The 102,286-nt window shown below is 51.0% G+C and overlaps 4 protein-coding genes, 1 long non-coding RNA gene and 1 pseudogene across 12 annotated transcripts; 2 read left to right on the top strand and 4 right to left on the bottom strand.

Annotated features, from left to right (window-relative positions):
• Nucleotides 1–4,112: 4,112 nt before the first annotated feature.
• On the bottom strand, nucleotides 4,113–5,027 carry Myl12b-ps2 (myosin light chain 12B, pseudogene 2; annotated as a pseudogene).
• Nucleotides 5,028–11,354: 6,327 nt separating this feature from the next.
• Rfx2 (regulatory factor X2) lies at nucleotides 11,355–78,752 on the top strand. Of its 4 annotated transcripts, NM_001413766.1 has the most exons (18): nucleotides 12,368–12,468; nucleotides 44,254–44,345; nucleotides 46,787–46,876; nucleotides 47,846–47,916; nucleotides 48,684–48,945; nucleotides 58,064–58,138; nucleotides 68,108–68,289; nucleotides 69,171–69,290; nucleotides 69,935–70,050; nucleotides 70,522–70,640; nucleotides 70,892–71,004; nucleotides 71,588–71,742; nucleotides 72,983–73,080; nucleotides 74,408–74,557; nucleotides 75,217–75,425; nucleotides 76,594–76,747; nucleotides 77,158–77,200; nucleotides 77,566–78,750. In NM_001413766.1, exons 2-18 carry the CDS (start codon nucleotides 44,262–44,264, stop codon nucleotides 77,676–77,678), a joined length of 2,154 nt encoding a protein of 717 aa, NP_001400695.1. In that variant the 5' UTR covers nucleotides 12,368–12,468; nucleotides 44,254–44,261; the 3' UTR covers nucleotides 77,679–78,750. The 4 variants fall into 4 exon arrangements, with proteins under 4 accessions (XP_038939066.1, XP_038939067.1, NP_001400695.1 ...); XM_039083138.2 differs by lacking the exon at nucleotides 44,254–44,345 and having other exon boundaries at nucleotides 11,355–12,468; nucleotides 77,566–78,752; NM_001106877.2 differs by lacking the exon at nucleotides 58,064–58,138.
• Nucleotides 34,333–37,812, bottom strand: LOC120094598 (uncharacterized). The gene is made up of 3 exons (XR_005488997.2): nucleotides 37,645–37,812; nucleotides 34,915–34,990; nucleotides 34,333–34,826 (listed from the first exon to the last, which is right to left on the bottom strand). It is a non-coding gene; the product is annotated as an uncharacterized LOC120094598 (long non-coding RNA).
• A 3,632-nt stretch (nucleotides 78,753–82,384) lies between the features above and the next one.
• Nucleotides 82,385–84,219, bottom strand: Prr22 (proline rich 22). 3 transcript variants are annotated; one of them, NM_001399121.1, is made up of 3 exons: nucleotides 84,053–84,219; nucleotides 83,903–83,968; nucleotides 82,385–83,477 (listed from the first exon to the last, which is right to left on the bottom strand). In NM_001399121.1, the coding sequence occupies exons 1-3, from the start codon at nucleotides 84,162–84,164 to the stop codon at nucleotides 82,402–82,404; spliced, it is 1,254 nt and encodes a 417-aa protein (NP_001386050.1). In that variant the 5' UTR covers nucleotides 84,165–84,219; the 3' UTR covers nucleotides 82,385–82,401. The 3 variants fall into 3 exon arrangements, with proteins under 3 accessions (NP_001386050.1, XP_038940127.1, NP_001119847.2); XM_039084199.2 differs by having other exon boundaries at nucleotides 84,057–84,139; NM_001126375.1 differs by having other exon boundaries at nucleotides 82,385–83,968; nucleotides 84,053–84,205.
• A 510-nt stretch (nucleotides 84,220–84,729) lies between these two features.
• Dus3l (dihydrouridine synthase 3-like) lies at nucleotides 84,730–89,895 on the bottom strand. Of its 2 annotated transcripts, none has more exons than XM_006244314.5 (13): nucleotides 89,202–89,895; nucleotides 88,276–88,543; nucleotides 87,241–87,747; nucleotides 86,889–86,930; nucleotides 86,641–86,793; nucleotides 86,401–86,517; nucleotides 86,185–86,250; nucleotides 85,970–86,080; nucleotides 85,672–85,768; nucleotides 85,460–85,535; nucleotides 85,136–85,324; nucleotides 84,914–85,042; nucleotides 84,730–84,835 (listed from the first exon to the last, which is right to left on the bottom strand). In XM_006244314.5, the coding sequence occupies exons 2-13, from the start codon at nucleotides 88,324–88,326 to the stop codon at nucleotides 84,763–84,765; spliced, it is 1,611 nt and encodes a 536-aa protein (XP_006244376.1). In that variant the 5' UTR covers nucleotides 88,327–88,543; nucleotides 89,202–89,895; the 3' UTR covers nucleotides 84,730–84,762.
• A 5,661-nt stretch (nucleotides 89,896–95,556) lies between these two features.
• Nucleotides 95,557–101,415, top strand: Nrtn (neurturin). Of its 2 annotated transcripts, XM_006244347.5 has the most exons (3): nucleotides 95,557–95,930; nucleotides 100,276–100,457; nucleotides 100,915–101,415. In XM_006244347.5, the coding sequence occupies exons 2-3, from the start codon at nucleotides 100,289–100,291 to the stop codon at nucleotides 101,331–101,333; spliced, it is 588 nt and encodes a 195-aa protein (XP_006244409.1). In that variant the 5' UTR covers nucleotides 95,557–95,930; nucleotides 100,276–100,288; the 3' UTR covers nucleotides 101,334–101,415. The 2 variants fall into 2 exon arrangements, with proteins under 2 accessions (XP_006244409.1, NP_445851.1); NM_053399.1 differs by lacking the exon at nucleotides 95,557–95,930 and having other exon boundaries at nucleotides 100,286–100,457; nucleotides 100,915–101,413.
• Nucleotides 101,416–102,286: the final 871 nt, after the last annotated feature.

The raw sequence follows: 102,286 nt of genomic DNA, 5'->3' as shown, positions 1-102,286 counted from the left end.
ATTTGTGTGTCTGGTGTACCTGTTTGTATACATGTATGTGTGAGTGTGCACGTGTGTGTCTGATATACCTGTGTGAGTACATGTAGATCTGCATCCCCAGGCCACACAGAGAAGACTTCAGGGCCTTCACATTTATTGTCTTGGTCATGGCTGTGAGAATGTCCCGGGCAGGCAGACCTGGGAAGCATGGTATGGAGTCTGCCATTGTACCAAATGTTCCTTGTGGCCATAATCGGTTGGGGCCTGTGCCACAGTTGTTCAGGGTGGGGGGGATCCCATTCTTTACCCATCAGATCACAGAGGAACCAGGTACCTGGAGCATAATCTTGGATGTTGAGTTGACAGTTTTCCCTGTGGCCACGTTGATGATGTGGGGTTGGGTAGTGCAAAAGCAGCTCAGCGGGTTCATTGTAACTCGAGCTTGAGAGGGTTGGAAGGGTGTTTGGTAGTCCTTTATTTTCTTTGTCTCTGCTGGTCCAGGTCATCCTCAAGTGCAAACCAGTCAATTCGGGTGTGTGTATGGTGGGGGTGGTCAGAATGATGATGTAGGGGTCTTTCCAATGAGGTTCTGGTGTCCCCTGGCAGTTTCTCTCAACTAGGACCCAGTCTCCAGGCCAGAATTGATGAAGCCCCAGAGGTGGACGTTTTTCACAGAGGGTACAGAGTTAAAGCCAGATATGTTTGTGGACCCATTGGACACCCTTAAGGTTGTCCAATAGTTGGCAGCCCTCTGACTCAGCAAAGACCTCTTTCTGTCTGAAGGTTAGGAATGGTGGGAGGGGCAGAAGCAAACATGATCTCAAAGAGGGTGAGTCCCATCCAGTACAGGGAGTTCCAGGAGGAGAACCACCAAGTCACACCAGTCTCTAAGGTCAACTTAGTTAAGGTTTCTTTTAGAGTCCTGTTCATCCAATCTACCTGTCCTGAGCTCTGGGGTCTATGTGCACAGTGAAGTTCCCAACAATCCCCAGAATATTTGCAAATCCCTGGCTTACCTGGGACACAAAAGCACGTCCATTATCTGGTCTTGTAGGAAGTTGTGGGAAGCCATACCCTGGAATAATTTTTTCTAACAGTTTCTTCTTCATTGTTTGAGCAGTCTCATGTTTTGGTGGGAGAGGTCTCAGTCCATGCTGAAAAGGTATCTATAAACACAAGTAAACATCTGTGTCTAAATCTCCATGAGGCCTTGTCTCCCAGCAGGCTTTGGATCCTGAACCTGTTACCGGGGTTCTCATAGCCACCGAGTTAAGCTGGCAGCTTCTCAGTTTTGGACAATCTTAGCTATCTTCCAGTTGGCATCCTTAATCTTGATCTTAGCATGCTGTATCAGATCCTACATTCTCCGGACGCCCGTGTGGGAAGAGCAGTGGCTCTTGTGAAGTACGTGTAGTCCCACTCCTGGCACAGTGAGTTTGCAGTCCGCTGCTCTCCACCATGCTGGGCCATTGGGACATGGGCAAAATCCTAGCCCAGGTCTTGTCATAATCTTCTGAATACTTAGGGTGGTCAGGGAGTGTAGGATCCCCCGGACTCAGGGTGGTCAGGGGCAAGAGAGGTTCGATTACTAGGGCAGTAAGTCAAGCTGCTTCATCTGCCCGACTGCTGAAACTGGGTCCTTCGTTCTCTGGTGTCCTGAGCAGTGGATGATGGATGGCCAGCTTTTTAGGCCCCCATAGAGCCCTGAGTTAGGGAGAGGATTTCCTCTTTATTTTTGATAGTCTTTCCTTCTGCCATCAGAAGGCCTCTCTAAAACAGACACACACACACACACACACACACACACACACGCACACACACACACCACCATGGACATGAGCAGCAAAGGCAGACCAACTATTAGGTCTTTTGCCTTTTCCCAGTTCCAATGCCTTGGTTAGAGTATCAGTTCAGCTTTCTGGGCTGATGTTCTTGCTGGGAGTGGCTCTACCCATATCATCTCAATGTTTGAGACTATCACCACCTCAGCATACCTGTCTGTCCCGAATAAAGCTGCTGCCAACGGTGAACCATCTGACCTCTGTATCCATCAAGTGGGATCCTGAAGATCTGGTCTGGTCCCGTGTTCACAGGCCAAAATATCTGAGCAGTCATATAGGTCATGAGCCCATCCAGGTCTGAGTCAGGCAGCAGGGTGGCAGGGCTCAGGGCAGTTGAGGGTATTTAAGAGGAGAGACTGGTAATGAATCATTGTGGCATTGGTGAGCCATCATTTGGGGGTCTGTTTAAGTACCCCTTTGATTGCATGAGGTGTGGCAATGGTCAGACTTTGGCTCAATGACTGTTTGTCAGCATTCTTGACCAGGAGGGTCATACACACACAGGGAGGCTAGCCTCTGGCTACTGGGTCTGATTTCTTTGAGAGGTAGGACATTGGTCAATACCAGAGCCCAAGAATCTGCGTTAATAACCCTCTTGCTATCCCATATCTCCTGTCCACAAAGAAATGAAAGAGCTTAGTCACATGTGGCAACCCCAAGGCTGGTGTAGACATTACAACCTTCTTTAAGGTGTCGAAGGCTTCCTGATGTCCAGACAAAGCTCTCAGGAGGCTCAAGTGGCCTCATATAGTGGCTTGGCTGTTTCTGCAAACCCTGGTACCCATATTGCGCAGAATCCAGTGAACCCCAAGAATCCCCTTACCTGGTGGGAAGTCTTGAATGTCGGAAGGCTCAGGACACTTTCCTTTGTGGCCTCAGAGAGCCATCTCTGACCTTCCTTTAATATGTACCCTAGATAGGTCACATGTGGCTGGCAGAGTTAGGCTTTTTTTTTTTTTTTAGTAGAGATTCAGTAGCTCAAATTCCTGAGGGCCTCCAAGACATCCTAAGTTCTCTCCAGGCATTCTTGTTTGGTCTCTGCTGTCACCACGTGGCCATACACATACTGTAGAGAATCAGTTTAGGATGCTGGGTTCTGTACCCACTCAGGTCTTCATGGAGGGCCTCATCAAAAGTGGTATGCAAGTTTTTAAATCCTTGGGGCAGATGAGTCAAAGTCAGCTGTCTGCTAATCTGAAACCCTGGATCATGCCATTCAAAGGCTGAAGAAGGCATCTTTTAAATCCAGTACTGTATGCCAGGAGGAACTGCACTCAGGAGGGTGTAGGGATTAGGAACTATTGGTTGGTTATCTATAACCTGTTAATTTACCTTTCTTTTTTTTTTCTTTTCATTTTTTCAGAGCTGGGGACCGAACCCAGGGCCTTGCGCTTGCTAGGCAAGCTCTCTACCACTGAGCTAAATCCCCAACCCCTAATTTACCTTTCTTTTTTTTTTTTTTTTTTTTTTTTTGGTTCTATTTTTCGGAGCTGGGGACCGAACCCACTAATTTACCTTTCTTAAGTCTCATACTCATTAGTCTATAATCATTAGTTCCGGCTTCTTGACTGTCAGGAAGGGTGTGTTCCAGGTCAATATCATGTCTCAGAATCCCTTCACTTAATAGCCTCCTGATATGGGGTATCCCATACCTTCCCTGGCAATCAGAAGCACGAGGTACTGTCAGACCCATACAGCCTCAGCCCCTGACTTGAGCTCAATCCAAATTGGGGTCCAATGCCTAGCCGTCTTGACTCCTCCTATCTCTCTCTAGCCAAGTAATAATTTTGTCCTCTGCGGTGGGAGGGGCTTGAACAACTGGTATTCTTCAGCTAGAGTGGTGCTCACGACATGAATAGGCTTCCCTTCTGAATCTAATCTAATTGGCTCCTTCTGGGCAGAAATGTAGTTGTGTCCTCATTTATGTCAACAAATCTCTCCCCAAGAGGGAGTCGGGGCATTTAGGCACAACAAGGAACATGTGGCTTACCTTGCCTACTCCCAAGTTCTTCGGGTAGTCCACGAGTGCTATTTAATTCCTGTTGCCCCTGGGACCCAGGATCTTTTTGAAGAAACTTTACCTTCAGGCTTTAGCAAGACAGAATGTTGAGCCCCACAATCTACAAGGATGCTGGTGGGTTTCCCTTCTACTTGTAGGGTTACCCTGGGCTCAGGGAGGGGGTCTGAGCCCCTTGACCCATTTCTCATCTTTATTTATATCTTTGAAGGCGATGGTTTGAATAGGCTTCTTTTTCTTGGGGCACTCCTTGGCCCAGTGGCCCTCTTCCTTTCTTTTTTTTTTTTCACATTGGTTTATTTTTTTTATTTGCATCTCATTTTCAGTACAATTTACAACATTGTCCCCGTTCCAGTCTGATTATATGCATGCTAAGTGGCAGAAAGGGTCTGGAATAAATACATTAAAAAAGAGGGAAGGCTGTGAAACTAAGTGGCCCGCAGTAGGTCCTTAGGGGGTTTGGGGGTGGGGCTGTCTGAGAAACCAAATGGTACACAGTAGGTCCTATAGGAGGGGGTGTCTGAGAAACTAAGTGGCACACAGTAGGTCCTACGGGGGTGCGTGTCTGAGACATGAAGTGAATAAGGAAACTCAACAGGAATGTCAGCTGCAGCTCTTCAGTCATCTTTGTCTTTTGCTCCGTGCTTGAGGATGCGCGTGAACTCGATGTAGTTGAAATTCCCCTTTTTGTCCATGGGGGCCTCCCTGTACAGCTCATCCACTTCCTCATCTGTGAAGCGGTCGCCCATGGTAGTCAGCAGCTCCCTCAGGTAATCCTCCTGGATGGTGCCTGTGGCTTCCTCATCGAAGCAAGCGAAGGCGTTTCTGATGACGTCCTCTGGGTCAGTGCCATTCAGCTTCTCTCCAAACATGGTGAGGAACATGGTGAAATTGATGGGGCCCGGAGCCTCGTTCATCATGGCGTCCAGGTAGGCGTCGGTGGGGTTCTTCCCCAGAGACGCCAGCATGTCGTGCAGGTCCTCCTTGTCAATGAAGCCGTCCCGGTTCTGGTCGATCATGTTGAAGGCCTCTTTGAACTCCTGGATCTGGGACTAGTCAAACATGGCGAACACGTTGGACGTTGCGCACTGAGGGAGCTTTTTGGTGGTCTTGGTCTTTGCTTTTTTGCTCGACATGGTGGCCGTTCAAATCTGACCTGAAGCTGCACACACGAGAGGACCCAACCAGCGACTGCCGGCCCTCTTCCTTTCAACAACACATTTGTTCTTTTTTAAGCGGGTGCGTTCTTGATCCTTAGGGCCCCCCTTACCTTCTTCTCCAGAAGCCATCTGTTTTAGTCATCTCCTATGGTGGTCTGGTTTGGCGTGGTTGCCAGTAGGATCCTTGCCAGGTCACAAGTCTCTCACCTCTGCTCTTTTACCCACTTTTCCTCCATTTGTTTCTCCCCCTCCTCTACCTCTCCTCTGTACCATCTCTTTTATGAAACACTTTCTCTGCCACTATCACTAAGTCCCTCAGACTCTCTTCTCTTAACCTCTCAACCCTCTGAAGCTTTGTCTTGATATATACTGCTGCCTGGTTAACAAAAGCTATTATAGCTACTGCTGCTTTCTCTTCTGGAGACCCAGGGTCCATGGGAGTGTACTGTCCCTCTCTAAAGAAGCTGCAGGCTCTCATTGTCCCCCTGACTAGTAAATGCTTTGATCAGATGAGGGTCAGCACTCAGCTACCTTGAGACCTGTCAACAGAGCCTGCCAGTAGACGAAGAATGTCCCCTTATCTTTAACAGTGTTGAAGTCCCAATCTGGGCAGGTTAAGGGAAAACAGCATCAGTAGCTGCTTGCTTATTGGTGGGTTCCCCAGTGGGGCCAGGAACCAATTTCTTGGCCTTTCTGTGAATCCTGTCCCTCTCTTCCGTGGTGAAGAGAACCTACAAGAGCTGCTGGCAGTCATCCCAAGTGGTGGGTGAAGAGAATTGTCTCTAACAGTCTAATTAAATCTTGGGGGTTGTCTGAAAAGGGAGAGTTCTGAGTTCTCCAGTTGTAAAGGTCATTAGTGGTGAAGGGCCAATAGTGGGTTGATTTCCTTGATCACTGACCTGCCCCACTGCACACAAGGATAGGGTGACTAATTCAGGCTCAGCACCCAGCCTCTGGTGGCTTCTTGTCCCCCTCTACTGTCTGTGGCAGAGCTGCCTGTGGAGCCTGCTGTTCTGCCTGAGGAGGAGAATAAGGTGGGGATGGAAAGGTGACATCTTCCTCCGTTCCTCCTTGGAGGAGACTGTAGAGGGATGGTTCAGAAGGAAGTGGGTGGCCTGGGAACTCTTCCTTTGTAACCTTGGGCTTTTTGCTAGCCAAGGCAAAAACTGTATCCGTGTTGTGTGAGAAGAAAAGGTTTAACCCAGGAGGGCAGGTCTTCTAGGAGGTCTCGACAGGCCACCACAGAAGGTATTTAATCCAGATGGCCAAGTTTGAGTTTAAAAATAAGCTTTTTGATTTCTTGGACCAATTCAGGTCAAAGGATCCCCTCCAGGGATCAGCTGGTGTTGAAGGTGGACCATTCTGACCTGCAAAATGTTGTTAATTTATCTTTCCTAATGGTGGCAAAAAGACTTGTCCTCCTAGTCATTCTTAAAATGGCTTAAGAAGCAGTTCTAGTGGAGTTGAAGGCACCTATCCCACGTTAATGTCTGTTAAAGTCAAAGTTGCCCCATACCAAGAAACATAGGAATAGACCATTAGTCCCAACAGAAACAACAAACACAAACAGAAGGTTGATCTTCAATTCTCTATCATGAGGAAACAAAATTCTCAGATGGCTGCTGCCTGCAGATCCCAAAGCCTCACCCAACCCCAACTGAGACACCAACGTCTCTCATTCCGAGTCTAGTCACTTTGACCACGAAATACAGATTTTTTTAGGCCTCTTTCCAGAACAGAATTACTGTGGTGCTTCACAGAGCACATGGAACAGAATTACTGCAGCACCTCACAGACAGATAAAAAGATTTACCATATGGGCAGACACAGACAGACAGGAACTCCTTATCAGCTGGTATCAAGACTCCTTCTAGAGGTCAGGACACATTCAAGAACCCCAAAAGACAACCAAGGAGCCTCTTCCAATGCAACCGCATTAAGGTCTTTATTTAAGCTCAAGATTGGGCTCCCCACCAACCCTAATGCAGCAAGATAGGAGGGTGAAGCCCTCAGCCCTCAACAGAACAAGGTTTTATAGGAGGTATAGAGCAAGCAAGGGGGTTTCCAGCCTGACAGGAATCTAATGGAATGACTATGGTAAGCTGGCAACTGGGTGCCCTGAAGCAAAACCATGAACAATCCAGAAAGTACATCTGTAATTATCAGACTAATCCTGATTGGCTGTTGCTAGGGAATAACTCTGGGATATCAGCCAGAGATAAACTTGGGTCAAGCTGTCAGACTCTTTTTCTTTTAAAATTAGAGGCTAGTTCCTAGATGGAGTAGGTTTGACCCCTCAGTCCTATTGATAGAGCCTCCCCAGACACCCCTGAGGAGAAACCAGGGCAAAGAGTTCACACAGGGGAAGCAGGAACAGACAGCTGGCCTGGGCTATCCTCAGACTTGGGGATTTTGCCTCAGCCTCACCAGTGCATTACCTGCATGGTTTTAGAGCATCCTTGGTCTAAAATCCATCTTCTCTAGAGTACATGTGTGTAGAAGGCCCCAGGATCCACTTGACTCTGCCACAGTTGCTCATACTGGTGGCCAGCTGTTCCAGTGTTACCTGCACTGACTCATGAGCACGGGTGGGACAGCTGTGTTCTTGCTCCTACCTGGGCCTTGTTCCCGCTTAGTCATTGCTGGCCTCCTGAATTCTACTGCTGCTGTTTGTTTGTTTGTTTGGGAGGGGGTTATTTTGTGGGGGTTGTTTTGTTGTTGTTGTTTTTGAGTTGGGCGTGGTTTCACTGTATAGACCTGTGTGTTCTGGAACTCACTATGTAGATCAGGCTGGCCTTGAGCTCACAAAGATCCACCTGTCTCTGCCTCTGCCTCTGCCTCTGCCTCCCGGTTATAAAATCCTGTGCTCCAGGACTGGCCCACAATCCCACTTGTAAATATTGGCTATCAGTGGAGAGAGGACTGAGTCCAGGACACAGCTATCCATAGCAGCCTACCACTTGGCTTCATATTTGGGCTCATGCAACCAAGACTCATTGAATTTCAAGATGAAGCAGCCTGGCTGACACCAGAAGACATTGTGAGTTCATTTGTGGATGAATTGGTGATTTATTAATGTATTGGGGTACAAGAGGTCAGAGGACAACATGTGCAAGTCAGTTCTCTCTTCCACCAGGTTCCAGGGATGGAACTCAATTAATTCTTGGCAGAAAGTGCCTTTACCTGCTCAGCCATCTTGTTGGCCCCATGTCTTAGGGTTTTACTGCTGTGAGCAGACACCATGACCAAGGCAACTCTTATAAAGACAACATTTAATTGGGGCTGTCTTACAGGTTCAGAGGTTCAGTCTGTTATCATCAAAGTGTGAGCATAGCAGCATCCAGGCAGGCACGGTGCCGAAGGAGCTGAGAGTTCTACATCTTCATCTGAAGGCTGCTAGCAGAATAATGACTGCCAGGCAGCCAGGATGAGGGTCTTAGAGCCCACACCCATACGCACAACCTGCTCCAATAAGGCCACCCCTTCTAAAAGTGCCACTCCTTGGGCTGAGCATATTCAAACCATCACACCCCCTAAAAGAATTTCTTAAAATCTTGGGGGGCTGGAGAGATGGCTCAGTGGCTAAGACCGCTGGCCCCTCTTCCAGGAGACCAGCTCAGTGGTAGAGCGCTTACCTAGGAAGCGCAAGGCCCTGGGTTCGGTCCCCAGCTCCAAAAAAAAGAACCAGAAAAAAATCTTGGGGGGCTGGAGAGATGGCTCAGTGGCTAAGAACGCTGGCCCCTCTTCCAGGAGACCGAGGTTCAACTCCCAGCACCAACATGGCAGCTCACACCTGTCTGTAGCTCCAATTCCATGGCACTGTCATAGACACACATGCAGGCAAAACACCGACGCACATAACATAAACATAAGTCTTTAAAAACAATTTAAATTTTTGAAAAGTTTGTTTTTATTTCCTGGACATGTGTGTTTTTCATGCATGTCTGTGCACCCAATGCATGCCTGGTGCCCATAGAAAGCAGAACAGGACATCAGATCCCCTGGAACTACAGCGATAAAGAGTTGTGAGCTGCCATGTGGTTGCTGGGAAACAAACCTGTGCCCTCTGAAAGAGGAGTCGGTGTTCCTAACTGCCAAGCCACCTCTCCAGCCAGCAATTCAGAATAAGACATACTATAAAGCTGCGTATGGTAGCCCATCCCTTTCATCCCAGTGCTCGGGAGGCAAAGGCAGGCAAATCTCTGGGCTTGAGCCCAGCCTGGTCTATAGAGAGTTCCAGGGCAGCCAGAGCTACACAGAGAAAGCCTGTCTTAACTTCCCACCAAAGGCTTTACGCATGATGTTTAAGAGATACTTCCCTGCTCCCTCTCCCAACGTTTGGGTGTTAACTTCTCTGGAGTGGGGCTGCTCTGAGTCTTCCCAATGGTCATAGAATGTGGGTGGGCTCTGCTAGGCCTGACCTCAGCTTGGAGCGGGGTTCTGAGGAAGGGGTATCTGGCAGCGGAGAAAACAGACTACCTGAAGTCAAACTGTGGGTCCATGTTGGCTCCTGTGCTGTCCCACACAGCTTTCCATCCAGCCTGGCTTCTCTCTTTTCCTCTCTGATCTGCATTCTCTGGAGATCTCTGGATTACTCATCTCTTGCAGATCTGCCTGCCTCAGAGCATAGCGGATAAAATAGCTGGACGGGACCCCCCCATCCTGAAATTAACCTTTTTACCACACCTGTGCCTAATCTTGCTCTGTTCCAGGCTGACCCGAATTCAGGAATCTGTCCTCCTTTACAAATATTCACAAAAAAAGTTTTAGCTGGGTGGGATCTCCTTTGATCACCACTCCCTAAATCTCTGTCTCCTTGCTTAGTCTTTTTCTGACAAGCTTGCTCACAGCACGGCTACCTTGTTCCTCCCTTTAGATTCTTGAACTCCATACATTTCATATTGCATCCTTATATTTATATATATATCACAATCTCACAATTTGAACTCATGTTTTTAGGGTTATTTTCCACAGCTTTAAGGGCTGTCCCGAAGGTCCCAGTGTTAGCTGCACCTTTACATCCTGGACTGTCTCTATCATGGAGTCATTAACACTAACTGGGAGGACATTCCTCTAAGGAGGAGCACAAAATGTGTACAATGTTATACAAACAAGCTCTAAACCCACAGCCATAGACACTCATGAAGGCCCACACCCCCTGTCCCTGTCCCAGGGACAGGAACCATGTCATTCTGTCCCCACCAAGGCCAGGCACATCATGGTGTGAAGCTCCTGACTTTGAAGAGGTTTCCGAGAAACCCAAGTGAATTCACAGGAGGATCCTGGAGAGTTGACATAAAAAAAATAAATAAAAAATAAAAAAACCTGGAAACTGGGTTCGGTCCCCAGCTCCAAAAAAGAAAAAAGAAAAAAGAAAAAAAAACTTGGAAACAAAAAACACCGCTGGCTCCTGCCATTCTAACATAGAAAATGTATCTATGGAAGAGGGGCTGCCGGAGAGAGCTCAGAGGGGAAGTTGAATGATCTGAGGTGATCCTTGGGACACACAAGGGAAAGGCAGAAAGTGACACAAGTTATCATCTGGTCACAAGTGTATCATAACATGCACTTATCACATCCTAAAAAAATAAATGTTAGAATTACTAAAAATCTATATAAGAAATGTACCAACTGTATCATCAGCTAGCAAGAGGCTTAGGACTCTGAGATGTGGCTGAGATGAAAGGTCCTTTACCTTCCTCTCCAAGTGCTCCAGGCAGGCCTAGGAAGACTTCTGTACCACTTCCCAGAGTCTCCTTGCCAGAGACCAGGCTTCCAATCCATGAGCCCTGGGGACACACTTCTCAGTCTCTAAAGTAGAGCGAGTGCTCAAGGGCCACAGTTTGGTCCAGACACAGATTGGTGCTCACTCATACACAGCAATTTGCTTCCAAGATACAGTTGAGTTTGTGGGACTGGGTCTCTCAGCAGAGTGGGCTAGCTTTGTAGTGTAGGCAGCCAACAATAGGGGTGTTGTGGCACTAGACTTCCAGTTGCTCAGATATATTTATTTTAGAAACTCTAGTCCTAGGGACAGTGTCTGCTGTCTTTCTGAGGGTCCAACTGCAGGATTTCTTGAGTTAGACAGTGCAAAAGTGCTTGGTGGCACCAGCCTTTCACCCCAGTAGTGGAGGATATAAGACAAAAAGATCACTAGCCTGGACTCCATAGTGGGATCTAGTCTAGCTTGGGCTACTTAGCAAGACCCTGCCTCAAAGAAAAAGCAAAGTTTTGATTGCTTTGGGCACATAAGCCCAAGTTACCCATATTCACTTGTGTAATTGGACATTCAGTTAATGAATGGAGCTAAGGTCTGAGAGGCCCCTCTCACTTGTGTCCCTGAGTTTGAATCCTTTTTTTATTTCTTTTTTTCGAAGCTGGGGACTGAACCCAGGGCCTTGTGCTTGCTAGGCAAGTGTTCTACCACTGAGCTAAATCCCCAACCGCTGAAACCTTGTTTTTACATAACTTTTCACTCTATTTGTTGTCAGTGTCACCTCACCAAAATATAAGCTTTATAAAGACACCACATTTAGACCTGTTTAATGGAGGGGTTGGGAAGGGGAGTTGTCAGCTTAGACAGGATTGGTGCGCACACATCCATCATCCCAGCACTAGGGAGGTGGAGCCTGGAGAACCAGGTGCTGGAGGCCAGCTTCGGCTGGATAGTGAGTGTATACAACACAGTCTCCTAAAAAAACAGGGAGAAGCGCTGTAGAGGAGGCTCCTGCTCTTGCAAAGATCCATCATTGCTCAATTAGGCGGCTCACAGCCAATGGCTACTCTGGCTCCAGCGCGATCCGACGCTCTCTTCTGGCCTCCATGGGCTTTGCATGCACACGCACAGACAACACTCTTTTAAAAAGGAAAAAGTTTTCAGTTTGTGGACTATGAAGGAGCAGGCGCAAGGTGATGGTCCGCTGCTCCTTTTAGACGGTGAGCGCCTCCGTTCTAGTGGAATCACCGTAACTCCGCAAAACACCCGCTGCCCTGACAGGAGCCACCAAGCCGGCCTCGCACACCTCCTTAGAGTCAACCCTTTAGAGCTGCGCGCCTCTCGCCAGGCCCCACCCTCCACAGCGATTGGCTAGCATTCTACTCAGGGGCCTGCCCCTTCACCCCTGATGGGCACTATGAAAGCCAATGGGGAGATCGCCCGCCTTGCCCGAGGCCGTTGGAGGCGGGCATGGGCGGGCCGTTGGGGGGGCGGGGCGTGCAGCCTGGTAACCGTTGCCGGGCGCAACGCCCCGCCCCGCGAGGGCTGCGCGAGGCTGAGGCGGGCGGGCGCCTGCTGCGGGCGGGCGCTGCGGGCGGGCGGGAGGGCGGCGGGAGCCGGAGGAGGAGCGGCCGGCGCCGCCACCGCCGCCGCCATAGAGACTGTAGCCGTGGAGACTGTTACTTACCAACGCGGAGCGACACGCAGCGGCCAACGCCGCGGGAGCCGCTACCCGAACTCCCTGCCGAACTCCAGGTGAGCGGTGCGGCCCGGGCAGGGGGCAACGGCGGGGGCGGGATCCCGCTGTGGGGGGGTTGCGGAGGCGGGCGCGGTGGGACCCGGCGCCCCAACTTTGCAGAAGCCAACCTCAAGCAGTTCTGATAGGCGCCTCTGATTTGGGGAAGCCTTGGGCTGGGTGGGAACCCCTCTCACATTCTGAAAAGTTTGTAAAGTAAAGCGATCTCTTCTCGCCTTTGACGCACTAAATCTTACTTTGAGGGGCGGGGACTCCAGAAGACCCCCTTGTCTCTTATTTTTACCCAGTAACGCTTGGAGCACGGAGGCGCCGCCAAACTGGTCCTTGCTTTCATTACCCCCTAACCTGAATTCGGGATTGCCCCAAACCCGCTCCTTGCTGTCATCCCTCCAAAACCTGAGTTGGGGACTCTCACAGAGCCAGCCATTCTCCCCCAAGTCTGAAAACCCAGGGGCACCGTCTCCCCTTTATACTTCTGAAATCGGGGTTCTGGTTGTCATCCATGAATTTGACTCCGAGGGTACTCTTCTGCTTGGTTCATAAGTTTTGACCCTCTTAACTAGGCACACTGGATTTGGGAGCCCCGGGACCTGTTTCTTGGGCTTTGACCAAAATAGTCACTGCGTTTGTTCTGGAAGGACCCTTCGTGTTTTCTTGCTCCCCAAATTGCCCAGGCACCCCATATCCTCGGACCACTCTCCCCTGGAACCCTACACTGCGTTTGGAGTCTTTTCCCACGCCGCGCTGTGAAGCTCATGCGCACCCACAGCTTCCCCTTCGCCGAGATCCACAATCCAGAAAACTTTTCCGAAGGAAAATATTGTGTAAACCGTTTGTAGGAAGATCCAGTTCTGGAGAGTGCGTGCGCAGCTCTCCCGTGCACAGGCAGCACATCCCAAAACACCGGAGTGTCTACTGGAGTCCCTTTCCATAGGCCGCATCCTCAGTCGGGATCCGCTAGGGCAATGGTTATTTCCTCGGCCCCCAGGGAGCTCAGCTTCCGGACAGGCCCCTAGGGTGGGGGGCAGGGGATGGGGCCCGCAGGGGTTGGGGCGGGAACGCACCAAGAAAGGAGCTGGGCTCCTTTCTCCTGAGACTTCATCCCTGCTTTGGCATCTGGAAGACACTCTGGTCCTCAGTCATTGCCTTGCCTTGCCTTGCTTTGCTCTGCGCCCCCTCCCCCAGGAAATTTCTACAACGATTGAGTGTTAAGTAATTTAACTTTATTAGCATGTATTACTTGTACACAATGATGTGTGTGACCTTTCCCCGTACGTTTAATGTGTTCTGATAATACCTCACCACTCACCTCTCTTGCTCCCTCCACTCCTGATGACCCGACTCCGCCCACCCTGGCCAGCTTCTACTTTTGCCCCTTTTTTCCTTGAAGGGAACAGAGTTCAGTTGGGGCCACATCACAGAGGACAATGGTTCCCTCCTCAGAGGTGGCATCAGATGCCTGTCGGTCCTCTGGAATCAGATGATTCCTTATTGTCAAGTGATTGGCCTTCCTATTTAAGTTTCTACATGTGTGTATTTATTGTGTATTTAACCACCCTGAGGTTAGAGGACAGATTACAGGAGACTCTTCCTCCAGCGTGAGTCCTGGGAGCTCAGTAGGCTTGGTGGCAAGAGCTCTTACCTGCTGAGCTGTCTCCCTGACAGTGAAATGAACTTTTCATTTAAAGTGAAGCAAAGACAATTCCAGGGCAGTGATAATAAAATAATAATGACACAAAACTTCTCTTTTTTTTTTGGTTCTTTTTTTTTCGGAGCTGGGGACCGAACCCAGGGCCTTGCGCTTCCTAGGCAAGCGCTCTACCACTGAGCTAAATCCCCAATCCAAAACTTCTCTTAAAATGTTTTCTTGTTTGTATTTTTAACATCTTTGGCCTCAGCCTGTGAGGGTGCTTGTTTGATGGGACTAAGTTCTGATTGAGTCCCTGCCCTTCTTCACTGTAACTTGGGTTCAGAGATGGAATGGACTGGAAAAACCACCCCAATGTGGTCGCTTACCACTCCCAGTGTAGAAAGAGAACTCAGGCCTCAGAGAAGGAATCTAAGGCTGTTACCATCAGGCCTTCTACTGCCTGTCTTGTGGGTCACTGTGGCTACCTGAGAAGAACTTGTCACCACACTGGGCCTCTAAAATACAGCCTATAATTCTCTTGCTGCATGAAGTATTCCCGCCTCTTTAGACTGTATTAGTAGTGGTATTTTAAAAAATCTTTGTGTGTGTGTGTACACATCTGTATGCGTACACATCTCTGTGTGTGTGCACATCTCTGTGTATGTGCACATCTGTGTGTATATATTGTGTGCACATCTGTGTGTGTACACATCTCTGTGTGTGTACACATCTGAGTATGTGTGCACATCTCTGTGTGTGTGCACATCTCTGTGTGTGCACACATCTGTGTGTACACATCTTTGTGTATGTGTGTACACATCTGTGTGCACACACCTCTCTCTGTGTGTGTACACATCTCTGTGTATGTGTGTGCACATCTGTGTGTGCATGTGTGTACACATCTGTGTGTGCGCATCTCTGTGTGTGCACATCTCTGTGTGTGCACATCTCTGTGTGTATGTGTGTGTGCACACATTTGTGTGTGCACACATCTGTGTGTATGTGTGTGTGCACATCTCTGTGTGTGCACATCTCTGTGTGTGTACACATCTGTGTGTGTACACATCTGTGTGTGCACACATCTGTGTGTGTGCACACATCTGTGTGTATGTGTGTGTGTGTGCACACATCTGTGTGGGCTATGTTGTACACATTGGAGGTTAGAGGATGATGTGCAGGAGTTGGCTCTTGGCTTCAGGTGTGTCTTGAAGATAAAACACAGATTATCAGACTTGGCAGCAAGTTCCTTTCTCCTACTGAGTCCCTGAGCCTTCCCGTGGATGATATAAATAGTCATCATATATTAGTATATATAAGTATGTTCATATGAAGGTAATAAGTTCATATATAAACTAAAGGTTGCTTGGCTTGTTAAGTCCTTGGCTAGAAGGAATCACATCTTTTCTTTCTTTGCTATTTATTTATTGAGGTGCTTGGCTTTGCATACACTAGGCAAGCATTCTGCCACTGCCTGGGCGTTCCAGCCTTGTTTCTTATTCTATTGTACTTTTTGAGATAGGGCATCACTATGTAGCCTTGGTTGTCCTGGATCTTGCTCTGTACACCAAGCTGTCCTCAAACTCAGAGATCTACCTGCCTCTGCCTCCCGAGTGCCACCTGTTTCTTTTAAACTGAAGCTAACTGTTTAAATAATGCCACCCCTTCCCTGTGTACTTGTAAACTATGGACTCTTCTTGAAAATGAGGCGAGCTGTCTGGAGGATGTAGTCCTCAGCAAACTGCAGGAGGGAACATGCAGCTTCCTTCCTGTCTTTGGGCTTTGGGGCTGAGATGACCCTAGCCAGAGCTCCTGCCTAGAAACTGACTATTGCAGAGAAGTGGAGAGCAGTGATGGGTCACCTCATGTCAGTTGTAGTTGTATCCCCAGCAAATAAGCCAGGACTAAATATAGGGTGCAAGTTGGGGCATTGTGCTCTGGTGCTTGGAGCTTCCTAGACAGTGGTATTGCTGGAAGGACAGTGGGTTTGTGTGCTGCTTAAGCCATTGGAATCCTTTACTGGAATTTCAGTATGTGTGGGACGGCTCAGCCCACCTTTGTCCAGCTTTAGGGAGTGGATGGATGGACACACAGACAGGCTTTATAGATGGATGGGTGGCTGGATGGGTGAATGAGTGAATGGATGGATCGGTGAGTGGAAGGATGGGCAGGTGTTGTATTAAGTTTTTAATCTCATACAGGAGTTTCTACCCTGCCTTTGAACATTCAGTTCCTAAATAAGACACAGAACTTTTATATTTATAATAAGCTTTAAAGCACCAGAGCTGGGCAGATATCCGCCTCTCTGCTTCCCCATCAATAACCTCGAGTTACAACTTGCCATGTTCCATCGGGCTGCTCTTGACTCCAATTGGCTAGCCCTCATGGCCTTGTTCTCATGACTCACCCAGCCCGTGGTGTCTTCTCCTCCCGCTCTTCTCTCCTTCATGGTCTCTGCCTCAGACCCTAAGCCTGGGAACCAAAACCTTTCTTCTTTCCAGCTACAGGCTATAGACAACTTTATTCAATCCATAGTTTTAAATTAAGGGGCAAAGTTAGGTAACATTGCTTGGTGTGCAAAATGATCTCCCCAACTCTGAGGCAACCAGGGCCAGTATATAGCATTACGATACATCGCAACAGACCAAATCTCAACAGGGAGGTGGGTGGGTGGGTGGGTGGGTGGGTGGACGAACAGACAGGTGGATGGGTTGGTTGGTGGGTGCATGAATTGAAGATGGATGGGTAAGATGGATGGATGGGTGTGTGTTGGAAGGTGGAGATGAGCTGGACCACCTGCGTGACTCATGGTCTTCTGTCATCAAATGACATGTGGTTTGTTGCTTAAGACTAGGTCTCCGTTATTTCTGAACTTGAACCACGATCCTTCTTATCCCCAACTGCCACTATGCTGCTAGGTGGTCAGGTAGGCGCTGCCTCTCCGAAAGGAGAAGTCATTTAAGGAGATGTTCCTGTTTTGACAAGGATGCTCTAAGGTGGGAACATGCAGCAGGTGCAGGCGATGGCCCTGCCCAGCTCCCAGGCCTTTGTACCCAAGGAGCCTTTCAGGTGCTGATGGCTGCTTCTGTATAGACTCTTCTTGATACTTGAAACCTGAGATGATCAGGTCTGGCTCTGCAGGGTCCCCAGGTCCATTCCTCTCATTTCTTACTCTTCATCACTCTGACTCTCAAGCTGACCTTGTAACTCTGTCTCTGGGGTTCTCTCTGTCCAGTACCTATGTACTGAGTGTGCATGCATATTGTATGTTATGTTGCAGTGCTGGGAACTGAGTCAGGACCTCACACATGCCAGGCAGGTGCTCACTACTAAGCAATGACCCCAGCTTAAAGGCCACCAGATTTTAAACCTATCCACTGACAGTGAGAATCCCCATGCTCTGGGCATTATGGTGACCAGGAGTTTACTGGGCGGCCAGCCCACTGAGCAGGGCTGTTTTTGATGTCTAAGATCGACTTGCAGGTGCCAACCCTGTGATATCTGGAAGGGAGCCACTGGGAGGTGGGCTGGCCTGGCCTTCATGACAGGACTTGAACTCGGCATCTGGGAGCAGACACCCAGGCCTGTGCACCTCAGCTGTTTCTTACAACCACATTCCTGTCATGTGAGGTGTGGGCATGGCAGGTTCTGCCACTCTTTCCAGCACCCCGGCAACTCTGGCTGCTTCTTTGACCTAGTGAATTCTGTGATTTCCTGCCAAAATAGCTGATTGACCCTATCAACCCAGAGATTTCTGCTCTTGGGGTGTGCTTCACAAGGACACACTGATGAACTCAGGAAACACCACAGACCCATTAAAAGTAGGTGTGTCCCCAGCTTCCACCCAACTCGACATCTCCAGGTGTAGAGTACCTTGTGCCCTCTTCTGACCTCCAAGGCACTCACCATCCACATGATACGTAGATATAAGCAGCAAGAATAAAATCCATGCACATAAAGTAACAAAATGTAAAAATCAGTGGACTGGTGATGGGCTGGGCTCAGTGGCTTCACAGGGGTAGGAAGTGCAAAGGCTCTGGGGTAGAGTGCTGTGTGGGACCCACTGGCACATCAGGGCAGAGGAGAGGTACTGGTTGCTTCCTGGGGATTGGAGGGAGGAGAAATGGAGGTGAAGCCCTGTGAAGAGTTGGGAGGTATGAGTTTGAGGTGGAGGTGTCCAGGAGGGACTGCACATGCCATCGACTCATCAGATGCTAGTCACTGTCCTCCACTGACTGAGTGCCCTCCTGGGACAGGCAGAACCAGCCAGGAGGTGCAGACAACATTCCCCTAAGGACACAGAAGGCACTGTGCCCAAGGGCCATGAGTAGTGGGAAGGTCCTCAGGGCTTCAGCAAACCTTAGACTAGCTACAGAGGCTGGTCCAGAAGTTTCTGATGGCCAACTGCAAGGACCTACAGGAGATGAGGATAGACTCTGGAAGGTCTTGGACTAAGCAGGGATTGTTAACCATGACTATTGGGGTCAAATCTTGTGGGTTATTTTTACATTGGTAAGGGGGTGCCATTGTACACTGGTTGGCCTCAGACTTGTCATATAGCCAAGGATGACCTTAAACTCCTCCTGATCATTCTGTTGTCACTGAGTGCTGGGATGGTAGGCATATGCCTCATTTAGACAGCACCAGGGATAGAACCTAGGACTCCTTGCATGGTAAGCAATCACTCTATCCACTGAATCATGGGCCCCCAAATTTTCCATGTTTTGAGTCAGTGACAGAGATGAGTATCTGTGACAAAGAAGAATGTCACCATTAGGCTTGAACTATATCTGCCCAGCCCTCCTGGTCTCTTGTCTTGTTGGGCTGGAGGCCTCTGAGATCAGAGATTCTGGTGGCTGCACTGGAGGCTGCAACTGCATTGGGAGAGTTGATAAGGACCAATGTGTCCTCAAGGGCTTTCCAGGGCTCACCACAGTGTCTCAGATCCTGGCCATTCAGTGACATCAGGGATATGGAAGGGATGCTTTGGGATCTAGCAAAGGTCATTCAGCCAGCTGTGTGCTTGAGACACTGAGGGACAACAGTGAAGTAGGGAGTCAGGTGGGACATCTACAGGATCTGTGGTGTCAAAGCCAGAGGTCCTTCAGGGGTGTGTGTTGCTGGGAATGAGGTTCCAGAAAGGGTGGGTCCTGAGAGGAAAACAAGGGTGAAAGAAGCAGAGGAGGAAGCTGAGGAGGAAATCTACCCAGCTCATAGCTGGCCTCTGTCATGGCAGCACATCAGCCAATGAAAAGCATCGGTGTGGCCATCTTCAGAGACACCTTTCTTCCCAGATGACAGCTCTGCAGTCATTCGACACCAATGTCCAGCCCCTTGTGCCCATCTTCCTGTCTCTGTGGATCTGATGGTACTGGGACCTCCTGTGGGTAGGGTGCCTTGGCACATGGCCTTCTGTGTCTGACTCATTTTCAATGAGCCCCTCTTGGCTGATGTGATAGCTGATCTTGGTTGTCAACTTGACTGCATTTAGAATTAACAAAGACCCAAGCAACTGAACACACCTGTGAGGGTTTCTTCTTGGTTGCATCATTTGAGATCTGAAGACCCACCCTAAATCTGGGGCACACTTGTGCTCACAGCCCACATAAAAGGACATTGGTGTTTTCTGTCAGCTCACCACAGCTCACTGGCAAGTTTTCTATCCTCAGCCATTTCTCTGATGGTGTTAGAACTCACATCTTAAGGATCCCAACATGGACTTGGGATCCAGCAGCTCTCTAGGACCTCCATGACTACAATACAAGATGGGACTGCTGTGGTGTCCAGTCTCACACAGCAGCCTGTGAGCCACTCTAATAAACCTCTTATAAGTGTGTGTTCCTTCCATCAGCTTCTGTTCCTCAGAGAACCCTGATACAGCTGGATCAGGGATCAAAGTTTTCTTCATCTTATATATAATACTTCAGTGTGTGGATTGTACCTATTTATCCATCCATCCACCTTCTACCCATCCATTCATCGACCTATCTCCCTTTCACCCATTCAGCCTCCTACTCATTCATCACTCATCCACCTACCCACCCCTCCATCAGCCTTCCATCTGTCCATCCACCAATCCATCCCACCACCCACTCACAAACCAATCCACCCACCCAATCCATGTGCTCTGCTGCTGTGTCCACACTGGACATTGGATCACATTGAACAGAGGCCTCTGAGGTGTAGGAGCTGAAAGAGGCCGAGAGGGCATGGGCGGAAATGACTTCTAGCACTGTACACAAAGAAGATAGGAATGGTCAAAGCAGACAAACCTCAGGAGGGGAGGGGCTGTGTCCTAGAAAGACAGGGCAGCAGGGCTTGTGACCACTGTCTGACTTGCTGCTCTTAACCCTTCTGTTTTGTTCCATGAAAACTGTTTACCTCTGAAAAACATTCTGCATTGCCCAGATACTTTCTGTCCAAGAGGTGGGCTGTGTCTTGGAAGTTTGTAGAAATATGTGCCTGTTTCATGATGTCTCTACTGATCCTTTCTGCCTCTCTGGGATGCAGCTCACTGATGCCTCTAACAGATCAGAAAGTTCACAGGAAGGTAAAGGACTAGACTGCTTCTGATAGACCGTTTTTCTTTACTTTCAAGAAAACTCCTTTAGGCCTTTGTTTCTGTCTAGCTTTCTGGAGCCAGCATATATTCAGGTATTTGTGACCCAAGTAGCCGCCATCCCAGGTCCTTAAGTTAACTGGGTGACTGCTTATGTCTCCCCATGTGGAAAGCTAAGGGCAGAAGGTGCTAGAGGGATGGTCTCATGTTAGCAACCTGTGGCCACCAGCATCAACCCTGGTGAGTCCCCTACTTAAGCAACAGAAGTCTGTATATGTTGTGGGAACCACAGTGCAGTTACTCACAGGCTGCCTCGAGCTTCAGAGAGACTCAAACCATGCTCCTAGCCTAACTCATGCTCCTACCCATTTAATAACTGAACAGCATTGGCCAAACATGGCACCCCAGCAATTTCTGGCCAGGGAAAGAATCTCCTTCTGCTCAGCTGGCAGCTTCCAGTCTGGAACCAAGCCTGCTACTGTAAAGTCCATGATTCACCAAAGAATGACTCACCGGGGTCAAATAGTATGTAAGTGCAGAGTGTTTATTCTGCAGCAGTCCAGCATGCTGGAGTCTCCCCATTACTAAGATAGAGACCCTAGAGTGAGCTCTCAGGTTCAATTTGAAGCACTTTAGGGGAATCCCAGGGTAGGTGGGCTTTGACTATCTCCAAGGTCATGCCATTATTGGTTTTTAGGCCTAGTCTTTTTTGTTTAAGATTTATGATTTATTTATTATGTATAAGTACAATATAGCTGTGTTCAGACATACCAAAAGGCATTACAGAGGGTTGTGAGCCACCATGTGGTTGCTGGGATTTGAACTTTGAACCTCTGGAAGAACACTCAGTGCTCTTAACCACTGAGCCATCTCTCCAGTGCAGGCCTAGTTTCTTTAACTGCCCATTGGAAGCCTGTTATGGAATTAGCCTAACCTCCTCACTACCGTTACTTTCCTCCCTGGGCACCTGGGCAGCTTGAGTCTTTGCCCCGCTTGCTTCTGGTCTCTCCTGTCATTCATGCATGCTCGCTCAGCATGTTGGAGGACAGTACCTCAAATGCACATGCGTCCCAGAGGCTAGTGGACAAGGGATCCGGGATGGAGTCTGTGCTTTGAGACTTGGTGCAGGCGCCTGTTGATGCTGAGTCTGTGGCTACACCCAAGTCATGCACATGCCCAGGCAACTAGTCGTCATCAAGCCCTGCAGTGTGTCACAACTGGGAGTTGTTCCAGAAAGTTCCTCAGGTGGGAAGTCCTAGAACGGACATGCAGCCGGCCTCCTTTTGAAGGCTGAGTGTGCAGTGGAGGACTGAAGAGCAGACTGCTGTTTGGCTGGTGGCAGTGTTCATATTCGGCTTTGGTCTTGTCTAGAAGTTTCCAGAGATTTCAGTGTGTTTAAAACAGAGTGTGGGATGGGGTTGGGGATTTAGCTCAGTGGTAGAGCGCTTGCCTAGGAAGCACAAGGCCCTGGGTTTGGTCCCCAGCCCCGAAAAAAAGAACCAAAAAAAGAAAAGAAAAAAAAAAAAAAAAACAAAACCAGAGTGTGGGACAAATGCAGACCTTCAGCAGGTAGAGCAGCCCTGCTGTCTGTCTTTCCTCACGTCCAGCCATTTATCTATCTCTAGACGAGGGAATATCTCCTTTTGACTGGGAGGAAAAGGAAGTTGAGAGGAAAATCCCCAGTGTTGCAATCATATTTATTATGTGTTCTCCTTTGTTTATTTGTTGAGATTATAATAGTTTATTTTTACAGTTATTTTCTTTCCTCTTTTTTATTGGATATTTTAAAATTTACATTTCCTGGCTTCCTGTTCATAAACTGCCCTCCACCTTCTATGAGGGTGTTGCCCCACCCAACTACCCACCCCTTCCTGCCTCCCCGCCCTGACATTCCCTACACTGTGGGGTCCAGCCTTGGCAGGACCAAGGGCTTCTCCTCCCATTGGTGCCCAACAAGGCCATCCTCTGCTACATATGTGGCTGGAGCCATGGATCTGTCCATGTGTACTCTTTGGATGGTGGATTAGTCCCTGGAAGCTCTGGTTGGTTGACATTGTTGTTCTTATGGGGTTGCAGACCCCTTTAGCTCCTTCAGTTCTTTCTCTAACTCTTTCAATGGGGACCCCGTTCTCAGTTCAGTGGTTGGCTGTGAGCACCTGCCTCTGTGTTTGTCACGCTCTGGAAGAGCCTCTCAGGAGACATCCATATCTGGCTCCTGTCAGTAAGCACTTCTTGGCGTCAGCAATATTGTCTGAGTTTGGTAGCTGTATGTATATGGGATGGATCCCCAGGTGGGGCAGACTCTGAATGGCCTTTCCTTCAGTCTCTGCTCCAAACTTAGTCTCCATGTTTCCTCTTGTGAATGTTTTTGTTTCCCCTTCAAAGAAGGACTGAAACATCTGCACTTTGGTCGTCCTTGTTGAGCTTCATGTGATCTGTGGATTGTATCTTAGGTAATCTGAGCTTTTGGGCTAATATCCACTTATCAGTGAGTGCATACCATGTGTGTTTTTCTGTGATTGGATTACCTTACTCCGGATGATATTTTCTAGTTCAATCCATTTGTCTATGAATTTCATGAAGTCATTGTTTTTGATAGCTGTGTGTAGATGTACCACATTTTCTGTATCCATTCCTCCATTGAGAGACATCTGGGTTCGTTCCAGCTTCTGGCCATTATAAATAAGATTGCTATGAACATAGTGGAGTGTGTGTCTTTGTTGTATGTTGGAGCATCTTTTGGATATATGCCCAGGAGTGGTATAGCTGGGTCCTCAGGTAATACTATGTCCAATTTTCTGAGGAACCTCCAGACTAATTTCCAGAGTGGTTGAACCAGTTTGCAACCCACCAACAATGGAAGAGTGTTCCTCTTTCTCCACATCCTTGCCAGCATCTGCTGTCACCTGAGTTTTTTTATTTGTTGTTTAGCTCTGTACCCCATTTTTAATAGGGTTGTTTGGCTCTCTGGAGTCTAACTTCTTGAGTTCTTTGTATATTTGGATATTAGCCCTCTATCAGAGGTAGGATTGGTAAAGATCTTTTCCCAATCTGTTGGCTGCCGTTTTATCCTAATGACAGTGTCCTCTGCCTTACAGAAGCTTTGTGATTTTATGAGGTCCCATTTGTCAATTCTTGATCGTAGAATCATAAGCCATTGGTGTTCTGTTCAGGAAAATTTCCCCAGTGCCCATGTGCTCAAGGCTCTTCCCAACTTTTTCTTCTAATAGTTTGAGTGTGTCTGGTTTTATGTGGAGGTCCTTGATCCACTTGGACTTAAGTTTTGTACATGGCGATAAGAATGGATCGATTTGCATTCTTCTACATGCTGACCGCCAGTTGAACAAGCACCATTTGTTGAAAATGCTATTTTTTTTCCATTGGATGGTTTTAGCTCCTTTGTCAAAGATCAAGTGGCTATAGGTGTGTGGGTTCATTTCTGGGTCTTCAATTCTGTTCCACTGATCTACCTGCCTGTCTCTGTGCCAATACCATGCAGTTTTTATCACTAATGCTCTGTAATACTGCTTGAGGTCAGGGATGGAGATTCCCCCCAGAAGTCCTTTTACTGTTGAGAATAGATTTGCTAGCCTGGGTTTTTTTGTTATGCCAAATGAATTTGTAAATTGCTCTTTTTAACTCGATGAAGAATCGAGTTGAAATTTTGATGGGGATTGCATTGAATTTGTAGATTGCTATTGGCAAGATGGCCATTTTTACAGTATTAATCCTATCAATGCATGAGTGTGGGAGATCTTTCCATCTTCTGAGATCTTCAATTTCTTTCTTCAGAGACTTGAAGTTCTTGTCATCCAGATCTTTCACTTGCTTGGTTAGAGTCACACCAAGGTATTTTATATTATTTGTGGCTATTGTGAAGGGGATCGTTTCCCTCCTTTCTTTTTCAGCCTGTTTATCCTTTGAGTAAAGGAAGGCTATTGATTTGTTTGAGTTAATTTTCTATCCAGCCACTTTGCTGAAGTTGTTTACCAGGTTTAGTAGTTCTCTGGTGGAACTTTTGGGGTCACTTAAGTATACTATCATATCATCTGCACATAGTGATATTTTGACTTCCTCCTTTCCAATTTGCATCCCTTTGACCTCCTTTCACTGTCTGATTGCTCTGGCTAGGACTTCAAGTACTATATTGAATAGGAGAGAGTGGGCAGCCTTGTCTAGTCTCTTATTTTAGTAGGATTGCTTCAAGTTTCTCTTCATTTAATTTGATGTTGGCTACTGGTTTGCCATATATTGCTTTTACTATGTTTAGGTATGGGCCTTGAATTCCTGATTTTTCCAAGCCTTTTACCATGAAGGTGTTGAATTTTGTCAAATGCTTTCTCAGCATCTAATGAGATGATCTTGTGGGGGTTTTTTCCTTTGAGTTTATATAGTGGATTACATTGATGGATTTGCGAATATTGAACCATCCCTGCATCCCTGGGATGAATCCTACTTGATCATGATGGATGATCATTTTGATGTATTCTTGGATTCGGTTTACAAGAATTTTATTTATTAATTTTTATTATTTTATATTAATTTTGCATTGATATTCATAAGGGAAATTTGTCTGAAGTTTTCTTTCTTTGTTGGATCTTTGTGTGGTTGTGCCTTCATAGAAGGAATTACGTAGTGTTCCTTTTGTTTCTAATTTGTGGAATAATTTGCAGAGTATTGGTATTAAGTCTTCTATGACGCTCTGGTAGAATTCTGCACTAAACCCATTTGGTCTTGGGCTTTTTTTGGTTGGGAGACTTTTAATGACTGCTTATATTTTTTTAGGGATTATGGGACTGTTTAGATGATTTATCTGTTCCTGATTTAACTTTGGTACCTGGTATCTGTCTAGAAAATTGTCCATTTTCTCCACATTTTCCAGTTCTGTTGAGTATAGGCTTTTGTAGTAGGATCTAATGATTTTTTGAATTTCCTCAATTTCTGTTGTTATGTCTCCCTTTTCATTTCTGATTTTGTTAATTTGAACATTCTTTCTGTGCCCTCTGGTTGGTCTGGCTAAGGATTTAGCTATCTTGTTGATTTTCTCAAAGAACCAGCTCCTGGTGTGTTGATTCTTTGTATTCTTTTTCTTTCTACTTGGTTGATTTCAGCCCTGAGTTTAATTATTTCCTGCCTTCTACTCCTTTTGGGTGTATTTGCTCCTTTTTGTTGTAGAGCTTTTAGGTGTGCTGTCAAGCTGCTGACATATGCTCTCTCCAGTTTCTTTTTGGAGGCTCTCAGAGCTATGAGTTTTCCTCTTAGCACAGTTTTCATTTTGTCCCATAAGTTTGGATATGTTGGACCTTCATTTTCATTAAATTATAAAAAGTCTTTATTTCCTTGTTTATTTCTTTTTGACCAAGTTATCATTGAATAGAGCATTGTTCAACTTCCATGTGTATGTGGGTGTTCTTTCCTTATCATTGTTATTGAAGACCAGCCTTAGTCTGTGGTGATCTGATAGGATGTGTGGGATTATTTCTATCTTCCTGTATCTGTTGAGGCCTGTTTTGTGACTGATTATGTGGTCAGTTTTGGAGAAGGTACCATGAGATGCTGAGAAGAAGGCATATTCTTTTGTTTTAGGATGAAATATTCTATAAATATCTGTTAAATCTATTTGGTTCATAACTTCTGTTAGTTTCTCTGAGTTTCTGTTTCCATGATCTGTCCATTGATGAGAGTGGGGTGTTGAAGTCTCCTACTATTATGGTGTGAAGTACAATGTGTGCTTTGAGCTTTAGTAAGGTTTCTTTTATGAATGTTGGTGTCCTTGCATTTGGAGCATAGGATTGAGAGTCAATCTTGGTGGACTTTTCCTTTGATGAATATGAAGTGTCCTTCCTCATCTTTTTTGATAACTTTTGGTTGAAAGTCTAGTTTAATCAATGTTAGAATGGCTACTCCAGCTTATTTCTTGGGACCATTTGCTTGGAAAATTGTTTTCCAGCCTTTTACTCTGAGGTAGTGTCTGTCTTTGTTATTGAGGTGTGTTTCCTGTATGCAGTGAAATGCTGGGTCCTCTTTACATAGCCAGTCTGTTAGTCTATGTCTTTTTATTGGGGAATTGAGTCCATTGATGTTGAGAGATATTAGGGACCAATGATTGTTGTTTCCTGTTATTTTTGTTGTTTAAGGTGGAATTATGTTTGTGTGTCTCTCTTCTTTTGCTTTTGTTGTCAGGAGATTACTTTCTTGCTTTTTCTAGGGTGTTGTTTCCCTCCTTGTGTTGGAGTGTTCCATCTATATTAGCCTTTGTAGGACTGGACTTGTAGAAAGATATTGTGTAAATTTGGCTCTATCATGGAATATCTTGGTTTCTCCATCTACATTAATTGAGAGTTTTGCTGGATATAGTAGCCTGGGCTGGTATTTGTGTTCTCTTAGGTTCTGTATGACATTTGCCCAGCATCTTCCAGCTTTCATAGTCTCTGTTGAGAAGTCTGGTGTAATTCTAATAGTCTACCTTTATACGTCACTTGACATTTTTCCCTTACTACTTTTAATATTCTTTGTTTTGTGCATTTGGTATTTTGACAATTATGTGACAGAGGAATTTCTTTTCTGGTCCAATCTGATTGGAGTTCTTTAGGCTTCTTGTATGTTTATGAGTATCTCTTTTTTTTTTTCTTTTTTTCGGAGCTGGGGACCGAACCCAGGGCCTTCCGCTTGCTAGGCAAGTGCTCTACCACTGAGCTAAATCCCCAACCCCGAGTATCTCTTTCTTTAGCTTAGCGAGTTTTCTTCTATAATTTTGTTGAAGATATTTTACTAGCCCTTTAATTTGGGAATCTTCCCTCTCTTCTATATCTATTATCCTTAGGTTTGATCTTCTCATTGTGTCCTGGATTTCCTGAATGTTTTGGGTTAGGAGCTTTTTGCATTTTGCATTTTCTTTGATGGTTGTGTCAATGTTTTCTATGATATCTTCTGCCCCTGAGATTCTTTCTATCTTTTGTATTCTGTTAGTAATGCTTGCATCTATGACTCTTAATCTCTTTCCTAGGTTTTCTGTCTCCAGAGTTGTCTGTTTCTATTATTTCTTTATTGTTTCTATTTCCAGTTTTAAATCCTGGATGGTTTTGTTCAATTTCTTCACCTGTTTGGTTGACTTTTGTGTTTCCTCTTTAAGGGCTTCTACCCATTTGCTTGTGTTGTCCTGTATTCCTTTAGGGAGTTATTTATGTCTTTCTTAAAGTCCTCTAATATCATCATGAGTTGTGATTTTAAATCAAAATATTTTTTTTCTGGTGTGTTGAGGTACCCAGATCTTGCATTAGTGGGGGAACTGGGTTCTGATGATGCCAAGTGGCCTTGGTTTCTGTTGCTTAGGTTTTTGTCCTTGCCTCTTGCCATCTGCTTATCTCTGGTGTTAGCTGGTCTTGCTGTCTCTGACAGTGGCTTGACTCTCCTGTAAGCCTGTGTCAGCACTACTGGGAGACCAGCTCTCTCCCAGCAGGATCTGGGTAGAAAGAGCTAGGGCACAGGCAGAAAGCCCCAGACTGCTCCTGCTCTTGTGTCCTGAGAACTCCGGACAGGTTCTTCCTGGGCAAGGAATGTGAGCAGAATTGGTGGTATTACCTGTGCTCTCAGGTGTGTCGGCACTTCTGAGAAACCAGCTTTCTCCCAGTGGGATCTGGGTGCAGAGAGCTGTAGCACAGGGTCAACTCCCTTAAATTTATTTTTGGTGTCTGTGTGGGAGTAGGGTCTCTCCCACCACCTTAGTCATGTAGGACGAAGGGCTGGAACTCTGGTCTTAGGCTTAGCAGCAAGCACTTTTACCCCTGAGCACTCTCTTGTCACAAAATATTTTCATTTTTGTTGCCTTCTAACCACTTGGGGAAAAAAAGTGAAAGCCCTCAGTACCTGGTGGACATGCAAAACCAAGTAGCAGTTGGCCAGGTTTATACAGTGGCCATCACTCCATGGCGACTGTCTCACTACTGGGGTCAGAAGCTTGGGTCAGCATTCATAGACTCCGTTAACTCCTGAGCCACATCATGTGGACAGATGTTATGTGTTCCAGGCTGGCTTCAAAGTCCCTATGTATCTGAGGCTGACCTTGAAATCCTCACCCTCCTGCCTGTCTCCTGAGTGCTGGGATGACTGGCATGAGCCACCACAGTTAAGTAGTGCTGGGCACAGATCCCTGGGCGAGCACCCTACCCACTAAGGACCAACCCCAGCCTAAAGGATTTTATTTAAATTCACTCTTTATGCACAGTTGAGGGGCTTTTGATACATTCCAGAAGTTGTGTAAGCATTATCTCTATTTAATTCCTGAACATTCCATTACTCTCAACAAAACCTCATCTTCTGAACAGTGCCTTTTGTCCATCACCCCACTTTCCCAGCACCCATGAGTTCACTTTCTGTCTCTGAGTTTCCCTACTCTGGACATCTGTCCCCAAGCCCCACACCCTGTGTGGCTTTTGGTGTGTGGATCTCTCTCTGAGCTGCTTTTCTAAAGGTTGGAGTTATAACAGGAGCCCATGGCTGAACCAATACTGCTTTAATTATTTTGCATGAACAGCAGCCCTCTCCCCCATCCTACCATCTGCTTTTTTCTGGCCCTGCTTCTGATTATTCTTTTTCCTTGCTGCCTATGTTTCTGCTGTGCAGATGTGTCCTAGGTCCCCCAGCAGCTCTGGGTTAGGAGGCAAATTGGAGCACTGCCCGTGTCCAGAAGAGGGAGCTGGTTCTGAGGCTTCTTGCCTGCAATTGTGTCCCACTGCCCTTGTACTCCAGGTGAGGGTGATTCCTGTTGTCCTTGCCTGAGGCTGTGCCTTTGCCACAGGGCCACAGTGCCATTTCCATGCCCACCACATGAGAGTACACACTGCCCTCACATTCTTTCCCTGTTCATTGCCTCCCTGCCCAACAAATTTGCAATCTTGTAAATGTTCCAGAATGCCAGGTATCAGGTCCTTTGATGAAAACCTGTGCCCTCCCCAGCAACACATACACAGCTCAATGCCACCTTGTATCCTATATCCCGAAGGCACCAGAGAAGGTCCTTGAGCCCCTTGAGGCACCTCCCTGAGCCACGCCTGGATGTGTCAGCTCTACCCCACCCACTCACGTTCCCTTGTGCCTGATGAAGCCGCATTCCTCGCCAGGAGCTGCACCCATGCACCCTGCCAGGCTGGTTCCATAGCCACAAGTCTGTGCTTGTTGCCCTGACTACGCAGGGCCCTCCAAGTCCCCACAAGGGGTGGGTGTGTCTCTCCCACACACACCACTGAAGCAGGTACTCTGCTCCTGTCACTGCAGTCTACACACAACCTACAGACCATCCTGTCCACAGTGTCCTGTCACGTACCATGGCCCTCCAATGGCATCTGTGCTCTGCTGCCCAAGTGGAGGGCTCTGTCTGCAATCTCTCACTCGTTCTGTAGTTTGCCTTCTCTCTTTAGACAAACAGTTAAAAACAAAAACCCAAATAACACCTCATCCTGAATAGGATTATTTGCCCTAGTGTCAACTTTCCTTTCATTTTAAAATACAATTGATAAGTTTTTGAAAATGCAATATGATTCTGAGACACTGATTTCAAATGGCTTTCCTTCTACCTTCCCCATTAATGTTCCAGAAGCCTTTAGAACCTTCCAGAAACTTGTAAGAACTTCTACAAACTACTATTTTCACACCCTGCTGCTCCCATGTTCTCTTGGCTGCATTTGCCTGGGTTCCTAAACCCAGCCTCATCTTGTTTCGGACTCTGCATTGTGCAATGCCACCCTTCTGCTCTCTGCTCCCCATTCACCGCCCTCGGGCTGGTCTATTTATGGGCCTTGCAGAAGCAGGAGTTGGCAGCATAAGTCCAGTCTTTCTAAAACAGACCTCCCCCTCCCCCTCCCCCTCCCTCCTCCCCCCTCCTTGCTCCCTCCTTCCTACTCCCTCCTCCTTTCTGCAGGACCATCCCTGCAAAGCCTCTTGGACCTGTTTGGTCCCCAAGTTCATTGCTGCAAAGGTCACAAGGATTTTGACTCTGAGTTTTTGCACCCGATTGTCTCTTGATCACAAGCCATGTCCCTTCTCTAAGGAAAACAGCCACCCTGCACCAGCTGCGCCTTTTGTTATGACTGGGTATTCTTCAACACTTTATCTTTTATTTACCATAAATGGAAATAAAAATCCATATAACATAAAGTTAACCTTTGCATTTTTTTATTATATTGGTTGACTTCTGTGTGTGCACGTGCACATGTGCAGAGATCAGGGGACAATTTATGGGAATCCATTCTCTCTTCCACCACGTGGGTCCAGACTCAGACCATCAGGCTCAGCAGCAAGCCCTTTGTCCTCTGAGCCATCTCACTGTCCTCGCTTTGTTCTGTGCCCTTCCTGATTCTCTCTGCTCTCAGATACTAAGGTGACAGGCATGTGTTGCCACCCTGAGCTTCTGTCTACCTCCTATGGACCTCTTGACATAAAAGTTACTGTGCAGCCAAATTATTTAATTTTTGAGAGACATTTGAAATACAACCAGGCAATTAACAGTGAATTAATAAGCCTGTTAATGTTTTGTGTCGTGGTGATTTTACAGTGAGTGTAATTACCTTCATTAAAACCCATAAAGTCCTTTGCTTCCATTTCAGTTCATGATTAATTACGTTACTCTTCATTCAGCAAGCACCACCTTAGTCAGCTGCCCTGCCGGATGCTATGATCCCTGGAGTGCTGCTGTGTTGAAAAGCTGCTGAGCTGGGCCTGGTAGCACAGACCTCCCACCCCAGACAATGGGAGTTTGAGGCAAGAGGATGACTGAAGGTTACAGACCAGTTTAGGTAGTTTGGTTAGATGTTGTTTCAAGATAAAAAGAATCCTGGGGGCTTGGTCATGTGTGGAGCCCCTGCCTAGAGTCCCCCAGTGAGGGGTCGGAGGTGTGGTCAGGGGGTGGAACCCCTGTCTACAACCCCCAGTGCAGGTCTGGGAGCGTGGCCCATGGATGGAGCCTTCACCTAGCATACTGTCCACAATTTCTTTAGTTTTCTTCTTTTTTATTTTATTTAAGACAGGTGCTCACTAAGTAGTCCTGGCTTTCTTGGAGTTCTCACTGTTGACCAGGCTGTCTTCAGACTCATAACAATTTTCCTGCCTTTGCCTCCTGAGTGCTGGGATTAAAAAACACAATACCCGAGACCCATATACATTTTTAAAAGCAGATTTACCACAACCAGAAGAGACTCAGTGGGTAAGGGCATTTGCCACCAAGATTGACTACATAGTTCAGTTTCAGGACCTGTGTGGTGGAAGGAGAGTATCAGTTCCCACCAGTTGTCCTCCTACATCTACATGTGGGCTGTGACAAGAAAGTACACACAAGACGTAACACAAACACCAGATGTACTGAGTCATACTTCACATACCACAGAGTCCCCCATGTGAAATATACTGCATATTACGCTTCTGTGTATTCACAAAGTTATGTGACCATCAGCACTAATTTCAGAACATTTCATGATCTCCAAGGAAACTCCATCCCTGTGAATTCACATTTCTCCCCCCTCTCTTCCTCCATCTATTGTCTCCTCCCCATCTCCTCCCCCACCTCCATCTCCTCCCCCATCTCCTCCCCCACCTCCATCTCCTCCTCCATCTCCTCCTCCATCTCCTCCTCCTCCTCCACCTCCTCCCCCACCTCCTCCCCCATCTCCTCCTCCATCTCCTCCTCCTCCATCTCCTCCTCCATCTCCTCCTCCTCCTCCCCCTCCTCCTCCATCTCCTCCTCCTCCTCCCCCTCCTCCCCCATCTCCTCCTCCATCTCCTCCTCCATCTCCTCCCCCACCTCCTCCTCCTCCATCTCCTCCCCCACCTCCTCCTCCATCTCCTCCCCCACCTCCTCCTCCTCCATCTCCTCCCCCACCTCCTCCTCCTCCATCTCCTCCATCTCCTCCTCCATCTCCTCCCCCACCTCCTCCTCCATCTCCTCCCCCACCTCCTCTTCCTCCTCCACCTCCTCCCCCATCTCTTCCATCTCCTCCTCCTCCATCTCCTCCCCCACCTCCTCTTCCTCCTCCATCTCCTCCTCCATCTCCTCCCCCACCTCCTCCTCCATCTCCTCCCCACCTCCTCCTCCATCTCCTCCCCCACCTCCTCCTCCTCCATCTCCTCCCCCACCTCCTCCTCCACCTCCTCCTCCATCTCCTCCTCCATCTCCTCCCCCATCTCCTCCTCCATCTCCTCCTCCTTCATCTCCTCCCCCACCTCCATCTCCTCCCCCACCTCCTCTTCCTCCTCCATCTCCTCCCCCACCTCCTCCTCCCCCATCTCCTCCCCCATCTCCTCCATCTCCTCCTCCTCCATCTCCTCCCCCACCTCCATCTCCTCCCCCACCTCCTCTTCCTCCTCCATCTCCTCCCCCACCTCCTCCTCCTCCCCATCTCCTCCCCCATCTCCTCCCCCATCTCCTCCCCCATCTCCTCCTCCATCTCCTCCTCCATCTCCTCCTCCATCTCCTCCCCCATCTCCTCCTCCTCCATCTCCTCCTCCATCTCCTCCTCCATCTCCTCCTCCATCTCCTCCTCCATCTCCTCCACCTCCTCCTCCTCCTCCATCTCCTCCTCCATCTCCTCCTCCTCCATCTCCTCCTCCATCTCCTCCTCCATCTCCTCCTCCTCCATCTCCTCCTCCATCTCCTCCTCCTCCATCTCCTCCTCCCCCTCCTCCTCCATCTCCTCCTCCATCTCCTCCTCCTCCATCTCCTCCTCCATCTCCTCCTCCTCCATCTCCTCCTCCCCCTCCTCCTCCATCTCCTCCTCCATCTCCTCCTCCTCCATCTCCCCCTCCATCTCCCCCTCTCTGCATCTGTTTTTTGCACAGCATGTTTGTCATCTAATCTCCTGTGACCCTGGTGTCACCTACCTTCTCAGCTGGGTAATCATGGATCATACAAAAGCATCTGGCAATGACATGATGGTGTGTGCTGATGTTTCTTCCTCCAGCTCTGGGTGAATGAGGCACTGGCATGGAGAGTGAGTGTGAGAAGACACCATCAACACCAGGTCTAGCCTACACCTTCCCACGGTGGAGTCCCAGCTGTTTGTCTGCAGTGTGTGTCCACTGTCTTCCCATGCCCACTTCACTACTGACCTTAACATAAACAGTGAACAAACCAGCAGCTGAGCTGAGCACCAGCTCCTTGGGCAGGGCTCCTGGGGGTCCCACAAAGTTGTCCTGCCCATGGCAACCCACGTGTTTAGACAAAGCCCATACAGGCCTTTACGTGGCAGGAGGATGGGGAGACAACGCCAGGTCAGGAGCCGCCAGCCCCAAGTGAGCATTTGGCCAGTCTCAGGTCATGCCATGGTGTCACTGTGGTGCTGAGAGTCAGCCCGAGACCTCACCTGCCAAGGCAGAGGCCCAGCCCTGAGCATGCACAGCACTGCTGCTGTTGACAGTTTTGGAACTCACTGTGTAGACCAGGCTGGCCTCAAACTCACATAGATCCCCTCCCTTTGCCTCCTGAATGCTGGGATTAAAGACATGTGCCCCCATGCCTGGCTATGTAAAGTCTTACACATGAGCTTTTACATGGCTAATGCAAGAAGACATGATGGGCATGGTGCACACCAGTCACCCCAGCATTTGGAAGGTAAAGAGAAGACAGGAGAGTCAGCTGTTCAAGGTCATCCTTGGCCTATGTGACACCATCTCAACATAAAAGCAAACAAATCAAACATTTCCCAATTATATTTAAAAGAATCCCCATGTTTCTCTTTCTGCCTTTCCAGCAGGCTCAGAACATCTTACTCCATGTCCCCAAAACGATCCCGAGTTCCTCTTTTGGGAATTGACTTAATACAGACCCAAGAATGGAGTCGGCAAAACCAAAGCAGGACAGGCCTGAGCCTGTCCTGGACAACCCCTAGCTGGTGCTGGTGCTGGTGCCGGTGCCGGTGCCGGTGCCGCCATAAACAGGCAACACTGTGTGCTCTGGTCCTGCCTGAGCAGGCTCTTTCAGCCTTTCTGCTAGCTCCTCTGTGATGGTCCCTGCAGAGTGTGTGGTAGACCCTGTCTGTGACTGAGCACTTGGTGTCTTTTTCTCTTGCTTTGGCCAGTTGTGCACTTCTGGGTTGACCAATGGTCCACTTCACAAAGACACTCCTCTGATGGGATTTGGGTGCCGCACTCATCTCGTGGAAGGGCTTTCTTTCCTTTAGATCAAACTTAGGCCATGCAGAAAGAGCAGAGACACTACATTACAAGACACCTTGATACCATGTCCATTTAGCAAGATGATAGAAGTGGGCTCACCTGTGGGGCCTGTGGGTGCCCAGCCATGGGTCCTTACTCAGGTTTACCAGGTGTGAGTCCACTCCTGAGAAGCTGGCTATAAAGCAAATCAGAGAACCGTGGGTCACCCCTGTAACACCTGTGCTACTACTGCATCTGTGAGTAGTCTAGACCTTATGGCACTGGCCATTATCAGTGCTTCCTTCGTCCCCACCGTCATTCTCTGTCTCCTCCTGTGTAGTACCAGCCACAGGGACCTGCTTAATATGCAAGTCAGACCCAGGACTTGTGTTCCTGTCCTCTGGTCACTTTCATCTCTCCCTCAGCAAAAGGTACAATCCTTGAGTTGATCTATGACAACCTTCCAGTCCAATAGGCTCCACTCAATAGCCATAATTCTTCCTCAGGACCTTCACACTGATGGACTCTCCACCAGGAACCCCCTTCCCCTCTGCCCCATGCCGCACACAGATGAGATGTGCCGTGCACAAAGGGTCATGCATATGTTCTGATCACATGTACATGTGTGCCATGGTGCTTGTGTGTCAGAGTTATAGAAGTTGGTTCTCTTCTCCCACCATGTGGGTCCTTTAGATCAAACTTAGGCCCTCGTGCTTGACAGCAAATGCCTGCACCTCTACACCGTCTTGCTGCCCTGAGCCCGATACAGCTAAGACCCCTGCATAGTTCCCTTTGGACAAGATGTTTGGGGGCCTTACCACCACACCTCCAAAGCCTCCTACCCAATGTAAAGCACCACATGTGTCCCTGAGCAGCAGTGACACCACAGTCTCTACAGCACCCACCAGCCAGTGACTGTCCCAATGTCACTGAGCAGCAACACCCCAGCTATGTGCAGAGACAGCCATTCCCATATGCTTAGTCCTCTCTCTGGTGGTAACATGTCAGCCGGGGCAGTGGTGGCCCTATCCTTTAATCCTAACACTCAGGAAAGCAGAGGCAGGGGGATCTCTGTGAAGCTGAGGCCAGCCTGATCTACTAAGTAAGTTCCAGGACAGCCAGGGCTACACAGAGAAACCCTGTCTCAGAAAACAAACAAACAAACAAACAAACAAAAAACCTAACAACAACAACAACAACAAAACAACCCCTGTCTGCACTGGAAGCCACAAGGCCAGTTAATTGACCCATATTTATTGATGCTTGTGCTTGAATGATCATCATTGTTGGCCCAGGAGCCTGGGGTTCTGCCTTGTCTGGTTGAACCTGTTTCAGGAGCTACAGAGATGACTCATGGGTAAAGTTGCTTGCTGCCAAGCCTAAAAGACCCAAGTTGGATGCCCAGGACCCATTTGGTGGAAAGAGAAAGCAGACTTTGACAAGTTCTCTGAGCTCCCTGTGTGCAGCAGGTGGATGCTCTCACACAGACCAGTAAGCAAACGTCATTAACACGGAAAGGAGGGGATGGTTTCAGAGCCTTGGCCCTGCCTGAAGGACAAGCTCACTGGCCTCCACAAGGGATGCCTGGCAAGACTGTCTCTCACATGCGCCTTAAAGGCTGCACCCTGGGGCCCTGCAGGGTCTCTGAAAGTCACCCAATTCCTTCTAGCCATTGTCTCTACCCTCTGTGGAGTTCCCTTGCCCTGGGGCAAGACCACCCTGAGCCATTAGTGAGAGCAGCTCCTCCCATGCTTGCTGGCTTCTGTGGAGTCCAGTATGTTAGGTAGCTACTCTGATCTTACACTTTTCTCAAATAGTTTAACCCCTGCTTCTTTGCCTAGAGAAGACTTTTGTGTGTTTTACTGTCTGAGGATAAGCCCCAACCTTCTCCCTAGTCCAGGCCTGGGAAGGGTGGCAGCGGCCTCGGGATCACTGGGAGCTAAATTGGTTTGAGCTTCTAGCCTCAGAACAGATCTGGTGAACTGCCGGTCCATCCCTGTTACTATAGAGAAGAAATTATTTGTCTTACTGTTGAGGCCTCTGAAAATAATAGATTACATATTTGGAAGGGCTTTCTTTCTTTCTATTATTTATTTATTTATTTTTATTTTAGATCTGCTTAACGTGAGATAGAGAAGTTGCCCCGGGGATGACATTGTTTGGTTTGGGAAGTATTCTACGGGTTGCTGGGCAACGGGCGCTTGGAAACGGGAGTGGACTGCGTCGCCCCTGGCAACCGTTGTTACTCAGCAAACAATGAGGGCTGGGCACGCGGCGCCAGAGGCCTGCGCCGGGTTCCCATCCAGCATCTGCATGTGTTTTCTGATTAGATGATTTGGGGGTTCGCGGGAGAGGGGCTGGCAGGTAGCAGGCACTCGAGTTGTCGTGCTCTGCCCCGCCGAGTCTGATTTTAGATTTTAGTGGAATTTTAAAGAAACTCTTGATTCCTGGTGTTTCTAGGGCCTCCATCTGGGCCACCCTGATGGCAGACAAAGTGGATCAGAGCCCCCCTCCCCAAACACTCGCCCCTCAGGACTGATTGGTGTTGGAATCTAAACCCAGAACGCCCTGGTCCCCTGTGCTGATATCCCTTCTAACACTGGGATCCCAGAGTAATCCCATAGGGCACACTGAAGATCCTGGGGGTGGGGGGCGGGGCGGGCGGGGGAGGGCGGGGGGCGGTGTTCAGTCTCACTGACAGGTGCCTCACAGGCCACTTTCCCGCTCTGGCTGGATCAGGATCAGAACCATTCTGATTCCTTCCTCCTCCTCCTCCCCCCCTCCTTCCCTCCTCCTCCTTCCCCCCCCTCCCACCTCCTCCTCCATGTCCTAGGGACAGAGACTATTTACCAGGGCCCTGTTGCTGAGATAAACACTGGCCTGAGTTCTGTTCTGGCTGGTGAGCTCTGTTCAGACGCCCTGCTCCCATGACAAGCTATAAATCCAGACTTGGGAGCAGGGCTGGTTTGAGGGGACTTAGGCTACCACCTTCACTTGGGTCTCAGGTGTTTCCATGGTGTCCCCTGGAGCCTTTGTACATCACCCCCCACTTTTCAAAAAGACAACTGGTTTGGGGACTGAGAGGGGACTGTCCTAGGTGTTTATGCAAGTGACTCAGCTTGTATCTGGGACATTTTAGAGTTTCAACAAGTCTGAACTTTCAGGGTTGCTCTTGTTGCTGAATGTGACAGTGTCCAATAAAAGTGGAAGCAAGCAAGTATGAAAAGAGTCAACAGCTCCTCTCTGCCATGCCCAAACCATGGTTAAGGTCTAGTGCTATCTGGCTGGTGGTACATGCCTGTCACTCCAGGGCTTCGGAGACAGAGTGGAGGGAGGTAGAGCTCCTGAGCTGGAGCCCAGCCTCACCAGCATCATGAGTCTGGGTCAGCGTGGGCTGTGTGAGCCTCTGTCCTACAAGAGCAGGCACACAACAACTTTTTAATGGATTATTTTACGTGTTCTATTTATGTGAGTATGTGTGTATCTACACAGGAATGCCATAGCCCGCCGGGTGGGTCACATGGCAGCTCTCGAGGGCTGGTCCCCTCCTTCCACCATGTGGGTCGCAGGAATTGAATCAGGACATCAAGTTTGGCCATGAGCTCTGAGCCATCTCACTGGGCCTAACTGATTTTTTTTTTTTTCCGGAGCTGGGGACCGAACCCAGGGCCTTGCGCTTCCTAGGCAAGCGCTCTACCACTGAGCTAAATCCCCAACCCCTGATTTTTGTTTTTAAATTTCCCATGGGAATGCTTGCTTTGCCACTTGTAAACACTAGCTCTGACCCCTCCCTTCACCAGTCTCAGACCCCAGAAGGTGCTGTGGAGCAAGAAGGAAGGCCTGTGAAGTGTCCTGTGGCTGCCCATAGGCAGGAGGGATAGGAGACAGTGCAGCCTGCTCCATCTTCTTGGCTGTCCTGGCTGCCATCCATACTGATTCTCCTGGTCAGGGCGCAGTGAGCAAGAGGAAGGGAGGACAGGACCAGGGCAGAAGCACAAGTCCAGGTGGCAGGAGAGGTGACATGCCCCGTGGCAGCAGGGAATTAGCCCAGCTTCAGGGCTCAGGGCTGCAAACTGTGGAGGGACAAATAGTAGGGCATAAGGGAACATAGGCTGGCAGGCAGGGTGACCTTGCTTGGCTGTAGAGGACACTTCTGTCCCCAGGGGGCATCTGCGTGGGTCATGTCAGTTTGGAGGGGTACTTGGGGCAGTGGGCCACTCCACTCTTCACAAGTCCTCCTGGTCCGAGCCAGCATTGCTCTGAGAAAACCTCTCGCAGATGGGCGGATTGGGGTGTCCTGGCCAACTGGGGTCCCTGTGATGATTGTAATCATTCTAACAATCCATCCAGTTACTCACAGTCACTGAGACATGGGCGACTTCCAGAGCTTTATTTTGGTTTCTTTTTGCTACCTGAGAGACTGTTTCTCTGTGTAACAGTCCTGGCTGTCCTGGACCTTACTCTATAGAGCAGGCTGGCCTCAAATTCAGAGATACACCACCTCTGCCTCCAAGGATTAAAGGTGTGTGCCACTGCTGCCCGGTGTCAGCGCCTTACCTCATTTCCTGAGTACTAGGGTGGCATGTCTGTCCCTCCGCACTTAGCTTTAGAAACTCCCAAAGTGAATTATGGCTGTGTTGCTATTTTATTTCAGGATAGGGTGGAAGCAGGAGCTGCAGCTGGCCTCAGACATCCTGCCCCTGCCCCTCACTTCTTCATCTGACACCCCAGTTGCAGACAGTGGTACTAGCAGGTGATCCCTCTAGTCCTGCCCTCCCTACAAAGCATGCTTTGCTCAGCCTGGCCCCATCCATGCTCAGCCTGGCTACTGGCTCCAGCTACCCCCCTACCCCAGGATGGGCCAGGGTCCCCAGGGACACCAAGAGACTCAGCATTTTCTGGCTGTCACTCCTCTGAAGCCTGAGGTCGAACTCACACACACACAGAGAGAGGAGAAGAGAGGAGAGAGGGAGAGCTGGGGTACCCAGCCACCCTTGTGATAGTTCCTTCAGCTGAACTTTTGGGGTACCTGAGTCCAGCCCTGTTCTTGTCATTTGGAAACTGGGTCTCCAGTAGTCCTGAGCTCACTGAGTGCTGAGTTTGGCCTTGAACTCCTGACCTCCAGCTTCCACTTCTCCAGGGCTGCAGTGTGTGATACCCAACACCACACCTTGTTTATGGGGCACAGGGGACAGAGCTACCTGTTGAGCCCCATTGGTTTGTCTTTGGTACAGGTGGGTTTCTAGTTGGAATTGGCAACTAGTTCTCCATTGTGAACCTTCACATCCCATCCCTTTTTCTGGCCTATGGGGAGCTCAGTGGGTCAAGACACCTGCCACCAAGACTGACAACCAGGCCCATGAATGGCTGCCAGCTGTCCTCAACACACACATAACAAATACATCAGTATCCTCTGGGAAGGAACTGTGCCTGCAGAGGACCAGCGACAGATAAAAACTTCAGGGACTGCGAGGAGTTGGAATGCTGCAGGTCCTGGGCCTAATTCACTTTATCTTGGGCTAGCCTTAGCCTCCTAAGTAGCCATTTCTTGCTTCTCTGTATCAGACCTAACATCCAGACTAGAGATGTACATCCCTTTGGGATGTATCAGTTTAAGAGAATCCCAGTTAGCCACCAGCCCGAAGGCCAAGCCGTAGGCCCCCAGCTGTACTTCTGTCCTGTGCTGTGGAAGCAGTGCATCCTCAGTTACTGCTCCCTTTGTCCCATTACTGCAGAACTCCACGGAATGGCTTCTGTGCTCCTGGACTCTCAGATTTGCTCTGGAATAAACTCATCCAACTTGAGTGGAGAGCTATGTTTTTGTGTCAACATGGGGAATGTAAACTTACCCCTGTCATGTCCGGGTGTGCTGAAGTTACAAGGTGGTGACTGGGGCCTGGGGTAGAACTGGAGGCTGACAGTACTCTGACCACAGGGAGTGGGTGTCGGAGGTGTCACATGGACATGTAAGGACACACATGGCTCAATCACTTCCAGGACAGCACCATTTTGTCCCTGTAGATTCTTGTCTGTTGGGCTAGACCCTGTGTCCCAGAAAATTTGATAGCTCTGGTTTTCTCAAGGTGTTGTGTCTGCACCGTTAAGTGTGTAACCACTGGAGGGGACCTCTCTGTCTTTAGTGCCACAACCTACAGAGCACTGCTCTCCCAACCTGCCCCTTCTCCTGAGCCCTGGTGCTTGAGTCCCTATGTTCCCCTGGGGTCTTACTCAGCCCTGCTCTCTCCCCCTGATCCTGGCATTCTCCCTCCCACTTCCAACAGTGTAGCAGCCACTGTAGGCAGGCCTGGCCTCCTCATACCTGGGATGGCTTGTTCCTTCCTCTTCTAACCTGCCAGCTCTCTGTGGTGACTCAGAAGATACCAGATGTTCACTCCACTTGCCCTGCAGGGCTCAGAGAACCCAACCCACTAACTAGGCACAAGTTTCCACTGGGTACAGAGGTCGGAGGTCAGAGGTCACAGGCATGAGGGGTCCCCTGACAGCTGGGGAGATGGAGAGCCAGTAATAGATACCAGACAACTCAGTCCAAGGTGCCAGGTATGCTAGTGTACACCTGCCAACCCAGCACTGGGCAGGCTGAGGCAGGAGGATTGCCTTTTAAAGCCAGCCTGGGCTACACAGTGAGAAATCATTCTAACAAAACAAATCACCAGTGCTGGGAGGCCTGAGCCAGCTGGAGAGGGGCCAGACAATGGAGGGCAGACCTTAGAACCCGGAGAAGAGAGAAACTCTGTTTCACAGTGAGGAAGGGACCAGATGCAGCCACCATGGCCAGGCCCCACAAATGCCAGCATCACCTTCAGGTCCATGCTGAGTAGGGCAGTCCCCAGCATAGGTCACCAATGCCCAGTCTCACACACAGGCCACTTTCTCCTGAGACCTCACGTCACAGGGACCCAAGAGGAACTGTCAGGTCTGTGGAGGAGCTGGAGTGTGGGCCCATCTAGCTGGACCTGTTCCCCTTTTGGAGCAGGAACACCAGTTGCATTGGTAGGTAGGACCCAGGTGCCACCCAGACTAACCAAGACCAGCTGAGGCTTGATCCCCACAGCAGAGCTTGACTAGCCAGGCACCGTCCCATGACTCCAGGTGGCAAATGGCAAAGTCACAGCACCCCTGGATGGCTGGACAGAAGGGTGGGGATAAAAGAGAGAGAAATTGCTTAAGGTCACAGTGAGTCAGGACAGCCAGGAACCCAGCCCAGAAATGGCTCGGAGCCTCCCCGCCCTTCTTTGCCTGCCCACTTGTTGCTAGGCAACCCAAGAGGGTTTTTTTTCCCTGTAAACAAAGGACACTTCCCCAGCAGATCCACCTGGCACCAGTCCAGACCCCAACTAGCGCACTGCAGCCTGTGCCTGCCTCTTGGAGTTGCCTAGAGACAGCAGGAGACTGGCCACTGCAATCTGCCATCCAGCTACTCCGCTTGGGCACTCTGTCAAGTTCAAGGTCAAACGCACAGAATGGATTAAAGACTGGTCTTGGGGGAGACTTCAGGCCTTTTCTTGGACCATTGACTGGCAGAATATGGTAGAGCTGGGTCACCAGGGAACCATGATCCAGGCTCAGAAGGCAGGATGACAGGGTGCTCTCAGGCTCCTCTTCCCATAGGAGAGGAAATCAGTTGAGGACAGGTAGAGAAAGCCAGGTCCCCACAGGAGAGAAATCGGGAGAGGAAAGGAACCAAGCAGAGAGCCAGTGAGCAAGACTCTCATGCCCACAGCTCAGCTTGCACCATTGCTCTCACTGTTCCTCCAGCCAGCACATGAGCATGCACACACACATGCACATACCCATGCAGCAAATGCATGCACACACATGTGAACACACTAACGGTAGCTTATCAACCTCAGTGTGGCATCTATGTCCTTCCCTTATTGAATGACAACCTTTAACTTTTTCACTTGAGTCAGACGCATCCCAGCTTTTCTCTGGCTTGTCCATCCTGAGGTTAAGGTGGGATGAGGAGAGGAGGGCACACTTGAACTTCGTGTTCCCTTTCCCTCACGGCTGCTGGTAGCTGGGCCCTCGTGGGTACCTCATGCGCATGCAGCAATACCAAGAACAAACTCACCAGCCATCACGGCTCTCTCATCCAGCTGGTTAGTAGTTTGTTTCTGAGACAGACTCAACGCCCCCCTCCCCGTGTGTGTATGAGTGAAGTGTCCATTTGTTCATTTCAGACATTCTTGTGAGTCTTTGGTGACAAGTTTTGTCTCACACAGAGTCTCCCTCACTCAGTAGTCCAGGCTGGCCTGAAACTCACCTTATAGCCCAGTCTGGTCTGTGAACTCAGGAACACTCCCTTTCCCTTTCCCTTTCCCTTCCCCCTACCACCCTGTCTCTGCCTCTCAGAGTCCCACGGTTGCTGGAACTCCCAAGCTTATTACTGCATTCTGGGCTCAGAACTGAGAGGCCTATCGAGCCCTCCCCCCACCAGATTAAAACATTGGGTTTGATTCATTCAGCAGCTCTTACTCATTCCAGTGTGTGCACACACAAGAGATTTTTCTTACAAAATGTTTTTGTTTTACTTTTGTAACCCAGGCTGACCTCAGACTCCTTATCTTGAACTCATCATGCTCCTGCCTTCACTTGGGTCCTGAGCCCCTTCAAATGCGCTGTGTGGTTCTGGCTCCATCTAGTGGTCACCATGGGGCAGTACAGGCGGGCACAGAACCCAGGGACTCACCCCCTCCTCCTGTGGGTACTCTTGTACCTGTTATAAGATCTTTTCACATTGAACAGAAAAGTCATTAAGGACTGAGGCAGCTCATCAGTTCAAGCGCCAGCCGCTGTACGTGTGGTTCACAGGGCCTGTTCAGCTGCCCTCAACAGTCTGCAACGCCAGTTTGGGGTCTGACGGCCCTTTCAGGCCTCCGTGGTCACTACATGCACATGGTGCACAGTCACACATGTAGGCAAACACCACACACATAAGATAAATGCAGCTTTTTAAAGATTAAAAAAGACTTTAGGCAGGCGATGTGGAGATGCTGTCACCCCACATATGGACTCAAAACCAACCTGAGCCCCTGAAGCCCTGCTGAGGGACCGAGGGTCGGATCAAAATTTGACCACCAACTGCCACCTTCCTGCCACCATGCAGGAGGCTCTCTGGGTCTGAGCTCAGGAGTCACCTCCAGTGACTTTTGAGACAGGAGCTCACTGAACCTGGGACCAGGGATCCTCCTGCCCTCCCCCCCACCCCGTTTCTCCCCCTCTCCATTTCTGGGACTATAGGCACAAACACCAAGGCTGCTTTTTGCATGGGTTCTGTGGATTTGAACTCAGGTTCTCTCTGTGGTGCAGTGGTTGCTCTGTCCCTGGAGCTGTCTCCCCACGTGGCCTCAGATAGCATGGCTGTTCAGCTTTATCCCTAGGGAGCATGGGCTGCAGGCGTGTGATCCGGCCACCTCACCACTGCTCTCTCCACTCTAGATCCCAGCATGCAGAACTCCGAGGGAGGAGCAGACTCGCCTGCCACAGTGGCTCTGCGTCCTGCAGCCCAGCCTGTACCAGCCTCCCCACAGGTGACCGCGCCCACCCTGCCATCCCAGTGCTCTTCGAAACGTGCCACAAAAGAGCCATGACAGAGATGAGGAGAGACCACACTCCACCCACTCAACTGGCTCTTTGAGAGCTTCTGTGCCTAAGGGGAAAAAACTGAAACATTCAAAGTAGATAGAAATCTTAGGATGCTCCTCCAAGCTCCGTTCACTCTCCTCCTTCTCCACCTCCTCCCCATCTCCTCCACCTCCTCCCCATCTCCTCCTCCTCCCTCTCCCTCTCCCTCTCCCTCTTCTTCTCCCCCTCTTCTTCCTCCTCCTCCTCCCCCCCTTCCTCCTCCATGTTAGAAATGGAGCCCAGGGTCTTGAGTGTACTTTCCACCTAGCCCAGATCCATCTTGAAAGAGACTGTCCACCACTGTTCTCTGCAGCCATGAGCGCACCAGCCCTCAGAGTACAGTGCGGGATAGGACACATGGGCATGCCAGGCAAACTGGAAAGTCATGGATACAGGGACAGGACACATACTAATTCATCAGGGGCCAAAGGAACAATTGAGGTGAACTTAAGAATAGAAAGCCACACACCTTCAGGCTCTATCCTTTGCTCCTTCTGAAATGCTGGTGTTGAACCCAGGACCTTTGCCCATGCTAGAAAAGGGCTCATCACAAGACAGCTCACCTTATCCACACCTCCACCCCTCCCCACTTCACCCCTCCAACACTCCTACCTCCCCCCTCCCCCCGCCGTCCTCCCCGCCTCCCCTCCTCCCTGCCTTCCCAGCTCCTTACATGTTTGTGATGACCGACTCTCCACTGCCCGGCTCTAGCTGCCCCATCACACTTCTCAGTGTTAACTGCGGGAGCAAACTCTGAGCCTCTGCTTTTGTTCTTTTCAAACAAGGTCTCACTATGTAACCCAAGGCTGACCTGGAACTGTAAGCAATCCTCCTGCCTCAGCCTCACCCCTTTTTCTACTCTGAACTCTGGGATTACAGCTTTTCACCATCACACCTAACTCAACCCCCAGTGTTTCAGGGAATTTATTTGGGTTTTTTTGTTTGTTTGTTTTTGTTTCTTGTTTTTGCTGTTTGGTTATTGTTGTTGTAATCTTGAGACCAGGGCTGATGGTGCCTGAGGCCAGTTTCTGCAGTACTGGAAATGTTTGGCAAGGTACAGTCCTCACTTTGTAATGCACACTTTCTTCAAATTCTCAACTAACTCTCCTGCCTCAGACTCCTGAGTGCTGGAATTGGAGGGGTGTGCCGCGATAATGGGAGGGATTGCTGTCTGTGGATACAGACTGCCAGGCGGAAGGCTTGAAGGCCTCTGTCCCTCTCCACCTCATTGCCCTGAAACAGGGTCTTTGACTGTAGCTGGGCTGGCAGCCAGCAAGCCTCAGGGGTCGTGTTGTCTCTGCCTCCTGTACACTGGGGTCACGGGAGCGTGCAACCACACCTGGCAGTCCGTGTGGGTGCTGGGATTCAAACTCACGTCTTCTTGCTGGGCAGCAATGCTCTTACCCAGAGCCATGTGCACGCAGCCCGTCCTGATTACCCTTTAACCGAAATGGGATTGGCACAATATAAAATGAATCACATGGAGTGGTTCTTCTTGTAATCACGGAATTTAGCCGTCCTTCCTCTCTAGTTCCAGAATATTCTATCAAAGGCCCATCCCTGTCAGCAACTGCACATCCCTTCCTTACCTTGAATCGACTTCCCGTCTCTGGGTTCTCCTGTCCTAGAGCACACACTGTGAAATCTGAGTCCCATGTCCGTTGGTCCTCACGGTCCCTCAGTGCTGTGGTGGGTGTCAGCCCTGCACTTGTTGGTTGAATGATATTCTATCGTAAGAACAGGTGCCATGGTGTATCTGCACTCATCTGTTCAGGTCCTTGCGGTGGCTGAAGGCCCCATGTCCACAGACCCAGGCCCTGTCTTGGTCAGGACTGTGCTGAGCATACAGACCTATTCTGGAACACTAGAGAGAGATGTATCCTCATGGGTGGATCCTTAGCACTGAGAAAGTGGGTGACCCCAGTCCCCAGTGTCCCCTCTCCTCAGACCCATCTGGTCTTCTTCCTACATCCAAACAGCCAAGGTGTGGTTCAGGCCAGTGAGGGTCAGGGTCGCACGAGGGACCCCTGTTCGGCAGGACCCACTTCCAACCTTAGCTCCTTGGCCTGAATTTTATATTCCCAATGGGCATTTCCAGTGTGCCCATGTGTGCTGTTCATATGTCTGTCTCTCTGTGTCTGTCCATCCATGTGTCTCTGTATGAGTATGCATACGCAGCTTCTGCCCCTGCCCTACCCCTGCCCCTACCCTTGTCCTATGTCTGCATCTCCATGGGTCCATGTGGCATGCTGCCACAGCAGAAGTGGGACAGCCGGATCACAGTTCCGAGTGGGTCTTCCCTGGTGCTGATCTCCAGTGGGTCTGACAGTCCTGTTGTCTGTTGCAGAGGGTGCTGGTACAAGCCGCAGGCTCCACTCCCAAGGGTACCCCGATGCAGACACTCACCCTCCCCAGAGTCCAGCCAGTGCCACCACAGGTAAGGACATCCCGTGAGCACCTGGCACTTGTGAACTCTCAGCAGTTGTGTGCAGCCTCCAGCCTGTGAGTCATTTTCCTGTTGTCACTAGTGTCATCTACAGTCATCAGAAAGTTCCAGAAGCTCTGGTAAAAGAAAAAATTCACTTACCACAGACAAATTTCACAAGCCAAGGACAGTGGTTTCTCTTTTGTTCTCAGTGGTACAGTGCCAGCTGCAGCTGGCCAAAAGGCTGCTCTGTAAGGATGGAGGGGAGGGGAGGCCTCTCAGGTGATCTTTTCTAGAAAAGGTCAAGAATATGACTACAACAGCCAAACAGCCACAGTGATGTATGGGAGGGGCAGGGTGCCAATAAAACTTTATTTATAAAAAGACAAAGGGCTAAGTAAGGTCACCCTTTCCTCCTGAGGGCGCTGCCTGGCACCTAGTGGGTGGTGGTGACTGTGTTGGAGAGTGGAAAAGGTTTGCAAGGTTTCCAGAAAGCACCAGGTGCATTAAGGGGTTCCCAGGACCTGGCCATTGGCTCTGTAGGAGGAGGGCAAACAAATAGCAGCAAATAGATGCAGAAACTCCTCACTCTGACTGTGGTCTGGGACTGTCCAGCTGTTTGGGACCTCAGGCCTCCCACTGAGCTTCTGTCTCCCGCTGGGCTTCCCTCTTGTCCTCTCCGGGGGACTCCTCACAGAGCACAGAACACTCAAGCTGTGGGAGAGCCACTATAGTCTGGGTCCCAGCTCAAGACCACTGAGCTGCCTCCCCACAGGCTGGCCAGGGAGAGGCTGAAGTTTGTGCCACAACACGCTGGTCATTCATTATACAGCATAGGCCCAGGGCTGTGTCCCCCTCGGGGTGAGGGGAGGGAGGAGAGAGGGATGTTCTCATGGGTGCTGCTGCCCCCACACACCCTCTCCAGGCATACCTTTGTTTCCAACCTGGTCCCCTGTGTGACTCACTCACTTCTCATTGCAGGTGCAGCACGTGTACCCCGCACAGGTGCAGTACGTGGAGGGTGGGGATGCTGTCTACGCCAACGGAGCCATGTACGTGTGCTCCATGAGGGCCCTGGTTCCCCACAGACTCACAACTCCCTTGATGCCTGTGGGACTGGTGTGGAAGCAGTTGACCTCCCCACAGTCATTTTCCCCCATACCCAACCCCCGCGACCCCAGTTCAGGGCCACGGCTTTTGTGCTCTTGGCTTCTAGAAAACTCGAAAAAAATATCAAACCAGGGGTTGGGGATTTAGCTCAGTGGTAGAGCGCTTGCCTAGCAACCGCAAGGCCCTGGGTTCGGTCCCCAGCTCCGGAAAAAAGAAAAGGAAAAAAAAATATCAAACCAAGCCACAGGCCCTTGAGAGTGATGTCCTGAGAACTCTCCATCTGAGCCTTTGATGAGTTTCTTGGACTGTTAACAAAATTTACTTTCCAATTTTTAAGATATTCTGGAGCTTTCTAGAATTTTCTTCTATCTTTTGTGTGTTCATTTGTGTGTAATGCAAGTGTGTGAGAATACATGTGTGAGTGTACATACATGAGTGTACGTGTGTGTGCATGTACATGTGTTAGTGTATACATGTGTGTGCATGTGTGTACTTGTGTTGAGTAAGTGAGTGTATGCTTACACATGTGAGTGCAACACTCACTGGGTCCAGCAGAGTGCATCGGGTCCCCAGGAGCTGGAATGACAGGCAGTTGTGAGCCACCATTGGTTGCTCTGTTAAAGCTGAGCCAGCCCCGCAGCCCATCATCTCCTCTAGATCTCTCAGTAGTGTGGTTAGCTATAGAATGGCACTGCTTTCTCTCCCACAGCCGAGCCGCCTATACCTACAACCCAGACCCTCAGCTCTACGCCCCCAGCAGCGCAGCTTCTTACTTTGAGACTCCAGGTGGCGCTCAGGTGACGGTGGCAGCCTCGTCCCCACCAGCGGTTCCCTCCCACGGCATGGTGGGCATCACCATGGATGTCTCAGGGACCCCCATTGTGTCTGGCGCAGGAACCTACCTCATCCACGGGGGCATGGACAGCACAAGACACTCCCTGGCCCACACTGCCCGCTCGTCACCTGCCACGGTATGTACAAAGGCCCTGTGGCCAGCCCTGCTAACTTCAGCAGCACCCAGCACCCAGCACCCAGCACCCAGCACCCAGGCAGGTGAGTCGGAAGGCCCAGGTCTGCATTCCGCCAGCTGCTGAGGTGCTGAGGGGAAGGAAGAGCTGTGCCAGAAGGAGTAGCAAAGGCCTTTCAGATTGGGCCCTGTAAGAAAGATGTTGGGGAGCAGAGTGTCCTCGGCTGGTGGTCCTGCTGCTGTCCTGGTCATTATCATCCGCACCGTTAGCCCCCGGGGCCCTTCCCAGATGGAGACCATACCCTTCGAGGACACAGGCTCCTCTCTAGCTTACCTGCCTTAAATATAGCTGTGGTTTGGACTTCGGAGTTTTTGTGGAGAAAGGGAATTCTGTGGAGGCAGAGTCTTGCTGTGTAGCCCAGGTTGGCCCAGAACTTCCTGTAGTGTAGGTTGACCTCGATCCCACAATCCTCAGTCTCCCAAGTAGCCAGCTGTGTCTCATTTTTTAATGTTTATTTATTTTATCACTTTGTAAATTAACATGGAGTCACATCATTCTTTGGTGCAGAACCCTGAAGGACTAGATGTGTGTTTAAGTTCCTGGGTTCCTGTGACACATTCCTCACCCAGACATAACAAAACAAAACAAAACAAAACAAAACACCCTTTGCTACAATGCTGGCAGCTATAGGTATGCCATGGAATCTCTGTTTTCACAGTAGCTGAGAGCAGTGGACAGCTAGGCGCTCAAGCTTGCTCTGTGTTACTTTAGCTGTCTGCTTTCTGCTGAGCCAAACTGGCCTTTTCCAGCTGGGTGAGGAGAAATCCTCACATCCTGGAAACAAGGCCCCGTCAGATGCAGTTTGTAAGCATTGTTAGTGTCTGAGCTTCCTTTCCTATTATTTGTTTTATTTTTATTGGTTATTTTTTATTTACATTTCAAATGTTATCCCCCTCCACAAACCCTCTATCCCCTCCCCTCTCCCCCTGCATCTATGAGAGTGCTCCCCCACCCACCTACCCACCTACCCACTCACACCTCAGTGCCCTGACATTCCCCTACACTAGGGCATCGAGCCTCCACAGGACCAAGGGGCTCCCCTCCCACTGATGCCAGATAAGGCCATCCTCTGTTAAATATCCAGCTGGAGCCATGGGTGTCCCAGCCCCCTGTGTACTCTTTGGTTGGTGGTTTAGTCCCTGGGAGCTCCGGGGGAGGGGTCTGGTTGGGTGGTTTTGTTGTTCTTATGGGGTTGCAAACTCCTTCAGTCTTTTCTCTAACTCCTCCACTGGGGTCCCTATGCTCAGTCCAGTGTTTGGCTGCAAGTATCTGTATCTGTATTCGTCATGCTCTGGCTGAGCCTCTCAGGAGACAACCATACCAGGCTCCTGTCAGTAAGCACTTCTCGTCATCAGCAATACCATCTGGGTTTGGTGTCTGCACATGGGATGGATCTTGAGCTGGATGGCCTTTCCTTCGATTTCTGCTCCACACTTTGTCTCTGCATTTCCTTTTGACAGGAGGAATTCTGGATTAATAGTTTTGAGGTAGATGGGTGGGCTCATCCCTCACCCAGAGGCCATGCCTGTCCACTGGATACGGTCTCTACAGGCTCTACCTCCTCTTTGCGGGGTATTTCAGCTAATGTCCTTCCTGTTGGGTCCTAGGAACCTCTTGGGTCCCTGGCATCTGGGACTTTCTAGTGCTACCCCAAGCTCCCCCTCCCCTACCTACTTTCAAATTCCTGACCCTCTGTACTTCTCCCCCATCTTCTCCTATGTCTGAAGTGCCCCCTCTTTGCTCTTTCCCTCCTCTCTCCCTCCCAGATCCCTCTCTCCCTCTACTTCCTGGAGATTATTTTCTCCCTACCTTTCAGTAGGGCTGTAGCATCCACACTTTGGTGTGATCTTCTTTCTTTTTGGGTTTCATATGGCCTGTGAGTTGTATCTTGGGTATTCCGAGCATTTTTCCGCTAATATCCACTTATCAGTGAGTGCATACCATATGTGTTCTTTTTTGATTGGGTGACCTCACTCAGGATGATATTTTCTAGTTCCATTCATTTGCCTATGAACTTCATGATGTCATTGTTTTTGATAGCTGAGTAGTACTCCATTTTCTGTATCCATTCCTCTATTGAGGGACATCTGGGTTCTTTCCAGCTCCTGGCTGTTATAAATAAGGCTGCTATGAACATAGTGGAGCGTGTGTCTTTGTTGTATGTTGGAGCATCTTTTGGGTATATGCCCAAGAGAGGTATAGCTGGATCCTCAGGTAGTTCAATGTCCAATTTTCTGAGGAACCTCCAGACTGATTCCAGAATGGTTGTACCAGTCTGCAATCTCACCAACAATGGAGGAGTGTTCCTCTTTCTCCACATCCTCGCCAGCATTTGCTGTCACCTTAGTTTTTGATCTTAGCCATTCTGACTGGTATGAGGTGGAATCTCAGGGTTGTTTTGATTTGCATTTCCCTGATGACTAAAGATGTTGAACATTTCTTTAGGTCTTTTCGGCCGTTCAATAATCCTCAGTTGAGAGCTCTCTGTTTATCTCTGTACCCATTTTTAATAGGGTTATTCGGTTTTCTGGAGTCTAACTTCTTGAGTTCTTTGTATATTTTGGATGTTAGCCCTCTAGGATTGGTAAAGATCTTTTCCAAATCTGTTGGTTGCCATTTTGTCCTATTGACAGTGTCCTTTGCCTTACAGAAGCTTTGTAATTTTATGAGGTCCCATTTATCGATTCTTGATCTTAGAGCATAAGCCATTGGTGTTCTGTTCAGGAAATTTCCCGTGTGCTCATGTGTTCGAGGCTCTTTCCCACTTTCTCTTCTATCAGTTTGAGTGTATCTGGTTTTATGTGGAGGTCCTTGATCCACTTGGACTTGAGCTTTGTGTAGGGTGATAAGAGTGGATTGATCTGCATTCTTCTACATGCCAACTGCCAGTTAAACCAGCACCATTTGTTAAAAATGCTGTCTTTTTTCCACTGAATGGTTTTGGCTCCTTTGATCAGATGACCATAGGTGTGTCCTTGATTCCACTGATCTACCTGCCTGTCTCTGTACCAATACCATACAGTATTTATCACTATTGCTTTGTAATACAGCTTGAGGTCAGGGATGGTGATTCCCTCAGAAGTTCTCTTATTGTTGAGAATGATTTTTTTGTTATTCCAGATAATTTTGAGAATTGCTCTTTCTATCTCTGTGAAGAATTGGGTTGGGATTTTGATGGGGATTGCATTGAATCTGTAGATTGCTTTTGATAAGATGGCCATTTTTACTGTATTAATCCTGCTGATCCATGAGCATGGGAGATCTTTCCATCTTCTGAGGTCTTCTTTGATTTCTTTCTTCAGAGACTTGAAGTTCTTGTCATCCAGATCTTTCACTTGCTTGGTTAGTCACACCAAGATATTATTTGTGGCTATTGTGAGGGAGGTCATTTCCCTAGTTTCCTTCTCAGCCTGTTTATCCTTTGAGTAGAGGAGGAAGGCTACTGATTTGTTTGAGTCAGTTTTATATCCAGCCACTTTGCTGAAGTTGTTTATCAGCTGTAGGAGTTCTGTTGTGGATTTTTTGGGGGTCACTTAAATATACTACCATATCATCTGCAAATAGTGATATTTTGACTTCCTCCTTTCCAATTTGTATCCTTCTAATCTCCTCTTGTTGCCTAATTGCTCTGGCTAGGACTTAATATATTGAATAGATGGGAGAGAGTGGGCAGCCTTGTCTAATCCCTGATTTTAGTGGGATTGCTTCAAATTTCTCTCCTTTTAGTTTAATGTTAGCTACTGGTTTGCTGTATATTGCTTTTACTACGTTTGGGTATAGGCCTTGAATTCCTGATCTCTCCAAGTCTTTTAACATGAAAGGAGTGTTGTATTTTGTTAAATGCTTTCTCAGTATCTAATGAGATAATCATGTGGTTTTTTTTCCCTTTGAGTTTGTTTATATAGTGGATTACGTTGATGGATTTCTATATATTGAACCATCCCTGCATCCCTGGGATGAAGCTGACTTGATCATGGTGAATGGTCATTTTGATGTGTTCTTGGATTCAGTTTGCAAGAGTATTTTTTGCATCAATATTTATGAGGGGAATGTATCTGAAGTTCTCTGTCTTTGTTGGGTCTCTGTGTGGTTTAGGTTTCAGTGTAACTGCAGCTTCATAGAATGTATTGGGTAGTGCTCCTTCATAGAAGGGATTGGATAGTGTCCCTTCATAGAAGGGATTGGGTAGTGTCCCTTCATAGAAGGGATTGGATAGTGTCCCTTCATAGAAGGGATTGGATAGTGTCCCTTCATAGAAGGGATTGGGTAGTGTCCCTTCATAGAAGGGATTGGATAGTGTCCCTTCATAGAAGGGATTGGATAGTGTCCCTTCATAGAAGGGATTGGATAGTGTCCCTTCATAGAAGGGATTGGATAGTGTCCCTTCATAGAAGGGATTTGATAGTGTCCCTTCATAGAAGGGATTGGATAGTGTCCCTTCATAGAAGGGATTGGATAGTGTCCCTTCATAGAAGGGATTGGATAGGGTCCCTTCATAGAAGGGATTGGGTAGTGCTCCTTCATAGAAGGGATTGGGTAGTGCTCCTTCTATTTCCGTTTTATAAGATAGTTTGAGAATTATTGGTGTCAGGTCTTCTTTGAAAGTCTGATAAAATTCTGTGCTAAAGCCATCTGGTCCTAGGGAATTTTTGGTTGGGAGACCTTTAACGACCGATTCTCTTTCTTTCGGGGCTATGGGACTGTTTAGATGGTTTATCTGGTCCTGGGTTAGCTTTGGTACCTGGTATCTGACTAGGAAATCATCCGTTTTATTTAGGTTTTCCACTCTTGTTGAGTGTAGTCTTTTGGAGTAGGGTCTGATTTTTTTAATTTCTTCAGTTTCTGCTGTTATATTTCCTTTTTTATTTGTGATTTTGTTAATTTAGATACTGTCTCTGCACCCTTTGGTTAGTCTTGCTAGGGGCTTTTGTATCTTGTTGATTTTCTCAACGAACCAGCTCCTGGTTTTGTTGGGGTTTGTTTGTTTGGTACAGTTCTTTTTGTTTGTACTTGATTCAGCCCAAAGTTTGATTATTTCCTGCCATCTACTCATCTTGAGTGTATTTGCTTTTTGTTCTAGAGCTTTCGGATGTACCGTTAAGCTGTTAGTGTATGCTCTCTCCAGTTTCTTTCTGCAGGCACTCAGAGATGAGTTGTCCTCTTAGCACTGCTTTCATTGTAGCCCATAAGTTTAGGTATGTTGTGCCTTCATTGTCGTTAAATTCTGAGAAGTCTTTAAGTTCCTTCTTTATTTCTTCCCTGACCAAGTTGCCATTGAGTAGAGCATGAGTTGCTGTTGGTTGTCAGCTCCTATTGTGTCTGTTGTTGTTGTTGTTGTTGTTGTTGTTGTTGTTGTTGTTGAAGACCAGCCTTAGTCCATGGTGATCTGATAGGATGCATGGGATTATTTCTATCTTCTTGTATTAGCTGAGACTTGTTTTGTGTCTTATTATATGGTCACTTTTGGAGAAGGTACTGGGAGATGCTGATAAGATGGTATGTTCTTTGGTTTTAGGGTGGAATGTTTTGTAGATATCTGTTGAATCCATTTGGTTCATAACATAGTTTCACTGTGTCTGTTTAGTTTCTGTTTCCATAACCTGTCCATTAGTGAGAGTGGGGTGTTGAAGTCTCTCAGTATTATTGTGTGTGGTTCAATGTGTGCTTTGAACTTTAGTAAAGTTTCTTTTAAAAATATGGGTGCCCTTGCATTTGGGGCATAGATGTTCAGAATTGAGAGTTCCTCATGGTGGATTTTTCCTTTGATGAGTATGTAGTGCTCTTCCCCATGTGTTTTGATAACTTTTGGTTAAAAGCCTATTTTATTGGATACCAGAATTGCTACTCTAAGAGCTTTCTTTTTTGATTATTTACATTTAGGGTCTTTGTTACAGAATGGTTTTCCCCATTTGGATGCCTGATAATCTTCTGTAGAAAACGGTGTCTTCAGCTTTACTGTGTGGATGCTCTCACTGTGTGCCCTCCTTCCCCCACCACAGGTTTTGCTGTGGTCATTGGTCATTTGTTTGATGACCTTTCTGGGCCACTGTGAAATTGATATTCTTTGTTGTGGTGATTTTTTTAAAAGAGTGAATATATAGATTTAACTTTTCTACCATAAACTCCAGGAAACATCAGTAGCTATAACTCCTTTTAATTGTTTGCGAAGATTACATCTCACTGTTTACTCCAGGCTGGCCCCCAACTCGACATCGTCCTGCCCCATCCTCCCCGGCACAGGGTTGGTGAGTCGCACCCCCACATCTAACTTGATAAATGTAACAAAATTGGGCCAGGCATGGTGGTGCACACCTCTAACCCCACGACCTGAAAGCAGAGGCAGGCAGATCTCTGTGAGTTCACAGAGTTCTCTATACATCCAGGGCTGCATAGTCTCAAATTGAAGAGATAGAAAGGAAAAGAAAGGGAGAAGGAGAAGTAGGGAGAGAGAGACAGATGGGCCCTGGCGAGGTGCCTCAGTGCTCAATGCCTGGTGAGTTCAGTCCCCCAGGCCCTGTGCAGATCAGGCATGGAGGTGCACATTTCTCATCCCAGCCAGGGACAGGAGGCTCCCTGGGGCCCGCTGGCCAGCCTAGCCGAGTGAACAGGCTGCAGTCACAGGGAGATGCTGTCTTAGGACACAGGATGACGAAGCTCTAGCATGGACTCTGGCCTCCAGTGCAGGAGCAGATAACCCCTGCCGTCCCCTGCTCTCCGTTGCTGGGCCCTTGCTATTTTATTTTTCTTTTTTTTTTTTTCAGAGCTGGGAACTGAACCCAGGGCCTTGCGGTTGCTAGGCAAGCGCTCTACCACTGAGCTAAATCCCCAACCCCACTATTTTATTTTTTAAAATAGTGTGACAGAGTCATTGAGCACAGGGTTCAAACCTGCTGTTCTTACCTGTCCACCTCCTTTGTGTGGACCACTGCCTCCACGGAGCTTGTCTAGGTCTTTCGTGAAAGGTTCCAGAAGTGGGAAGAAACTGCTGCTTTCACCTGGCACCCCTGCTGCCTGTCAGGATATCGCAGGTTCAGGCCGTCCGTGCCTCCCTCTGCCACTGTATGCTTCTGGTTCTTTTTAAAGATTTATTTATTTATTATATGTGAGTACACTAACTGTCCTCAGACACACCAGAAGAGGGCATCAGATCTCATTACAGATGGTTGTGAGCCACCATGCAGTTGCTGGGAATTGAACTCAGGACCTCTGGAAGAGCAGTCAATGCTCTTAACCACTGAGCCATCTCTCCAGCCCGCTTCTGTCTTCTTGTCTGCCTGTGCCCAGCATTGATGGGAGCAGAAGGTGGACCTGGCCTCTGCCTGGCCGTGCTCCATGGTGGTCTCTGTGCTGTGTAAAGACAGCCCTGGTGTCCTGGCTCATCCAGGCACCACTGAGGGAGATCACAGATGGACCACGACTCTGAGGGCCTCAGAAGCCATGACTCTTCTGTTTTCTTACCACACTGTGTGCACTCATGTGCCATTGCACACTTGTAGACATCAAGACGATTTATGAAAGTGGATTCTCTCCTTACACCACATGGATTCTAGGGATTGAACTCAGGTCAACAGCCTTGTTGGCAAGCACTGTTACCACTGAGCCATTTCGCCAGCCCTGGGCCCTGTTTTGACCATGGCTCTAGGGTACCTGGTGAGTGAAACAGTCCCAATTGCTCTTGCCCAAAACCCAGTGGGAGCCCCTCTTCCTGAGGTTTTAGGTTCTTTCAATGGCTAATGTTAGCACCCACTGCCACCTATAAGGCCAGGTCACACTCAATGCAGCAACAAGTCTTACCCCCTCTACTCCACCCAGGTCCTTAGCTGGGTCACAGCACCCCTGACAGCCCGCTCTGTCCCCACTCACTGTCCTCGGCTCTGTCCCTCCCCTCCCCTGCACTGTCTCCTAACTCCAACTCCTCATCAGGCAGTGTGCAGTGGCTGAGAGGCCCTGAGCATCTGGCTGGGAGGTCCTGGTGCCACACTAGGGAAGGTGGCCGAGGGATCTGTGTCAACTCCTGTCCGCAGCAGCAACTGCACGGTGGGATGTGTGCAGGCATTGGGGGCTGACAGCTGATGGGCCTGGCTCACATCTGAGTTCACACAGCCGTTGTATTTAAGTTTGGTTCTCCAGGGCTGTGGAGAGGGCTCAATGGGTGAAGTGTGACCCTCTCAACCCTCACATAAGAAGCTAGGCATGGTGGTGCCTTCCTCTGACGCCAGAGCCGAGGAGCTGGAGACAGGAGGATCTAGGAGCTTATGAGACAGTCAGCCAACTCGAGTTCATAGAGAGACTGTGTTGTCAAAAAAATAAAGTGGTGGGGCTGGAGAGATGGCTCAGCGGTTAAGAGCCCCAACTGCTCTTCCAGAGGTCCTGAGTTCAATTCCCAGCAACCACATGGTGGCTCACAACCATCTGTAAAGAGATCTGATGCCCTCTTCTGGTGTGTCTGAAGACAGCTACAGTGTACTTATATATAATAAATGAATAAATCTTAAAAAAAATAATAATAAAGTGGCAAGGTGACCCAGTGCCTTGAGGATTCAGGTCCAAGAACCCCCGTGGTGGCACACAGCAGTCTGTAAGTCCGGTTACAGGTGATCCGGCGCCCTCTCTGGCCTCCACAGGTACCCGGCATGCACACACAGGATGCACAGACAGACACACTGGCAAATCACCTACACGTGAAATACAAACACAAGTGAATTAGGAGAGAGCCTGACGAAGACTCTTGCTGTGGGCCTGTGGGCCTCAGCTTTCATGTACATGAGCTTGACTCGAGGTGCGCTGGGACATGACATGAGGCCGCTAGTGACTTCTCCTTTTGCTGCTGTCTTAGTCTCAGGGCTTAGGTGCATGGCACAAAGCCTTGAACCTTCCATGGCTTCACTCACCATTAACCACTGCTACCCGCCTTGCTAGCTGCCATTGTTATTTGGATGCTAATGAGAGATTGTGTGGGCTGCCTGCCTCTAACATCTGATTTCCTTCTCTCCCCCACCCCACCCCACCCCACCCCCACCGCCTTTTTGGTTTTGTCCTGTCTCTGTACATGTCTTTGTAGCTTGAAATGGCGATTGAGACTCTCCAAAAAAGTGAAGGCCTCGCCCCCCACAAAGGCGGCCTGCTCAACAGCCATGTAAGTGCTGGGAACCCCACTCCCCGGGCGCCCTCTCGGCCTGGAGTGCTCACAGATCTTAGAAAAGCCCAGAGACGTGGCAAAATACAACCTCAAAAGGATTAAAGAAAGATGGAAAACTCTAGCCTTAGATGGTGAGGAAGAGGCCGATCACTAGGTCCCCTGATGATGACACCTGGACCCAGCTTGTCCCTTGTGTAGACCTGGGGTGAGATCTTAAGAATGGACTCTACGATAAGCAAGAAAGGTAACAGAAGGGACTGGCCCGGTCACTCCTGTCATCCCAGACTCAGGATGCCAGGGCAGGAAGGTGGCAGGTCTGAGGCCAGCCTGTGCTACAAGACCCTGTCTCAAAACAGAAAAACTGGGGAAGACTCAGGGGGTCAGGCACCGAGGCCCAGGATCCATTCCTAAGATCACACAGGCAGGTGTTGGTGCTTCATTCCTGCAGACAGCACTTAAGAGACCGAGGCTGGAGGATCAGGAGATCAAGGTCAGCTGTCACAGCACGAGTTTAAGGCTAACCTGGGCTACATGAGAACCTGATTAAAGGGGGAAGAGGAGGAAAGAGGGCCTAGAAGGTATCTAATCGGTCAAGTGCTTGCCATGAACTTGAGTTCAAACTCCAGAACCCACATAAGCCAGGCATGGTGACGTGTGCCTTTAACCCCAGCACTCAGGAGAACACCCTGGTCTACAAAGGGAGTTAGAGATGACCCTGGACCTTGTCTCAAAAATAATAATAAAGTGTGGAAGCATGTGGCAGTGAATGGCTTAAACCGCTTTGGCTCCCAGCAGGTTGCATATGTACTGCACCTGCCCAGGAACTATGGATTCAAGAATGAAAGACATGCACATGCACGCACACGCACATGCACACACCAGCTAATTTTGATATACTTTGACTAGCTCAATTGCTGGGCACTTTCTCCCCCCCCCCCCCCCCCCCGGAGCTGGGGACCGAACCCAGGGCCTCGGGCTTGCTAGGAAAGCGTTCTTCCATTGAGCTAAATCCCCAACCCCTTGCTGGGCACTTCTAAACCTCCCCATGGCTAGCACACATTTCTCTCCATTATTCCTGGCTTAACACCTTCTAAATCTGTATTTTATCTTTGCTGCCCTGTTGCCTTCTGGGAAGCACCCCCTTCCCTCATAGGCCTGTGTTCCATTTCCACCAATACTGCTGGATGGTTTCTCTCCTGCGGCTCTTAAATCTGATCCCTCTGCCTCCCCACCACCACCCACCTCTCCCTCTCCCTCCCTTTCTCTCTCCTGCCCCTTGTCCGCACAATCTGAAGTCCCACCTCTGTCTTTCTGCCCAGTCACTGGCTGTACGGCAGTTGTTCAATATCAGTCGAAGCCAGCTGGGGCAGGGACCTCAGGTCTGGAAGCCAGAATAAGACAAATCATTAGACCCATTCCCAGCATCTTACCTTTTCTGTCCAAATTCTCAAAAAGGCTCTTCCCTTAGATACAAATTGAACATAACCATAGCAATTATGTAAATTACAAAGTATGATGTACAATGAACATCCAGCCCATCATATCTGCCAGTTAGAAAACGTACTCTACTTAAACAAGTACTCCACTCAAAGAGCTTACAAGTCTATCCTTGAGTCATGTTCTGTTTCTAGCTTGCATTACCATCTGAAAACCATCCTTTCAAATGTATATCACCTCTCTCAATGCTAAACAAGCTTTGATTATGAGACTATACCTAGTCTTCAGCCCCATCAGAAATCAGAGAACAAATTATTACCCGAATATGCAGGAAGCACAGAAACGCAGCTTCTGAAGTATGGACAAATTGCAGAGACAGACAGCTGGACCGTCCATTAACTCCTTAACTTCCCTGTAGTGTGGGAGCATGTGTCTTCAGTCTGCTGGCCCAGAGCTATCTGACAGACCTTGAAATGAAACAAGAACTGTGAAGGACTCGTTTGCTCTGTCTTGGCAGAACTAAACTGTCACCCACCCCCCTTGTATGTCCTTCCCTGGACAGTTTGTTTTGCCTGTAGATGAATAGGGCATTTCTTGTCCAGTGGCTATCCTGCCATAACCAGGGCAACTCCGTATGGAGGTTTTGGTACTCAAATTCTTCCTTGAAGGGGAACGGGGAAGCTGTCAAGGAGCAGACACGTCTCGTTGTCAAATGATCTTTAATAATGAAATAACATTAGATATCACATTCTGTGGATTTCTGATGTTTATAAAGTAAATCTGAACTGTTAAACTTTAACTAATCTTAGGCATTTCTATTTGAGTAATATTAAAAACACTTTATAGGCTGGAGAGATGGCTCAGTGGTTAAAGCATTGACAGCTCTTCCAGAGGATCTGAGTTCAATTCCCAGCAACCACATGGTGGCTCACAACCATCTGTAATGGGATTCGATGCCCTCTTCTGGTGTGCCTGAAGACAGCTACAGTGTTCTCATATATAATAAACAACAACAACAACAAAAACCCACTTTATTATAATTAAATCAGAATTTAATGTAAACCTGAGTTTTTATTACCTGGCCCTTAATTGTGTTACTTAATCACTCTAAACAGTTGACAGTGGCAGCTATAGAAGGGCTGGGAGTAAGTCCGCATTCTTAAATGAGTTGCACAGGCATAACTCCTGTCTTAGAGTAACAATATCAATTTCTCGTTTTGTATCAATATAAGAAATTTATACCAGCAGAAACCTTAACTCTATGTCAATATATAAATTCTGTACCAATGTAAGAAATTATAACTTCAATTTTGCATCAGTGATAAAGATTTCTACCAATGTAAGATTGTGGCTATATAATGCTTTGTTTAAGAATAAATTTAGTAATCCATCCCGTCTATTTCCTTCCTGTTCAAAATGATGGCCACTTCCAAATTACCCCTTCAAATGACAGCCTATCTCTAATTTATAAATAACCGTGACCAGACACCCAACCAACGGGTCAGGATGAGGACTCCCCACAACTTCTTCCTGCTGAACGGGGCAACAGAAATTCTTAAAGGGGTGTGGAGGGGTAGGAAAATTAGAATTTTTGATTAGAGTAAAGAAAACTCGCTTTAGCATCTGTTATCCGGCCTCTGTGTGCTTGGATAGCTCGGGATGTGACTGAAGTTCTGACCGGATCTGAAAGGTTGGATGAAGCTGTTTCTCTGGAAACAGCTTCAGGAGGCAGGAGCTGGAATAGCAGGTCACATGAGTGTCCCGGGATGAATCCTGCCGAAGCTGTGCTTTCTGTCACATGTGACTCTCACAACCAAAGTGTTAGCTCCACTGCGGTATCTGTATGGACTGTGCAAGGTGCACACATCAGTTAGGCATGACACTTTGCTCCTTGTTTGAGCAAGTGAAAGACAACTCCTTTTATGAGTTTCTTTGATCAATAACCAGTTGTGACAAATCTTCATTCATGCCATCTGCAGGAGGGCACGATGAATCCTAAGGATTCCATAACAACAAGATTTATTTCTAGTTTTATCTGAAGTTTTGAGTAGAGACATTTTACGTCTAAGCCAGTTCCTGGGCTGCTCCTTTATCTAGGAATCAGCAGATCATGTTACGTATCCTGCTTGAGTTTTCCTGAAGTTTTCTTTTCTGTATCCAAGATCTCTAGGGGGATCTGTTATATCTGATCCTTATCACTCTGGAATGGTCCAAAGTCTTTTCTCCTTTCCTGTCAACACAAATACAGGGCCTCTCTCCCAAAATAGCATGTCCTTGGTCCAGTAACCAGAAATCATTAAAGGTAGAGCTTGACCTCTCTCCCAGAGGAATTTTAACATCATAAATACCACCAAACTTATAATCATCTTCACTTTAATAATTAAAACAACTCAAAGGAATTAAAGCAATCTAAACTCCTGTTTTGTTCTTACAAGATTAATATTTTTAAAGATTTAACCCTAACCCTAACCTAAAGATTTAATGAGTACACTGTAGCTGTCTTCAGACAAACAGAAGAGGGCATCAGATCCCATTACAGATGGTTGTGAGCCACCGTGTGGTTACTGGGAATTGAACTCAGGACCTTTGGAAGAGCAGTCAGTGCCCTTAACCGCTCCAGCCCTCTAAATAATTTTTAATAGTGAGTTCTTGCCTGCCACTTTGTGTGCAATCTGTAGTGGTGAGTTAGTTAAACCTCTTTGGCTCCCAGCAGGTCACACTGCACCTGCCCAAGAGCTTTCTGGATTGGAGAATGAAACACACACACACACACACACACACACACACACACACACACACACACCAGCTAATTTTGATATGCCTTGACCAGCTCAAAGGTTGGGCACTTCTAAACTTCTCCACCGCTAACAAGCACCCCACCACCACCACCTCCAGTATTCCTGAGTTAACATTTTTTTAAAATCTACATTTCATCTCTGCTACCTCAGACCCAATCGGGTCTTTACGGAATTCTTACAAGGCTGGTTGCTTTCTTTCCTGCAGGTCTTACTTTCCTCCGCTTTGTCCTGTTGATCCTCCACTTCTTCCTCTTTCTCTCAGTCTCTTGCCTGCACAATCTAAAAGTCCCACCCCATCTCCCTGCCTAGCCAATGTCTGTACAGCAATTCTTTATTATCAGTCAAAGCCAGCTGTGGGGCAGGGACTCTCAGGTCTGGAAGCACAGCTTTTTGGGATCGGAAATAAGACATAGCATTAAAGCCAATCCACAACAGAGAAACAACTCGGTGGCTCACAAAAGACCCAGGTCAGGTTCCCAGCAGCCATGTGGCAGTTCGCAGCCATCTCAGCCCATTTCCAAGGCTTCTGCATGCACATGATGCACAGACTTACATGGAGACAAACACTCAGAAGCCCCTCAGCTGTGTAATTTGAAACTGAGGCAGTCAGTGAGCAGCAGCCACTCTTCCCTCTGTGACACCCACCTCTCTGGCTAGGACCAGAGGAGAGGCTGGCTCAGTGTTTGCCTGGGGAGCTGAGAAGAAATGCTCTGTCCCCTCTCACACCAAGATGTCTCCTGCCCAACGTGGGGCCCCTCCATGCCTTCTGATTTACTTGGAAGCAGGGCCTTGCTATATAGCCCAGGCTGGCCCAAACTCCATATCCTCCTGTCTTAGCCTCCCAAGTTCTGGGATTACATGCCTGACTGTGTAGGGCATTTGATTTACTTATTCTTGTTTATTTAGGCAGACTTTCATGTAGCCCAGGTTGGCCTGGGTTGCCTATGTATGAGGCTGGCTTTCAACTTGCAATCCTCCTACCAAAGACTCCTGAGACCTGAGATGACAGGAGTGTGCCTCCACACCTCTCAAAAGCTAAACCATCCACAGAAGCTGGACTGGGCTTGACCATTCACATGGCCTCCAAATGCTACCTTTCCTTGAGACGCCTAACAGCTGCTTCTTGTTCAGCTTGATTTCGTGGCTTCCCCAAAACCTCCTGCTGACCCAGGTTCATGGTGGACTGTTGTGGGAGACTGACTCTCTGGAGAGAGGGCAGACGCTGATCTAGAGAAAGGTCTAGAAGCCATGAGAGCTTACAAGTTTGAGTGTAGTCCCAGGCAGCATGCGGGTGAGTGCCTTGTCCCAGAAATCGAGGACAAGGACATTTCCTTCCACTGGGACCCTACCCTCCAGGATGAACAGCAAGCTCTCCACTGTTGGACAGTCATATTCAAGGGGAGGGACCTAGGTCACTCGTGAGCAGAAACCTGGGAATAACTATCTCCATTCAGTAAGCCAGAGGCTCAGTCTAAAGGCCATGCCTGTGCCCACCAACAGCTTGTGTGGCCCCAGGAAGCCAATCCTGGGGACAGAGCCCCTAAGTTGTGGTGTCTCTAGGACATTTAGAATGTTTGTGGAGGCTACTCAGGGTGCTTGCTGCAGGGCGTGGGTGCTCAATTTTCAACCTGAGTCCACATGATGGACCCCAGGCTTCTCCTCCCCTGTCAGTGTTCTCCAGATGGACCACTTGTCTCTCCTTTGGGGCACTGGTGACGTAGGAGCAAGGGAGTAAAGATCAGATCTTATTAGAAAACCTGCCACATCTGTGTCAGAGAATGCAGTGTCTTGGCTGAAGGCAGAGCCAGAGAGTGAGAGGAGAGTTACCGGTGACCTGCCTTTGTCCCTGCAGTGACTTGCTGTTGTCCCTGGAGCTGCCTGTGGCACTGTGCCTCTTGGTAGGGCTTTCTGGAGGGTGGGAATGTCACAGCCTCAACAAAACTGTTGTGCCTTCCAATTATAGGTACAGAGGATCCTGGGGCACCATGTCCAGCAGTGCCATGTTCCCAGTGGCCTCTGGGGGTTACCTGGCCCGATCCCTAGCAGTGGAGCCAGGAATCTCCCCACGCTGCATTCTGCCAGCCCTGTTTCGGTAGTTGGTTTGGAGAACAGAGGCAGCTGGAGCAGGATTCATGGCAAGAAAGACCCTTAGGAAAAATCCCAGCTTTATCAGTAGCTGTCACTACTGGGCCGCCCACCCATCCAACCAGCCATCGAGGCCTGGCCTGAAGCAGCACAGGTTGCAAAGGCCTCCAGGAAGGCAACAGTTCCTCCTGAGACTAGGACTCTATGCTCACCCAGCACAGGCCCACCCTGTCACCCTGTCTGTCTGTCTGTCTACAAAGTATACCTTAGCCCTTCCGTACTACCAGGCCAGAATGAATGTGTCTGATGGATTTGGAAGATAGGATGTTTTGTTTGAACTGGGTTTAGAAACAGTCCAGCCCTGCTGTGGGACTTGCTCACAGTGGCTAGCTCTCCACTGCTGTAGCACACACCTGAGGAGCATCCACACAGAAAGAAAACTGGCTTAGCTTGACTCAGTTTTAGAGGCTTCATCCTATAGCCAGCTGTGACCAGGCCACACAGGACATGTAGCAGGAGTCTGGCAGATGAGGCCAAAACAGGAAGAGGTGACTGCCACCCAAAGTCCTCTTTCCAGCCCCGCCCCTTAAAGGCCACCATCTTGAGGTGTAGCACCATGCCGGTCCTTCACCATGTGGCCCACTGGTGTCTGTTGCAGACCCTACCATAGCAAGATTATAGTCAGGTCTCAGTTTCTGTGATAAAAACCATGACCAAAATGAAGTAGGAGAGGAGAGGGCTTGTCTTGTTGTTGTCACTGTCTAGGAAGTCAGGGCAGGAGCATGGAGGCAGGAGTTGTTGCAGAGGTCATGGAGTGTGCTGCTTACTGACTTGCTCCCCATGGCTTACTCAGCCTGCTGAGCCATGAACCCAGGACACCAGCCCAGGGATGGCCCTACCCACAATGGGCTGGGCTCTTCCCCATCAATCACTAATTAAGAAAATGTACCACAGGCAAATCTTGGTGGAGCAACCCCTCAGTTGAAGGCCCTTTTCCCAGATAACGTCCAGGTTGGTGTCAAGTTAAAAAAAAAGCCATCCAAGCGCAGCCCCTTTGTCAGATACTGACCCCCCCAACACTGCAACCTCAAGGGCCCAGTCAGCCACCTTCACTCTTTTAAAAAAATTATTCTTTGCTTACTGGGAGGGAAGCTCACCTCACTGTGCATGTAGACCTCAGAGGATGAGTTGGGGATTCGCTTCCTCCTTCCCTCACGAGCTCCTTGCTGACTGAGCCATCTTGCTAGCCCCACCCTTATTCTTGTCCCTCCCTGCATAAGCTCTCCTGTCACCCTGTCTAAACCCCAGCCCTCCTCCCTTGCTCCTCCTCCTCTTCCTCCTCCTCCTCCTCCTCCTCCTCCTCCTCCTCCTCCTCCTCCTCCTTCCCCTCCTACCTCCAGCCTTCAGAAAGGATCTGAAATCAGGTGACAAAGAAAGGCAAGGCTGCAGCCTCCATACCCAGAGCCCCCTTCAGTGACCCCCTCCTCTCAGTGACTCCTTGGTCTCAGCTTTGGTCATGAAGTGCCTGTCAAGATCCTGGGGCACCAACACAAACACCCAACTCTGTGTCTGCCTCACAGAGCTGTGGTGTCAGGGACACAGCACAGACCTAAGTGGATAGAGAGCTGAGAAGAGAAGCCCAAGGGTCCAAGTGGCCCTGATATGTGAGAGCCACATCCATGTTGGCTCCTTATTCAGTAATGGGCTGTGTTGTGTCATACAGCACAGGGTCAGGTGAAGCCCCCAGAGCAGTGCAAGGGGCACATGGCTAAATCCTGGACTAACGTTGGCCCTCAGCCTTGGTCCTCAGTGTTCTGTCAGGTGGGAGGCACAAGGGTGGCCCTGAAGTGGCTGAGTTCTGCACTAAGATGGAGAGAGGAGAAGGACACTGCCCAGCATGTCAGAGGTGGACAGCAAAGGGGAAATGTCAGGCGGAATCCATACCTCAGGATGGAATCAAACCCCTGGGCAGGAAAGCTCAGTCCCCTTGGAGAACATGGTCTCTAGCCCATGCTGGCCGCCACGTCTTCATCCTCCAGCCTTGGCCTCCCAAGCTCCCAAGGGCTGGGGAAGCAAGTATGTGCCTGTTTCCTTGTTTACACTGCCACCTGCTTACCCTACTGGTAGGAAATGCTGTGCTCTGTGGGGCAGAGGAAACAGCTGGTGCACAGCACCTCATGGAAGCAGAGGATGACACCAGAGGTACATGCTGAGCTAGTGCCAGCCATGGCAAGTGTTGGGTACAGCTGCAGCTAGGATGAGCAGGGGGCTGAGACCCAAACCCAGTGCTCAGAGATTCACATGATCTTGATCAATCACAGTAGCATTGGATGCCAACTCCTATCAACCCTTGAAGCCTGTTCGGTCTGTCTAGAGGCAGTCCACCTCTAGCCAACTCTGGCCTCCCATCTCCAGAGAGACAGCTCTTGGTCCTGTGGTGCCAGAAAAACATTCCCAGGCCTCCTGTGCTCTCTGAACACAGTGTGGCATGCAGCTTCCTGCCCACTCACCTGGCCACCCTGCAGATGTGGCATCTATGTGGAGCCTGTGCTTTCTCCCCAAATCAGCCCTCTGACTTGGATTTCTAATCCATGCTGAGCCTGTCCTCAGGGTGATGGAGGAGGGACACAGGAATTGGGGAGACCAATAAGAAGCAGCATGGGCCTCTGTGTGGTGGTCATGGTGGGGACTCCCTGCCTGACCCCATGGAGGAATTCCCCAGAGTGCACCCCCTGTTTAGAGAGAAGCACACGCTGGCCCTCCTTTGCAGCAGGAGGGCCATGTGGCCATGCACCTATCAAGCACTAACAGTGACTCCCCTGGGAGACACTGCAAACATGGGGACAAAGGACACCAACATAGGAGGGACTGGACAGGCAGCAGGCAGCAGGCACCATTCACAAGCAACCTGGGCCTTGTGCATGCCGGGCCTCCTCCTCGCCAGCATTGTAGCTCATACCTAGTCACAGGGCAGCCACTGGGTCAGGTCAGGTTTCTTACCTGTAGGACAGGTCCTAGACAGGGTGGCAACACCCACAGCAGGGACCAGGTGGTGGGTTCTTGGCACCTCTCTAAGCCATGGCCTCTGCACAGAGCCTCAGCCTGCAGCTTTTACTGACTCTCAGGGCCTCTCTTTGGTTCTCAGGGTTTACCCAGAGCCCTCTGACCACTGGGGCTGGGGCAGGGATCAGCCTGGAGGTGCCCTTCCTCACTAGAGCACAAGGCTCCCCGTCCACTGTCCTGTCTTTCTGCATCAGAATCCATCCCTTTGCTGTGGGTTTAGGAGACTTCAGTGTTCCCAGGAGTGTAGTACTGTGGGCAAGTTTCAGCCTGGAGGTGCGGTGTGGGCTGTCTCTATCACATGAGGTTATAAAAACAAGTCAAGGAACATGGAGACCAAGCTGTACCTGGATGTATGCATTAATAGATGGGTGGATGGATGAACGGATGGACAGGTGGATGGGTAGGTGGATGGATGAATGGGTGGGATGATGGATGGATGATGGAGAGACAGAAGAACTTGGCATATTTATTAAGGGGACTGATGTGAGTACCACACAGGTGGTTTTGTCCCTGCCCTTGCCAGCACAGGGAAGTGAGCTGCTGTTCTGGGACTCTAGGCCTTTGATGCCCATCTGTCCTCTAGCTCCAGTGGCTTCTGGACAATTACGAGACAGCAGAGGGTGTGAGCCTGCCCCGCAGCTCCCTGTACAACCACTACCTGCGCCACTGCCAGGAGCACAAGCTGGAGCCAGTCAATGCTGCATCCTTCGGCAAGCTCATCCGCTCTGTATTCATGGGCCTGCGCACACGACGCTTGGGGACCAGGTGAGTGATAACCCCCAGGGCTCCCTGTAGTAGAGGCCTCGTGACTTCTAGCTGTTGGAGTGGACACTAAGAAGAGGGCTGATCAGGGCTGGGATACAAAGTTCACTCTCATTTTGTAAATTCTGGTGTTGGTTTGGTTTTGAGACAGTATCTCACTATGTAGTCCAGGCTGGCCTTGAACTCACAGAGATCCACCTGCCTCTGCCTCCCAAGTGCTCAGATTAAAGCCTGTACCTCTACACTGGGCTTACTCCATTTTTTTAATCCATTTGAAATTTCGCTGAACAAGCTGTTTTATTTTTTTTCTTTTGATACAGTCTCATGTAGCCCGGGCTAGCCTCCACTACGCTGGGCTCATTCCATTTTTTTAAAATCCATTTGAAATTCCTCTGAACAAGTGGTTTATTTTTTTTTCTTTTGAGACAGTCTTGTGTAGCCCAGGCTAGCCTCATACTCATCACGTATCTGATAATGGTGAAGGCTGCCCTGCCTGCCTTCACCTGGGTGTCATCCCTTGTAGAGCAAGGCCACCTCCTGCTCCTTGTTACCTCGTAAGATACGCCCTTCTCCAAAATGAGGTTTTAGGGCCTGGCGTGGTGACACACACCTGTCATCCACACTCCAGATGTGTCCGGATTGTAAGTGCATCTCAGGCCCTGTGAGGTGAGGTGTGAGGGACACTCATAGTCACAGGAAGTAGGCAGACCTGGGCTGGACACAGTTGGCCACTTTCTCTGTGTGGAGCATCTCAAAGCCTTTATCACACTAAGAAGAGAAAGGCCTCCCCACATATAGGATGGCCACATCATTGCCAAGCCAGAATAGGCAAACCTGAGAAGAGTGTCCCTAATCAGTGTCTACCCTGTAATGTTTCATCCCAGGGGCAACTCAAAGTACCATTACTATGGGATCCGCCTGAAGCCAGACTCACCACTGAATCGACTGCAGGAAGACACACAGTACATGGCCATGAGGCAGCAGCCCACGCACCAGAAGCCTAGGTGTGTGGCCCTGGCCAGACCCTGCCACCCCAGATCCCAGGGTCCTGCAACAGTGTCCCCAAACATGACCGGCAAGACACTCCACACGCTGTCTGTTCTGCCTCCAGTGTGTTTGACAGATACTAAGTGAGATGTGCTGTCAGATAAGGAAATTATTCCTAAACCATGTCCTCTCCCTGTGCCTCCCTCCCACCCAGGTCTTGGCAACACACATTTTTCTTTTGCTTGCATTTATTTTCTTTTTGGGTATCTATATTTCTAATTTTTTTTCTAGAAGAAAATTATAATAGAAACCACAGACCCTAATTGTCTTGCTTTGTTGAGGTGCTGAGGACCTCAAATACGCTAAGCAGGGTACAAAGGGGTTGGGGTATTATTTTTGGATCTGGATGATGGGGACATCTGTGTGACGGTTCACCCCCACCCCCGGGGCCTGGGCCCAGGTCCGTCCAGGTGCTGGATGATACACCACTGTTCCATGGTTCAGGTCCTACCACTGGGAGAGAACGAATACTTGCTAACTGCTATTAACAATGGCGTACCATGCATGTGCATGCACACATACACTGAATCCCCTGTGCTCCCGGGCCCATCCCGGAAAGGGCTGCTGAGGGCTCATGGTAGCCTGTGTGTCCTCTGCCTAGGTATCGGCCAGCCCAGAAGTCAGACAGCCTCGGGGATGGCAGTGCTCACAGCAACATGCACAGCACACCCGAGCAAGCCATGGCCGCCCAGGGCCAGCATCACCAGCAGTACATAGGTGAGCATGCAGCCTGTTCCACTGTATATACAGTTGCAGATGAGTCTTCTTGTGGCACCTCTGAGATTCTAGAATGACCGGTGTACACTCAGACAGCAAATGTGTGAGATGACATAGACTAGTGAATGACTAGGATGTGGCAGATATGGTTAGAGTGGCAGAGTGGTTACCGTAACAATGGTGACTTTGGGTACAGATGGTGCACCGGGAGCTGAGTACAGAGATTCCTCTGTGACTGTCCTACAGCCCAGGCTGATCTGAGCTCCTAATCCTCATAAGTACTGGGTGGCGGGCACTGTAGTGCCGTGGGTGGGACCCAGGCTCTCATGCATCTCAACAAGCCCCACACTGCTTGGTGATGTCTGACTCCAGTATAGTACCTGAGGAACGGACATTCACAGTCACCGTGTGATGACAGCACTATTGAGTGTCCCCTGGACTGTGTGACACGTGTGGATTGTCTCTCCCCAGATGTGTCCCACGTCTTCCCAGAGTTCCCAGCACCTGACCTAGGCAGCACGTTACTGCAGGAGAGTGTCACCCTTCATGATGTGAAGGCCCTGCAGCTGGTGTATCGCAGGCACTGTGAGGTGACGCCCTACTCAGCCAGACCCAACCCCCATCTGCAGCTCCCATGATGCACCATCATGAGATCTGTGTCCCACTGGAGGCCAGAGCCTGCGTCCCCCTTGGATGCTTGGATGGACCTTCCCCCTGGGCACCTCTGCCTGTTCTCTCCTTACTATCAAGGCCCCTTTAGGGACCTCAGAAGACCCCAGAGCTGCCTGGAGCAGCAGGCACATGGCCGGGCCTAGCCCCTGACAAGCTGTTCTGCTCCTAGGCCACCTTAGATGTCGTCATGAACCTCCAGTTTCAGTACATTGAGAAGCTGTGGTTGTCCTTCTGGAACTGCAAGGCCACCTCCAGTGATGGCCGTGCCTCGCTGCCTGCCAGGTGACACCCCGGCCCCAGGAGAGGGAAGACTCAGCCCACGTGCTCCCCAATTTAACCCGGGCAATGTCCTGATGACACCTTCCATGTGTCTAGGCTGTCTGAGGAGGTGCCTAGATATCCCTTCTCCATGCTTTTAAATTTGGTGTGGTTGACAAGTAAGTCCTGACACCACCTGCTTCTATAGCAACTGTACACCGAGTCGGCTGTAGTTCTGGGGACCGTGGGCCTGCACATGCTAGGCAGGGCCTCTCTCGCTGAGCCATGGCCCCAGATCTCTTGCTATAGCTCAGGCTGGGCATGGCTCTGTCTTCTTCCTGCCTCGGGTTCCAGAGTGTCAGGTGATGGACCTATGCTACCACGTTGTCACTCGGCCCAGAGCTACTACAGTGACCCCCATCACTCGGGCCGCAGGCACAATAGGGACAGCTAGTCCTTGGGGGCTCAGAGGGGCTACACTGAGCAGCATCAGGCCATGGCAGTGCCCTCAGCCCCTGAGCAGAGCCAGCTGAGAGGCTGTCTTCTCCCTCTGCACTCTTCCTGCCCTGTCTCTCTGGGTTCACCCGTGTCCCTCCCTCTCCTGCAGCGACGAGGAGCCTGAAGTCACCCTCCTCCCCAAGGACAAGCTCATCTCTCTGTGTAAGTGTGAGCCCATCCTGCAGTGGATGCGCAGCTGCGATCACATCCTGTACCAGGCGCTGGTGGAGACCCTCATCCCAGACGTGCTACGGCCCGTGCCCAGTAAGCAGCCCTCCAGGCCCTGCCCCGTCCCCAGCCACCACTCAGCCCTGCAGCATCTTCTTCTCACTTGCCAACTCCTCCCTGTTCCTGACTCCAGGGAGCTCTGTCAGGCAGCAGGGTGCTAAGGACAGGCCAGGGTTCCCTGGAGCAAGGGCATCCAAGAGTCATCAATTAGGAAAGCCATTGAGGCCACCTCAGTTTCAAGGGCACATCAGGCCATCCGTGGGCACCAGAGATGTTTACAGATGCTTGGTAGGAGAAATGACCAAGACTGGTCCATAAGTCCAGACAGCCTTGGGCCCGCACAGACCCTGCCCAGCTCAGTGTCCATGGCCCCAGAGTGAGCAGCAAACCCAGATTCAGCCTTGGATGCACTCTCTGCAGGTACATGTGTGTGGGACTGTTAGTGCCCACCAGTCTAGATGTTTCTAAATGCCCCAAGAAGCTTCCTGCCGGGAGTTAGAAACACAGAGAACTGTGGCCTTTCTGGGTGACCAGTCAGGTGACATTCTGATCTCAGAAAGACGATGATGTTGGGCCATATTTTCTTTAAAAACAGTCTGGAAATAAATTAAAATTAAAAGGAAAGGAAAAGCAGCCTGGGTATCCAGGCATGGTGGCTCACGCGCCTTTTACTCCAGCACTTGGGAGGCAGAGGCAGGCAGTTCTCTATGTGTTTGAGGCCAGCCTGGTCTTCAGAGTGAGTTCCAGATCAGCTATGTAGAAAGACCCTGTCCTGAAAACAAAATCAGAAAGTAAATTTCTTCTTAAGGCAAGTCAGCATAAAATAAACTCAAATGTTGACAGAACACAACTTTTTGTGTGCATGTGTACATATATGTGTGTATACATGTGCTGTCTGTGTGTGTGCATGTGTACATATGTGTGTGCATGTCTCTGATCCTGATGCTGTGGTTCTGGTTATGTGTGTCTTGATTGTGGCAGCCCAGGCAGTGGCAGGTGCTGGGCAGTGTGCTTGGTCTCCATGTCAGGAGCTCCACCGTGGTGCCAGACAAGGCCTGGTGTCTGCTCAGAGCTGGGGACAAGTGTCTGCTTCCCACTCTCACCTGGCACCTCCTCCCTGGTGTCCAGGGCCTCAGTTACCATTGGGCTGCCACTTGTCCCTCTATGGGACTTCTGCCTATACTGGCATTATCTACACAGTATCTGGTAGACCCCACTGGGAGACTCCTCATTCCACTCACCCCGCTCACTGTGAGCCTCTGGTTCACACCTCCAGGTTCCCTCACACAGGCCATCAGGAACTTCGCCAAGAGCCTGGAGGGCTGGCTCATCAATGCCATGAGTGGCTTCCCTCAGCAGGTCATCCAGACCAAGGTATGGATTTGGGGGACCCCTTGACTCCTTTGTGTTCTGAGCCACTTTCCCTGTGTGTCGCAGAAAATGGGCCTCCCGGGATGTCGTGGGGATGGGAGAGGAACTGGCAGGGAAAGGATCATAGATGGCCCTCGAGGTGACATCTTGTAGAGCAGAGAGCTACGTGGTTGGTTGGCAGGTGGGACTTCCATTTCCTTCCATGACCAGAGTCCTCAGTGTATATCTGTGGCCTGGGTACCTGGAATGTGTGTACAGGGATTCTGGGTCCTGGGACTAGGGCCACTGCTCAGGAGGTAACATTTGCCACACAAGCATGAGGACCTGAATTTGGATTCTGTCACTACAACAGAAAAGCTGTACATGATGGTGGACACTATGACACCAGCACTAAGGGGCTTGCCAGAACAGCCACTGACCTAATCTGCAAGCCCTGCCTCAAAAAGTACAGACCAGGGAGATGGCTCTGTGGGTAAAAACTCCTGCCACCACCCCTGAGTGAATCCCTGGGACCCACATGGTGGAAGGAAAGAACCAACTGCCACAAGTCACCCTCTGACCTCCACACGTGCACTCACACACTAGTGGTTAAGACAAAAACTAAGGTGCAGAGTGAAGACCCCCAACTTCAACCCCTGGCCTCCATACCCCCACCCACAACCACACACACACAAGCAAGTTTGGTGGGTATGAGGATTCTAGGCCCTTACCCCACTCCCTGAATCTTCCAAAATGATCTCATTTAGCTCAAAAGTCCTGTCTTCCAACTCCTAATCCTCCTGCTGTCCCTGAGTGCTGGGACATCCCACCCCATTGGGATCTGTATCTTTACCATCCACTGAGGCTTCCAGAAGCAAGGACAACCTCAGGGCCAGGAGGAAAAGCCCCTGGATGCCCTGTGACAGGCTGGCTGCGACCTTCATGCACCCCTGCACCCTCAGCCCTTACGTGTAGGGTTGCTTGCCTGCTGAAGCAACACAAAGGAGGAAGGGTTTATCCTGGAGTCTGTTTGGAGGGCACAGCCATCATGGGCAGATCATAAGACTGCTGGGCTCTGCTCGCCAGTGGGATGTATTTCCCCTCCTCAGTTGGGGACTCTAGATGCTTCCTCAATGAGATGGGCATGGGCTAACATGGGCCCTCTTACTACAGTGTTCTCCATCCTGTCCCTTCCTCCTCTGCTAGCCTGAGTCTCCACAGCCCTGTAGGGAGCAGGGGTTGTGCACACATGTATGCATATGTGCAAGTGTCTATGCGTGTCTGCGTACACATCTGTCTGTCCATCCCCCAATCAGGGGCTTTGCTGACCTGTCACCTTGGTCCCTCATAGGTGGGTGTTGTAAGTGCCTTTGCACAGACACTGCGGCGCTACACGTCCCTCAACCACCTGGCACAGGCAGCACGTGCCGTGCTACAGAATACGTCACAGATTAACCAGATGCTGAGTGACCTCAACCGCGTGGACTTTGCCAATGTGCAGGTGACTTGGCAGTGACATCCACTTGCCCTGCCTTGTTGTGGGCTGGGTCCTCCTCCCCACCCAGGCTGGTCAGCAAAGCACAGTGGAGGTGCAGCAGGCAGCTCCTGCCTCCCTGGCCCGCACACACGCAGTGGAAAGCCTGAGGCCTGTGCACAGCCCTCCAGCCACCTCCTCCCTGGCTCTGGGTTCTTTTGGTAGCTGGTTTAACAAGCAGTGCTCTTGTTGCTTGCATTCCAAATGCTCCCAACCACTGGACCTTGTGTGTCAGGCTTGTCTTGCCAGAAAAGTACAAATAGCAGCAGAGTTGAGGACAGCCCCTGGGGCTCTGAGGCCATCCTTGCAGCCTCAGATTGTGAGCCTCGGTGGTGCTCAGTGGCTTGTACCTGTCATCACATTTAGGTGACTGAGCCAGGAAGATTGGGAGTTTTAGGCTAACCTGGACTATTTCTTGAGACTTTGTCCATAACAAGGAAAGGTAGAATTGGGGTTCAGTGGGCAGAGCACCCTCCTAGCATGCACTAAACCCTGGGCCCTATCTCCAACAACACATCAACCCAGGAGTTCTGGGGCAACTCAGCAGTTTGAAGCCAGCCTGGGTTACGTGAGTCCATCTCATAGACATAGAAGATCCCCAGGCCTCATCCACTATGCCTTTGTAGGAGCAGGCCTCATGGGTGTGCCAGTGTGAGGAGAGCCTGGTGCAGCGTTTGGAGCATGACTTCAAGGTCACCCTGCAGCAGCAGAGCTCGCTGGACCAATGGGCCAGCTGGCTGGACAATGTGGTCACCCAGGTACTGAAGCAGCATGCAGGCAGCCCCAGCTTCCCCAAGGCTGCACGGCAGTTCCTGCTCAAGTGGTCCTTCTACAGGTGAGCTGGGTCACCCCACATCCATGGTAGGGAGGTGCCACCCCTGAGGTCCCTAATCCTGGAACAAGTGGGGCCATGTGACCTGAGGGCAGGACTGGAGCCCACCATGGCCTCAGACAGAGATGCAGGAACTACTAACTCGAGTCCAGGGAAAGCATCTGAAATCTCCAGGGCAAGAGCTCAAGCCTTGAAGGAAGTCAGGACAGAATCTCAAACAGGGCAGGAACCTGGAGGCAGGAGCTGATGCAGAGGCCGTGGAGGGTGCTGCTGACTGGCTGCTCTCATGGCTTGCTTCTTAGAGAACCCAGGACCACCAGCTCAGGAGATCACCACCCCATTGATCACTAAGAAAATGGCTACAGGCTTGCCTACAGTTAGATTTTCTGGAGGCATTTTCTCAGTTGAGGCTCCCTCCTCTCTGATGACTCTAGCTTGTGTCAGGTAGACATGAAACTAGCCAGGACAGAGGGGCAGGTCTGAAATTCTGCTGGGGCTAACACTGCTGCCCAAGGGGGAAGCCATTGTCTGTGTGAGGCTTTTCACAGGCTGACTAAGGCCCAGGCCGATCTGCTCCTTAAACACCACCTGTCAGTCACAGCTGCAGTCATATGCTGCCACAGGAAGCTGTTGGTTGAAGCTTTGTGTGGGAGAAAAGGGTGGGGAGGGAATCATGGAAGAAAACATGAGTGGGCTGCTGTATGCTGACGGCAACGTGAACCTGGACTACAGATGACACCTCTGATGTCAGTTCTGATGTGGGACAGGAGGCTCTGCTCTTGTAATGGTCCGGGATTTGATTCCCAGCACCCACGTGGTGGCTTTTAACTCCTGCAGCTCTAATTCTAGGCCGTGCCTCCTGGGGCCCTGCACCCTCAGGGTGCACCACAGGCAGGCAACACGTTAAAAAGGGGGTAGGGGGTCTGTGTGTGGTGTATGACTTTAATCTCAGCACTGTGGAGGCAGAAACAAGGGGGTCTCTAGGTTTGAGGCTAACCTAATCTACATAGTGAGTTCCAGGGCAGCCTAGGCTATGTAGAGACTTTGTCTCAAAAATAATAAATATTAAATAAACAAGATGTATGTCTTAAAAGAGCTAAAAATAAAGCAAAAAGGCGCAGAGGTGTACTGTCTTATACCCACCTGTACTCCCCTGTCCCCGTGTCCCCAGCTCCATGGTAATCCGGGACCTGACCCTGCGCAGCGCTGCCAGCTTTGGCTCCTTCCACCTCATCCGCCTGTTGTATGACGAGTACATGTTCTACCTGGTGGAGCACCGTGTGGCCCAGGCCACCGGGGAGACACCCATTGCTGTCATGGGCGAGGTGAGTCCAGGGTGACCCAGATGCCCAAATCCACCCAGACATTCACATAGTAGCAACTATGTGAATATAGTTACACATAGTTACAACTCTTAGGTAACTCCCTCTCCTGCGGAATCCAATGCCTTCTTCTGGCCTCTGTAGGTACTGCACACATGCACAAATACATGCACACTTACACACACACACACACACACACACACACACACACACACAATCCTAAAAGCAAAGAAACGGAGCCACAGGAAGGCTTATGCTCTGTGGGCCATTTTGGGACCTGGAAGAGCAGGGGCTCATCCCACTCAACCCTCTCAGAGCCCAGCCCTTCCTAGTCCTCATCCCGAGTGAGGGCCGGACAGAAGGGATTCCTGACTGTCACCTGTGCAGGCCTGTGACTCTCCCTTCTCTTACAGTTCAATGACCTGGCGTCCCTGTCGCTGACCCTGCTGGACAAAGGTGGGTGCTCCCTGGTTCCCAGCCCCTTGCACAGTATGAGAGGTGCCATTGTGGTAGCCTCTGTGGTAGGTTGAGGATCTCAGGAGCTGCTGTGCAGGTGGTGGGAGTCCTGACAACTGGGCATGGGCTCCCATGACATCTTGTGGTAGCTTAGCAGGGTGTGAGGAGAGATTATCACTGTCCAGTCTGGGCGACTGAGGCCAGCGCTAGTGACCACTGGAGCCCCGGGTTAGACAGCCAGCCTGTTGACGCATTCGGGGTGACCAAGCAAGATGTAGGGGCAGGTTGACCTGAAGCAGAGAGGTGAGGCAAATGTCATAGGCCACTCTGTTCATTGTGGTACCTCTGTCCCCTCATCCTTGCAGAGGACATTGGGGACGGACACAGCAGTGAGGCAGATGTGGATGGCCGCAGCCTGGGCGAGCCCCTGGTGAAGCGGGAACGGAGTGACCCCAGCCACCCACTGCAGGGCATCTAGCCCCTGGCCTAGGCGTCTTCCACATGCTTCTGGAAGGCGTCACCTGGCCCTCTAGGGACCTGGGCTCTCAGCTGTTTCACACTAGTGCCTCTTCAATGACATGTTTACTGTGACCCAAGGTGGCCTGGGGTGCCCCACCCACAGGGTGCCAGAGGCTGTGGGAGCTAAGATGGTCACTCACGCTGCCATACTCTGCTAAAGTGCCCCTAATCCTGGGATGTCCCCCCACACCAAGGACACAGTGACCTGTGTGGACACCTCCCCTGCTGCGTGTGTGACTTCTGAGGCACATCCCCAGAAATGCCCCAGCCACCTTGGTGGCTTTTCCACTCAGCTGCTCCCAACATAACCTCCATTTCAAAGAAAACCCACTCTAGCACAGAGTGGGAGGAACCATACTACTCTGAAGCCACTGAGTGGGGACTCTGTGGTCCCCTGTGCCGTGGTCTCCATGCACTTCATAGCTTCTTATGGACAGGCAAGGCCTCCAGGCACAGGCCCTGGACCCCAGATGCTAATGGCATCTCATCTCATCCTGGACAGGTCCAACCAAGCCCCCAAAAGATAACAGACTCCAAGCAGGGCCAGTCAAACGTAGATGCTTTCTGTCCAATTCATAGTTAACACCAAGATAACGTGGGGGCAGGAGACTGGGTTGGGTTTCCCCAAGCAGCCACATGGGTCAGCACCATGGGCCTCCCAGAAGAACCCCAAAAGCTGTGTTTGTGGCAGTCCTGGGTCCCTGCAGTCTTCCAGACACCTCCCCCAAAACTAGCCATGCTTGCTGCTGGCCTGTGGCCAACCCCTTCTCAACCCTAGACCATGAGATCTCTGTGGACAAATGAACACCAAGGTCTATCGGGCCCTGAGTTCTAGAGGCCCCAACACGTCACACCTTGCTGCTGTCACCACTTCAGAATTCTGCCCTACACAAGCCCTGCCCTCGCACACCTAGGAAGCACCTAATGAAATACGATAGTTTCTCTCTTTTTGGAAAAAAAAAAATGTTCCCCCAATAGTTTTGTGCTGTAATTGTTCTTAGAAGGTTCTTGTGAATGTGTCCATCACAACATACTTGGCGTCCATGTTTGTTCATTCAGGCGGCACTGTCACCAACACAGCCTTTAGACAGAACAGCTTTGAAGTCTGGTGTCCTTCAGGACGCGGATCCTTACAGTGATTTGACTGACCAGTCTCCCCCTTGTGGAAAGCAATACACACTGTATGTCTGCCCTACACTCTGTTGCCCTTTGTTGAGGAGGCAGACTACCATCCATACTCCAGCTCCAAGGCTCTAACAGGTGGCTTCCAAACCCACTGAGGCAACTAGCCTCCCATTAGCCCCATGGCTCCTCAAAAGCCGAGCCTCTGACCTCAACTCCCTACTTGAGTCCCTAGCAAGGCCAGCCTGGAGCTGGTGACAACAGGATCTGCTTGCACAGGGTGGCCCTTGCAGACCCAACAGCATAAATGCAGGTTCTTGTCCCTGGCACCCAACAGGTGCTTCTCAGGGTGAGGGCAAATATTGGCCTCTCCTAAGAACATGGGGTATGTGTCCAGAAGTGGCCCCTTGGCTCATAGATGCATCCAATAGGTGAGTCTGGGGGTGGTGGGCCTAACCTGCTTCAACTCTGGTCTTCCACATGATGGAGATAGAGCTGAGAGGACACTGGTCCTTCAGGGCTTAGGAAAAGCCTTTTATTAAAGATTTGGGAGCTGGAGAGACGGGTCTCCTTCGGCAAAGGACCCATGTTTGATTCCCAGCACCCACAGGGAAGTCTACAACCATCTGTAACTGCATTTCTGTGAGATATGGTGTCTATTGCATGTATAGTACACAGACACATCTAGGCAAAGCACCCACATGAAATACTTTCGTTTAAAATGAAAGGGTGGAGGGACTGGAGAGATGGCTCAGTGGTTAAGAGCACTGACTGCTCTTCCAGAGGTCCCGAGCTCAATTCCCAGCAACCACATGGTGGCTCACAACCATCTGTAATGGGATCTGATGCCCTCTTCTGGTGTGTCTGAAGACAGTGACAGTGTACTCACATACATAAAATAAATAAATCTTTTAAAAAAAAAAAGAAAGAAAGAAACGCCCCCATACAGGGAAATGTTCTTTCTGAAGTGTGCCCTTGCCTCCTAGGTTTCATCCCTGACGTATCTCCATCCCGGGTACTGCTCTAGGCCTTTAGTGACTACCACCATGCCCAGGACAGAGGTATTGCCCACCTTGTTCAGACTGCTCTCCCATGCTCAGACTTGTCAGTCTTGTCAGCATCTGACCCTTAACATAAGCAGATAGGAGCTCAGAATTTCCAGAGATTCTTGGGATGGTGGCAGGGGTAGTGTAGTAGGTCATGGGGTTGACAGAGCTTGGCACTGACTGTCAGACATTCAGGACTAGCCTTCAACCCAGTGTCTTGCCTTCAGTGTCATTGTGAACACTGAGCCATTTTCCGGGGCAAACTCTAAGGCACTTTATAGTACTAAACCACTGTTTAGTGGGCTCTGACTGCTCCATGCCACAGATAAAAATACAGCCATGAAATTCACAAATATCCTCAGACACAGTCCAGGATTCCCTGGGAGCCATTTTTAGTATGTGGGAATGAAGTGAGGCCAGAGGAGGTTGGAAGAGATGGTCTCACTGAAACTGGAATAGGTCATCAAGACCCAACAGTTCTTGTCTCTGTCCCCCAAATGCTGGAATTATTGGTGTGCACAACCAGCTTCAACTTTTTATTTTCAAAGACAGGGACTCACTACCTAGCTTGTCTAGAACTATGTAGACCTGTCCGCCTGTGTCTCAAAGAGCTGATCTTAAAGGCAATGGAACAGCAGATGACCTTGAACCCCAGCCTCCTGCCCCACCAAGGTGTAGGTGATGACAAGTGTGGGCAAACGTGCCCAGTTTATGTGGTGCCAGGACTCCCTGCCTTCCACCGACGCCTCTGCCCACTGCCCCTTACATTTCATCTCAACTGCTGCTTCTTCCAGAGGGACTTCTTGGGGTCCCCCAGCCAAGTGAGGAGCATTTCCATGCTGCGCCATGTCTCCTGCCCAGGACTCACAGCAGCTATGTGAAGCCCATCCATCAATCAATCTATAAACAGCTGAATCCTCCAAACCCATCACAACACTCTGCCTACTCAGCCAGCACGAGACGCGGGAGGCCCCAGGAAAAGGTCTTCACTGTGACCTTAGAAAGGTGGGAGCAGGGGAGGAGGCCCCGGCCAGACGAAAAGAAACATTTGCAGGAGCCTTGAGCATTACGCAAGGCAGGGAACATCTCTCACACAGGAAGCCATCAGTGAAATTACACGGAGCAGTGTTCAGTGAGCAGATGGATGGAGCATCAGCCGCACACAGGAGCCCTGTGCCCCAGCACAGGGGAAACCAGGCATAGAGCATGCCTGTCAGCCCAGCACTCTGCAGGTGGGAGCAGAAAGGTTAGGAGTTCAAGGCCATTCTCAACCAGAGGACGGACGGAGGACAGCCTGGGCTACAAGAGACCTGTCTTAAAAGCAAGCTGGTGGTGTACACCTTGAAGGAGTCTAATCCATGTGCTATCCTGGTTGACATAATTTCCAGGACAGCCAGAACTACGTACTCAGACCATCTCATAAACACTTCCAAAGAGGTGCTAAGGGGAGAATGAGGGTCCAATGGGAAGGGGGTCTTGGGCTCCAGTGTGAGGCAAACAGTGAGGGACAAACTGAACTGTGAGTGTGGAGGTCAGAGGACAGCTAAGTAGGATCTCCTTCCACCTTCTCACTGGTCTGGGTCGCCAAGCCAGATGGACACCCGTTGGGCACCCTGTTTTTTTAGAGAAGTAGCCGCTGCTTGTCCATCAGGCCTCCCCACAGCATGCAGCATCTTCCCCCCCAAAGCCCACACCTGTTCCCACAGACAACTCCATGACTCCTGCCATCAGCCACCCGTCATGCCCTCCCACCAGCACCCATGCTGAGGTTGACCCAAAGCCCCCAAACAGCAGGGCCAACCTCCCTGCCTGCCTTCCATAAACTCTGGCTTTGTTGGGCACAGGTGAGGTGCAGTAATCTGGCAGGCCAAAGGGGACGGCCACTCTCCAGGGCCTACCTACACACCGCATCTCCAGGTTTGTGCCCACTCCTCTCAGGACACTTTGACTCTGACCACCAAACATACGAGGGAACCCATTTCAGTAGTGTCTGGAAAAGAAAACCCCACTTCTCAAGAGACCTCCCAACATGGCCAGTCTGAGGCAACTGCCTTTCTTCTTGAGACAGGCTCAGGGAGCTCAGGCTAGCCCTGAAATTCTGACTTTCTCCTACCTCCTCAGGGCTAGGGTTACAACCATGTACCACACTCGCTTTATATAGCACTGGGAAGGAGTCCAGGGTTTTGTGAATAGTGACTGAGCCCCACGCACTTTACCAATGAACCCCCAACCTTCTACCAGCTGAGCTGCAGCACCATATCTTCATTTCTTGTAGATGAGGCTGTACTTTGTGACCAAACTGGCCTCCAACCTCCTACCCAGGCAACCTAAATGTAGGGCTAACAGTTTAGTTTCAACCCTGATACCTGACAGTCCAATTCTGAGATTCCTGACTCAACTCTGAAGGCACGTGACTGGCACCACCCCACCCCCAGTCTCACCATGCAGTCGGCGGTCTTGCCTGGTCATGGTCACAGGACATGTGTCCACACATAGCTGAGAGATCAAATGGCTTTAATTGGGGGTGGCTCCTGGGTCCAGCCTGGGTCCTGTGGCAGTGGTGCCAGCAAGGCCAGTGGCCTGCCTGTGTCTACCGCTTGGTTTCCCTTTCTTGGTGGATGTGCTCGGTTTTTTCCCCGGTTGATGGGACCGCAGGCCAGGGGCCGCCGTGTCAGTGACAGGGGCCCCAAGATGGGGCAGCGGCTCATCCTCCAGGGCCTTGAAGCTGAAAACATAATCCACGTTGGCCACCGCGTCCAGAATCTCAGGGACACTGTAGTCAAAGGACAGCAGGTCATCTGGCAGGTGCAGGGAGCGGATGTCAGTTGGGAAGTCGTCCCCACCACCACCACTGTCCCGCAGTCCGGGGCCAGGACCCCTGTGCAAGGCCACCTCAGGTTCAGTGCCACCAGGGAGACAATCAAAAAGTTTCATGGCATCTTCTAGAAGGACCTTGTCTGGTAGGAAGAACGCACGAGCCACCTCGGGAGGCACGGTCTCACTTGAGCCCACTGGGGTGACCTCCTCCACCTTGGCCACCGTGGGCTCTCCAGGCCCAGGAGGGAACTGCAGACCCGGCCTGGCTGCACCACTACTCTGCAGCTCCCTGGGGGCCTCGGTGGGCCTCATGGTCACCTGGGGTCCTGGAAACTGGCTGGTCTGGCCACCGAGATGGCCATAGGGCCCAGGTGGCAGCGTGTGTGCTGTGGGGACTGTGATAAGCAAGGGAGATGGCTTAGTCTCTTTGGGGGTTGGCGGGGGTGCCAGGCCGTCTCTGAGCACCTCCATGAAGTTGAGGGGCCCTCCGTCCCGCATGAAGCCCAGAGCCTCAGGCATAGGCTCCTCTGGTGGAAGGAAATGTGTGAGGTACTGTGGCCCGCTGGGGGCCGGCTGGTAGTGGGGATAAAGCAGAGGTGGTGGCCCCGGGGTCTTGAGGTAGGACGGGGCCTCCAGCAGGTAGCCACCAGATAAGGCAGGACCCCCAGCCACTGCCACCTTGTACAGGGATGACTGGCCAAAGTCGGAGGTGGCCCACTCGATGCGGTAGATGCGGGGGTCGAAGAAGCAGCCGCAGGGAGCCATCTGGAAGCCTGTGGGTGGTGGACACCTGAGTGGGGCTCCATGGGGGAACCAGGCCATGGGGGTTGAGGGTCCCAAAGCCCAGGACATAGGACACAGCCTTGGCCTCTGAGGAGCCTTGAAAACTGGCTGTTTACCAGTCATCTGGGGACTCGTGGGGGGCAAGACACAGAGACTGTTGGGGTCCTCTCCTCTGATGCCTCTCAGGAAAACAACGACCTGAATTCGGGTGCCCAGGCCTCTCAGAAAGCCTTGCCTAGTGGCAGCCGCTGTCACCAAAGCAGGCTTCAGCCTGCTCTCCAGTGTTACTTCAAAACATGACACAGTTCAGCTATGGGGGTATCTGTCTGGGGTAGAGGGGACCCAGGGCAATTCTGGGGTCTCATCTTGGGTATGAAGCCTGTTCAGAGCGAGGCTCAAGGGTGCCGGCCGATACCTGCTGGAGGGGCTGGAAGCACTTCCTGGTCAGAGCCGGGGTTCTGATAGTGCAGGTTAGCATTGGCTGTGGACAAAGGTGCCTGGTAGGTGGGGCAGGGGCCCAGGCCCCATAGCCATCACACACCCCTGTCCACCACCACCATCATACCTACAGTGGGAAGGGGTTCTGAGCCACCTGGTACCTCAGGGCCCTCCAGGTTCTGCAGGCTGAAGCTTTCCTGGGGTATGGCTGGGGGATAGAGGGTTTTGGGATGCTGCATGGGTGAGACAGGCCACCCCGGGGGGGCCCGGGTGGCAGCAGAGGCACCTGGGGACAGAGTCCCGCTGGGTTCTGTTTGCACCGTGTTGCTAGGTGGAGGGTTCCAGTCCAGGGCAAGCCCATCACTTGGGTTCCGGAGGAGGGGGAGGGGGTGGGCAAGAGGCGGCCCTCTCCACCCGGAGCCAGGTCTCTGTTGCTGCCTCCATACAAGTCACCCAATTCAAAGTCCCAAGGACACTGCCCAACAAAACGGGACAGATTAGAGTCAGAAAACAGTGCAGACGGGGACCAGGCACCTGCCAAGGCCACCTCCTAGGAGAAGAGGAACAGAGGCCATTTTAGGTCACCTAAGAAAAAGCCAGTGTGATGGACGGTGTGCCTAGGATTCTAGGAGTTCAAGGCCAGCCCATATAAGATCTTATCTCAAAAAACCCAACAAGGGGCTGGGGATTTAGCTCAGTGGTAGAGCGCTTACCTAGGAAGCGCAAGGCCCTGGGTTCGGTCCCCAGCTCCAAAAAAAAAAAAACCAAAAAAAAAAAAAAAAAAACCCAACAAAATAAAAGAAATTCTACAAGAATAAAATTTATTGTCTCTGTTAGCTACTTGTAGGCATTGGCTTTGTGCTTGGGCAGGAAGACGAAGCCAGGTGGAACTGGTCCAAGCAGCATCTCACTGTGGGGACAAAAGTGACAGATCAGATCAGGCCTGGGCCTCACAGCATCAACCTGTAGAGCCCTGGCCAGTGCGTACCTGATTCGAATCCAGTCTGCAGCCTGCTGGCTGGCCATGAGTGTCTCCAGGTAGTCACGGCCTAAGTAGTAGGGTGGCCTTTCATTGATCCTCTGTGGCAGTCGTTCCAGCAGGCCCACGGGCACATACCTGTGGGCCAGGAGGGCAGAGGAAGCAATAAGGCTCGGTGAGGTCTGAGGCTACAATCTCTTACCTTGGCCATTTGCCTGGTTCAGTGCCCACCTGCAAAGAAAGGAGAGCCACTCAAGAAGGAAGCGCCGGGTCCGTTCCACACCCTGTGTGTCAGAGCCCCAGTGTTCCAGGCCATAGTGTGTGAAGTCTCTCAAGATGTCCAGGCGCTCAGAGGATGAGATGTCCCAGTGTCTCTGTTCTTTGATCTCAGTGAACAGCCAGGGCTTGAGCAAGGCGCCACTACAAGGGAGATGCTCACTGAGGACATGGTGCCTCCTAGCTCCAGTCACCTCAGCAGCCAGGCCTCGGCCTCACAGGGTCCCCAGGTGCAGAAAGTTCTAGCATTGCTGTCCCAGCCCATCTGGCGTCACTTACCGGGCAACCATGATCCCAGCAACCCCTGTCTGCATGGCACAGTTGGCGTCCTCAAACGAAAGGATGTCTCCATTTCCTGAGGAGACACAGTGGGGTCTTGACAGTGGCAGGCCCCATGGACATGAGGACACCATCAATCAGTCTTGAGATTTCCAAAGAATCCAGCATCCTCCCAGCTGAGAGATGTGGTCCCAGTGGCTCTGGGCACCTACCAAACAGGGGCATGGGGCTGGCCACCTTGGCACACTGTTCGATGTAGGGCCAGTCGGCCAGCCTGGTGTAGCGCTGTTCCCTGGAGCGGCCATGGAGCTGTGGGGGAGGGGTAGTAATGAGGGTAAGGGGGAGGGTAACAGGCTGAGAGGCTCAAGAGGTGAAGGACAAGAGGGGGCACAGGGAGACAACAAAAAAAACAAAAAAAAAAAACAAAAAAAACAAAACAAAAGGAGACAGAACAAGGGACCGGGAGAACCACAGTAACCCCAAGATGTGAGCCCACTGCCTGACACCCACTGTGACCAGTGCAACACCCCAGTTCCGCAGTTCAGGCAGCAGTCGGTGTGCCAGGCTCACACGCTCCTGAACACCCGTGCGCATCTTCACCGTCAAGGGTACATCCAACACCTTCAAGAACAAGGGCAGAGGGGAAGCAGGGCAGGACTGGAGGCTCCATGCCAGCATCAAAAGTGGGGTGGAGGAAGGGCACAGTGCTGAAGAGACCAGGTTACCTCATTCATGCCCCGCACAATCTGTTGGAACTTGGCTGAGCGATTCATGAGTGCACAGCCACCACCCTGTGGGACACAGAGACCCTGGTGACCTCCCAAGAAACACAGACACTCCACCCATGTCCAGAAGGGGAAACTGAGGCACAAGGCCAGCAGGGCAGCGTCCTGGGCTTGGCCCACACCCACCCTAGGCTCTTAGGGTAGAGCAACCAGCACCTTCTTATAGACGAGGTCGATAGGGCAGCCCACGTTGATGTCCACGAAGTCCACGTCAATCGTGCGGTTGAGCAGCTCAGCACACTTGGTCATGGTGTCAGGGAATGCGCCCTCCAGCTGTACCAGGCAGAGTCTGGTCAGTGACTGGCCCCCATCATCATACTGTCCCCCAGACAGCAGAAAGGCAAAGCCACGACACTGCTCCTGAACATGGCAACCTCCTTCGGGGAAAACACTGACCTGAACCCCGAAGATGTCCTCGCAGGGGTGGCGCTTGAGCAAAGCCCACTCAGACATCTGTCCCTGGAGCAGGTTTGTGCACATGGCCATCTCACCGCAGGTCACATCTGCACCGAAGCGCTTGCAGATACGGCGAAAGGGTAGGTTTCCACACTGGTCGGGACATCAGAGGTCAGTAAAGCAGGGACACTGGGCCAGCAATGTCCCAGGGAACCAACCACAGAGCTGCCCACCCAGCCACCTCCTACCGTGGTTAAAGGAGCCAGGTACAGCTTTCCGCTGATGTCTAGCTGGAGGGAAATGAACACATCAGGCCTCCTTCTCCCACATGTTCTCTCCTAACACATTCTCCCTCCCCTCACACACCCCAGTGGTCTCCCTCTGCTGCCGGCTGCTGGACACATCAAGACCATTTGTCTTAGGAGCAAAGCTCATCAATGACTGCTCTCTAGGAGCCTCTATCCACCCTTGAGAAGCCTAGTCTCAGCCTTCCCCTCAGGAGACTTCCATGGCACCCTTTCTCCCATCTCATGTTCAGGCTCTTTCTGCTGAGACAGGATGGAGGACAGGAAAGGCCCAGCACAGGTATCTGCACCTTACCCGCTTCTTCTCACAGGGCCGCAGCCGGACCACATCCTCGTCGGTCAAGGGGCCGCAGGTGGGCACAGGGCTGCCCTGCCCGGCACCGTCCCCTCCTACGTTGTCTAGCTGGACATGGCAGCTGCTGTGCTTTGGGGTCAATGTGGCCACAGTGCTCTCAGGGGCAATCGTGGGCATGGGGCCCTGGGTAAGGTGGCTCAGGGCCTGCTCAGCTCGCTCAAAGCAAACTTGGCGCTTCCGCAGCTGCTGCTGCAGAGCCCTGTCGAGGCCATTTCGCACCGAAGGGAGCTGTGCACAGCGGGCCACCACCTCCTCCTGCACCAGGTTCTGACCCTCAGGTCCCAAGTGTGCCCCAGCAAAACGACAGGTCATGCTGTAAGGGCACCGGCCGAAGGTGTTGAAGAGCACGCAGTGGGGGCCCAGGTCTGCTGGTTTGGTCTCCAGGTAGCGCCCCACATCATGCAGGAAGCGGCAACGGTCTCCAAATGCACATGGAGTGGCCGACTCCTGTGAAGGACATGAAAGAACCAGGAGAGGGCTGAGTGGCCGGGGTAGGCCATGTGTATGTCCTGGGTGAGTGTCAGCAGCCCCAACACGCCTGTTTTAACAGCTCTAAAGCTGGAACAGTGTCAAGCTGGAGTGGCAGGTCCGAGGTCAAGAACACCAGCTGCTCCTGCACATGACTTGGATTCCCAGTAACCAAGTGGCAGCTCACAAGCACCTGTAACTCTAGCTCTAGGACATGAAATAAAACAGTGGGCACACCTTTAATCCCAGAGCTTGGGAGTGCCTTCTGAGTTCAGGACCAACCTGGTTTACAGAGTGAGTTCTAGGACAGTCAGGGTTACAGAGAAACGCTGTCTCAAACAAAATAAGTCTATAAATGGGAGTATGTGCAGATAGGCTGATGGCTGACATTCTGAAGGCAACACTGTGGACAAGGCAAGGCACTGCTAGGTCAAGTCCCTGTAGGCCAAGGGGTCTGTGTATTTGTCATAGCACAGCATCTACAGACTTGGAGCAGCAACCTCTCACCTGAAGGAGGGATGGGCAGAGCCTCTCCTTGTCATAGTGTGCTGGCTTCATGTGGGGCCGGCTTTTGTTTTGGCCCCGGGCCCTCTTGGGCACCTGCCTTTCATGGGACTCAACTGCCACCTCTGTCTTCCCATTCTCCTGCCCATCTTCCAAGCGGATTCTTTTGGCCTCCGGTTCAGCTGGGCCCTCTGTAGGCGTTTCCTGGCACGCACCCTCCTGCTTGTCTGCATCCAGGTATTCGTGGAACCTTTCTTTGGTGGTGCGGTACCTGCCAGCGAGGGAGAGGCTCAATTTGCATAGGGAAAGGGCCTTAAGGGCTGACATGCTCACACGCTTCTGCTTGCAGGAAGCTCCCCCTACTTAGAACCAGCCAGTTTTCACAATAGGTGCCAAGGGGACACCTATTTTGCACTTGAAAGACCCATTTGCGTCCCTGCTCAGAGAACTGCATTGTCTTATGGGTTACCACACGCAGATACCAACATTCTCGGAAGACTACGAACGAACTACAAATCCCAGCATGCTTGACAACGAGAATCAAGCTACCACACTTCCCAGGAGTTCTTTCGACGAGAGCCATTTTTTTTGCCCCTCGCAGAGACTACAAGCCCCAACATGCACCTCGGCCCTGCTTCTGGTTCCCCAAACCTGCATATGCGCACAGCCAGCCCAATTGCTAGTCATAACACGTGTTATACTCGAGCGTCAGCAGAGGGTAGGTAAAGGCTTTGGCGCCTCCGGGATGCCCCTCTCCAGGACGCCGCCACACCTCCCAGCATGCACCACTCGCGCCGCGCCACGGACGCCGGGAAGGCCACATCAGCTTCGCTGATGGGCACCGCGACTCACTGAGCTTTAATGGGCGCCACCCCCCGTTCGCACGCGCCAACTCCGGAGTCACCGCCACCACCGCTCTCAGCTGCTACCTCCGCAACCTCCGCCATCGACGCCCCTCGCACTGGCTCTGGAGTGTGGCAGGAAAGTCTTCCGGGTCGCCCGTGTCTTCTGGAGCCTACAGAAAGGCGCACGCTCAGACCACACCAATAATACTAAGGCGCGCGTGCGCAAGGCCGTCTGGATGTGGGGGTGGGCCGCTCAGGAACCGGAAGTGCTCAAGAGTCCCGGCGGGGTTCCCACGGGGTTCACGTCGGTCCCCCGTGGGTCACTGTTGCCTAGTAGAAGTGAGTTCGTGTTGGGGAAGGGGAATGCAGCTCACACTGACCGACTCTGCTTTTTTTTTTTTTTTTGGCAAACGTGTCCAATATTTTATTAATAAAAACCGCAGCCCGTAGTGTGCACGCCTTTAATCCCAGAACCGGGGAGACCGAGTCAGACGAATCCCTGATCTATAGAGCGAGGTCCTGGACAGCCTGAGCTCCACAGAGAAACCGTATCTCAGAAAACAAGCAAAAACTCGCAACAGCTTTGAAGGATCAAATGACTTCACAGGGACACACTCTCCTTTGATAGTACCCTTCGTGAGCCACTGTGGCCCATAAACGAGTGGCAATTTGTATTATTTTCATTGTACCGCCTTTTTTTGTGTGCCAGTGTACCTTTGAAAGTGACATTTACTCATCTGCTGTGGAGATAGGGGAGGGGGGTCTCCCGTGTATCACACGTGTACAGAGGCCACATGACAATTTGGGGGTTTCCTGCCTTCCCATGTGAGTCTCAGGGATTGAACTCGTTTCCTTGGACTTGACATACGGCGCTTCTCCCTACCGATCCCACAATTACTATTTTAATAAAAGTTTGCTTAAACATTTAAGAACGGCACTTGGATGGAGGTAGTGTTTGAGGCCAGCCTGAGCTACATGTCTCAACCAAAGCCAAGTCACACCAATCAGTAGTTATAGTCATTTAATTCCTGGAGATAGGGTCTCGCTCTGTAGCCCAGGCTGACCCTCAACGAACAAAATAGACTGTGCTGGTTGTATAACGTAAGGGGAAACTGTGGCCCAGAGAGGGAAAGGAATTAATTAGCCTAAGACCTCATTGGCGCCCTGTTTGATTCATTGCTCTCTACCGCCCTCACTGGACAAGATGGAAGTGACAATATGTATGTTAAGACTGGGGCTCCTTTGTAGTGTCTACCTTGGCTTGCGATAAGGACACACTCTTGGGAGAAATAGGGCTGCAAAGGGTAAGGAAGGGACAAGACCCCTTCCTCAGAGCGACTTCTGACCCTTCTGTGCAAGGCAACCCGCGCTGGCTTTCCCGCAGGAGGCGTGACAGCCAGGCAGTTGATCACTATGAAACAGTGCAGCACTCATGCTGATGCGAATACGACAGTGCTGACTGACCCCTTAACCAGGAGCTCAGGGCGTTTACTGTCTGCCGGACCGGGTTCCAATCCTGAGCACAGACTCCATTGTCCGGGCCCCGCCCCAGTCCTTCCACGTCCAAGGATGGCCTACTTCATCTACTTCCTAGAGCCAGCCCTTCTCCTAGTCTCCTCCGGTACACCCCTTTCTCCTCTGGCAGTTTCCACACCCTGGCCCCGTGCCTTTCGGAGAGTCTGTGCTCCCTGAACTGAGGGACCCAGATAATCCCTTGGAGCTAAGGCAATCCATCCGAGGCCTGATCTCAGCTGACACCAGGAAGTGAGGGAGGCAGGTGGCTGTTGCCCTGCTATCATTTAAGGAAACCTGAGCACCAAGTAGGGGCAGGGAAGACCAAAGGGTCCCACTGCTGCCTCCTCCCATCTTCTGTGTCTCTTCTATTCTTCCTATTTATGTACCCTCAACGATTTTATTTCCACCCTTTTTTTTAAAGATAAGGTCTCAGGTAGTGCAGGCTAGTCTCTAACTCACTGTGGTCAGAAATGACCTTGAATTCCTGACCCTCCTGCCTCCACCTCTCAAGTGTGTCTGCCACCAGGCTCGGCATTTTCTCTCTCCTCTCATTTTTGTCTTTTTGTGACAAAGACTCCCTTTCCAATCCAAGACAACCCCAAACTCAAATTCACGGCAATGCCCCTGCCACATCTTCCCAAATGGCCTGGATTCACAGGCTGGGCTCCTAACTTTTCTGTGTCCAGGTCTGTCCACCTGGATTCCCCACCCCCACCCCTAGGCCGCCCCTCCCCCTCCCGTTATGTCTAGCAGGTGCAGCCCTGGGCTGCGTGCCCGAGGCTGGCCTCTCGGATTTGTGTGGCAGATTCCTTTATCTGCGTCTGCAGCTGGGTCCTTATCTCGGGGCTGCAGGTCGGGAGCAGGGGGATTAGAAAAGCCAGGGACAAGCGGGGTGGGGTGCGGTAGAGGGGGTGGTCGGAGAGCTCAGCATTACTGTATCTGGCGGCGCCAGCACGTGTGCGCGTGCGCAACGCAGCCTGCGAGCAAGTCCGCCTCCAGCCCTGCCCACTGTGTTAGGTCCCGTTCCCCCCCCCCCCCCCGCCGCCAGCCCCCCAGCTCCCCGCCCCCAAGCTCCTTCCGCCGAAGCCGCTGCCCAGGTGGCCTGCCTGATGCGTTTCCCACCTTCCTGACTTCGGCGGCGGCTGGGACCCGGCCTTCACCTCTGACCCTTTGCTGTCGATGGCCCCCAGGGGAACAGCTCCGGTCCTGTTTATACCATCCCAGCCTGGATCTGCAGCTTCGCTCCTTCCTGCCGCCCACGGGCTGCTAGGGTCCCTTAGCCTCGGTTTCCACCAGAGAGTATGTCAAGTGATGCAGAAGGCCCCTCTGCGTCTCCCAAATTAGGCGTGACAGTCACCCCAAAGTGGGGATTTCCAGGACAGCCTGGGCTACAGAGCCTTTATCAAAGATCAACCCAGGGCTGGTCTCAGAGGATGGAGCCTTCGCTGGGACTGCTGAAGCCCCGGTTCCATCCCTAGCACCTCAGAACCAGCACAGAGAATATGCCCCGAGATCAGGAGTTCAAGGTCATCTTGACTACATAGCAAGTTCCGGCCTCAAAACGAAACCCATGCTAGAAGGGAGCCTCGAGGACAATCCTGCCCTGTAGAGGGTACCTAAGTCTGGGCCTGGAACACACTTAGGAGCTATTTTACAGGTGACTAAACAGGCTGGGTGGGCCATCTCATCCCAACACACACTGCTGCATGGTGCATTCGAAGTTAAAGCCATGTGAGGTGGCCAAGGGGGACACAGAACACATTGAGTTCCCAGCCACCTCCAACCCCTCTGGGCTGATCCCTGAGAGTTCCCTCGGGGGTCCATCCTCCAAACAGCTGAATCTGAGCCAATTCCTAGCACTAAGATGGAAACTTCCTTACCAGCCAAGTTCATGTTTTGGCCAGATGCTGCCAGCCTCCCAGAGCCTTGGCCTGGGTCTCCACCCAAGAACAGAGTGCTTCCCTTTGGGAAATGATGGCCTCCCGGAAAGGTCAGGCCAGCTTCGGAGTGGGGGAAGATGGGTGGGTGGACCATGACATTCTGCAAAGTTCCCAAGACACGCCTCTTGCTGTGTGACCTGGAGCCCTGCTGCATGACTTCTCTGAACCTCAGGTTTCACAACCACCTGTCGACTACCAAGTAGGCTGGTGGCAGGGCAGGCTGTGGCCGGTGTTGCTTGGAGATACAGGAATAGATAGATACAGAAGGGGATGGACTCCAGCACAAGATGGATGGAGGCTGAACCCAGGCTGCCATCCTCTCTACCATACCCTGGCTGAAATGGATCAAAGAAAGGGACGTCGTCTGTCTGTGCATCTTTGAGCCTCCGTTTCCCCAAGTCTAGGTTCTGACAGGACACTAGATGCCACCCCACATTTGTACCCTGCTGCGGGAGGTTCAAATGTTGTTGACACCGGTCCCTTGTCCTACACAGCCTGCATCTGGGACAAGAGTCCAAACATAAAATACATGTAAACACTGAAGCCAGCAGCCCTGAGATCAGCAGCACAGATGGCTATGACCCTTCCTTCTCCAAGTGGGGTGGCATCAACTGGACAGTCTCCATACAGCATGTCCCTCACCCAACAAGATCCCAGTGGGGGATCAGTCTCATTTCAGCTGGTGTAGAGAATACTGGAAGAATTCTGACGCTGTGTGTGTGTGTGTGTGTGTGTGTGTGTGTGTGTGTGTGTCCCAGTTCCCAGCTGAGGTGTGACTCACAGAACATGGCAGGGCGTCTGTCAGTTGCTGTCTGTCTAAAGGGATGGCACAATGTGTGGGTGATCTGGAAGGCTATTGGGATAGATGACACTTGTATTTCTGGTGTGACCATGTCCAGCCCTGAGCAAGAGAGCCACTTTGTGTATCTGAGGCTGTGGATATTCCCCATGTTTGTAACAAACCATGTGCTCCAGAAATGGGGTCATAGGTGGGTGCATGTTCTGTGTCCCCACCCTTTGGCTCTCGGCTGATAGTGTCAGCTCTACCCTTGTACCCCTATTCCAGAGAAAGAGCCCACTCTTTCAAGTTGCTGTTGCCAGGACAACCATTTTATGGCGTCCACATGGTGGGCACATGTGTGTGTCCTGCTCCCCATGTGTCTGCCTGCCCCAGTCACAGCTGGGCCGAGTGAGCAGAGACGGCACAGGACGGCTGGTGACAGCTTCATGGGGGCTAACCCAGTAGGAGTGGGCTCTGGCTAGCTCTGTGCGCAAGGAGGCCCCAGCCTTCCACACCAGCCTCCCACTTGTGTCATGTGTGTGCCTACAGGAGCTGTGGGGGTTTCTTGCACATGTTATATGTTGTGTGTGTCTGTGTGTGCCTTCGCACCAGTGGCAGGTGTGACAATGGAGACAGGGGGCAGCTATATTGCTTGTGTGTCTGTGTGGGTCTGTGTATGTCATCCAGCACAATTGAGGGTGTGTGCAGGAGCCTCAGGGGAGATCCTCTGTGTGTAAAGTCAATGTGCTTCTGGTATGTTCAGAGCCTACAGTTAAGTATAGTGCTGTCAAGGCTCTGTGTGTGCTAGCATGTGCTCACCAGGTGTCCAGCTCTGAGTGACAACAGGGATGGAAAAGATATACCTTCACATAGACTACAGGTTGGAAGGACCCATCCTGATTGTCCCATCTCCCCATTTCAAGCTCTCACTCATCTTCCCAGGCCAGGTCCTCACCCATCTCCCCATGCCAGGCCCTTACCCATCTCTCTGAGGCCCTCACCCCACTCCATCGTCCCCATTTTCCCCGTGCCACACCTTTGCCCTATCTCTCCCACCCATACCCGGGTCCCATTTCCTTGTCCCATCCCCCCTGACCTTATCCACCACCTCACCCCTTCCATGCCCTGGGCCCTGGGAAGCCTCAGGCACAGGAAAGAATCAGCTGCCTCAGGTCTCTGACAGATGACTTTCGGCTGTTTTGACACACAGAGTCAAACAAATCCACAAAACCGACTGCACCTGACATGCACATGAGCACAAACTCCACCAGCGTCGGAGGGTCACCAGCGGAGGCCCTTGGGAAAGAGTGAGGCTGCTTGCAGGTTAGGTCCTGAAAAGGTTTCTGGAATAAGTGGACCTTAAATCAGAGGCAGGTAGCAGCCAAGGGAGCTGAGGGATGTCCAGGGAGGAGCGTCAACCCTGGTTTCTCAGCAACTAAATGGAGGGGGCGTGGCCAAGGCAGTCTCGCCCCACCCACTCTGCCTCTGAGAGACTGAGTTTCGCTAGGGGGCGCTTACGGATCGCAGGCGGCGGAGGAATAGGGTGTGGTGGGTTTGAGTGATCAAGTCCCAGATGGGGTGCTTTTGGGAGGAAAGTCACCTGTGAGAAACGGGGTCCCCCACGGTACTCTGAAGGGCAGGATGGTGGGTAGCGTTGATGGGCTTAATCTACTGCCGAATCAGGATCTTCAATCCTACATAATCTAGGGTGTCTGAGAAGAGACTGAACTCGGTTTCCCTGGGAGGGTTTCTTGGAGCGGACAGAGGGGTGGACTTAGGTGTGGGGAGAACTTGTTTGGGGACCACGGGTGGGTTCAGGCCTATGGTTGGGAAAGAGGGTACCAGTGTGTCTTGGGACTCTTAGATGACTTCAGAGAGCCCAGAACAGCAATTGGGTGGGAGCGATGCTATAGAGGTTCTCTATAGTTTAGGGGAGCTAGATAGGGAGTTCGGAATATGGGGCAGGAATGTGCGAAGTTAGTGAGAACTAAATTCGGGGCGCAAAGTCTCGGATAAAGGAAAGTCCCCGGGAGAAGTGGATTGACCGATTAATCGATAGATCAGTGTGGCTGTTTAGGGCCTCCCAGGTTGCTGCCACCTGCTCTCCCCGAACTCCCCTACAGCTGTGGGCTGGACGAGGGCGGCTCCTGAGCCCGGGAAACCCTATGCCACGCCCACATCCACGCCTCCCGAAAGGCCACGCCCCCTCAAGCCCAGCGGGTCTGAGGTGCGCGGCGGGAGCGGAGGGAGAGCGCGCGGTGGCTTCGTCCGTGCGCCCCGCGCCCGGCGCTCCTCGCGTGGTCCCGCGTCCTGAGCGCGCTCCAGCCTCCCACGGGTGCCGCCCTGGGGTGCACTGAGCCCGGCGAGCCCTGGGAAGACAGAGAAAGAGAGGCCAGGGGGGGAACCCTATGGCCCGGCCCGTGTCCCGCACCCTGTGCGGTGGCCTCCTCCGGCACGGGGTCCCCGGGTCGCCTCCGGTCCCCGCGATCCGGATGGCGCACGCAGTGGCTGGGGCCGGGCCGGGCTCGGGTGGCCGGAGGAGTCACCACTGACCTGGTCATCTGGAGCCTGCGACAGGTAAGTGGAGGCCAGGGGTACAGTGTGTGGGGGGTCCCAAAGCCCCCCTCCCAGGTCACTGCCGGTCTCCGTACACGATGGGATGCGCTCTAGGCTCCTACGACCCCCGGTGCCTGTGGAAGGCTACTGGACCTGCGGCCCCCCATGAGCGCCCCGTCGGTCAGGGAGAATGGAGTAGGGGGACTTCGTGGTCACAGGAAACCCTGGGAGGGGGCCCCAGCCACGCGCAGCCCTGCGGCGCACAGAAGTAAACAGGGGCGCGTTCCTTGCGCTCGCGGGGACACCGTGTCCTCCCCGGTAAGGGCCGGGCCACTGGGCTCCTGAATCGCTGTTCAGCCACAAGAGGGCGTAGGGCTTTTTGGAGGGGGGGGTCCCTTAAGGGCAAAGCTCAGATTAGAAACGGGGGTGTGTTCCCCACTTTCCGAGTTCTTGTTCAAGATTATCACCAGATAACTCGGTTTATGAGTGAGAAGTCACCAGGCCCACCCAAGGTTGCTGCAGAGAGTGGGCAGACTTCAGGTGGGACCGCCCAGGGTAGATGCTGAGATGGGGGGGGGCGGGGAGTGTGTGTGTGTGTGTGTGTGTGTGTGTAGGTAAGTAGGTAGGTGTGTAGGGATGCCACCTGCCTGGCCCACTGGGTCTGGCTGGGGAACTTGAGGGGGGGTGCTCGGAACTGGACCCCTGGATTTCTGCCCCACCGCTTCGCAGAGCTTCACATACTTGGTGTTCTGGGACACCCTTTGTGTGTGTCAGCGCCCCAGGCTGAGGAAGCCCCATGAGGCGTGACTGGCAGGATGTCAGTAGCGGGTAGATTCCAGCCTGACCAGCTCATTCCCCGCCCCCGCCCCCCAGTCCCTAGCCCGGGGCCCCCGACAATCCCTCCCGCTCTTTCATCCGCTTTTTCGGTCCTGAGCCTGCTGCAAACCCCTATGCAACCACAAAGGGCTGGCTGTACCAGGGAGTGAGAAATGCCCTCCTCGGCCAGGTACACCCCATCAACCAGGCACCCACCTCAGCTGGGGATCCTGTCCCAAAACGCCACCATCCTGTTCTCAGAACTAAATAAGAAACAATCACACAAACTCGGAGCCAGGCATCCCCTCCGCCGCCAAACAAACAAACAAAAACAAACACAAAAGCCAGAGGTGTTTTCAACAAATGTTTGCCTATGGGCAGTGTCTTAGAGGCAGACACACTGGCATCCACGGACGTGGGACGAGAACCCGTGTGACTAGGTGATGGAGGAGTAGGAGACTCTGGGAAGACTTCCTGGAGGAGGGGCATTACAACTGGGGCTGGGCAGGATGAGTAGGAATTTTGTACGTGGGGACGGCAGGGACAGCACTTGGCTTCTTTGGGGACAGTCAGTGACCCGGTGGTGGGTGGGGAGAGAATGTTCTGGAAGGTTGAGAGAGGAAGTGTGGGGAACAGGTATGCCTCGGCCTGTTATCACAGCTACTCAGGATCTGGAGGCAAGAGCATCAAGGGTTCAAGGTCAACCTTGGCTACATAGGGTCCAGCCTGGGTTACACTGACTCAAAGAGGGATGAGATCAAAGTTACAAATAAGTCAATGAGACTGGAGCTCTCCGTGATGACCACAGCCTGTGACACCAGCTCAGCCCCGGGGTCAACTCCCCGGCACTTGCCTCGCACTCACACGTATATTTAAAATAATGAAAAGAATTCCTTTAAAAGGTCAGTAAATAAACAGAATAGAGGGGGAGGGAAGTGCTAAACCACCCAGACACTCAGCCCCCCCTCTGAGAAAACTGAGGTCCAGACCAGCTGCCACCTGGGGAAACTGAGGCTGGGAGAAAAGACACCTGTATCTAGGACCCGCGACCAAACTTGGGAAGGAAGTAGAGGGCAGGCAAGTCACCTCCCTCCCCACCCTGTTACTGCCACGCCTGGGGCCTGCCTCAGTTTCTCTTCCAAGCCAGATGGTCAGGACTCTGGGCAGGGTGACTCTTCCCAGCCCCCCTCAAGGCCCTGTGGCAGCGGCTCAGCTCGCATTAGCCTGATCCGGTTTTGTACGGGGAGAGGGGCGGGGGGGGGCTCCTGCTCACAGGTAGACAGACTCAGGGTGGGCACATGCTGCTGTGCTGTGTGTCCTGCCGGTGAAAGTCCACCTCTCTGGTCCTGCGTGGCGTGGGGTGGGGAGGAAAATGGAGGGAACAGAGAGTAACATGGTAGGGAGAAAGGGGGCTTCTCATCGGAGGCTGCAGAGTCCCTCCCCATTTTAAATCCATCTGCTGAGCATTGAACCACCACTGTCCTATGTTTAAGAATGTATGGAGGCAGGGTAGCTAAGCTGACAGTTGCCCTCTGACTTAGGCATGCAGGCACCACGTGCTCCCGCATACATACACGTGGAAATAAGATAAAATCTCTTGAAAATGTAGTGGGGGCATTGAAATTGGGGCTTTGAGGTATGAGCAGGAGTTTGGCCAATCAGGCATTGCTTGGACTCCAAAAGTGCAGCAGCCCTGGGATTCTTACCCCTTCTGTCGAATGGGAGGGAGCGGGTGTGTTCCCCCTTCAACCCATCAAGCCCCAAATGCCTTCCCAGCCCATGGCCCCCACAGCTCATCGGAAACAGCTGTGCTCTGCAGATGTTGCTTTTTACCCCAGATGTGCATCCCGCCAATGGGTGGGGCCCTTGGAAGGAGGTGAGGAGCCAGGCTCTGGGAGGCCTCAGTTTCCCCATCTGGAACCACTAAGAACCCATGGACTGTCAAGGAAAAACTGTTAGTGCTGATGAGAAAACTGAGGCACGGATTCTGAAAAGTATGGGTCTGGGAGTCCCTCCTTCCCCGGTGCCCCTATGATCTTTCTAGAATTAAACAATCCCCCAAACTGCAAGCGGTAGCACATATCACTCAAGAGATGGAGGCAGGAGAGTCAGGTGTGCAGGGTCATCCTCAGCTACATACTTAGGCTACAGGAGACCCTATGGGTCACAGGAGTGAGCCGGCTGAGAAACAGGTTCAGAAAACTGAAGTTCAGTCCCCCACTACCCCCCACCCTCTCAGGTTCTCACGGTTGGGTCGTGGTGGGACCCTTGGGGTTCTGACTGAAGATGGGGAAACTAAGTCACCACGGGAACAGCAGCAGGGGTGGAACAGTTGCTATAGAGACGGGGCAAGGCAACTCTCCTGGTCCTAGTGGAGGGACCAGGCTTTGAAGGATGAATAGGAGTTTGCCGCGGTTAGGGCTCAATTCCAGGCCTTGGCTACTAGCCAGGCAAAGCACTACTATGCCTGGGCATGTGTACACCTCCTCTGTACACATGTCTGCCGGACATAACTGCAAATGGGGAAACTAAGGCTGGAAAGAGGTAGGAACAGGAGAATGTGACCCTGGGCAGGACGCTTGCCAGGATGTGGTGACCCTTGACCCCCTTCCAGGGGCCTCTGCCCACCTACGTCACCCCCCTAGGATACCTCCCCGCCCCTTCCATGCCAGATACAAACCAGTTGGGTGACCCCGGACAGAGGGGCCATTGTTCATGGATTCAAAGCTCAGCTGGGGGTGCGCAGTCCCAGACCACTGGGTGGGTGCAACCGTGCCACCCCCTGTACTGGCATTTCCGCTGTCACGCTTCCTTAAAGAGCTCAGAGGGGAAACTGAGGCACTCCAGATGGAGGGCGGTCATGCCAGGACAGCCTCCCAGGCCTCAGATGTGGAGGACACGGGTTTGGTTCCTCACACCCACAGGCAGCGCACAAGCCCCCGTCACTCTGCCCCGCGGACCCCACGTTCATTCCTGCCCTCCATGGGCAGCGTACATGTGTGGTGCAAGGTCCCAGGAATCATGTGACTAGGATTTGAGTTGAATTCACAGAGTAGAGTTTAGCAAACCATCGGCGCCCAATAAATGTCAGACGAGGACAATTGCATGTATGGTTTACTGAGACAGTGAACAATGGAGAGTCTTGAAGCCTCAATTTCCCCAAATGTCTCTTCTGTGTTGGGGCCATGCAAATTGAATCCAAACGTCTTCCAAGCCAACGCACACTGGGTAAGTAGGGGCTGTTCTAGCCTCAGGGAATGTGTGCGGGTTGAGGGTTGCACTAGTTGGGAGTATGAGGGTGCTTAGAAACATACTGTGTGCAGTGACCAGGAGTACTAATACCCTGATGGAGGAGGCGCAGCTTGGTAGGAGAAACTGAGGCACACAAGTAGGTTACAAGGATACAGCCCACATCCTGCTGTCACCCTCTCCCTGCCTGGGCCCCCTATCTATTGCTAGGACACGCCAAGCATCCTCAACCTCAGGGCCTTTGCACCCACTGTCCCCCATCTCGCACACTCCCTACCTTGCAACTATTATCTCCCCGCAGGCCAAGGCCCAGGATGAGGTGCTGGAAGGCGGCGGCCCTGGTGTCGCTCATCTGCAGCTCCCTGCTGTCTGTCTGGATGTGCCAGGAGGGTCTGCTCTTGGGTCACCGCCTGGGACCCGCGCTCGCTCCTCTGCGACGCCCTCCACGCACCCTGGACGCCCGCATCGCCCGCCTGGCCCAGTGTAAGCCCCGCCCCGGAGGGAGGGGCTTCTCGGAAGAGGTGCCTGGTGGGTTCGCCCCCCTGTTGGGGAAACCAAGGCTCAGGCGGGCAGTGGGTGCCCTGGAAGCAGTCAACCAACACTGACCGGAGAGGGTGTGGCAGGCTGCACGTGGAACGCTGAGCCCCTTTGCTTTAGGGGTGCGATTTTTTGCTTAATTTTTTTTTCTTTTTGAGACGGGGTCTCATGTAGCCCACACCGGCCTCAAACTCAGAGTACCAAAGGATGCCCCAGAAGTAATCCTGCCTCCTGAACCCCCTCAGTTCTGCACACCCTTCAACTACAGACGAGTGGGGGTGAGGGAAGGGGGCAATGGCAGCCACTGGGATACTGGGACCAGGACTTAGGTCCACGCCACTCAGGACTGCGCATACATAGCACAGGCTATCGCCAATTCCTTGTCTCCCTCTTCCCGCCACAGATCGCGCTCTGCTGCAGGGCGCCCCCGACGCGGTGGAGCTTCGAGAACTTTCTCCCTGGGTTGCCCGTCCCTCGGGGCCGCGCCGTCGAGCGGGTCCCCGGCGTCGGCGTGCGCGGCCAGGCTCGCGACCGTGCGGGCTGCGCGAGCTCGAGGTGCGTGTGAGCGAGCTGGGTCTGGGCTACACGTCGGACGAAACCGTCCTGTTCCGCTACTGCGCAGGCGCGTGCGAGGCGGCCATACGCATCTACGACCTGGGCCTGCGGCGCCTGCGCCAGCGACGACGCGTGCGCAAAGAGCGGGTGCGAGCGCACCCGTGCTGCCGCCCGACGGCCTACGAGGACGAGGTGTCCTTCCTGGACGTACACAGCCGCTACCACACGCTGCAAGAGCTGTCGGCGCGGGAGTGCGCGTGCGTGTGATGCTACCTCACGCCCCGACCTGCAAAGGGGCCCTGGCGACTTTCAGGAGAACTGAATTCACATAAAGTGTGGGGAACTCGCCTGCCTCTGGTCATTCATGCTCTGAGGGGAGGGTGTGTGAATAGGGTTGCCCAAGAGGCTCTGTGGCTCCTGGTGGCCTGGGAGAAAAGGGGAAATAGATGTGAACTAAGAAAAGCAGTCATGGGAAATTGCCTTACTGGATGAGCCCACAGAAAATGATGCATCTGTCCGTGCGGGCCTATAATCCAGGCACTGGACAGATACAGGAGAGGCCCGGGATCGAGTTCAGAGTTCACCATCTGTCTTGGGATTTCTATGATGTGAGGAAACACCGTGACCAAAACCCTCAGCTTATACTTCCGTATCACTGTGCCTCACCAAAGGATGTCAGGACAGGAGCTCAGACAGGGCAGGATCCTGGAGGTAGGAGCTGATACAGAGGGTGCTGCTTACTGGCTTGCTCAGCTCTCATAGAATACAGAGCAACCAGCCCGGGGATGGATGGCCCCACCCACAGTGGACTGAGCCCCCCACAGCAATCACTAATTTAGAAAATGCCTTACAGATGGATCCCATGGAAGCATTTCCTCAATTGAGGCTCCTTTCTCAGATGACTCTAGATTGTGTCAAGTTGACACAAATCTGGGCAGGACACCCTCTGAGACCACCCACACATCTTTATACAAAGACAGCTGGGGGGCTGCAGAGGACCTGGGTTCAAATCTCAGCACCCACAGGGCAACTCACAGCCAGTGACTCAGCTCCAGAGTGACAGCCCCTTCTGTCTTTGCATACCATATGTCTATGTTACAAATGAAACACACATAGTTACAATGCATCCATCTTCTGTTTAGGAGAGAGAAAAAGTAAACAATAAGGAAGGAGAGAGTGGGAAAAGATGATGCCCAGTGTGATCGGCCAAGTTTGTTCTT

The sequence above is a fragment of the Rattus norvegicus genome, chromosome 9 (genome assembly GCF_036323735.1).
Source record: "Rattus norvegicus strain BN/NHsdMcwi chromosome 9, GRCr8, whole genome shotgun sequence".
NCBI classification, from domain to species: domain Eukaryota; kingdom Metazoa; phylum Chordata; class Mammalia; order Rodentia; family Muridae; genus Rattus; species Rattus norvegicus.
Note: the sequence above shows the minus strand (reverse complement) of the source record. Positions and strands in the feature narration are given on the sequence as shown.

Coding starts and splice junctions, on each gene's coding strand:
- Nrtn (XM_006244347.5), top strand. CDS start 100,289: ATGAGGTGCTGGAAGGCGGCGGCCCTGGTGTCGCTCATCTGCAGCTCC. Junction 100,458..100,914: donor CATCGCCCGCCTGGCCCAGT/GTAAGCCCCGCC, acceptor TTCCCGCCACAG/ATCGCGCTCTGCTGCAGGGC.
- Rfx2 (XM_039083138.2), top strand. CDS start 12,184: ATGGGCGGGCCGTTGGGGGGGCGGGGCGTGCAGCCTGGTAACCGTTGC. Junction 48,946..58,063: donor CCCGCTCGTCACCTGCCACG/GTATGTACAAAG, acceptor ATGTCTTTGTAG/CTTGAAATGGCGATTGAGAC. Junction 76,748..77,157: donor CCATTGCTGTCATGGGCGAG/GTGAGTCCAGGG, acceptor CTTCTCTTACAG/TTCAATGACCTGGCGTCCCT.
- Dus3l (XM_006244314.5), bottom strand. CDS start 88,326: ATGAAGCCAGCACACTATGACAAGGAGAGGCTCTGCCCATCCCTCCTT. Junction 86,081..86,184: donor TTGTGCGGGGCATGAATGAG/GTAACCTGGTCT, acceptor TTGTTCTTGAAG/GTGTTGGATGTACCCTTGAC. Junction 85,536..85,671: donor CAGCCCCATGCCCCTGTTTG/GTAGGTGCCCAG, acceptor GTGTCTCCTCAG/GAAATGGAGACATCCTTTCG.
- Prr22 (NM_001399121.1), bottom strand. CDS start 84,164: ATGCAGCATCCCAAAACCCTCTATCCCCCAGCCATACCCCAGGAAAGC. Junction 83,969..84,052: donor AGAACCCCTTCCCACTGTAG/GTATGATGGTGG, acceptor CTTTGTCCACAG/CCAATGCTAACCTGCACTAT. Junction 83,478..83,902: donor GCTTCCAGCCCCTCCAGCAG/GTATCGGCCGGC, acceptor CACCACCCACAG/GCTTCCAGATGGCTCCCTGC.